A 142117-nucleotide genomic window follows, 5' to 3' on the forward strand; every position below is an offset into this window, starting at 1 on the left:
AGGCCAGCTCAGCGCAGACGGGTGCTCAGCAGCACGCAGCAGAGGACCAGCATTTCAGAGACTAGTGAAGCATTTCCGACTATCTAGGTTAGCGCCAAAGGCCGGAGAGCCCTGACTGACATATCGCTGCGCAGTCTCAGATGGTGGCTTTAGGTGCTTCCCTCCCTCTACAAACCCAAAGTGGAACTCTCTTGGCGCAAAGGACGACTTAAGCTCATTAAGGAGCAGTATTTCTGCTAGTTTAAAAATCACCGAGACGAATGAAATCGACCAATAATTATCTAAGACATCAGGACTAGACTCACGTTTTTTGACGAGGGGCACAATTGTCCTGCAGGAAAAGCTGGACGATACCCGCAGTTCATAAAAGCAGGCGACCAGGAGCCGTGCCAAAGTCTGTGAAAGGGCTGGAGAAGCTCCATACAGAAATCCCGCCCGCACGCTGCATCGCGTCCCAGACGCGCAATAAGACTAGCAATCTCATCAGGAGAGAAGTGTGAGTGAGAAGGCCCCTCTTAAAATGTCTTAAAATGTAGAAAATGGCCCCTCATCATGTGTGAAGGACCAAGACCGGTCTCAGCAGCGGCTCTGAGCATGGCAACATGCTGCTTTACCACAAACTATTCTATCGTAAACGCTCGCAACTGCCTGAAGCTAATGTGAGACGTGGAATCATCGGCTGTGAACGATGACCGCGAGCGCTGCATGCCACATACAACTGCTCCACGCGCGCCCAGAAGGCACGGAGCCGCCCGCCGCGACGCATTATGGCAAGAAGCCGTACCTCTCGGTCCGGCCGGGCTCAGGCAGCCCTCTTATGTGCGCGTCGGTATGCCCTCCGTTTATCTCTAAAACAGTTGTGCAGCGACGATCCGTGAGGCCGGCCATCTAGCGTCCAGAGAAGAAACCAGACCCGCTCTCCGTTACGAGCAGCTGCGCGGGACAGAGTCCACCAAAGTTTCGGCGATCGCTAGGGTCTAGACCAGCCGGCCTCGGAGGCTGCTGCATGGATCACCGATGTCAGCCCAAAAGCCCTCTGATCAGCGCTGAACCAAGAGGGCAAGCCGCAAACCGAGGACAAGAGGGCAAGGCAAGTTGCCAAGCCGCTCGGCCAGGCCACTGCGGAATGCATCATCACGGGCAGCACGTTACTAATTGACCATGACGCGCTGCGGACCGGCTCCAAGGCGTGTACCTTCACTGTTCTCCGTTTGCCCCTCCTCACCTTTCTGACGCCTAGAAAGCAGGGCATTACAAATGCGAGGGCTGTATTGCATCAATGGAAAGAATGTTTCTTCTAACTGATTCAAAAGTAAAAGGAACAAAGAAAATGAAAACTTGAATGTCACGTCCAGTTGAGTGCAGCAGGCTGAGCTATTCATACCTTTAAAGCTCCGCATTCGTGCCGCGTTTACTTAGGCCTTTTCTGTTATTTTCGCATGATGCGAATATCTAATTACACGGTTAATACCTATGCGGTGTCAATTTTGGTCTAGTTTTGCGTTATTGTCCGAGTGTTTTGACATTAATCAGCGACATCCAAGTTCTACAGACTGCAGCACGTTGTGTTATTTCGCCACATCTTATCGGACAAACTGGTCGAATGTTATTGCTCCAATTCTCCCCGTCTTGACTGGAGACAGATGTCTGGAGAGCTGACAGTCCTGCGCTAGCCCATGAGATGCGTGTGTGTCCACGAACCGAGGCACTCCGCACCGTGGTCTTCCCCGGACAGGGCAAAAGGGTGAGGCGGCCTTTACGAGGTGGATGGTGATGTGCGCATCTGTGTGCAGTCTCACCTTGGCGTGCCCTTTATTGGCCAGATTTGATTTCCAGTGAAGGTGTGCGTTGGATGTGGCATTGAGTTAGATGGATTAACGTACATTTAGTGCATATCGCGTGAGCACGAGATTTTCCATTTGTTCGTGCGAAGAGCCGGGCCTGTTCGACGGTGTACACGGATCCTCCCTTTTTTACCGGCCTGCAATTACCGTGTGGCAACCGAAGCAATAGTTGCAATGAGATAATTCTTAGATAGTAGAACGCCTGACCACCGAGTTGCTGATGTTGATTCACGTGCGAGAGAGCTTGATGTTGAGAAAATCACTGCCACAACCCGTTGATGGAGTCCATTGTGCATTGCGTTGACTGGTGGCCCACCCAGAGGAATACAAATCGACACCAATAATTCCTGAAGAATGACCTTTCTATAAGTTGCGATGAATCCAATGCAGGGTTAACCCGCGCCCGGCCGGAGGTCTGAGAAAACTGCGCCCCACCGGAGGGGGGGTAGGTGGGGGGGGGGGGCGGACTTTTCCCTGGGATCTCCAACTTCCAGACGTCGTGTGAGAAAAATAAAGGTACCGTTTTGAATATCTCGTCAAATCACGAAGAATGCACACCAAATTCTTTGTTGATATACGCGGTAAATTTACGTCCGCATCAGCGACAAAGTCGTTTGGCTGACACTTGATCTCAGCCATTTGTGCTTGATCGGGTTGGCTACTTTCGTATTGAAGTACTTTTGTTTTTGACAAAGACGAAATGAGTAGAAAGATTTAGTGAAAACTTGATTTTTCTCTAAACCTGGGATGGTCTCAGGGTGAACGGATTCCAGCATCTTTGCTGCGGTTTGTCCCCTGGAATCATGCTATTATAGTTTTATGCTCAAGCGTCCACCTCGGCTTATCCATGCCGCAGCAGCACGAGTCCATTCAATGGTTTTATACATGACGATGCAAAGAAAATCTGCACATTGAAATGAAGTTGCGTCTTATCTGCCGATCATTTCTGGGCAGTCCGTGGTGAACCGTCGGTCTGGTCTGGATGAACACCACTACGGGAAGCTGCAAAGCTTCGCTCGGGCTGCGGCTTCGCTCGCAACGCCATCGTCCCCTTATCTCTGCGCTGCGAAAATGTGAAAAAATTCGCGTTGCATTTTTAGCCCTGTGTTCGCCAGATCCTCTCGTGTAGTGTTTCTGAATGTGTGAAGCGGACACCCATATCATGCACGTTGTCACTGCTTCTGAACTTTGAGCAGTGGTCAGGTCAAACATGGCAAAATATATAGAATTCGATCTTAAAACTGTGATGTCATAAGCCACGGTAAGGCGATGACAGTGGAGGCGTCAGGATCATTCAGGGTCGCGGCCAGATCAGGCCAAGTCTTCAAAACTGCCCATAGTGTCGTTGAAAGACTTACAAGTGCCAGGCGTCCGAGGTATGTGCCGTCCAGGGCTGCGGCTGTTAACGACCAGGACTGCAACTGCGACCGCAGCAGAGCGCTTCAGCAGCGCAGCAGAAAGCTTTAACAGCGCATCTCGCAGACTACCGCTGCGTGGCGACACACTTCACATGGCAGTGAGGCACATGCTCCTACATCTTTGGAAGTACCAGATGTATTGCCAGCAATGCAGGCGGCATTTGATCGCGACATGTTTTCAATGACTTGCTCCGCGTAATTCAAATAATCTTGATTAACGACGAGGCAAAAGAGGCGACGAGGAGGTGGCAATATGAACAACGGCGATCAGAACACATGTGAAGACGACTGTTTCAAATTAGGATAGGCATAAACACTACGTGTATGTAACCTGCTTTGGAAAATAAGTCAAGCCAGCAGCATGAAAAGCTAGCCCGTCCAAAATCATAGAGCATATATCATGGACTCTAACGACCGTGGCAGCTTGAACGGTCCAAGTTAGAATTCAACATCAATCACTGGCGCTAGCTGTGAACCTCAGCCCTACAAGCTACCATGACGCCCATAAACAGCTCGTCAGCTAAAAGCTATCCAAGAAACAACACTGCTCTGCAGCACGCAGAGTATGGCAGCAGTGTGACAGCCGTTAGCAGCGCGGCAGCCATCAAGCCGACTTCTCACCATTCCTACTGCCCAGGGCCACGACCATTCCGCTTCTTCAGCTCGTGCAGCAGGCGGACCAAAAACGTGCTGCTGGGGTCGGCCGTGGGCGCGGGCGTGGTGGCGGTCAGCTGCTGGCGCTGCCCCCGGCGCTGCTCCTCCAGCTGGCCGGCAATGCCGCGCAGCTGCTCGCCGGCGCTCTCCAGTTGTCCGCCCAGCGCCCGCTCCGCCGCCGTCGTCAGCTCCTGCGTGCGCTCGGCGCTGGTCTGCAGGCCGGCCAGCGGCTGCGTCAGGCTGCTGACACTATCCTGGCAGGCGGCGCGCGTGCGCTCGTGCTCGCCGGTCCGTCCAGCAGCCAGCTGCGCCACGGCCTCCGCCACGCCGGTTACGCTGGCGCGCAGCGAGCTCAGGCCCGAGCCAACCGCGCCCTCCAGCGTCTGCAGGCGCACCTCCAACGAGTCGACACCGACCTTGGCCGTGTTCAGCTGCTTCACATGTGCCTCGAGCGAGGTCAACATGTCGGTCACGGCGAACAGCTTCTCTGTGAGCACGTCGGTGACGGGCCGGCGCGATCCGGCGCTGACGAACGCCGCCGCCGGTGCGACCAGGCAGGCGGCCGCGAGCAGCAGCAGCAGCGGGGCTGACATTCTGGAGACCGACAGCAACAAGCCCGGCGCGGCGAGGGCGACTGGTCCCACTGAGATGGCGGCGCTGGCGCCAGCGCGCCTCTGGCCAGCCGACTGTTTACCGTGCTGCTCCGGGAGTCAGAGCGTGCAGGGGCGCATCGGTGACGTGCGAGAACATCCAGACGCCACGAGGGGACATGGCTGGACGAAAAACCGGGCGGGGAAGTCCGTCAGATTATGGGAAATCTTTGTACTGTCTGGGGTTGGGCTATCTATCGTTGCGTCGGACAACCGGGCTCAGACCCTGCTACAAGAACCGTGGGTCGGCATTCTTGCACATGATATTCCTATTACGCGGGCGGACACAGCATTGGTCTACAGCCAAATTTGTCTTGCCTGCCCATCTGATACGCGGGCACTTTTGAGATGCCGCGTTGTCCCTTGACCAGCGTCATGTGGCTAGATATCTGTGTTATTTCTGGCCTCGTGGCCTGGTGTCATCGACCTCGTCAGTCGAAGCCAGGGTAATATCTGGGTTGCCCCCACCGGTCAGCCATTCACTGCTCACATTCAAACTAGAAACTCTCACTTATCGGGTTTCTTTCTTACCTCTCAGTTAGGCTTGTTTGCCGACCGACGTTATACTCACGACACGACGTTGTACACGCTCGTCTTGTATCTGCTCAAGAAAGGGCAACGGGCTGCAACGAAAATCAACACGTCTGGCAGGGAATGACACCACTCGCAGGGTATTTATCTTATCGAAGTGAGTGTAACCCGTTTTCTGCTTAGTCTATTTTCGAGTTTTTAGTGTCAGTATTTGGTATAAAACCAAGTAAGCATAACTGCCGCCCATCCATCAACCACCGCAACATGATGCAATTTGCCATCGCTCGCTGCCTCAAACGCAGGTCCCCGTTTGCGACAGCCAACAAATGCGACGCCACGCTTTCCCATCGATCGAGCTTAAAGCTTACTATAGTTTAAACGCCAACGAATACTAAAGATGAGCGAACTGACCGATATCGATCTTACTACGAATACAAACTACACAGTTTTAGGCCGCGCATTGTGTGAGCCTGGTGCAAATCATGCGCGTCGTGACCAGAACGCACGGTAAGATTCTCGCCTTTCTTCCGACCAAAGCAGGAAATCTGACTTCACAGGGCAGTTGCTTTCACAGCGCTGTCGAGCGGGGGTCTGAGCGGAACGTCAGCACCCCAGCCGCAGCGCGCCGCCAGGGTCGCCGGCACTGCGACGTCGCCGGGGGGGGGGGGGGGGAGAATGTCCAGCCGCACCAGTGCCGTGACCGGGACCGCCCGCGTTACGTCCGGCCGAGGTCTAGGCACACGTCCACGTCGCCCCACGTCACATCTGGCCGCGGGTTAGGCACACGTCCACGTCGCCCCACGTCACATCCGGCCACGGGTTAGGCACACGTCCACGTCGCCCAGCGTCACGTCCGGCCGAGGTCTAGGTACAAGTCTACGACGCCCAGCGTCACGTCCGGCCGAGTTAATTCGAATCTGAATGTACGGCGGATATTGTCATTGACCCAGCACCACTCGGGTCTTACTATTCCCAGCAGCGACCGCCTGCGGGAGGGGGGGGGGGGGGGGCAAAAGGTTTCCTCCCTTAAAAAAAGCTGCAGTTTTTACGACCAAAGTCGCGGGACAGGCGTACCAGCGCCACCTGATTGGACAATTTGCAGCTTCACCGGTCTGGCCCGTCCCGGCCCGTCGCAATTTTGGCGGGCTTATATCGTTGCAACTGCTGGTCTTATCAACTGGAAGTTTGCAGCACCACATGGGGGAACGTTGCAGACGTTTTCCTGCAATTCTTTAATTAAGACATTGAATGATCAGGTGACATATTTTTGCGACGCCGCAATGTCACAGCATTTTCACCTCTCCATCCGATAACATGACGCCCGTCAAACTGCAGGCCATGACGCGACATCTTGCGGAAGTGGCTGTGTGCAGACCATGCCGCGGCATCTTGCGGAAGTCATGGATTAGCACGCGTCTAGGCTTTTCATGGATGAATGCCAACTCTCAGCAAACAGGGGAGATGGGGAAAGTGAAACAAACTGCATGCCGTAGGTAAACATACCACCTACAACTCACCCAAATGATTATTATACCTAAATAGCTCTTATGCACATAGGTGAGCCGGCAGTCGACCAGGAAGCGGTCAGTAACCATTTGCATGCAGGAAGCCTCAGACTGGGGCCTAATCCGGCACCAAATCTAAAATGAGCTTGAACTAGGATAAGCACAAACAAAGCACATCATTTGTCGTCGAGCCTGGTAATATGTACGACTCTAGCACATTTACCAGTTCCAATTCACTGCGTCATGCGTAATATGCACACCATTGACATGATATGGGGTATTTTTCCAAACCATTTGCTCGTGTGAAAATCCGTTCGGCTCCCTGAGGCCATAACATTCACAATACACAACGTTTGCGAACCATTTCTTCACAAAAATGAGCATTTTGCTCCGTGCTGGAAGGCAGTGTTGCGATCGCACGTTGCACGCGTTTCCCTGCTCAATATTACCGTGTTTATCTACTGACGAATCTAGGGTGGAGTTCTCGAAAGTGCTTACGGTGAATAACAAACATTGATATGGGAACAGCGGCAGACAGACTGTCTGCCTGGTTCAGTTTTAAAACGGCGTGGCGCAGCGTGTCAATGTCTTCAACACCGTGTCTGAGCTCTCTTCTGTAATCTGAAACAAATCTTTCTCGTGGCTTCGAGCGAGCAAATCCTTGGTTTAGACCAGGCTGCAGTTAAGCTACCAGATGCGAGCACAGACCCGTGGCAGGTACGGCTGTGGGAGGGGGGGGGGGGGGGGGGTCTTCAGGAATTTTGTGCTGTGTTGATCTCCGAAGAATGTGGAGTGTATGTGATGTATCCATGTCAACTGCGGGAAGTACGCCTCACGTTTGTCTTAAAAATGAACAAATTTGCTAAATGTCGTGGTGATACTGTACTAACTAGTGATTTAGTACTATAGTATTAGATATTAGTACTAGATAGATACTGTTCTAACTAGATTCGCCAGAAAGATAGCTTTCGGTGAATTAGGCCTCCAGGGAAGATTAAGCTCAACATCACGCGTCCTCTCTATGACACAGTCGAATGGTAAGTCACAACGAGTGTAAAATCTGCATACTGTCCTAAGGCAAACACTCTTACTTTGACAATGGAAGGAAGAAGCTAGATTGCACGTTTTTGTCTGAACGCTAGCTTGAAATTCAAATTGAACGCTAGCTTGAAATGCTGCTGATGCCGGTGGTCCCGGCAATTCCTCGAATTTGGAGCCCTCTCACCAAGTTCCAGTCGCATCACACCGCCACACGCGCGGACCAACTTTCACACGGATGTCGCTGCATGAGTGGCGCATGCACTGCAAACTGACTTAAAATCAATGTGCATACAGGTCTGAACTGGTGCAAAAGCAAGTCAGCCCTCCAGCTTTCGCCGGCCCTAACTGACGCATTTCCAAAAAATTACCGGCAATAACACGCACGCACAGGTAAAGAACGTAAAATTAAGGCGCATTTCGTGGTGCTACATGCTGTTTTTCTGCCAATGTTCAATGCATACATACACACATACATAAATATATATATATATATATATATATATATATATATATATATATATATATATATATGTATATGTATAGGGGGTGCCGGTAGTGTAGTGGTTAAGGCGTCTGCGTTAACCACTGCGCGTCTGGGAAACCAGAGGTACGGGGTTCGATTCCCCGCGGTGCCCGCCCTTCCTGCCAGGGGGAGAGGCAGGCGACGCCATATAGCCTCAGTAGCTGGGTGCGTCGTAAAGTCCCAATGGCATGGCATATATATATATATATATATATATATATATATATATATATATATATATATATATATGTATATGTATATACCTATATAGCGGTATTTCCTGTTTACCCTCCCAGTGCGGCGAACACGTTTTCACTAACTCGCTTTTGATGCACTTCCACGCCCACGCTGCATTCAGGAAGTTCGATGGTCCCTTGCACAACGCACTTGACCCCTCGAACCGCATGCAGCACGATAGCTTTCCTGGATGCCACGCGTTCCGCAGCTGCTCATGAAGCACTTTTACGGCGAAATGTCATTCAACTTTCCGGTTAGCATGGTCGCTCAGCTGCGATATGCCGGCCAAGTAAGTCCCTCTACCTCTCGCAATTAAACACTACACGGAAATCAACATGCAAGCGTTATTCACGGATTTTGATAAGTTGACACGGTGATGCACATGGAATTTGATAAGTTATCATCTTAGCTAGCACCAACGTTGTACAAACATACATGTTATACATCGCATATCCCAACATTTAACCCGGGTAGGAGCCCCTGCCGCACGAACTTGCGTGGGCGTGGCCGCACTGGGAACTCAAATGCCGCCAAGCGCTGTGGTCGGGATAACAAAGCCGGCTGTGCGGCTCGTTCGTGCAGCTGGCTGATCCGGAAGGCATACTGACAGTTGCAGCTGCGCTGCAAACGCCGCCTGACACATTCTCTCCATCCCTCATTAAAGCCGATGGTTCTCGAACAGTGGTCGTCTCATGTTTCGACAAAGGAAAATGTGACAACCGCTAGCTATTGTTCAATGCATCTCCGGACTGCGTCTAGGAGCGGCAGTGAAACAGGTCATTTAGAGATCTGCAGCAACTTGACTGGTGTCGGCTGTGGTCCCTTTTTCCTCAGACCTCTGCCACGCCCAAGATAAATGCGTTTAGGCAATGGCTGACGCATTGCTGGTACTCGGACTGAGTCAGGCCGCGGTGCGATGGCCAAAAACCAGCGTTTCTGATTGCCGCCACGTCGGCGTTTGATCATGTTCATTACGGATTGCTTAAACGGTTCACAAAATCCCACCATTATTTTCGCTGGCATTCAACAGCGCCAAGTTATGACATTGTTGTGTCGCCGTTACCACCTGCCAAAATTGCACAAAAACGGTTATCTCTTCGCCCAGTGTCATGCCGCACGCGCCGGCTGCCGTTGTGACCTTTGCCTCTTCTGGCCTCTGCATGCAACTTACGCGGTGTTTATGCTGAGTTGGCGGTAATGAGCGCAACAAGCCGACATTTTTGCACATAGTACACCACTGATTGCTGAGCGCGACCAGATACAACTTGGTAGCGAAGCTATGTCTTTGAACTGAGTGTGTGACACTGAAATTACTAGTGTAACTTGAAGCAAGTGTGAATCCACACTACACGCAAGTGCAGGTTTTTGTGGATACCTGACTGTACTTGGCCTCATTGTGAGTTGGGCGTTTTTATGCTGACGGTAATCGACCTTCATTATACCAGAAGGCACTGGTTAAACAAGCGCTATCAGGCAAGCAATGATTAACATGACACAACTCCATGTTTCAAGCTGCGCTTATGGTCACGAGTGAACAAGATAAGGCACAAAGTGACATTTAAAACCAGGGCGAAGCAATGCAGAAAATGCGCTAAACTAAACACGCCTGTCATCAGCATAATAAAGCCCAAGCGCTGCGCATGTATTCCGACACGCTCGAGGCGGGCGAACCATACACTGTGTCAGCATTCAATTCACGGCACTGGCGAGTCAGATCACATACACTTTATGGCATAGCGGCGTCTATCTATTATCCAGGACGACCAGTGCCTAAACACATGGCTTTACAACACAAGTTAACCGAAGGCAGAAGAAACTGACATTGGGTTCCCGATCTTTTTTTGTATTTGTAACGAAAAACCGGGTCTTTAAATCTCAGCATTATGCCGCCATATCACACGACAAATTTTGACATCACTCACATACACTTACGTTTGTATTCAAGCACGTTAATCCCGAGCGCAGGATTCTTTTAGTGGATTGCGAGCTCAAAAACGAAAATATATGCGTTGGTTCGATGTAAGCTGTTCACCGAGGCTTCCATTCATGCATATTCCTTGGTACTTTTTATCGGACCTTAAGCTTTATCGGGCAATTGTCCCGGAAACTGATGCAAAGATAAGCAAGCTTTTTGCAAATCTGCAAAATCTGAACAATGTTCTTGATATCTTTAAGCCCTGCAAGTCTACCTACAAATCAAACTGTTGACGTATCAGAGTGCAGCATTTCCGCCCTGAAAACGCCACAACGCTGTCTGCCGACTTAGCAGGAGTTCCCTCCCCATTCCTTCTGATCAGCTGTGGTCAGTGGGTGTCGCGTCATGCCGGTGTGGCTCGGGATGGATTGTCCGTCTGACTTCGGTCCGCCGCTATTCTCTCCTGTAGTGCATATCACGCTGCACACAACTGGAAACAGCAACTCGAAGGCTTATTGTGCTCACGATGAAGATCGACACGGCATCTGCGCTCCCCAAGCGTGTGCAGGAGGCTTAGCTGGCTACGAGCGCAGTCAACCGAAAATAAGGCACGGAACACAATTGTCAGACTGTTCTCGAACACACGTGTTAAACCTTTACTCTCACCGAAACTCAAGCACTTGGGAGCACCTACGATCGCTCGCCCGTCTAACTGTCCCGGATGGGCGGATGGACCGTGGCCGGGCCCCGACTCGGTGGCTCAGCGGCGGGGCCGACCGGCCGGCGCCGGCACCGGGTCCGAGTGGAACTGCGTCACCTCCTGGTGCGAGACGGCTGGACCGGCGGCGCGAGCGCCGGCCGGCACCCAGCGCACCCGTGCCCGGAAGCCGTGCCGGTCGTCGGCCGTGTACGTCACGATGCGCTCCAGGCCGTTCGGCTCCAGCACGCGGTACTCGCCAACCACGCCGCCGCCGTCCCGCCGCTCGTGCATCGACTTGGAGTCGCCGGTGCGCGGGTCGGTCACGTGGAACTGGTAGCGGTAGCGCGGGTGCGGGTCCGTGTAGTCGCCGCGGTCGCCGCCGTACACGGCGTGCTCGCTGTGGGCGCTGTTGGAGCTGTAGCCGGTGTCGACGTTGTAGCCGTTGGTGGCGCGGTGGCCGTTGTTGTTGCTGTAGACCCTGTGGGCGCCGTGGCCAGTGTTGGTGTTGTATCTCCTGTTGAAGCCGGTTCGGTCGCCGTATCTATGGCCGAAGCCGTAGTTGTTGCCGGTGGCACGGCTGCCATCGTCGCTTAGATTTGTGCTGTCGCCCGCAGTGAAGTCTGAGGCCATCAGCAAAAGCAGAGCAGACAGGATGGAAACAGCACCGGGAATCTGTTGGCAGATCGGTCACACACACATCAGGAGGGAGGACAGGATCAAAACGGCGCCTGGCATCTGTTAACAGATCGGTCAAATGCATATCAAGAGAGAAGACAGGACGAAAACGGCGCCAGGCATCTGTTAACAATCGGTCAAATATACATTGGGAGAGAGGACAGGATCTGAACGGCACACGGCATCTGTTAACAGATCGGTCATATAAACATCAGGAGAGCAAGCAGGATCTGGACAGCATCCGGCATCTGTTAACAAATCGGTCAGATACACATCAGGAGAGCAGGCAGGATTGGAACGTCGCTTGGCATCTGTCAACAAATCGGTTAAAAGCATGCCAGTAGAGCAAGCAGGATTTTCACTGCAGCCGGTATTCGTTCAGCATTGGGATTATGTTTAATTCCCTCCTTGATGTGTGCATGGCTATTGTTTTATTTCAATGCTAACAGTGGATGACATCTGTCAAACGTCCGAGTACACATACCTACACACACAAACAAAAATCGTTAGTGTTCCACGTTTCCATGGGGTTTTGACCCGAAATGGTCATCTTGAAGACCTTTCGGTGCAGTTCACAGCGCTACCATTCTTAATACCTGAAACCTTCAAGTTTCTGAGCTATACGCGCGCAAAAATGGGGACACTCTAAGGGGATAGTATTTCAAAGTCATCTTGGCGTTCATGACGCCATACCAACATCATTCATCATCAACATCAAATCCTGTCACTCCATAAGTTATGCAGTGATCGAGGCCGAGAAAAATATAATGGTGTAGCCGTTCAAATCTGGCGTTCGTGAGCATGCCTTCCAGATATAACGACCGCTAATGGGCTCTTAGTCTATGTTATGGCAGGTACGATGACCCAATCACACAACGCCGTATTGAGGGACATATTTACTAAACGGATAGAGGGCACCCTGTAGAGCATTCGTTTCACTTAACAATACGCAAATAGTTGTATGTGAGCTTGTGCCATTATACCTGATGTTTACTTCAAAATTTCCAGGTGTGGAACATTTCCTTTAAGAATTATCGGTCCGCCCCTGCGACAAAGTATAAGTGTACAAAGCACTAAGGACACTCACCCGCAACGAGGACAGGACCACTGCGCACGACATGAGTCACGAACATTGATGTCTCACAGTCGCAGTGTCTGAGGCATTGTGCTTGAAAGCTCTCTGGCCATCGCCCAACAAGCAAGTGAAGTCGCGCATGACATGCCGTTACGGGAATAGTTGGAAGCGAACTTAAAAAGGGGGTCGGGTCGCGTTTCGCATGCTGCACTGCACTGAGATCTGGGAGCTTAGCGTACTTAAGCCTGTTTTGAACTGGTAGTGTTGCGTTGATCTCTAACATTTTTGTGGTCGGATGCCGCGCAAAGTTAACAAAAGTTACCAGGTTCAAGGCTTATAAATGCTCATTTCGTGCCTTGCTGACAATGACTCCGAAGCGTCAGAAACGGTGTAAATGTAAAACAAACCGCAAGATCAGTCGAGCGAACACACACGTTAATTAAGGAATAGGGGTTAAATCTAGACCTGTCGTTGAATCCAGCGTGCTTAAAAAGACGTTGCAACAAGTTAGCAGCATTGCTTAAATACTGTTGTACGGAGGATGATCAACCAGTGGAGCGGAACGAACGTGCGATGAACTCAGAGGAATTGTGGCATCATCATTGGAAACTAGTCTGGGCACGGGTAGCATGTGCCGCGTAATGCATGACACAGTTAACATAGAACATGATTAAACTAGGGAACAATGGCACTCAATGCATGTGTGGAAAATTACACTGCGCGTAAACGAATGCATTTTTTACGTTGCGTGGATAAAACCTCAGCTCTTTATCCGAAATCTCACGCACAAAATTGCGATGAATGGTAGGACGAGTCGGTTCTTTCAGTTGAAAGCCCAGAATGGCATGCCGGCACACCCCCATGATTCGTTCAGCTTCTTTGCTTTGCAGGGTCTAGCCAGTGTGGGTGATGAGTCAAGTCAACATCCGGCATATAGCATCATTGGAAAAAGCACGTTAAATTCCTGATTTAAAGAGAGACATGCTTTTTTGCCCTCCAGTCTTGAAGACATTAGGTAACCATAAGCGAACTTCAGCAATGTCTGTTTGATGGGGAGGGGGGGGGGGAACATCACATTCTTCTTCTAACGCCAAACAGCCCAGTAGAACGTTATACCTAAAAAAAGGATTACCGGAAACGACTTCAGGACTTTCCGACTTAAACGGCATGTCAGACCACGCCTTGTAGTAGCGACGCAAGGGTCTTTTCATTGTCAATGTCATGCCAGGCTACGCCCTGCACCCCGTTGAAAAAAGCATATATAGACCCTGCGCAATGTGCGATATGGACGCAATGCATGCGGACCGCAAGCGCAAGGTCGTTCAAGGTTATGTTTGGGGAGTCACAGAATGACCTCAGATTTCAGTTCCAGTCTAAGTTGCTGATGATCCTACTGCGGTGTCCCCGATATTCTGTCAAAAAAGGAAACATCTACGTTACATGAAAGGTTTTATTTTAGGTACTGACCTTCCTTCAACATTTAAAAGTGTTATAGTAGGCGGCGTATCCCATAGTTTCCGAGGCTTTTTGTTTGAAACCATATCCTGAGCCGCCCGCTGCGATACTTTTCCATGCTTTAAGAGCACAAGAGTTTACAAACATTCAACGTCCAACGTTCGAAACATTGGGCTTCGTAACAAACAGCCGAATGGCCCGCATACAATTAAACAAAGCGTCACTTCTTAACAGACATCGCAAGCAAAGGATCAAGCGCTTACTCGGCCCACGTCCTGCAACACAGGAACGCTTTCTGGCAATCGTTAGCGCATCATAGACGACCAGCGAACAACGCCGCTAAGAACTTAATGTCCGTTTCATTTACGACCAACACCGAGAGTCTGCAACATGACAAGATCGTAATGGTGTTGGTTTTTACCTTACCTTGTCGCGCTCCATGTCGAGGGGTCCCTCTCCGTGCACGCCACTCAAGTGACTGAGCGCCTGCGACGGCGCACCATTGTTCTCACATCACCGGTGCGCGCCGACGGATGGCCTCACATTGGCGAGCTGTACCCGCGTCATAGGGCTGCCGAATGACCGATGTGGTTTGTATTCTCTGCAGGCCATTCGCCGCGGTATGAGTTTATGACAAGGGCCCAGCTTGCCAAGGGAATCAGGTTTTAACGACGATTTGCAAATGAAGGCATTACGAAGTCACATATGATTTGTGCTACCTTGTGCATATTGTTAACCTGGATGCTCAGCAAGATTTCGACCAAACACATCGTGCACGTATTTTTTCCGGAGGGAAGACCGGACCGGACTGGAGGGAAGGCAACGTGCGTAAAGAATCTGTTCGCACCAAATGTAGGGGCCCGTGGTTTCCTTGTTTTAAGCTGACTACTAGGGTGCTCGAGAACAAGTCAAGAACTCATATGCTTGCGAACAAATTATCGGATAGCAAAAGAGCTGGGGAAAGAAAATCACTTACGCAGGCATGTATACACAGGATGGTATGGGATGGCAGTCAGAAGGCACCATTTGGAAACACCTACCGCTGGATGCGGTACAAAAACGGTTGGACAGATGTTTCCAGAACAGTTATTCGTGGCGATGCTGCAGTCGTCTAATTGTCTTGTAACACTGATGGGTTACACATTGGCTAACACGTTCATGAATTTTATGGATTCACCCCATGGGCCATTCTATCCCGGCTTTTAATAGCTGATTGGGAACACAAGGTTTACAACGTGAAACGGTGACATCGCTGATATTATCATCTCCTGCATGCCTGTGAATAACCCATACAGACGATAAAAGTGCACTGGAGATGTCCGTATAGTGGGCCACGTGTTGCTATTGGGATTCATATTCGTACGCGCTGAGACCACGGTCACACATACCTTAGGCATTCATGCATGCAATTCGAATGTGAAGATAGGGACTAGTTCGCCATGTCGTCGGGTACAATGCGTGACTTACACCTTAAGGAACCCGATTTTTAAAGGTCACCGCACACACCTCAAGAAATTAGGGATAAAACACGATCACGTATTACTCCGTCATAACGCATCGAATTCTAACCTGACAGCGGTCCTATGCTCACCACGACCCCAGATGTATCAACTTTGGTAAGCTGTCTTTAAAAATTATCGCATAACCTCCATAGCCTTATCGTTATGCGACGGAAAAAACCATGTAGTTGACGTGTTTATAGCTACAAATATGCACATGTCAATAAAGCGCCCACGGCTTAAAAAGCGGCCACACATTATTACGTCATGAGCTATTCAAATCCAAATATGAAAAGGTCCACCTGCTTGCCATGTCGTCAGATGCATGCATCTTCACCAGCCTAACCTCTAAATGTCACAGTACAGCCCCCAAGAAATCAAAGGTAAAATCACAGGGTCACGTATCACTGCATCAGTGGTGCATCAGATCCAATGCGCAAAGCTACGAACTAGCCATGCCGTGCAGTACACCACGTTGAGGAATCTGGCTTTGAGGGTCACGGGAAAGCCTCCAAGCCATCAAGATTAAAAAAGAACGCAGTTACGCATTGCACCATCGATCATACATCGAAACTAAATCCACATGCTGCACGTGCTCGTTACAAGAGCAGGTACATCCACTTTTGGGAACCCGGGCTCTGAAGATCGCTGCATTGCCTCCCGGCAGTTTGGGGCCCCATACGTAGTCACGCATCATTGCTTCATCATTGGAGCATCACATCCAAATATAACAGCACCCACGTACTCGGCATGGCGTCAGGCATATGTATTTTTGGTGACCAGACCTCGGAAGGACACCGGTATACCCCACACCCATTCAGGTTACCCCTGATTGGCTGTATTATATATATATATATATATATATATATATATATATATATATATATATATAAGTATTATAGCGGTCACGCATTATTCTGTCAATGATGCATCTACATTTGCAAGTGATCACGCACTCGCCACGCCGTGAGGTATGTACAACATTGCTAACATGATATCTGATGGTCACCGTTAGGTCTCTAGGCAAGTTGGGGCAATAAACGCAGTCACGCATTTCCCCGTGACTTACGCATCGAATCTAATATGAAGACGCTCACATCCTCGCCACGACACCGGGTATATGCGCAACCGGCAACCAGACCTCCGAAGACCATTGTCCGTTCCGGTGGCTCAGTTCATTAGAGCGTCTGCGTTCCGATCCGCCCATCCGTGACAGGGTAGGTTTGAGTCGCTTTAGGGTGCTCACTATTTGTCCTTGACAGGTATGGCCTGCGGCCGGTGGCAGCGGTCGCGCTAAAGGTCAACTGACGTCAGAGGGCAGCATTGCGGCCGACCGCGCCGAGCATTGCGGCACGTTAAGCTCTCGCCACTAAATTCTGCCGCTGCCTAGAATTGCGCGATCGGATGGTGGGGGTCAGGGCTCACACAACAAGCACTGCTTAGCATGAGCGCTGATCCAGATATCCATCCATTAAAAGGGTCTAAATCAAATCTATAAAACAATATTTTAAAAAATTGTGTAGCCTCCAAGTAACTGGGAGCAAAACACGCGGTCACGCGCTGCTTCTCTCAATCACGCATCAAAACCACATCTGTAGACGGCCACGTGCTTGCCACGACGTCAAGCATAGGCACCTTTGGCAACATCAGCCTTTAAAGGCCACCATAAAACCTGCAGAAAATTGGGGTGGGGTCAGAAATAATACGGGTAAAAACGCGATAATGCGTCACCCCGTCGGCAACGCACGGAATCCATGTCTGGAAACGGTCGTGTGCCCTCCATCTCGTCCAGTATGCGGACCTTTAGCAGCCTACCCTCTCAATTCCACCGTGTCGCCCCGGACAACTAGGGGTAAAAACGAGTTGCGCCCCCCCCCCCTCCCCGTCAATGTCAGACAGGATCCTAATCTGGAAGCTGCCACGTGCTGACCATGACGTCAGCTATGTGCATACTTGGCAACCTGCCCTGTAAAGGTCCCCTTATAATCTCCAGATAATAAGCGGAAAACACATGGTCACACATTACTCCGACAATGATGCATCGAATCAAAGTCTAAACACCACCACTTGTTCACCACGACGTCGGATTTTTGCAATGAAATTTTTGAAAATCAGCGTATAGACTCCAGGCAATTGAGGGGGGAGGGACGGGTAAATTGTGGTCACAGATTATTCCATTTGCAATGCACCAAATACAACTTGTAGACCAACCACAGGCTGGCCATGGCGTAAGGCATATGCAACTTTGGCAACGCTTCTTTTTAAGGTCACTGAAGAGCTTCCGCGCAATTAGGGGTCAAACATGCAGTCAGGTATTACTCAGTCAATAAGGGCCTCGAATCCTAAAGTTGCATATACCTGACGCCATGGTGAGCACGTAGCCGTTTTCGTATTTGGATTCGGTGCATCGAGTAATGCGTGACCGCGTTTTTTTATCTGAAATTCCTGGAGGCTATACGATTATCCCTACGGGTCAGGCTGCTAAGGATGCATATATCTAACAGCGGGGTGAGCGCGCGGCTATCTACAGATTTGATTGCATGCATTGATGACTGAGTTATGCGTGACCGCGTTTTTTGGTGCATTTGAACATGAATTCGAATATGGAGGCGTCGCTAACTAACCCGAGGAAGTTCGTTACTTTTTTGTCCTGTGGAGGCTCCTCCCGGTGGAGACAACCCCAGCCCACGCACGGACATCGCTGGAATGTCATGAATCATTTGACAGTCGTGTGTATCACCTGGCTTCCTTTTTCTTTTACTTATGGTTGTACCAGGTAGAGGAACACGTAGTTGACAAAGGGCTCCGTGATGACAGCTTCCCCCCTCCCTGAAGACAAAATCGCTGAATTTGGCCTTCTTGATTTCGAGGGTGCATAATGTTCTTCTTTTTTTTCTTTTTTTAATGGAGCCAGAAAATACCTGAAGATGCGGGCGTTAAATGACTACATAAAATAAACCACCGGCGTCTTCATTTAACATGGACTCTTTCTAAACCGATAGAGCTCAGAGTCCTCGCCATTATTTTTTTCTGGGCTCTACGGAGACACCGTGAACACAGACTGTAGATAGAGATGGGGGCCACACCTTTTGCTAACGTGGTCGACCCATGCTCGTGTGGGAATGATCAATCCCCAGTCAGGATCGATGAGTGATGAAAATCATAAGATAATTCTGGACATGTGCACTCGCAAGTACTAGGCAAGCACTAGACGGAGGTCAACAAGCGAACGACAATGATGGCGAAACTGAAATACGTATCTTCGAACGCTGTAGGACATCAACTCGTGCGTTTCAACTCGTACGTTTTAACTCGTACGGCTCGCCACTTTCATCAACTTGTACGGCAGTTCGATGGCATGTTTCACCTGTGCGATTATCGGATCTATAATAGGATCGGAAATCTTCACAGCGCGGCAAACTAGTGCTGAAATCTAGTGGTAGGGCTGGAAAGGTAGTGGTAAAACATGCATTTTTCGTGTTGTGGCTGTCAATCTGTTCAGAGGACAGCCTCAAAACTTGAATGATGAAATACGCGCCCTAGTGCAATCTTTGAACGACATGAATTGACTTTAAATAGTTCCGGAAGCACAATTTAACGACAGTCGTTCTCGCACACCTGGCCCCCAGTACCTGGCGTGATCTGCAGCGGTCAACGCAGTTCAGTTTTATGGAACCTGTAACCCCGACCATCGCCCATTTTTGCTCCGGATATTGCGAGCGTGCAGGCTCAAAAAGCTCCATGCCATTCGTTTCACAAGTCGATGCTGCAAAGTCGTAAATGTTCTCAGGCAGACATGAGTAAACCTTTTCATTTTGACCTCATTTTGATCCACTCATTTGAGCACTGGTGATATCCATTGCCACTTTTCCGGACAAGGGTACTGCGGGTTGAACCCTAGGGGGTACATTATCGTTCGCGGCCAAGGGCGTAAGAGAACTACTTCGTTCTTGAAGATATTGAAGCAAACATGAGATATGATTTACAAGTTAGCTTGTAACTGTTGGTATGCTTTTAAGTGGAAAAGATTGCTCTAGGCAAAACAATTTCTCTATGGAGTAAATACCCCTCGGTATGTCATTGTTTGATTACGTCATCGTACCTTATACAACATTGATTCGGAGCCAACTGATGACCGTTCTATCTGGAAATCGTGTTGATGAAAGCCAGCCATAAAAGATTCGATAATTATATTTTCATTGGCCTTGATCACCACTTAACCTCCGGAATAACAGGATGTCAATGATATTATTGTGAAGCCATGAATGCCAACGTGACCTCGGAATGCTCCCCCCCCAAACTGTCTTCTCGTCTTCATGGGTGTGTAGCTCAGAAACTAGGGGGGTTTAGGTCTTAAGGACAGAGCTGTGAACGGCTCCGACTGATCTTCAGGATGGCTATTTCAGTTCAAAACCCCATAGAAATGTGGAGCACTGCCTTTAGGGGTCACAAGCACTTGCGCGTTTGCCTCGCTTCGCAAAGTGAAAAGTTTAGAAGTTAAAACAAATTATTGTGTGTCTTTTGCAGTCGGAATCACGGTTCTACGCGAAATTGTTGCCGAGATATCGCGCAAAGTTTGAAAAAGTCTCAACGCAGGCCGCGCGTGGTGCTGGCGGTCTCTGGCGGCCGCTGGCAGGAGAGAGGCCATTTGGCATGCGCTCTCTGCAACACAGCCAAACCTATCCATGGGATGAGCAAATGATCGTGGGGTGTGGACGGCGGTTTTTGTCCCTTCTATCAACTGTCAGCCTTTTGTATGATGGCAGCACGCGTTGCCGCCGTATTAAACATTATTGCAGTGTATCGAAGAATGAAAAACGGTCGGTAGCGGCCAAATCAATATTGCTGGCTCGCGCATACGTGGCGCTACAATCTATACCACGTGATTGTTCGATTCCCCATTAATCCATACAGCGCGTGCGACGTGACAATTCATGCAATGCCATTACCTATTCGATTTCCTATAAATGCGTACCACTCTGCAGTACCTGCGTGCCCTGGGTGTCGAGATGTAGCACAAAGCGTGTAAACCCGCGGAAGAGAGCAAACGCCATCTTCCTGGCTCTTGTGTGCCCAACGCGTGTAACGTACCACCCCTCACTTGTGACACATGTGACCAAGGTGATTTCCCGTTCAATGGTCTATCGCAGCATGCCAGTCTCGTGTTACTACGTGCCATAAGAGCGGGAATCCCGCGTAAAGCGTAAAAATAGACGAAATCGGAAAAATATAGTTTTAGGCTAATGTGCACGTGTCACATGACACGTGCAGCGTGACATCGTACACGTTTCAGTGATTGCCCGTTAGACCACTTATCGAAGCATGCCAGTCGCTGTGCACTTTATTCTCTGGTTTCTGAGATATCACGAAAACGTGCAAGCCCCTCAAAAGACCGAAGTTGTGTAAATCCATAGTTTTACACATCGGCGCCATGACACGTGGCACGTGTCACCAAACATTATCAGCTCGCACCTTCTATTCATCATTGAAGCGCGCCAATCCCGGGTGTGTTAGTGCCATAGGTGCCGAAATGTGGCACAAAAGGTGCAAATCGGTGGCAGAGAAAAAAATCCATCCCTGATCCCGTGCCGTGTGATGCGTGTGAACGTACCATTTCGATTAGTAAAATTTGGCACCTTGCAAGTTATGCAATTTCCAGCGCAACGGTGCGTTGCAGAAACTCGCGACGCGACTGAAAATTTACCCGCGTCAATTGTGAATGTTGGGAAACAAAAGCCACGCCTGCGCGCGCACGGCGACCGCAACGCACAGCGCGCCACCGACCGTCATGCCTGAGCCGAGATCACCCCTCCCCCCTCCCCCCCCAACCACCCGCCCACCGGCCGCAAGCCGCCAGAACAGAGAACCCAGGCGCCGGCCCACCGCCGGACAGACTGAAGGCACAATAGAATGCTCGTTCTTTAATATGACACCAAGCGATGTGAACAAAGTCGAAAACCCGCCGCCCGAACGGCCATTTGAACCCCTAACGCCTAGGGCATACGTTGGGGAGCAGTAAGCACCTCGCCGCCGTCGCAGCGAAAAAGCCGTCTTGCAACCCTTAAGTGTAGGCTCATTCGTGAGCGACATTTTTCAAGATGCGGTTCACAAAAGGGCGCATCAGAGACAGCACGAATCGGCTGATGCGCTGATGCAGTTTTCAACGCTAGATCACGCAAAGTTTTGATGGAAGCGTCTTCTATTCGGCGCCAATTTTTAAAACTTGGCATCCTGCAATTTGTTCTGCAATTTGCAGCACAACAGTGGGTTGTAGAAACTCGCGATGCTCGCTGAGAATGTGCCGCATTATTTTTAAATGTTGAAAAACAAAATTCAGGCCTCTACCTTTTTCCGTGCCGAGATATGACGGTAAACGTAAAGACGCGTCAAAAGGGCCGATTTCAACTTGTCAACGCGTTTGCACGTGCCACATGTCACGTGGCGGAAAAAACTCACCAGATTACGATGGCCCATTCCGTGCCCTATCGCACTGCGCAAGTTGCATGTCGCTGCGACCCTTGGTCATCAAGGTAGGGCTCCGGAAAGCGAAGCGTGTCGGGCCGTTGGTCGGAATCGCTAATTGGCGTCGCCCGCGTTAGACATATGGGGGATTTTACGCTCGTGTTCCGCTCAGTACACACTCATTTTTGCGAAATGTAAAATTTTGACGCGGCTATGTCACGTGCCGCAAGCGGGTCTTGGTCGTGTGCAAATTTCATGGAAAAATTCCTGACCGTTTAGCCTGCAGATGATCTAACTCAAGCGGCGGACACACACACCGGCGCAGGAGCCTTTATCGACACAATAAGATCCCTATCGTCGCAGGTGGTCCAGTAAGAGGCACTGAGACTCCAATTCGGTTTAACGAGTCCTTGCCTGCTATGGGATGGAAAGCGTCCCATTTAGTACGAGGGGCCGCGACTGACACAGCCCTTCCATCGGCTCATAGGGGGATGATCATCACTAGTTGTCATATCCCCTTTCATAGTCAGACGGCCCCGACCATAGTCAATGGCCCCTTGGGCTCCGGCATTCGAGATCCCTTTCCTGTCCCTATTCAACAAGTGCTCCCCTCGTTGACTCGGGACCCTTCGTCGACATAAAACCGCCTGTTGCACACTGTGGGGCCCTGCCCGTCACGGGGCCCCATTGCTGCGGGCCCCGATCAATGCGAATTTCGGGCCCCGGCCCCGTCCCTCCTTGGGAAACCGGCCTCCAGGGCTGAAACAGATACAGAACCAACTGTTCGGTGCTAGCAGTCTCTGACTGGAATAGGATCTTGCATTGTCGCAGGGGCCTCTAGTCGGTGTAAGAGGCAACCTGACGGACATTAAAGGTCATGACCACTTGGACGAAGGTCCTTAATGTGCTTTGCAGCGAGACTTTCGGGCGTTTCCAGCCCTTTAGTTTTCCAATTTGGACCTTTATCTTTGGTCCCGAGGAACCCTCCGGGTCCCTTCGAACACGCCCCCTGGCCAAAACGGGGCCTCTTGCCAGCAAAGGACCCCATGTCAGGAACTGTTAACCTGTGACCGACACAGGTGACCCCTCATTAGCACTAGGGACCTGACTACAGGTAATCGCTGGCCCCGGCCTTGTCCATGCTCTAGAAAGGAGCCTTCAGGCCCAAACCGAGACGGATCCGGCTGTTCGGTACTAGTGGTGCTTGGCCGACTTAAACGCGCTCGTGTACTCAAGGGCTCCAAATCGGCACAATGGGCCCTTTGCCGGAGTCGGGCCCTAAATGCGACCTCCAGCCAGCCCTGCTGCCCATAACCATCAGTCCTGAGGGACTTGAATGGCCCCGCGAGGCCTAAGAGAGGGGCATGTTCCCCCTGGGTTAGTTAGGTAGTTATTGAGCTTTAAGGGGGCGTCGACTGCATTGGTTATTTGTGACCCCTGCACCACTAGGTTCTGGTTAGATTACATATATATGTATATATGCACCTATATATGCATCTATCTATATATATATATATATATATATATATATATATATATATATATATATATATATATATGTAAGTATATATATATATATCTATATATATATATATATGTATAAATATATATATATATATATATATACATATATATATGTACTACCATAAGTCATCCACGGTACCATTCTGCAATTGCTTAGAGATCCGCAGAAAATCGTAAGTAGTAGCATCGTCCTCCAGCTCTTGTCCATGAAATGTGCGCAGCTGTGACTTATGCGGCTTACGCCTGTTTTTATTATGAGAGTGAAGAGAGCTCTTGGCTGTGAACACTGCGGTGCGCTAGGCAATGCATTTCTTTAGGAGGGAAGTGTCGAGGGTTTTGCGTTCAGTGGCAAATAACCAGAATCAAACTGGAGGCAAACCACTTCAGTGAACTGTGGATTGTAATCTTGGGGAGTGGAGCAGAAACTCTGTCACAGAACAAGAAGTAAAAGTACTGTGGAAATCGGCAAGCACCAGAAGGCTCATGCTGTCCATTAATTCGTAAACCTGCCCCAACCTGCGTAACTGCCCACTGCAGCAGAATCAGTTGCAGTGCATATTTTTAAAATAAATGACTTTTGGGCTTGCACCTATTCAATTTTAAGAACCAATGGTGTGGATATGATCCAGCACTATGAAGATACCATGATTGTGTGCCACACATGTTGAATACAGCTTGATTCCACCTGAGCTAAAGGTTGCAAGTATTGAGTATCACCAGATGGGATTTTTTATTGTTGATTTACTGAAATCAATCATGTTAGCTATTGCGGAGCTTCTTGGTTTGAGCCGCATTCAAGATGTCGGCACCAATGGCCTTAGAATAACTGTGAAAATGGTTAAACAAGAGGCTGATGGGTCCAGGGCTGCAGTAAATGTGGCCATTGATGTACAGCCTGAGTGGTCAATACAAAAGGTGAAGGATACCATAGCAGGAAGACTGAAATTGGGTGCTGGAGACTTGAAGATCATATTTGCAGGTCATGAACTAAGAAATGATATACTTGTAAAGGTGGGTTTAATTATGCATTTTTTGGCTGAGTTTGTGGCCAGCACAGTGCTCAATGTGTTGCATTTGTAAGTGGTTTCAATTGACATGCATGAGGAATTATCACTCAAATGCAATGGCAATAAAAAACCCGCATCTAGCCTCCTTGGGCCTATGTCAATTTATCTCTCCATACAGCAATTAGACTATGATGACCTTAGCAGCTGCTGTGAAGCACTCACTCTTTTTGTCCTTGCCCATGTCCTGGCTGTTGCCCTAGCCATTGCCCTAGTCATTGCCCTAGCTATTGCCCAGGTCTCTGCCCTGGTCATTGCCTTTGCTGTTGCTCTTGACATTACTGTTGGCATTATCATTGTCATTGTCATGGCCCTTACCCTTGCTCTCTCTCTCTCTCTCTGTCCCTCTCTGTCTCTCTATGTTCCTCTCTGTCCCTCTCTGTTGCTCTCTGTCCTTCTCTGCCCCTCTCTCTCCCTCTCCATTTTTCTCCCTCTCTCTCTCTATCCCTCACTGTCTCTCACTCTCCTTCCTGCTTCCTCTTCCTTTCCCTCTCCCTTTCTCTTTCCCTTTCTTTCCCCCTCTCCCTCTCCCTCTCCCTCTCCCTCTCCCTCTCCCTCTCCCTCTCCCTCTCCCTCTTCCTCTCCTCTCCCTCTCCCTCTCCCTCTCTCTCTCTCCCTCTATCCCTCTCCCTCTCCCTCTCCCTCTCCCTCTCTCTCCCCCTCCCTTTCCCTCTCTCCCAAAATGAATGCTGTGCAGGTTTGTCAATACAATACAAAGCTCCTTATGATACCCATGTCACATACCAACTACTTCATGTCATGGCATTGCTCTGATATGTTGGAGGCAATGACAGCCTAGCAGGATTCTGAGGCCATTTAGCAAGTCTGTCTCACACTGATGGGTGCCAGAGATTACAAAAGAAACAAAAATTATCATTGCAGCAATGGTGCCCACTACTCCAATGGCAGTTACCATCACAATCTGTTACATCGATGACATCGGGAGGGGGAGGGAGGGGGGGGGGGGCAGAAAAAACCTGTACACTACCCAGGTCCCAACCCACGATCTGCCACCCAGTCACGGACCAATGCTCTACGGACAGACTGAGCCACACAGCCCCTCCCTCCACATCTGCTTTGGAATATTGTGTGTGACGATGTCCGCGTGATGTGGTAATAGGTGTGTTGGAAAGTCTTTTCCTCACACATTGCATGTTTGCCAGGAGTGTGACCTGGGTCAGCAGAGTGTGCTGCATGCTGTCCAGCTGGTGCATCGAAAAGCCGCCGAGCGGCGCGCCTCAGAGAGCGAGCCGCTCAACAAGACCATCAACAGGATCCTGGACCAGCAGCAGCTGGAGCCGGCGGGCGGTAAGTGCCGGCCTATCCGACTGTTGGCAGCCTGGCATTCCAATAGTCTTCATGCAGGAGTGTGTGCAGGAGGTCAGAATCGATTCCCACCACCAGAAATGTAGCTCTCCGGCTGCCTCTACGCGCGCAATTCGTTGGTGGCTAACTCGTTGCCCTTTGACCCCGAACGCTGACACCTGACCTGCCTGCCCAACTGGCCAAGCCCGGGGCGCCTGGAGGCTGGGTTGACCGCCCGGTCCGATGCCTAATTGGCCGATCCTGAGCAGGGGGAGGAATAAGAGCAGCAGGTGGTAGCCCCGAGCCGGGGATGCCAGCATATCGACATTCGTGCTGCCCAATTGGCCGAATATCGCAATGATGTGACAGCTGCCACGTCAGCGCTATGCCCCATGGGGTTTAGGGCGGTCAGATAAAAGGAAGAAAAGATCATGGCAAACTAAAAAAAGAGGAATCCACAATGCTCACAAGCGATCTTGCAGTGCGCCGCGCGGGGTGAGGGCTACTTTCCGTGCTGTGTATTTCCCTGTGATGGCTTTGGATATGTGATGTTTTTGCCTCACATATCCATGAAATTGATGTGATCAGAAAGAACAGCTTGTAATTTTAGTTGAACCTTTTCTTAGGTGCTTAGTCGATCTTACCCGGAAAGGTAAGCCCATGTAAACCTCAAGATGTATAAACTAAATACCATTTCGTATTGTGTGATATCATCGTGTGTATTGTGTGATATCAGCGTGTTATTGTGTACAGCATCAGGTGTTTTGTGTGGTTATAGTGAGCTCATCAAGAAGCACAGTGACTTCTCAAACCTTTTTCCAATTGGTTTCGCTGGCGCATATCGGCATACACACGCTCGCACGCAGTCAGGGGAGATACGCGTCCGAAAGCAGGTTGTCGCGATCTCCGGCGACTGTGCGGCAACCCCGTTCACCGCCGCTGCCCGGCCTGTTCGGCAGCTGAAGACGGCTCTGGCGGCGGCGGCGGCGGCGGCGGCGACAGCAGCGATGGCAGCGGCGGCGCGGCTCAGTCCAGCTTCCACGTGTTCTGTGTCAGTCCGTGCGGCGGGCTGCGGCGCGGCAAGCTACGCGTGCGCTGCGCCACGTGCCGCCAGGGGGCGTTCACGGTGCGCCGCGACCCGTGTTCCTGGGAAGACGTGCTGCTGCCGCGCCGCGTGCCCGGTGAGGCCTGCTGGGGTCGCGGCATACATTCTCTGGCTCCGGGCAGGGGACTGTGTGTGTGTGGGGGGGGGGGGGGAGAGGCGAGCAGGCGGGTTTGTGACGTGGAGTGGCGGCCTCTTTGGGCTCATGGTCTGCCAGAGGTTTAAGCGGTAGGAGGCGGGGAGAGTGAGCGAGTGCGATAGAGTGTTTGTATACGTACAGCGCGCGTTATCCCGGCAGAAGATGTGGCGGCCTCTCCCTGATATGGAAAGCGTGATCAGAGGAAGAGGCAGGCCGTTGTATGTCGCTGCTGCGCCGCTCACCGCGTTGGCTTGCGCTGACTGGCGCGCTCCGACCGCTCAGGCACGTGCGACACTGCCGGTTGCGACGGCGACACGGCCCAGTTCTTCTTCAAGTGCGGCGAGCACGCCAGCCTGGGCGAGGAGGACCAGGCGGTGCCGCTGGACCTCGTGCGCAACAACTTGCGCCAGATCCCCTGCCTGGCCTGCGCCGACACCGCGTGAGTGCCCTCAGGCGACGGCGGAGATTGTCGGCTCTGTTGTGCTCCCGCGGTTAGCACTGTGATGTCTCAGTGCCGGCTCCGACCTGCTGTTACGTGGGCTGACATGCCATACCGCGCCCCGCGGCGACCTGGTGATGCCATACCGCGCCCCGCGGTGGCCTGGTGATGCCATACCGCGCCCCGCGGTGACTTGGTGATGCCATACCGCGCCCCGCGGTGACTTGGTGATGCCATACCGCGCCCCGTGGCGACCTGGTGATGTCATACGGCGCCCCGCGATGATCTGGTGATGCCATACCGCGCCCCGCGGTGACCTGGTGATGCCGTGCCGTGCCCCGCGGTGGCCTGGTGATGCCGTGCCGTGCCCCGCGGTGACCGGGCCGTAGCGTACCCGTGCCCCGCGGTGACCTGGTGATGCCATACCGCGCCCCGCGGTGACCTGGTGATGCCGTGCCGTGCCCCGCGGTGACCTGGTGATGCCATACCGTGCCCCGCGGTGACCGGGCCGTAGCGTACCCGTGCCCCGCGATGATATGGTGATGCCATACCGCGCCCCGCGGTGGCCTGGTGATGCCGTGCCGTGCCCCGCGGTGACCTGGTGGTAGCGTACCCATGCCCCGCAGTGACTTGGTGGTGGCCTACCGTACCCTTCAGTGACCTGGTGATGCCGTACCGTGCCCTTCAGAGACCTGGTGGTGGCATACCCGTGCCCGGCCGGCCACGTCACCTGTCTGGAGTGCTTCGTCACGTACTGCCGAAGCCGGCTGGATGAGCGCCAGTTCGTGCAGGATGCGCAGCTGGGCTACACGCTCGGCTGTCCGGCCGGCTGTCAGCGCTCCCTCATCACCGAGGCTCACCACTTCCGGCTGATGGGCGACCAGCAGGTGGGCGGCCGCCGTGACGTCACAGGAGACCGCCGGCCTGGTGTTCTGAAGACGTCTGGGGCAGGATGCGGGGTTGTGTGAGTGAGAAATAGCCTCTCGAATTGGCTTTTAACCGTGCAGTTGGGTTCTTCTGCATAGGTCCCTGGCTTTATACTGTCCTGCAGCAGAACAGGAGGAAAACAAATTACTAAAGTGAAAACAAATAGCTGGAGTGAAAGAGCATGTCTTTGCACCTGTAATAACTAACGACCGTGTGACCTGTGTGTGCCGCAAGTACGAGCGCTACCAGCGATTCGCGACCGAGGAGTGCCTGCTACAGGCGGGCGGCGTGCTCTGTCCGCGGCCCGACTGCGGCATGGGCCTGCTGCCGGACGAGCTGTGCCGCCGCGTCCAGTGCCAGCAGGGCTGTGGGGTGAGTCGCTGGGGCGGCGGGTGCTGCGGCGCCGGGCGGCGCTCCGGCCGTAGGGAGGTCGGCCCCCGCTGTGTGTTAGCGAGCGTCCACATCACACGTCACCAGTGCAATGGCGCTGGTGTTATTTGGAAGCTGTTTGGCGGCGATTTTCTCTTTGTTCGTGATCGGCGTGACCAGGGTATTTGTTATCGATTGCGCGTTTATTGGGCTCTGTCGAGTTATGCGTGACGACTGCGCCCTCTGCTGACGACTGCGCCCTCTGCTGACTACTGTGCTCTCTGCTGACGACTGTGCCCTCTGCTGACGACTGCGCCCTCTGCTGACTACTGTGCCCTCTGCTGACGACTGCGCCCTCTGCTGACGACTGTGCCCTCTGCTGACGACTGCGCCCTCTGCTGACGACTGTGCCCTCTGCTGACGACTGCGCCCTCTGCTGACGACTGTGCCCTCTGCTGACGACTGCGCCCCCTGCTGACGACTGTGCCCTCTGCTGACGACTGCGCCCTCTGCTGACGACTGTGCCCTCTGCTGACGACTGTGCCCTCTGCTGACGACTGTGCCCTCTGCTGACGACTGCGCCCTCTGCTGACGACTGCGCCCTCTGCTGACTACTGTGCTCTCTGCTGACGACTGTGCCCTCTGCTGACGACTGCGCCCTCTGCTGACGACTGTGCCCTCTGCTGACGACTGCGCCCTCTGCTGACGACTGCGCCCTCTGCTGACGACTGCGCCCTCTGCTGACGGATGCGGCTGAATTTCGTTACAGTTTGTCTTCTGCCGAGATTGTCTGCAGGGCTACCACATGGGAGAATGCGACCCCGCAGGCGGCGCTGCGGGCTCGGCGACCGGTGAGCGAACCAGCGAGCCATACACTCGCCACACTCTCACCGCACACTTGTTTCACGCTCGCCACACGCTCACGGCACGCTCACCACAAATTCCACCCAGAATGCAGTTACTATTTCCAAATACGCGAGCTCGTCCTGGCCCTGGTCCAAATCATCCGTGGGACGACCAACTCTGCTTCGGTTTAGCATTTAGCTAGCTGTCGCCCGGCGGTGGCGGTGAGCAGTTGAGGTTGTGCGTGTGGCCGGCAGATGGCGCGCGAGCGTTCGGCGTGGACGAGGTGGCGCAGGCGCGCTGGGAGGAGGCGACGCGGACGGCCATCCAGGTGCTGACCAAGCCGTGCCCCAAGTGCCGGACGCCGACGGAGCGTGACGGTAGGTGTGCTCGGCCCTCCCGGCCGCCGCTGCACGGGGCGCATCGGGCGGCGTGGGGCTGGTGGTCCGTGGTCTCCGAGGCTCCGGTCCGTGGCCTGGACCTCACGCACCGCTTACCCAGTCATCGCCCCTGGGCCTCTCAAGGTGACGCGATCCCTCGGACGGGATTTTCACGCTTTGCCCTTTGACTCGACGCGGGCTCGATGCTCCAGCGCTACGTAGCAACCGTTGATAATTTTGTGTCGTGACTGACATACCACCACCGTCGGGTGGAAATGGAGTTCACTTCTAATGTAGGGCCACAGGCCAGTGCCTATCGACTTCACTTGGCCCTGTGCGTCTCTTGACACCACATTTCGTTTGTGGTCCCTTCTGACATCCATCCCCGCTATGCCTTGCCATCGCCAACATCGTTGAACTGTTTTCTGTCCCGTCAGCGACACACAGTCGTGCATCGCGTCTGCTCTCGCCCACGGGTCTCCCACGCGGCGCCCATTCAGGCGGCCCCCATAGCCCAATCAAAAGGTATTGACCAGAGACGATCAGAGGCGCTGAACGGACCTCACTATCTCGATACAGAAACTATTTAGGGGGGGGGGGAGGGGAGAGCGGACAGCTGGCAGGCCGTGACTCTGGAGCCGGAGTCAAGACCGCCGGCCAGGGAGTCCCCCAGGTGGCATTCCAGCCGCCACCGGACCGAGCCATATGTGTGCTGTTTCGTCATGTAGCTATCTAAGCATAACTATATGTTTTTTTCATCCCGTTACCGAGACGGCGGCCCGTTGACGGCTGGCTCCCGTACGGCGGGAGCCGGTACTGTGTGCCGGCCGGCGGTCCGGTGACGGCTGGCTCCCGTACGACGGGAGCCGGTACTGTGTGCCGGCCGGCGGTCCGGCGACGGCTGGCTCCCGTACGACGGGAGCCGGTACTGTGTGCCGGCCGGCGGTCCGGTGACGGCTGGCTCCCGTACGACGGGAGCCGGTACTGTGTGCCGGCCGGCGGTCCGGTGACGGCTGGCTCCCGTACGACGGGAGCTGGTGCTGTGTGCCGGCCGGCGGTCCGGTGACGGCTGGCTCCCGTACGACGGGAGCTGGTGCTGTGTGCTGGCCGGCGGTCCGGTGACGGCTGGCTCCCGTACGACGGGAGCCGGTACTGTGTGCCGGTCGGCGGTCCGGTGACGGCTGGCTCCCTTGCGACGGGAGCCGGCGCTGTGTGCCGGCCGGCGGCCCGGTGACGGTGGGCGGCGCTGTGTTCCAGGCGGCTGCATGCACATGATCTGCCCGCGCTCACAGTGCGGGTACCACTGGTGCTGGGTGTGCCAGACCGAGTGGACTCGCGAGTGCATGGGCAACCACTGGTTCGGGTAGGCAGGTACGTGGCCGCTCAGCCGAGCGGCTGGGCAGCGACGGAGAGTAACGTGGATGTAGCCATTCCATTTCTTGAGCAGGAGATGCCTGCGCGTATTTGTGTGGGCCAGTATTTGCTTAACGGCGTTGACAATGCACAGGGAGGATTAGTGTTGTTCCGGGTTCGGGGTTTCGTTTCACCTGGCCACGGGAGACTGGTACATTCCGCTGTTGTTGGTCAGATTGCATAACTCTCGCTGTCACGACCGCACGGTCCGTTCGTTATATGTGCTCACTATAACGCGTAGCCATGCGCCAGAGGCCGAAACAGCCCTCGCGGCAGTCGATGGTGGGGTTGGCCGCCAATCCCCCCCCCCCCCCCCGCTCCCGCCTGCTGACGGTGCTCTCCCTGGCCTCTCCAGACGGCGGGATGTCGGCGGCCGTCCGCAGCATGCGCCAGGGTGTGAATGTGCTCGTCTCGTCCCTCCTCATCACCTCCCTCCTCGTCCAGACTAGAGCGGCGGCAGCGGCGCCGGCCTCGGTGACGATCGGTAAGACCGCCCCCCCCCCCCCCGGCCCCAGCGGCGCCGGCCTCGGTGACGATCGGTAAGACCGCCCCCCTCCCCCGGCCCCAGCGGCGCCGGCCTCGGTGACGATCGGTAAGACCGCCCCCCCCCCCCCGGCCCCAGCGGCGCCGGCCTCGGTGACGATCGGTAAGGCCGCCCCCCCCCCCCCAGCCCCAGCGGCGCCGGCCTCGGTGACGATCGGTAAGACCGCCTCCCCCCCCCGGCCCCAGCGGCGCCGGCCTCGGTGACGATCGGTAAGACCGCCCCCCCCCCCCGTCCCCAGCGGCGCCGGCCTCGGTGACGATCGGTAAGGCCGCCCCCCCCCCCCCCGGCCCCAGCGGCGCCGGCCTCGGTGACGATCGGTAAGGCCGCCCCCCCCCCGTCCCCAGCGGCGCCGGCCTCGGTGACGATCGGTGGGGCCGCCCCCCCCCCCGCCTCAGCGGCGCCGGCCTCGGTGACGATCGGTAAGACGGCCCCCCCCCCCCCGGCCCCAGCGGTGTGGCGAGGGCATGGCGGCGTAAGCTGTCGCCGTGCGGTATGACGGGGTCGGTCTGCGGCGGTCCTGTCCAGTCCCATACTCTCGCAAGATTTTGGATATGGCTTACTCTTTAATTTAGAGCCAGGGGCGCCTTGTTGGGCGTGCAATGGGCGAGGACTTCTATGGGAGTGATTGTCTCACGCGTCTCTATGCTTGAATTGGATGCAAGCTCCGCGCTGAATTTATTTAGTTTGCTTATTTCATATGCTTTTTCTGTTGTCACACCCGCAGGAATGATTCCTGTGGTGTCATAGGCTGGGACCACATTCTCGCTAAAGACTGCTACACGAATTGAATGCCACTGATGTTAGGTAATATTCGTCACCTGGACCTTATTTGGCGCGTGACATTTAAATCGTGTTTGTTCACACAGCTTAATGTTATGGTTATATTACATCTGACAATCGCGCTGCTCGAGGTGAACGGTCATCGATGTTGAAAGGACGCAGGCGTAATGTTCTGATAAGTATTGTGCAATCCATCCAACTCTTGAATTAGATAAAACAGTAGTAAAAGCCGTATTCTTCGTAGAAAAACCAGGAGAATAGAGAGGCGGATGCGTTGATGTTTTGGCAACGTGCCTTAATCGAAACGAATATCATTCGACGGAAATATTTGATTGATATTCGATTTGATCTGATTGAAATGTAATATTCTTTTGAAAGATAACAACAAATATATAATATAGCGCTTGATAAATCGCCAACGCCTAACACGGCAATAAATATGGAATATCAGGAAATCTAAAAATCTGATGTTCGTTTCGATAGAGACGTGTCGCCGTATTATCAACGCATGTATCGCTATTCTCCTGGTGTTCTACGAGAAATAAGGCTATCATTTCTGTCCTATCTATATGCATAACGCTCCCCGCAAGTGCATTTAATAACCTACGGAACTCTTGAATAACTGACCATAAGTCCTTGGGCCTATATCGTTGCACCATTCCTTTTATGACCCATTATGATGAACGAGCGTAGCGAAGCCAGCACTATTGTCCCTCGCTCACGAATATTTAATCATTGATTCGTCATGCAGATGAAAATGCGTGTTATATTCACTCTGCTGAATTGTTTGCATTGTTCGCGGCCTCGTGCCAAGTAATTTGGGCGATCGATGAACTCTTCAATGGGGCTGGAAATATCAGACCAACGCCTTTCAGCATAGGAGGCTACGCGTTTTTGACGTGGCAATCCCTGTCAACTTCATGTAAAAAGCGAAAAAAGTAGAACATATATGAACTAGAATGAGCGATGTGACGTACCCAGTTTCACTGTAAAGCAAACGCGATACATATCCTTCTAAAAGGGCAGTTTCGGCCGCGCGGGTGATCGCCCAATGTTCGAGACGGGGACTTGTCCAACAATATGCTGTAAAAGGAGTCCGAGTGGTTGGAAAGGCTCGGGATCTTGGGCGGTATAATGGATGAGTGGTTAGCACGCTCTATACAAGGGGACATGATGGCGTGCGTTGTGTGTCCTTTCAACTTTCTATTTAGCCGAGCGGCGCGGAGTAGTAGCTATATATCATAAACACTCCGGGGATATGGAACGCGAGCTTACGGTCATGGGCTATTGGCAAGAAAGGAAACTTGGAAGCATTGGTTGACTTAACGACGAATGTAATCATGTCATCGATAGTGCATGCTTCGGATCGACTGCCCTTTCTGTATTTGGCAAGGACACTCAAAGGACGAGTAACGCGAAGGACGAGTAACAAGCGAAGGACGAGTAACGCGCGAAGAACGAGTGACACGCGGAGGACGAGTACACGGGAAGGACGAGTATCACGCGAAGGACGAGTACACGGGAAGGACGAGTGACACGCGAAGGACGAGTAACAAGCGGAGGACGAGTAACGCGCGAAGGACGAGTACACGGGAAGGACGAGTACACGGGAAGGACGAGTGACACGCGAAGGACGAGTAACAAGCGGAGGACGAGTAACGCGCGAAGGGCGAGTACACGGGAAGGACGAGTGACACGCGAAGGACGAGTAACGCGAAGGACGAGTAACAAGCGAAGGACGAGTAACGTGCGAAGGACGAGTACACGGGAAGGACGAGTCACACGCGAAGGACGAGTACACGGGAAGGACGAGTCACACGCGAAAGACGGGTAACACGCGAAGGACGAGTACACGCTGTGGTCAGTGCTGTCATCGTCGGTCGAACACGGTATGCTTTAGTTGGAAGTTACCTTCCCATCCTTACCACGTAACGAGAGGGCGTGTGTAGCTGACTGGCTCCAGTGCAGACGCTGTCCATGGCGACGACTTCCTGTTGGGTTTCCGGTCTGCAAGGCACGCGGTCGGAAGAGCACACGTTTGCTGTTGGAACTTCTCAAACGAAGTCCTTTCCCTCATGCAAAGAGTCTCGCTTGTAAAAAGTGAACTTCTTCCGTTCATGTGTTGTCAATGCGTTCGTTCCAAGTCCGTCCAGGCCAAGCTGTTCAGAAAACATGAGTCGTATTAAAGGAAGCCCCCAGCTGACCGGCGGCCTGGCCGGTGTCGAGGAACACGGCCATCCGGACGGCTGGGCCTGTTATTCAGTCATCGGCTGCTCTCTGTATATGCTAATGCGGGACGGGATTGTCCCCTCTCACACCGGCTCGGATTCGGTCCGTTGCTGGATACTTCAGCGGTCCACATGTGCGTAAATGCGTGCATTGTGCCTACACAGTGATGTCAGCAGCGCGGTAGCTTTCTCTGCCTAGTGACGTAACCAGAGCGTTAGTTACAACGCCGATCAACCTCTCTGTCACGTCCCTCTGTCGCCCCTCTGTCGGTATATGGTTGGTGATATGACACCACCTGTTATCGTTTTGTGGTATATTCGCCCGTATTGTGACATTCGTGATATGCTCGCGCAACGCCGTTGCCAATGTGTAGTTTAAGTTAGCCTGCGCCACTCGGTAATACAATCGACCTGCGCTGCCGACCGCTGCAACTTGTACGTCTATTGAAGGCAGGCGCTGTTTGCGTACTCTTCCGGCTTTGTCGGCCTTACGCCCCATAATAACAATGCGCCGGCATAGAGCGTTGTCCGTCGTCGGCCGTGCCCGGCGCTGTGGGTCTGCGTTTATTATTCCGGCTTGGTAAAACGTCCTTTGACGTGTCGGTGGGCGGCGCGCCGCCGCTGCCGCCGGTCCCACGCCAGGGGGGCGGCGCGGCCCCCAGACCAGGCGCTCGTTCCCGCGGCCGCCTCAATGGCGACGGGTGAGCGGCGCCCGCGTCCGAATGGCCACTGGCAGCGCCCCTTGCGGTCCGCACGCGCCGCCGGTAACGGGTGAGCGGCGCCTGGCTGGCCGCTGGGAGCGCCCTCTGCGGTCCGCACGCGCCGCCGGTAGCGGGTGAGCGTCGCCTGGGTGGCCACTGGCAGCGCCCCTTGCGGTCCGCGCGCGCCGACGGTGGCGGGTGAGCGGCGCCTGGCTGGCCGCTGGCAGCGCCCTCTGCGGTCCGCACGCGCCGCCGGTAGCGGGTGAGCGTCGCCTGGGTGGCCACTGGCAGCGCCCCTTGCGGGTCCGCGCGCGCCGACGGTGGCGGGTGAGCGGCGCCTGGCTGGCCGCTGGCAGCGCCCCTTGCGGTCCGCGCGCGCCACCGGTGATGGGGAGCGGCGCCTGGCTGGCCGCTGGCAGCGCCCCTTGCGGTCCGCGCGCGCCACCGGTGACGGGGAGCGGCGCCTGGGTGGCCACTGGCAGCGCCCCTTGCGGTCCGCGCGCGCCGCCGGTAGCGGGTGAGCGGCGCCTGGCTGGCCGCTGGCAGCGCCCTCTGCGGTCCGCGCGCGCCACGGGTGACGGGGAGCGGCGCCTGGCTGGCCGCTGGCAGCGCCCTCTGCGGTCCGCGCGCGCCACGGGTGACGGGGAGCGGCGCCTGGCTGGCCGCTGGCAGCGCCCCTTGCGGTCCGCACGCGCCGCCGGTAGCGGGTGAGCGGCGCCTGGCTGGCCGCTGGCAGCGCCCTCTGCGGTCCGCGCGCGCCACGGGTGACGGGGAGCGGCGGTAGGTGCCGTGCCGCCTGCTGGGGCAGTCCCGGCGTTGCGCCGAGGCCCACACCAGGTCCGCAGACATGTGTCAACTCCCATCCACATGATGAGATAGGGCTTAGGATATGTTTTGCTCCCAAATGATGCGGTTTTTCTTGTGATCTTCGAGTTCCTTGTGCGTGGTCGAGGCCTGAACTTTAAGCAGTCGATGGCCGCGGAAAGCTATGTTTGTTGGCGCTCCGGTAGCTAATTTTTGTTCCTCTTTATTTCTATTTTCATCCGGTTAGAGTAGTTGCCTGCTCCAGTCACTCGGGATGTTAACTCCGACCCTTACTCGCCTACATTTTTGACTGGCTGCGGAGTCGACCCGGACTATCCACGGATTCGAGCGTAATTGCGATGGTACGGTGAATAGTACATAGTTTGCTTAAACAAGACACGGTGTATAACTTAATGTCACCTGCGAATCAAGTTTGGTTCGCTCAGTGCAGCCGACCTGATGCTTGAGGATCACCTAAAGAGAATAAAAACTAGCCTGGCATTGGACATTGTGCATAACAGACGACAGATACACATCGCCGCAGTCGCCGCCTTCGGAAATGTAGCATTTTTTCGTTTTGGGTCGTGAGAGAGAAGTCATACCTCAGCGACCACAGAAAATTAGTGAAAAGTTTAAGAAGTGGGAGGAGAATGGCGTTCCAAGGCCGGCGGGTGGTGACGTGATTTGTTGGGCTCACTTTCGGCAGTTGTTCACATCTTCAGCCATTCGAGGCCAAGAGTGTTGGAGAAAATTATCGTACGAAGAAAATTATTTTGCCTCCAAATGTCTTGGCGAGCCTGGCCCTAACATACCCCATAAGGAGTTCAGGTGGCGTTGGACGAAACACCACTCGTTCCCTACTGCGTTCGATATCTGACCGTGACCGGGTATATAGTCACAACTGTGACGCTGTACTTGAGAAGCCCTCACATTATTTTTTTGTGAGCGCCACAGGAGTTCATCACCTGCGTGGTTAGGTGAAAACGATACGACATACCTGACAGTACCATCGCAGATGCTTGGAACTGATAACCCATCGAAAAATGCAAGTGCCGGCAATTGTTGCCGACGACAACCTGTGCCCAACACCGGCCTCCGGGCACGGGCGGGGACCGCTCGCGGGGTCGCCACGATGCTGACGGCCGGTCCCGCCGCCAGGCGTGCTGCTGCCGGACCGGCTGGGCGGCGGCGCCGAGGCCGCCCTCCAGCAGACCGCCACCTGGCTTAACGAGAACGGCCGGCTGCTGCCGCGCACGCGGATCGTGCTCGACTACCTGACGCCTAGCCGACCGGGCCTGCGCTGGCGAGGTCAGCCGGGCGGCGGCCCTGGGTCGCCGGGGCGGGAGGTCAGGGGGAGGGAGGGAGAGGTTCGCCGGCCTGCGCTGGCGAGGTCAGCCGGGCGGCGGCCCCGGGGGTGCCGGGGCGGGAGGTCAGGGGAAGGGAGGGGGGGGAGAGGCTCGCCGGCCTGCGCTGGCGAGGTCAGCCGGGTGGCGGCCCCGGGGGTGCCGGGGCGGGAGGTCAGGGGGAGGGGTGGGGGAGAGGCTCACTGGCCGGCTCCTTGAACCGCTCGGCTTGCCGCTGGTGAGCGCTGTCTTGCGCCGCGGTTGAATAGAGCGACCGATGGGGCAGGGCTGTGGCCTATGCCATGCTTCTGGTATGTGTCAGCCGGCCTGTGACGTTCTGTCGTCGCCGCTCACTGACAGCGGACATCTGTCGCGCCCCTCAGCGTGTCAGTTTCTGCGCGGTTCCGTGGTGGCGCTGGTGGTGCTGGACAACTCGTGCGGCATCATCAGAGAAATGCAGCAGCTGGCCCATGATTTCTCCGTTCCGTTTTTCGTCGTCAATAGGTAACAGCTCCCAGACGCGGCATCTGACGGCCGCGGACCAAAGCTGGGAGACTGACAGCTTGGATGGTGCGCGACGAGTTGGTGACAGCAGTGGGAACGTTGGCCACCTAAGACGTGGTCATGAATGCTGTAGGTGTGGGACACGTCCGCTCACTTGGAAAAATACCCACCTCTATGTTGTCAAGGTCGCCCCATTATGCGAGTTATGTTGTGATGTTTATGCCTCGCAGATTCTACTGTCTGAGCTCCGCCGAGAATCGAGATGGCGTGTTTCTCTCGAAGGCGGAGCAGTTGGACGTGCTGTCTCTGGTCGCCCACTGGATGTCCGCCTCCGGGAAGCTGGGGGTCACGGTGGTGTCCACCGACCAGCAGCGTAAGTCGCCCACCCCTGCCCCGCCCCGTCACGTGGCCCTCCGTGAGGGAGAGGCGAGATGCAGAGTGGGCTTTGCCGCAGCAAGATGGCGGCAGCGAGAGGAGGCCCGAGTCGGATCGTGTATTCACAACGTAAGCGTAGGGAATATGCTCTTAGCGCTTTACCATTGTGTTGAGTGACACTTCATAGCATGCTCCCGCTTGGTTGCGTGGCTATGACTGGTTAATTCACGGATGGGTGCAACACGAGCCTTCTGGTGATGAATCAGACGGTGAGATATCGGGTAGGTGCTCTCCCATCGGGACAGCCGCGTCACTGTCGCCACTCCCTGCTCTGTGCTGAACCGTGACCGGCGGCGGCTGTGGGTGGCCCGACCCCAGCCGGACCGTGACCCAGCCGTGCTGAGCCCGTCATCTCCCCAGGTGGCACACGCTGGCGGTGAGAGGCATGTGAGCGCGTCCAGACCTTGATGCCGGCGGCTTAGTTCAATATGCGACGTGTCTGGGGGAGGAGGAGGGGCGCGCTTGGCCCAGCCGCTTCCTGACTGGACTGCGTCGGTTTGCTATGCACAGTGTCCCGTCATCCGCTCCACTCTGTGTGTGCGGAGCCCCCGCCCAGTGTCCCGTCACCCGCTCCACTCTGTGTGTGCGGAGCCCCCGCCCAGTGTCCCGTCACCCGCTCCACTCTGTATGTGCGGAGCCCCCGCCCAGCGTCCCGTCACCCGCTGCAGCCTGCCGTGCGCGGCGCCTTCCGCCCGCGCCTCGCCGCCGCTGACCGGTGTCCGCGCCGCAGCGGCCGACCTCACCTGGCTGCTGACTGACCGGCTGAGCCACCTGGTGCACGAGCTGGTGCCGGCCGGCCGGGCGGCGGGTGACGTGCGGCGCCGCCTCACCGCGCTGCTGGAGGCGCCGCGGCCCGACGCCGATTTCCTGCCGGCTATCTGGGCGTTCGTGCTGCTCGCCGAGCCCGGCCGGCTGGCCGACATCCTGGCCGAGGTGAGGGCGGCTCCGGGCGGAGGCGGGCAGGGGTGCCGGCCGAGAGGACACGGGGTGGAGGTGGGCAGGGGGGCCGGCCGAGAGGACACGGGGTGGAGGCGGGCAGGGGTGCTGCCGAGGGGGGCACGGGGCGGAGGTGGGCAGGGGTGCCGGCCGAGAGAACACGGGGCGGAGGTGGGCAGGGGTGCCGGCCGAGAAGACACGGGATGGAGGTGGGCAAGGGTGCCGGCCGAGAGAACAGGGGGTAGAGGTGGGCAGGGGTGTCAGCCGAGAGAACACGGCGTGGAGGTGGGCAGGGTTGCCGGCCGAGAGAACACGGGGTGGAGGTAGGCAGGGGTGCTGCTGAGGGGGCACGGGGCGGAGGCGGAAGGGGTGCTGACCGAGAGGACACCGGTTCAGGTCAGAGGTGTGAGAGGGCCCCCCTGGAATGGGCGCGGACCCGAGATCAGGCAGCCGTGACGTCACGTCCGCGGTGGGAGCGGATCCTGGATCAGGCGGCAGAGGACCCGCATCTGGCGCTGCTCCGCGCCGCCTCTGCCCGTTGAGCGTACTCGGAGCGCTGACCGGTGTGCATGCGGCTGTCAGGTGTGTGCGCGGGCAGGTGGTCTGTCGACCGATACTGTGATGCCGTGATGCCGTGCCCCTGTCGGTCAGGTGGACGCGGACTCACGGCGTGTCCGTGTCGGTCAGGTGGCTCGCGGACTCACGGCGTGTCCGTGTCGGTCAGGTGGCCCGCGGACTCACGGCGTGTCCGTGTCGGTCAGGTGGACGCGGGTAGGTGGTCTGTCGACCGATGCTGTGATGCCGTGATGCCGTGCCCCTGTCGGTCAGGTGGCTCGCGGACTCACGGCGTGTCCGTGTCGGTCAGGTGGCCCGCGGACTCACGGCGTGTCCGTGTCGGTCAGGTGGACGCGGGTAGGTGGTCTGTCGACCGATGCCGTGATGCCGTGATGCCATGCCCCTGTCGGTCAGGTGGCTGGCGGACTCACGGCGTGTCCGTGTCGGTCAGGTGGACGCGGACTCACGGCGTGTCCGTGTCTGTCAAGTGGCTCGCGGACTCACGGCGTGTCCGTGTAGGTCAGGTGACCCGCGGACTCACGGCGTGTCCGTGTCGGTCAGGTGGACGCGGCCGGGCTGCTGACGGCCGCCTCGCCCTGGCTGCTGACGGTGGACGGCTGGACGGACGGCGAGGTTCAGCTGGCCCTGCCCATCGACGCCAACGTCACGGTGGCCCGCCGCCAGCTGAGCCGCCAGCTGACCGAGCTGCTGCTGCCGCTGGCCCGCCGCATGGGACGCCGCGCGGTGAGGAGCCGGCACAGCTCGTGTTGGGGTCAACACCGTTCGCTGTAGCTTTGTGTAAGCCTGAATGACACTGGACGTATCAACAGACTGACTCGACACTTTGGCCGGGAACGTTTTTTGGTGAGTTGTTCTGTTTTTCGAATTTGGAGTAACTGTAATTGTTCGATTTGGGGAGTGGGCTCCCAACTCTGCTCGGAGCGAGCAGACGTCTGCAGCATCAGCGCCTCTGAACGTGCCGGGCGCTGCCGACAGCTGGACTCTGAGCAGACGTTTGTGATGTCGGCGCTGCTGGCGCTGGCCGAGTCGCTGCACGCCGGCTGGGAGGCGGGCTGGCTGCCGGAGACGGTCTCGGTGGCTTCCGACAGCTGTCGGCGGCAGACTGGCTGGCCGGAGACCCAGCGCGAACTCGCCGCCGACATACAGGCAAGACCTCCTCGCCTGGGAGCGCGCGACGCTGTGTCGCGCGCGCCACCTGGCTCTTCGTTGGGTGTGCCCTCGCCGTCTGTTCTTGTAACGGTTTTAGAAGGTTTGTGGCGAGCCTTGTAACACCGGTCATAAAAACCGACCGGGCGTAGGCGCTGATTGCTGACGGGTGTACCGACTGGGCGTGCGTGCTGACCGCTGACGGATGTACCGACCGGGCGTAGGCGCTGACCGCTGACGGATGTACCTACTGTGTGGGTGCTGACCCCTGACGGGTGTGCCGACTGGGTGTGGTTGCTGACCGCTGACGGGTATACCGACTGGGTGTGGGCGTTGACTGACAGGTGAACCGACTGGGTGCGGGTGCTGACCGCTGACAGGTGTACCGACTGGGTGTGGGTGCTGACCGCTGACGGATGTACCGACTGGGTGTGGTTGCTGACCGCTGACGGGTGTACCGACCGTGTGGGTGCTGACCGTTGACGGGTGTACCGACTGTGTGAGTGCTGACCGCTGACGGATGTACCGACTGGGTGCGGGTGCTGACCGTTGACGGGTGTACCGACTGGGTGTGGTCGCTGACCGCTGACGGGTGTACCGACTGGGTGTGGGCGTTGACTGACAGATGAACCGACTGGGTGCGGGTGCTGACCGTTGACGGGTGTACCGACTGGGTGTAGGCGTTGACTGACAGATGAACCGACTGGGTGCGGGTGCTGACCGCTGACGGATGTACCGACTGGGTGTGGGTGCTGACCGCTGATGGGTGTGCCGACTGGGTGCGGGTGCTGACCGCTGACGGGTGTACTGAATGACAAAACCAGTTCAGGCAGGCTGGAAGACCAGTAGGTGGGTGGGCACACTTGGTGGCCTTCGCGTGGTCATCTGAACCGACCTCTCGCTACCATCTGACCTGGCCACTGTGTGTGTCCGTCTAACCTGATCCCCTGGCCGTCCGACGGGACCCGGTGTCCGTGTCAGCTCGTCATCCGTCTCACCAGCCTCGCTCCCGCAGACCCGCCTGGCCGGCTGGGGCACGTGTCTGACGTGCCTGGCCTTTGAGCTGCGCGCCAGCAAGTACGGCCGTCTCTCAGGCCCGGGCGGCGGCGGCGGCGGCGGCAGCGAGACACGTCTGCGGCCGGCCGGCCACTGGAACGCCACCTGGCGGCTGGACCTCACCTTCCCCGACCTGTTCCGTGGCGCGCACCTCATCGGTGAGAGCACGGCCGAGGGTCGACTCGGTCCGCCGTCGCCGCCGGTCAAGGGTCACTTCGCCGGGCGATGAGTGGTGGGGTTTGGCCTGCCGGACACTGTGGCACTGCCTGGCCTGTCCGGCTGCAGCTGTGTTGCTGCGTGTTTAAGATGTTGCGTACAGCAAGCCGACCCGCAGTCGTGCTCAGCTGTGCGAGATGTGAATTGGCGCGCAGGCCTGGGTCAGTTGCGCGCCGCCTTTCTCGCGGTGCTCCCCAGTTGACTATGGTGGTGGGGGTCAGACGACGGCCCCTCGCTGCTGACTGGTGGCGGGGTGGTCCGACTGTGGTGTGTCTGTCGCCGCCGGTCGGCTGACGTCACTGGGCGCCGGCAGTGTGCACGCTACCCTGGCACGGCGTGGTGACATACCAGCTGGACGGCGCCGGCGCCGTGGTCAGTCGCAGCGGACTCAGTTTCGTCATCCTGGACACGCTGGCTCAGGAGCTGGGCTTCACGTGAGTGGGCGGCCTGCCCCGACTCGGGCAGGGTCGGGCCGGCCCGACCCGACCCGACCCGACTCTGCCCGACCCGGCCCACGGTTCCATCCAAGCCAGGCGTGAAAGACCTGATCTGACTGGAGGTGAATTGACAGGACCTGGGCAAGTCGGACTCGAACTCTGCCGTCCCAATGAAGAAAACCGTTTGCCACCTCTTGACCAGTCGAATGAGCGTACTGAACGCATAAAAACACATTTCATGATACATAATGGAACACTCAGGTCAGCCTTGCCAAAGGTCAGACTCAGGTCCTGAGGTGACCTGACCTTACCTATTCGATCCCGACTTGACCTGACCTCCCAACCTGAACTAACGCGGCCTGACCTGGTGTGGTCTGGGCATTTCTTGCCTCCAATCATACACAACTAGCTGCCGCCTCGCTCGTACAGCGGCCACCCCAGCATCCCCGACCTCTGACCGGGTGTCAGACGCCACGCGTGTCGCCGTCCCCACCGCTGGCGAGGCCTGAGCGTCGCCGCGGCGCGTCGGCCAGGTACTCGGTGGTGGAGCCGCCGGACGGCCAGTGGGGCCTGCTGCTGGAGAACGGCTCGTGGACGGGCCTGGTGCGCATGCTGGCGTTCGGCGAGGCGGACGTCTGCGGCCCCTTCTCCTCGACGCCCGCCCGCCAGGCGGCCGTCGGCAGCACAGTCGCCTTCTTCACCGACTACTACGACCTCATGACGCCCAAGGCCCGGGTCGATCACGGCGTCTTCATCTACAAGGATCCCTTCACGCTTGAGGTGCGCGCGGTGCGGGCCTGTTTAGGTGGAGACAGTCTCAGGGCTTTGTCGAGTTAGTCTGTCAGTGGGGTGGGTTCATTGCATTTGTGTACGTACTTCACGCGAAAAGAGGAATTTTGTTGCGGTCCCTATTCTTCCTCCCCTATTCCTCCCCCTCCTCGCGCGCGCGATGATCGCCTATGGGAGGGAATTGAGTAGAAGAGACAAAGTGACCCGGTTTATGCAGCTGGGGATGACGTGGAAAGAGTGTGTGGGGGGCATTTAATTATCGGTCTATGCGGCTAGGGATGATATGGAAGGAGTTTGTGCGGGGCATTCGACTGTCGGTCCATGCGGCTAGGATTCTGCGGTTGCGCACTGCTCAGCCGATGCTGCTGTTAGTTAGGGTTATGTTCTGTGCTGCCAATGGCTGATGCTCATCCTGCACTGTGCATGTGGTCCGGACCACGAGCGGTGCTGTGGAGTCAGGCGGACCGCGAGCGGTGCTATAGAGTCGGGCGAACCGCGAGCGGTGCTATGGAGTCGGGCGGACCGCGAGCGGTGCTGTGGGGTCGGGCGGACCGCGAGCGGTGCTGTGGGATCGCGTGGACCGGGCAGGCCACAGCTGTACTTCCCCGACGGCCAGCTCGGTACGCCGGTGACCTGCCCCGCCGTCGTTCGCAGGTGTGGCTCGGTATACTGCTCACCATGCTGACCGTGTCCGCCCTGCTGTACGCCATCAACGGCGCCTCGCCGCGCGGCGAGGACGCGCCCGCCGCGAGCCGCACCGGAGGCCTCTTCCGGGCCGGCAACTGCCTCTGGTACATATACGGTGCCACCATCAACCAGGGTCAGTAGCGGCTTCCGAGGTAACGGTGCTGAACCCCGGCAGCTGGCGGCCACTCCGATACTTTAAGCGGCTGGGATCGTGAAGTTGGCTCGTTGCCATGGCGTTCTTCCGCTGGGGCGAAATATTGTTGGCTGACTGCGGAGAAAGGCACGATATGTTGAGGCAAATCGCGATGCCTGAGGAGTCTCGTGCAGCTGTCTTCAGCTGGATCAGGGCCCTGGGATTTACGTGGAGATCAGCAGGATTCCCTGAACCGCAGCGTTTGCAATGGACGGTTGCGCGTCAGCTTAAATGTTCGCAGGCACGCTGTGTGGGACCAGCCAAGGGCTCTCGTGGCTACACGTACCGCTTTGTTATGTGGGGACGCTGCATCCATCGTTATGCCATCTGAAGACGCTGCTGTGTTATCTGGGGACGCTGCACCCTCCGCTGTGCTATCTGAAGACGCTGCACCCACGGCTGTGTTATCTGAGGACGCTGCACCTGGACCGCTATGTTATCTGAGGACGCTGCACCCACCGCTGGTTATCTGAGGACGTTGCACCCACCGCTGTGTTATCTGAGAACGCTGCACCCACCGCTGTGTTATCTGGGACGCTGCACCCTCCGCTGTGTTATCTGAGACGCTGCACCCTCCGCTGTGTTATCCGAAGACGCTGCACCCGCCCGCTGTTGTTATCTGCGGACGCTTGCATCCACCGCTGTGCTAATCTGAAGACGCTGCACCCACAGCTGTGTTATCTGGGACCGCCGCACCCACCGCTGTGTTATCTGAGGCGCCGGAGCTGTCACATCCCCTGAGGACCGCCCCCGCGTGCGGCCGGGTGTGACACCCCGGCCCTCTCTACGCAGGCGGGGTGCATCTGCCGACGGCCGTATCCGGTCGGCTGGTGGTCGGCTTCTACTGGCTATTCTCCCTCATCTGCGTAGCCACATAACTCTGGTAACCTGATCGCCACGCTGACGGTGCCTCGCGTGGTGCCGCTGGTGTGGCGACGTGCGCCAGCTCACGACCAGCCCGGACGTCGGCTGGCTCTCGGCCGCCGGCACCGACCTCGAGCAAGTTCGTCACGGTGGGTCGGGCGAGCGGCGCGGCGGGCCGGGGCGAGGCTGCGGTCTGGTCCTCGCTGTCCGGTGACCGTGCTGGCGCTGGTGTCGAGGGCTCGCCGCCCCGCTGTAGCTCAGAGGTCGTGTGGGATGGTTTTATCTCGCTCTGAGCTGACGGTCGTCGGAAATGGTGTAGGCGTCTATGCTGATATCCGCCTAACTCCCCGACGTCAGGACCCGCTGCCGGTCTGAGTCGGCAGCTGTGGAGGATGCCGTCTGTTATGATGTCAGTACTGACGTCTGCTTGACCCCCCCGACGTCAGGAACCCGTTGGCGGGCTGATGTCCGTGCAGCTGTGGAGGATGCCGTCGTTATGATGCCAGTACTGACATCTGCTTGACTCCCCGACGTCAGGACCCGCTGCCGGTCCGTGTCGGCACCTGTGGGGGATGCCGTCTGTTATGATGTCAGTACTGACGTCTGCTTGACTCCCCGACGTCAGGACCCGTTGGCGGGCCTGAGTCGGCAGCTGTGGAGCATGCAGCAGCGCGGCCGCGGCCGGTTCTTCCCTCCGTCCGAGGACGCGCTGCCGCTGGTGAAGGACGGCGGCTGGGTCATCATCGCCTCCGCCCTCGACATCCGCTTCATGGTCGGTAGGTGCCCGAGCTGCGTCACCTGGAGGGCTGAGCGCGCGCCGACGGGAGGAGATCTCATGTCCGGTGGTCAGGGAGCGCCGGTGGGGGCCCGTGAGTGCGCGGATGGAGAAACTGGATCATTTAATGGGCATCGAATCCAGTTGTGAATCGCCATTGTGATGGAGGCGGAGAAGCAGTGAGCACATTTGTGTGACTGGAAGCCGGCTTCTGCGGAGCCCGTTTTCCGTCCACCTAGCAATGTGATACTATCCTTTGCGCACCGAGCATTCTGCGCAGCGGTATTGGTCGGTCGTGACCTGTCGGTCGGTTGGCGGATCGCTCCGTCGCTGACGGTGCACGGCCGGCTCCGCAGACGCCGAGATGCGGAAGGTGCTCGGCCGGGACCCGGGCGCGCGCGAGCCATGCGAGCTGGAAGCCATCGCCGCTCACGTCAAGGAGATCAGCGTCGTGTTTGGCCTGCAGAAGCGCAGCCCCTACAAGCCGGCGTTCGACCGATAGTGAGTGGCGAAGGGTGCCGTGGACCGGTAAAGATGCCGGCAGACTCCGGGTGGCTTGGAGCTCAGGTGCCGTGGACCGAACAACCCAAAACAAATACTGCTATCGCTCAAGGCCGAACGACCCAAACACGAAGAGCGCGGTATGTGATGACCTTTGTGCTGTGATCTTTTGACTTAGCAAAGCCGTCTCTTCGACGGATTCAGACTTGAAATACTTCCTTCTGGATGATTCTAACTTGTTTCGCTGGCGAACCGCGAAGGCTTGTCCACCACAGCGGATCCCAGATGCGCACTGGGCCTGATCCGTGACGCGGCATTGGCAACCCCAGCCGCTTCCCGGCTTTGGGCGGTTCAACGCAACAGTCTTCCGAGCCGAGGAGAAGCACGTCACCGGGGGTCCCTGAGCTACCAAGCCACGGTCGCGAGGGTGGTGTTAGTCATGCAGGTGTGGAACAAACAATGCAATCGAAACGGAGGGTATTGCTTGTTATGCTGGTTCTGGTCGAAGCAATGCTTTACGGGGGTCGAATCTGTGGACTGTCGAGTACTGAAGGAAGGCGCAAAATGCGTAATGCTGGTTTCCAGCGTTCGTTCAAACATCTCGGACATGTTTACGCCAGACTGATAGAACGCGATTTTATGCATTGCGCTCGATGCATTCGCGTTGTTCCATGTAAATCTCAAGGCAGATGCTCCAAATCATCTAGCGGTGGAAAACGGTTTTGTCGGTATAAGGTAATTAATTTCATGGATCGTTCTGTGGTAGCCATTCACCGACAGTGATTGACCGCCTGCCCGTGAGTGTGTCAGTTAACCCAGCATCAGTGACCGTGTGCCAGTGTGGGTGCTCTGTGACCGCCCTTTCAAAGCGCCCGAAGACTTGGATAGTAGCGCCACTGTGCCAGTGTGTCGGTGACAAGGGTACGCCTGCGACTGTATGGCTGTGCGTCAGCCATGCGCCGCTGGCCTGTATATGCTGTCCTCCGTTTTGGTCGGGGCGTGGTGGCATTGTTTCAGTTACGTGGTATCCGTAGCAGTATGTTAGTAACAGAGCGCCAGCGGCTGGGTGTCAGTATGTCAGTGATGGGGTGTCGGTGTGTAGTGACTGGGTGTCAGTATGACAGTGACGAGGCATCAGTATGACAGTAACGTCGGTATGGCAGTAATGAGGCGTCAGTTTTTAGGTGTTACGGTGTCAGGGACGAAGTGTCAGTATGATAGTGACGAGGTGTCAGCGTGACAGTGACGAGGTGTCAGTATGGCAGTCACGAGGTTTCAGTATAGCGGTTACGAGGCTTCAGTATGGCAGTGACGATGTGTCAGTATGACAGTGACAATGTGTCAGTGTGGCAGTGACATTGTATCAGTATTGCAGTAACTGTGTGTCAGAATGTCGGTGACGGCATGGGGGCCCAGACGTGTTGAACCGTGTCTGTGGCATTGTCACCGAGTGTATCAGCGCGTGTGTAACGGCGTCGGGGCCGCGTGCCGCCAGCTTGCGGCTGATGCAGGAGTCGGGCCTGATCGAGGCGTGGCTGCGCAGCTCACTGCCCAACGCCAGCGTCTGCCTGCCGGAGGACGGCGGCCGGCCGCAGCTGGGCGCCGGGCGCGCGGGCCTCTCACTGGCCGAGATGCAGGGCGCCTTCTGGCTGCTGTTCGGCGGTCTGCTGGCCGCCGCCGCAGCCCTCCTGCTCGAGCGGCTGGCTCGGCTGGCGCTCTCCCGCCGCCGCCCGACAGCCGGCGCCGACTTACAGACGGCGCTGGCTACGGTGCGAGAGCTGACGGGCGGCGTGGTTCGCCTGACGCCCCGACCGGCGGCGCCAGCTGTCGCAGCCGGCCTACCGCCTGGCACACGGGGTCCGCTCGGGGACGGGCGCGGGTGGCTGAGATCGTGCCGGTGGAGAGCCACGGCTGACAAGATTGAGGTTTGGGGGCCGAGGCGGCCGGCCGGCGACGCCCCGAGTCTCCTCCGGCGTTCGTCGTCTGAAATACACTTGTCCTGCGCCCCCCCCCCCCCCCTCTGCGAGCGAGTCCTGTGATCACCAGTCCGGCCTTCCCTTATCTTTTCAAATGGAAAGACTGGTTGCTTGTATGCACTCCTGGTATGTCCACATCTCTAGATAACTGATATCTGCTGTCGGATGTGATCTTGGACTGCCCCGTCACCCCGAGTTGACTGATGAGTTGCCCAGTAATGACAAACCATCCCATTTCATCGTTGATGTGTGTGTGTATGTGTGCCTGCGCACTGGGGGTGTTTGTGGACGGTCGGTCGCCAATCCCACGTACGTAGTCACTAGTGTTTCGAAATGTGGCAATGTGGTAGTTATGGGTTGAACAGGCTGTATCTATTACCCCTGCAGTGTTCCGAGTCCGCTGCGACATTTTGATTGCAGCCTTCTATGAATGACAGCTGGTGCAATGCTTCAACGTTGGTAAATGTGGGCGTCCCTGGGTAGTTAAGTTGTCTTATTGCATACCGTGGCTTGTCTGCCATGGTTGGCTGAAACAGATTTCGGGTCAGGTTGTGTTCAACGCCTGTTACTTGGCGATCGAGAGCTTGTGATTTTTGTGCTGATGTTTGCGTTAGAGTAAAGTCCGTGTCCTCGCGAGGTTTTGTTTGCCTTCCTTGTGGCCCGGTGCCTTAGATTGCTGTTCCGGTGCGAAGGAAATAGTGAAAAGTGCCTGGTCCTTCAGGGAAATGTATGTGATACATGTTAATCGCGAGTGGCCCGTAAATGCGCTTTTTCCTGGAACAGCCACCAATCGATAACAATATAGCGGTATATTTGGTTGGTTTGGATTTTATTCAGAATGCCAGTGGACGCCACCGACAATGGTGGAGATTTCCAAGTTATTTTTGCAAGCATTCTTCTGCCAAGATCTCGTTGACCGTTTTGCGCTACGCGGACGTTTTTGCTCATCTGTTCCGGGCATTGCCGTGCTCGCTGGTCATCTAGAGCATTTAGTCAACCCCCAGTCAACCCCATTCAATGCTTTTAAACAATCGTGGAATTGACGGCCGTTTCACGGCTGGCGGTCCTCACGGCTGGTGGTGCTCACGGCTGGCGATCCTTACGGCTGGTGGTCCTCGCGGCTGGTAGTCCTCATGGCTAGCGGTCCTCATGGCTGGTGGTTCTCACGGCTGGCGGTCCTCATGGTCCGCTACTGGGTGGGTAATGAAGGGCTCGGGGGTGCGGCGGTGCGCCATGTCAGGTTATCGTCCCATCTGAATGGACCGCCCGCATTTCTACGGCGGACGAATTTGTAGTGCTCAGTACTTCCGTACTAAGCTATGGAGCTACCATCCAGGCGGCCGTGCGGGACCTTTCCCTTATTGGTATGAGCGACAAAGTTCGCGAGTCCCTCTGTGAAAGAAGAGTGGTTAAACTAGGGGCTTAAGCGAGAGAAAAGTGAATGGCCCGCCGTGCTGGCGTAAATTATAGCTTTGTCATGCCTAGCATTACCTGGGAACGGCATGTCCATGATGCACATCCCACCAAGCTAACATTTGTACATTCCAACGCTCATGCGGTTGCCGGAACCTAACGGATCGCGGAGAAGATCATGACCATTAAACGCTGGTTGAGTATCCTGCATGCCTTACCAACATCCTGTTTATGCCTTGCTGAGATCCCGTAGATGCTGTATCCTTTATCCCTTGCTCGTGGTGCTCAAGAACTGCCCTCTCCCCGGCGCCGCCGCGCCCGGCCGTCCGGCGCCGGCTCCAGCTCACGCTTCTCGTTGCTGGCGCTGCGCAGCGTCATGGTGGCGCGCCGGTCGTGTCCCCCTTGCAGGACGCAGATGCCGGCGCAGCGGCTCACCTTCTCCGGCGCAGGCCGGTCCGACATGGTGACGACCAGCACGATGTCGGGGGGGGGGGAGGGGAGAGCACGCCCCGTCAGGCGCCGCGCCGCCTCGCGGGAGCACGATGACGAACGGGAGGACTGGGCCGCGGGCGAGTCCGGACTACCGCTCGTGCCAACGCACCGGCGCGGCCGGATCCTGCCGCTGTCAGGACGGCGGACCCCCGAGGCCAGCACCAGGCCTGACGTCCGGTGTTTATCGCGAGGGCCGTCCCGTTGCGTTGTATGCGGGCAGGCGCAGATCAGCGAAGCTATGTGCATCGTCCTGAGGAGCTTGTCATCAGGGCGACGCAGGCTTACAAACGGTGACCTAATACAGAATGTTGGGAGGAAGGAGTTAAAACATCGCGCCACTGTCAAACATACCGTGCCGCAGCGTGAAGGGCTCCACCTTTGACGTCTTGGGGACCATTGCCAGCGCCGGCTGACAGAGCATTGCCGAGGCTGTGCTCGGCCGCCGGCCGTCTCACCGACGCAGAGCCCGGGAATCTCGACACGCCAGCGCCGGCTGACAGAGCATTGCCGAGGCTGTGCTCGGCCGCCGGCCGTCTCACCGACGCAGAACCCGGGGACTCCCGACACGCCAGCGGCGGCTGACAGAGCACTGCCGAGGCTGTGCTCGGCCGCCGGCCGTCTCACCGACGCAGAGCCCGGGGACTCCCGACACGCCTGCGCCGGCTGACAGAGCACTGCCGAGGCTGTGCTCGGCCGCCGGCCGTCTCACCGACGCGGAACCCGGGAACTCCCGACACGCCAGCGGCGGCTGACAGAGCACTGCCGAGGCCGTGCTCGGCCGCCGGCCGTCCCACCGACGCGGAACCCGGGGACTCCCGACACGCCAGCGCCGGCTGACAGAGCACTGCCGAGGCCGTGCTCGGCCGCCGGCCGTCTCACCGACGCGGAACCCGGGGACTCTCGACACGCCAGCGGCGGTCTGACAGAGCACTGCCGAGGCTGTGCTCGGCCGCCGGCCGTCTCACCGATGCAGAGCCCGGGAATCTCGACACGCCAGCAACGGCGCGGCATGCCGACGGGCTCCAGGCGTTCAGCTAGCCGGTGACGTAAGGTCAGCGGGGGCAGAACTTTGTATCCCTTTGAGAGTGTCCATCTCCCCCCCCCCCCATGTTGAGCTGCCTCCTTCCATGTCCGTTGGGCCCCCAATACCGAGCCTGGGGCCCGCGATATTTGGCTGGGTGGACGTTTCCACAACGTGGAGACTGACTACCAACACCCTATCGTTCATATATCAACTTCTTAACTTATTTTTACCTCAAAATGTTTATTCATTAACACTGCTCCGTAACTATAATCTGCCTAAGCAAAAGCCACCCTTAATGACGTCATCGAGTTTTTCCGTCGATGCCCAAAGTCGTATCACCTACTGCTGGGGAGTCGGCCACCGCGGCCATCTTTGAAGTTATGGATGACACTTTCAATTACTTTTATGCGTGCGTGGCGCGTGTGACCATACTCAAATGCCACGGTAGAAGCGCTAGCAGGCACGAAGATAAATTGCCGGTCGGAAGACATGACGCTTTCTTCGCTGCATTGCCGGCTGAAGCCAGCCAGCGGGAGCGCGATGGCCAGCATACGGTGACTCGAGATATAAACTTATATGCGCAAACAAAGACAAAAGACAGCCACTGTGTATATCGTTTACCAATGCTCTACAGCCAGCAGCTGCATGTGCAAGAGCCGTTTTTAATGGCGTCGATTTTTTCCGGTCGATGAAACGGAGGCGCATCACTGCTGGCGAGCCGGCCATTTCCAGTTACGGATGGCCTTACGAAGTACTTGTATTCGTGCGTGGCGGGTGCGATTATGCCCGAACAGCGTCACAGTGGGAGCACTATGAGACGCCAATATAAATCGCCGATCGGACGACATGGTCTTTTCTTCCTTATGACGGTGTATTGTCGACAGCGGTCAGAGCCGGCACAGTGGGATGGCAAGCATGTGGTGACCCGGCAAGATTACTTATAGGCGCGCGTCAAAACACTCATTGTGCATACCCGCTAACACTGTTCCACAGACGTCAGCTGCCTGTGGAACAACTGTCTTTGATGACGTCGTCGATTACTTCTGGTCGATGCCCCAACGATACATCACCCAGCGTTGACGAGCCGGCCATTTCTGGAGTTACGGATGCCAATTAAACATATATTTATACGTCAGCGGCGGGTGCGATAATGCTCAAACAACGCAGTTGTGGGAAAACAACCAGCCGCCAAAGATAAATCGCCGATCAGACTACATGACCTTTCCTTCGTTAGGGCGCTGCATTGCCGTAGCATTATGGTCCAGATCCTGCCGGTTGCGTTATGGTCAGTATACGGTGACCTGGCGCAATTACTCTTAATCACACGCAAAAACAGTCACTGCATATATTCGTAAGCACCGTTCTACAGTCCTGCCAGCTGCCCGTACACCAGGTTTCTTTGATGACGTCATCGATTGTTTCCGATCGATGCCCCAACGGCGTGTTACTCAGTGCTGGCGAGCCAGCCATCTCCAGAGTTAGGGAAAGCAATATGAAATAATGCGGTGCATGCGGGGCGGGTGCAACCAGGGTCAAACAATGTGCTTGTTGGAGCACCATCAGACACCAATTTAAATTGCCGATCGGGAGGCAAAACCTTTTCTTCGTTATGATTGCGCATTGCCGACCAGCCAGACGGCAGCATGACCAGCATACGGTGGTCGGAGATGAGAACTTGTAAGCGCACGAAAAGACAGCCACTGTATACATTCGTTAGCACTTTTTCACAACTATCAACTGAATGTGCAAGAACTTTCTCCATGGCGTCATGAATTTATTTCGGTCGACGCCCCTAAGGCGAATCACTCAGTGCTGCCGAACCGGCAGCCGCGGCTATCTTTAGAGTTGGCAGTATAAATCACTTCTATGTGTGCGTGGAGGGTGTGACCAAGCTCAAACAATGTCATCGTGTGATCGCTATCAGACGCGAATATCAATCGCCGATCGAACGATATGACCTTTTCCGCCCTGCACCGGTGCACTGCTGACTGAGGCCAGCAAGCCGACAGGGTGATGACCAGCAAACGGTGGCCCAAGGTCAAACTTATATGCGCACGCAAACAGACATTGTGCATATTCGTTACCGCTATTCTGCAGCTATCAGCTGCCTGCGCAAGAGCTCCTTTTGATGACGTCATCATTTTTTGCGGTCGATGTCCCAACGGCATGTAGCTTAGTGTTGGGAGGTTGCCCACTGCTGCCATTTCGAGAGTTACGGTCGACAAGTTGTTGTTGACAAGTATATTAAGACTTTATGCGTGCGTGGCGCGTGCGTTTAACTACTTTATGCTAAAAATGTCATTGTAGGAGCACTATCAGACGCCAATGTAAACTCAGATCGGACGACATGACCTTTTCCGCATTATGCTATGACGGTACATTGCTGACTGAGGCCAGCCAGCCGGTAGCTTGACTACCATACGGTGGCCGGAGATAAAGCTCATAAGCGCACGCAGAGACAGCCACTGTATCAGTTCGTCATTACTTGTCTACAGCCATCACTTCCCTGCGCAAAAGCTGCTATTTATGACGTTATATGTTTTCCTGTTGATGCCCCAACGGTGTATTACTCCCCTGGCGAGCCGGCCGCCGCGGCCATTTCTGGAGTTAAGAATGAGAAGTTAAAGCATTTCTATGCGTGCGTGGCGTGACTGACAATACTCAACTAATGCCATTGTGGGATCACTATCAGACGGCAATATAAATTGCCGACCAGACGACATCACCTTTTGCTCGTTATGACAGCGCATGGTCGACTGTGGATAGCCAGCGGGGGTGTGATGGTTAGAACACAGTGGCCGGAGATAAAACTTATATGCGCACGCAAACATAGCCACCGTGTATATTCTTTACCGCTGCTGTACAGCTAGCAGCTGCCTGTGCAAGAACTTATTATAACGTTATCGATTTCTTCGGTTGATGCCCCAACAGCGTACCACTTAGTGCCAGGAAGCCGCCCGCCGCGGCCATTTTGAGTGTTAAGGATTATAATCTGAATTAGTTTGATGCGCGCGTGACGGGGGTCATCCTGTTCAAACAATGCCATTGTGGGAACACTCTCAGACTCGATTGCAAATCGCTGATCGAACGACATGACCTTTTCTTCGCTATGACGGTACATTACCGACTGTGGCCAGCCGGCTAGTAACGTAATGGCCAGCATGCGATGGCCGGGAAGAATGCTTCGAAACGGTTCGAAGAATGCTTCGAAATGCTTAGACAGCCGACGTGCGCATTCATTCACACCGCTCTACCGCCGTAAGCTGTCTCAGAAAAAGCTGCTTTTAACGGCGTCCATCAACTTTCTCCGGCTAATGACTTAACGGAGCATCATTTAGTACTGGCGAGCCGGGAGCCACAGCCATTTCTAGAGTTACGGTTGGCAATTTAAAATCCTTGCATATATGGGCGGCAGATGCCACCACGCTCAAACAACGTCACAGCGGGAACACTACCAGACTCCGATGTAAATCGCCGGTCGGACGTGACCTCTTCTTCACTATTACGCTGCGTTGCTGACTGATATCAGCCTGCCGGTGGCGTGATAGCCAGCATAAGGTGACCTGAAATAAAGACTTTCAAGCGCACGCAATGGCAGCCACTGTGTACCTTCGGTAACATTGCTTAACAGCCATCAGCTGCCTGTGCAAGGCTTTTTATGACGTCATCGAATAATTTAGGCGATGCCAAAGCGGCCTATCACTTAGTACTGGCGAGCCGACCACCGCGGCGACTTCTAGAGTTACGGATGGCAAGTTGAATTACTTTTATACGTGCTTGGCTGGTGCGATCTTGCTCAATGTCATTGTGGGAGCACCATGAGACGTGAATATAAATCGCCGATCGGACGACATGACCTCTTCGTTAAGACGGGGCATCGCCGACTGTGGCCAGCCGACCGGCAATAGGCCACATACGGTGGCCCCGTAAAAGTTTAATTGACGCGGACGCAAAGATTACTATGTGAGCATTCGTCAAAACTCCTCTGCAGCTATTGTTACGCCCGATTTCTGATAAACATCGTTGGTAAAGTCTGATTTTTCCCGCTTCACTATTAGGCGGCATCTGCCCATACTGGCCACCATTATGTTACTCGTAGTTTTCCCGATATAGCGTCGTCGTTTCCTTTCACTTGAATCTTGCCGTCCGCGTAACTCGAAGCAAAGACGTTTTTTACTTTGTATCTTACAGGGGTACGGCTGCTGAAGACGCGTCGCATTTTTTCGCCACATTATCATGCTCTCCCGACGAATTTCTCACTGACACCAAACGGCAATTACGAAATCCCACTAGTCCAGCTTACCTAAAGACAACAAGCGCCGTATCTGGCTCAATGATTTAGATGAAGCTTTTGGAAGGGTTTTAAAGTTACTCATACATGACGTTGCGTAACGCACGTTATGAATGCCTTTCTAGAGATAGTAGCCGCACTTACTAATAATCAACCTCACGGAAAAAGCTCCTTGGGAGTAATAGGTTCACCGGTAATGGTCATGTTTCCTTAAATTAAATATGCATGTCGTTGTTACTGACAGCTGTTGGCTAGATGACCCTCCGTATTTATCTACATGTAATTACAATGGAGGCAATGCCCTGTAATAAACAACTGGGCGATTGCGAATGGTGGCGAAAACACTGGCGCACCAACATTACATGGGCTTTTACGAAACAGATGTTTTCATCCTAACATGGGTAGCAAACGCCACTTTGCTGGGATTCTGCAAATAGCATTCATACATTCACACCACCATCTCATGCATGCTTGTCACCGGTCATATTAAAGGGAGGTCTAAAGCGTGGTCATTACACACTGCCTGCAGCTTATGTGCAGCGACAAGACCCCGTTATTTGTGGGTGCAATAGCAAAGCCATACACCACGCATGTGTCAGAATTTATCCCCAGTAAATAGCAGCCACCTGGTGCAAGGCTCACCGCGGCATCACCACGTGGCGCCCACCTCCTCTCGTCACAGAATAATGCCGGAATTGTTCGTCGGCACGCCTGAATCCATCATCGGCTCACTATCATCAGTCGCCGCAATCCTCATCTGCACGCCGGAGTCCCCCGTCGGTTCTCAATACTTTTACGCTTTACTGACTGAGGCCTGACTCCCCTGGCACAAAACTCAGGCCGCACATTATTCATTCATCTGCTATTTTCCTACCGACTACTCATTGAAACACAGAAAAACACTAGGCCGGAGTCGGCAAGTTACATAACAATACACATCACCGACATATTCACGTGGCAGATATGCTAATTACTGAGAAACAATGTAAGTACAAAAAGAGAGCACAACATACAACAATCAAAATTTGTGCGCGAGCACGTTACCTCAAAAGGACTTACAGAACGCGCATTCTTATTGATCTAATAAGAAAAGGGGCCGGGATCTCAGAATCGCCGAATGGTCGCTGCCCGACTTTCATTTTTCCGAGATGAAGGCGCCGAGCGCCTGGCCGTCAGCGCGCCAGGTCGATATGGTCCCCCATCACCGCATCTGTGTTAACGTCTCTCTGCACTGGCTGAACGTGCCCTCTGTACATGTTAAACGTGCCCCCTGTTCGTGTTGAACGTGCCCTCTGTTTGTGTTGAACGCGTACTGGCTGAGCGTCCCTTACTCCGACTAGGTCGGCGTTTTTAACAGGCCGTCCTCTTTTGATCGTCCTGGCGCGCACGTCCGTGGCGAGCACTCGAGCCAAACGTAGCAAACAAAATTCGCATTCGCACATTGAGGAAAAACAGGACGTAGCCCCCGACGGATTGATACGCCGCGCGCCACATCTGAAGTTACCTTATTCAATCCCGTCCCCGGGATTACAAAAATCCGCATGTCGTAAGAATAGCTTAATTGCACTAAAAAGAAAAAAAGGATGCGGCAAGCGGCGGACGGATACGCCGCGCGCCTAACAATGAAAAGGTAGATACATCCATAGCTGTAGGAAACGTTTCAAAAAGTGTGGGGGGGGGGGGGCGAGCTCAGGGTGTGCTTCGGGAACTTTTTCTGGAAAGCGAGCCTGATGACCGGCAGGGAGGGGGGGGGGGGGATGGAGGTTGTTACCGCTCTTTATTCCAATGTCACGGCCGCTATGCTAGATATGCATCTGGAGCCATTTATCACCGGTGCACAATCTTGCCTATTCGACTCATCAGTCGTTCGGCAAATGAGGCTATCCAGCTTCCCTAGATTATTCGTCCATTTTAACATTGTATTTCCTGAGGTGGCGAAATTCCACGAGCGGGTAGGCATTTTGGGTCTTTAAAGAAGCATCTGCCTCCAGTGTGTTAGCGAGCAAACGGGCTGTCGCTGCCGGCGCGGCGGCGGCGGCTCCGCGAGGGTGCGAGCGGCCCCTCTGCCGATTGGTTCTCACCATCTGGGGCCCATAAAACCCACGTGGGTTTATGGGGACACGCGGGCGGGGACCCACGCTCCCTACCGAGCAGTCCACGTTCAGGCTCCGACGGCGCGGCTCGACGCGAGCCGCGTCAGCGTTCAGGCTCCAACGGCGCGGCTCGACGCGAGCTTAGTCCACGTTCAGACTCCGCCGGCGCGGCTCGACGCGAGCCGCGACAGCGTTTACGACGAACGACGACGACTTCGGAATGTGCGACGCCGCCCTTCCAAGTCCACGTTCAGACTCCGCCGACACGGCTTGACGCGAGCCGCGACGCGTTTACGACGACACGCCGCCCTTCCAACCCCTCTCTCACCTTAGCCTTGCAACTCTTTGGCTAATAGACTCTTTCCTTTCAACGTCTCAAGTCGATGGTCCTCCGGAATACTAACGAACTCTTTCGCACGAACAGTGTAGATGCCAAAATACGGTCTGGATACAGGCTGGTGAGAATTTTAAAAATGGATCGATAGCTCACAGTGCGACAGATTTTTCATGCGCCTTCATTTCGCTGGCTGCTTTTCAAGAGATAAGACTTGTCTCAGCATTTTAGGCTGGAAACAAATTCGGGAGATTTAAACCGCTAGAAACAACGTGACAAAACCCATAAAACTGGAGATTCTCTAATAAGAATCAAGTCCACATAATAACGCCCATCTGTCATATGCTTCTTACCTAGGCCCTGCTCCTGTCCGCCGTCCGTGGCCACTGCTCTGGCCCGGATGTCTCCCGCATGACTGACTGCGAACTGATCGTATTGCTGCTTTGTTGCACACTTTTGGGCCAGCGTTACTACCACATCGTGCATGGAACACGTGTTGGACACCTGCAACAGAAGACAGCAAACTATCTTCCCTCACAACACACAATCGCAGAAAAATGGCCTCCGGGAAGTTGTCTGCCTTAGGAATGAATTGACCGAACGGACACTTCATTGCCCATCATGCAACGTATGCGACTTGATCTGCATTTGTGTGTAGGCAGAGGCGAAGCCAAAGCCTTGCCAAGGGGGAAACACAAGGTTGACAAAAGCCAATCTTATGGTGATCCGCCCAAAATCTCCGGATATATCTTACTGCACAAGTGACACAGTTTTATTCGCTTTATTGCTATTTTTACCTCGTTACCAGAACAGAGACCAGGAGCTACCGTGGGCTCAATTCTGTTTGTATCTTGAGGTCAATAACGTGCAGAAATCAGGCGTTGAACGACCGTATGGAGTAAATCACCAGCGCTCTTAATTAACAATAGTTAGTTGACTCTTTCTAAACCGATAGAATTCAAGAGCTTCGTCAAAATTTTTTATTCGGGTTCTAAATACATTGAGGACATCCCGAAGGGAGATTGTAGATGGATATATTTGATCCAAATTTGGAGATGAAAAGTTGATTGCAGATCGGGTGGTCAACAATATGTATTAACATGGCCAAGCCGTTCCCGGTCAAGGGCCGAAGGGTCATTCTGTCCAATCGCGAAGTGTCTCCCGGCTATCATTCTGGCGGCACGGGGCGGGATCTCCTGGTCGATCCGGAGGCCATTAGCAGGGTATATCGTATCATATTGCTCCCATCCCTGACACGGGAGGCCCTCTGACTCGCGCAGTTAGCCCTGGATCAGCACAGGAACCCTCATTGACGCAACAACATCCCTGATCACTGCAGGTAGTCCGATAGTTGTCAAATAGATTCAAGTTCCGTGTTTTTCTGTGTTCTTCAGAGATAGAGTTCTCCCTGACTGTAGATTGTAGATGAAATGGGGCTCCTTGTGTGAGCATGGCTAACCCACGCTCGTCTTGAAATCCTCAAGATCCTGTCAGAGCTGATAACTGCTAAGAAAACTACGTAATATGGTGTTGATAATGCGTGCTCGAAAATCATAGCAATACCAGCCTCGACGCCCGGCGTTGCAGTCTCCAGGCTGTGCGGCGTTGGCCTTGCGGCTGTAACATATAGCAATGGTCAATAAACAAACAAAAAAGATGATGCATCTTAAGACAGATGGCTGGTGAAATATGTAAATTGGCATGCATGTTTAATGCAGTGCAAAAGCAAGCCAAATGCGACCTTAATCCAAAAAGCAGGGGGCCAGTTAACATTGCTGGCCTCCCACCTTGAAAAGTGTGTGTGTGGGGGGGGGGGGGCATGCCCCCTGTTCCTACGCCCATGGATACACCCTACCAGCTGCCTGAAAAAGCTGTGTAAAAAATACATGTACCACTCCAGATATTTCAGACACATTGCCTTAAAAATATTGTAAGATTCTATATCCTATGATTTTTGCTGGGGATAAGTGTGCTGAACTCAGTCCTCTGGTTTTCAAAACTGAGGCCTGGCCAGTGGCCAAGTCCAGCTAAATATTCAATTATTTTTTTGTCATAAAAATACTATGAAATTCTGGCAAGGAAATCATCTGCAAGTTCTAAACTGGCCTCCACTGCACAATGACCATGAGCTTAAAACAGTTTTAAATGTGTGTGAAACAGTAATCATTCTAAGTGTGGTTGTGCAAAATGTTGTCCCCATGCCTCTGATACATTTTATACACATCTTCAGTTAACATGCTTTTTTAAAAAAGTTGCCTACATCTAGGATTCAAACCTTGCCTCAAGTCAGTTCAAGTTGTAATGGAAGATAAAACAGGAGCATTAGCCCTATTCTCCAGTAAAAGAACAAGAGAATGGAGATATAGTTCGGTTGATATTTTGGGAAAATGCCTATCTTGAAACAATAGCGAAGCTATAATAGCAGTTCCGCTATCAACACTACCATATTTCCATTCTCTGCAATCCTCTCCAATCAACCTAACTATATCTCAGTCAGATGCCTGATGCGACCACCACAACTAGGCACCTATCAACTATCATGCAACATTTCATACACCTAAATGTGTCTCCCGACCACTACAGCCCAAGACTGGCATCCCATCCTCTGCACTTCGGTGACAATATCTGCCCAAAGGCCCTCCACTCCAAGATATCTCAATATCACTTGTGCCCGGTAGATGATACTCTTCTGTTATCAAAGTAACAAAGTTTCTTCGGGCATGTGTCCAAACCGCTTACCCCCCCTCTCCCCATTAACCATCACACCAACCGACCGGCCCTGCCGCCCTGCAGGAGCAACTCGCAAGGTATTGACGAAGATTTTCTTCCCACATGGCGAAGGTTTTCTATTCCAGTCGAGCTCTAACAAAGTCCCAAGTTCCTTCCAGCTTTGACGAACCGCATCTCCCCCGCTGGATCCTTGGGTTACCATGCTTTGTTGTTGCATGAAACTCCGCCCAGTTTAGCACTCATTGTTACTAAAAGCCTTACCCTCTTAGTTATGATTGGTACTAAATTTCCCCAAGGACGTTTTGCATGTGGCCTAGGCAGCACATCCTAGTACCTTCCAAAAGCATCGAGTTCGATAATCATACTAGTGTATTTCCCTTTGAGCTTCAAACTGATGCAATTTTTTTAGAGTGGTGAATTGTAGCAGGGATGTTTTTTTCCTAGATAACAAAGGCATCTGAAAACATTGCATTCTCGCACAAATTGTAGCCTAGGGCAGTATTAAGATTGTGTATTGCTTTTACATTCTGTTCCTGAACAAGTGTGCTAGCTGCTCACTTTCCACATTGTGACTTCCAATCTTTGATTTGATTGGTAGATATATCTCCTTCCATAGTTTGATTGGCGAAGGGAAGGAAATTTTTTGTGTATTTGTTCTGTCCGAACAGCGTGGAGGGCAAATCCCGGAAATCCCATGGCAGCCATCTTTTAAGCTCGGTGGTCGGACTGCCTGTCGTCCATTTTCGTGCTGGCGGGTGGGAGGTGTGCTGTGTTAGAGCATATTGCAACGCTATATCTGTGGTTGAAGCTTTGGGCAGATCTCCGTCCTCATAGAAAATAGTTGTTCCTGGCGTGAACATCCACACCTGGATCGGAACATCACTGCCCGCTTGTGAGCGTGGACATTGGCTGGGATTTCCAGAGTTCTCGGTCGGACTCCTCGCAATGGCGTGTGTGACTCTCAAAAGAAGTTTGGATTTTGATCCATTTGGCAGTCCCGGAAGGTCGCCGAAGAGGAGGCGGTGTGTCCCCTTGACAGTGACACCCAGTGCCAGCTCAGAACAGAAGGCGAAGCCTACACCCTTTCAAACTGTGACACCCAAGGTCTCTGCAGGTGAGTCTTCAGTTATTTTTTCATGCGTTGTTTTCAAGCAAACATTTTAATCAATGACAACTTGGGAGTGTAAGCTGTCAGTTGCCTCGACTAAGGTCATTCACTAAATATCATAATTCCATCTTTTCCTTGCAATGACAGATTGTGAATTCCTGATTACCATAAGGCAGTGACAAATTCTGTTTCTCTAGACACCGGGGTTGAAGAAAACAAAAATGCACATTTAATCTTCCACATCCCTTCACATGATATATCAAAGGTGCTTTCTTTGTTAGACTGCTTAAAATGACTGCTAAAGCCTTAAGTTTGCCATCAGCCTAGATGACCTGACTGACCAGCCAGAGATGAAGACTTAACTTCACAGCAGTTACTGATATTAAGTAATTTCTGGATGTTTTTGACTCAATATATTTTATTTCACCATTGTGGTCGACATGCCACAAAACACCAATACACATTTTATTTCTATTGAATATATGATAGAAAGATAAGAAATAATTGCTTTTCAGAGATGAGCTTCACATGACCATTCTGGTCAGCACACTTTAAAGTGCTAATCATCGTTGTTTCGAGTGAGCATCAGGAATGGAAACAATGGAAATGACCCCATATAAAGTCATCAGTAGCATTGTGTGACACACTGCCCAGGAGTAAGAGAGGGATGCTGCAGGCAGGCTTCAACAGAAACTTGTTGTGAATCCAAACTTGTAACCATTGCTCTTTATGGATGCTGATAAATATGGTGTGTCTGGTGTTGTCTTAACCAGGCATTGCTTTTGCAGTGCCACCTGATAATGAAATCTTTGCAGTGAGTTGGGGGAGAGGGTATTTGTTTTCAAACAGGTATTGTTCCAGATTTCACCCACTTTTCTCCCAAAGTTTAGAAGGTGGATATGGGTTAGAGGGCTGGGGTCCTCTCCCTCAGCTGAATATGAAAATCCATCTGTGCATACTTTCAAAGTTATATTTTCAAATGTGGTTACCTGTTGATAGAAGTCAGGGGTCACAGAGACATGCCAGAAGATGATGGAGAATATGCTGCACTGCCTGCATGCATAAATTGAAGTTGTCAACAGCTGTGGTAACATCACTGACATGTGAAATGCACATGCAATGTTAAAGGGGATAAGGAGGTGGTGTCACAATCACATGGAAGATATTTTCACACTGAAGGAAAGGTCAGGATCAAACTGATGAAAATAGAATAGAGGGGCCTTGAAAGGACTTGAAAATATTAAAATGGATCAATCTGGTGTATGTCCTGTTAATATAAGAACGGAACAAATTTGGATGTGATCTAATGCAAGCGATAATTCACCACTGATGAGCATGGCACATCATCCAGTGTTGCCATACATATCACTACATTTTATTTCTTAGTTTGTCAACTGGGGTGTATCTGGATTTTGAAAAAGCAGAATGGTATGTAGTCCATGGGGAGAATTCTTGTAAAACACAGCACAGAATATTGATGACAAAAATTTAGAAATTGTACATAAACTGACCTAACTGACAACATAGCATATGACATGTTGGGTGTATGCAAAGCCTCAACCTTGTGGTTGGGGGGTGGGCTCCACCTTCCCTGCATCCTTTATGTGAGGTTATTGTGACACCTAGATCTGCTAGGGGCTCTGCTGGATGTTGGGAATTATTTGTGCCCTAGTGACCAAAGCAAGCTGTTATGTGAGTGACTCCAAGTTCTGTACATTGTGATGGTGGGGTGCCACCATTATGATGGCATTCTCTTTTGTAACTGATGGTATGGTTTGAAGTGCAGCGACATGTAACTTTCCTGGTGACCACAAAACTCAGGTTTTTCTAGTCATTTGAGGGGAGTAAAACTGGGGAACTTCAGGGTATTTTGGTCAACTTTTTTTTTTGCTTGAACCCACCAAATCAGGTTGCAAGTAGTCAGTCATCAGAGTACCTGGCACTGCACTGTGGGTGCCATTAGATCAGCTCAAACTGTTTGATAAATATGTGTATGCTTTTAAGGTGTGGTTTGCATGTTTTTTGTACTGATAGTTATGCTGTATTATGTGTTTCATTCATGGCCTGAAGTGTAATATTTTTGCCCAGACATGATTGCTGCAAGCGTCCGAGACGAGATCCGCCGGCTGCATCGTCGCCGGCAGCTGCAGTACCATGGCATCGACTCTGACAGCAACAGTGACTCAGATACGCCATCAGCCTCATCCAGTACTGCCACCGCCACTGCTGCCACTGCCACAAGTGGTTCCTCCAACAAGGCAGACAAACCACTGTTCACGTTTAAACAGGTCAGTGATTTGCGGCCTGGGATGACTCTGAAGTTCGTGGTTTTGGCCTGTGGTGAAGGTTGAAGTTTTGCAGCAGGGCTAAAACTGCTGGCATTGCTCCATTATGGTAGATGCTGCCTGCTTGTCAAAAAAAACACATTTTATTTCTTCTCACTAAAGGGATTCTTTCTCAGTTGCAACTTTGTGAGTGCAACATATTTAACATCCACAATATTGTCATTGAGGTCCTGTGTTTATAATGTGCGATATCTACATACAGTACAGTATTGGTAAAACAGACCCTCCATGGCAGGAATGGTGCCATTATGACATGGTATGCCATCAGGGTCACAAGAGTGGAAATTTATGTACCATGATTATTTTGCTCCTTGTTTGGTCCAAAAAACTATATTTCTGATCTGTTGTTACAGTTCAGCTGCTGCTCAAATTGAAGTAGGAGTAATCATTTGTTCAATGTGTCAGAACAGTTCTGTGAGGTTTGCAAAGGATACACATCACACTGAGAACTGTGTGCTTGCAGACAGAAAAATATGCTCTACAAGCACAACTTAATAATACAACATACAGCTGAAAGGATAGGGGCAAGTGAAAGTAACACTAACATACTGTAACCAAAGCTGGATGTGACTACTGCATAGTCTGGACCAAGATACAGGATTAGCTGGACACATGCTGACATACACAGTATGGGAAGTGTCAGACATCCTATCAGTAATGGTACTTGTCTTTTAGTATCAATAACTGTGATCCCATCAAGGTGTGCTGGCTGTGGGACATGCATATGTTCAGCTGGTTTGAGAATAGAAACAACCTCAATATCAAGTTTGATATAAGGAACTGATTTCCCTGATCTCAAACCATAGGGAAGTATCCATAAATTTCTGACTGATAGCTCATATTGCTTTCGCCATCTCTTTGTACACCCTCTGCATATTAAGTGAATAACCAGGTATTTACCATACCAGACACATGGTAACTTCCTGGAGGGAACAATTAGTGTGTATATAATAATGGTATCAGTATGTATGAGCATATGATCAAATCAGTTTATAAGAATGACCTATGCCACCCTGTGATAAGGTTGTCAGCTTGTGACTGGTTGGCATATGATATGCCCTTATTAGTAGGCAGTATTTCATACAGCTGATGCTGATCATCAGCATGTCTTAATGGGTGGAAACTAACTTGGAGCTAATCTGCTGGTCCTGCATTGAGACCCATTAGGAAGCATCCATCCAACCAAGCAACCATCACCCTAAAACCCCAAATCATCATCACCATTAGGAAGCAGCTTTATTCTATGGCTAAATGACTGTCTTCATAACATGGCAGGTACCTAGACACTGTTATCATTTGCCATGCATTAGATGAAGTGGAGACTAGCAAGCTTGCTTAGGGCTACCAGGTCAAACCCTTGCGAGTGGCAGTCCTCTCATCGCATCATTAAAAGTGAAGAAACGGGCCTCTGCCACATCTTCCTAGGTCACACATACTGGACACATGGTTTTCTCCCCTCAGCAGGGCAAGCACCGGCATGTCCTTATTGTGTTTACGCGCTATCCGTTGCTCATGTTCTGGTGTAGTGCCCATAATTTGCCCCGAGCCCTATTGGCACCTCGGTTGCCACATACAATGTAGGTTGCCTCTGCATTCACTGATATGCGGAGCCCCACTATCGACGTGAGAGCGGTGTGGCGCAAAATGACCCCAGAAGTCGGCGCGCCGTAAAATCCCAGTCATCCTCATCAACCCCCCAAAAACTAAGTTATTGCGATGTGCATGTTATCACTTCACCTTACTTTTAAACCCGTACATTAAAGTGTGCATTAAATGCTATGCAAGTGTTATCCAACACATAGCATTGTTGGGCCATCAACCGTGATTTTCCACAATTCACAAAGCCTGCAGTACTGCAAGGCTCATCTTCTGATACTGCGAGGCTCACTTTCTATCTTCTTCAGACTTAGATAAACTCTATGCCGCCACTTTCTCAGTTTCGACGACTGTTGCGCATTTGGTACGTCATTGACCGCTGGCTGTATTGACAAGGGAGTGAAGCTAGGGCACTGAATGTTTCACACTTTCCCATGCTTTCCATTGATGATGGATATTGATTTTGATTTGTGAGACATGAGTGTTATGTAAACCAAGAAAGGTTGACCGCGCCACACCATCACAAACCAGCCGAGTGCCAGCCAATACCAGCTTGGATCATGTTGCACCACAGGCTGCAGTGGACTCATCTTACTGCAGTTCAGGTCATATTTCCTGGACCATATTGCTGACGTTGACTGGGTCATGTTTCCATCGTTGCTCGAACTTTGCAACATGCTTTGGACGACTGGGCATTTGCACAGCTTGGTCCTATTTGTACGAAAAATTTATTTTTGTTAGGTGCGAAATGCCCGGCCTTCTGCGCGCCATGACCGACACCGATATTGAAGGGTGCGCAGTCACGGCGGAGATCGTCAAAAGTTTAAACTCATCGTATGCGCAAATGTAAGGCGATCCGTACAGCCATCTTTGCAGCGCATCTGGCTAACGAACTGCGGACAAGCCGGCCGACTTCCAGGCTTCAGGCGGGTCAACGACAAACACAAACTGACATACAGACAGACAAGGATTGACAAAGAATAGGACATCGGTCAATTCGATGTGTTCCTTATCCCAGAAAATCGAGTCAAAATCTTCGCAGGCACAGTCATGTAACTAAACGCATGATTTTTATCCCGGCCAGGCGTTTCATCAATCCTCCGTGAATTGGTTTTCGTTTTTCAGTGCAAGCTGTTACGTAGTTGCTAAGAAAACAGTTGAGCTAGCAGTTCAAGTGTCAAATTCATGGCTTTAATTTCAGTGTGTGACTCCAGTGTGATCATTTACCCATGCGGTGTAAAAGTATGACGTGGTTCATTGTCCGCGAGTTAAGCTGGACTGGTGGGAAAGTGGTGTGCTGTGTCTGAAAATATCTGAGCGAGTTGTCATTGTTTACATGGACGAATGCATGTATCATTAATTGCGACAGTTGCTTCCATACGGAAGTAGGCTCGCACTATCGGAACAATGTTGCGAGTTGTGTTCTGACACCACAACAGGCCCCCATGTTACCAGGGCAGTCGGCCCTCCCATAAGCCCAGATCATCATCATCATCAGCATCTGACCCCGCAGCTTTGCTGTTGTCTTCAAGCGACCTGTCAAGCGTTATTTGCTCCTTAGCGTCACTTAAGTTACCTGTTTCGTTTTCCGCAGGTTGGGATGATCTGCGAGCGAATGCTACGTGAACGTGAGAACCACATACGGGAGGAATACGACAACGTATTGTCAACCAAACTGCAGGAGCAGTACGACATGTTCGTCAAATTCACGCAGGATCAGATTGTTCGGAACTTCGAGAACAGTTCGGCGCCCAGCTGTGAGTATTTCGGTCTTGCTCATGATGAGGTGGTTCCGGAAATTTTGTCCTTTCGTATTGATCTTGTTTGATATATGAGAAGATGGCCTCTTTGTATAATGTGGGACTTAAATATCGGTGACGGACCAACTTTCCCTATACTGTTCCGTCAAAACGTCACAACGCTATCGCCGCAAAGTCTAGCGTAGAATGCGCTGATAAGACGCGTGGGCCACCCAAGGCAAGTGAACAAGAACTTCACTCGGATTGAATCGCAAATGTAAACTGTCTGGGCCAACCTATATTAGCACTATCCAGCGGATGGATGCCGACTAATAGCGGCCGTCGGGTGCCGGTAGTGTAGTGGTAACCGCGTCTGCGATAGCCACTGCACGTCTGGGAAACCAGAGGCACGGGGTTCGATTCCCCGCGGTGCACGCCCTTCCCGCCAGGGTGAGAGGCAGGCGACGCCATATAGCCTCAGCAGCTGAGTGCGTCGTAACGCCCCAATGACATGACAGATAGCGGCCGTCCGGCCGCCATCAGTGTACTAAGCTGTGGGGGTCATGTGTGCTGGAAAGTGTATGACCCATCATAATTTTCCCTCCTCTTTGCAGATCTATCGTAATGAGGCATTCGCGGAAGATCAGAATCAGGATTAAATAGATCTGCGTCGTCAGAACTACCGTGTTGCTGCAAAATTTCGGTGACTTGAATAGTGCCTGTGTAAGTTGACTCTGATGTGGCAAGTGTGCGGGTGCCCAGGGCCGGCAAGTGGGCGCGCGACTCAGTGACTTGTGGATACCTCGAGCCGGTGTGAGCTCGTGGAAATTGCCGGTGGGCAAAGTGATCACGCATTTTGTTTCGTTAGTTTTGTATCCAGCCAATTGCTCCGTGATTTCATGTGTAAATCGCATAGCTCTTGTTAGTAAAATCTTTACATAGGTCGTTTAATCTTCAAAGTATACTTGTACATAGAGTGTAGCTTCCTTGAAATGTCAGGCGACCGAGTCGTCCAAAATTTGTGTGCTGTAGTTATTGAAGGTGGCGAAGTATGACAAATTAACGTTTTATTGCGGAATAAATCGCTTGGCATTACGTTCACGCTCTTGTGGTGACCGGGGATGCGCGCGCGGCGCATCCGACGTATCCGCTGCGCAAGGTTTGACGAAACTTGTTTTCTCGTATTTTAAATGCGCGGTCTCAACGAAATCCGGAGGTCGCTGGTAGACGGAAGCAGGCTGCGTTATTTGGGGCTGCGCTGGCCGGGAGTGAGCGGATGGGCTGGCGGCCGCGCCATTTTCAGTGACATGTCCGGGTGTGCCGGGCTCGGCCAGCTCGGATACGGCTTCCACGCGCTGCTCTCCTTCGCCTTCGTGGCTCCCCAAAAGTCGAGCGTTCGCCTGAAAACGTGGACGGTTTCTGTGCTATGCGGTGCATGTGGTGCCCATACATGGGAAGAAGAATAACTATCATCATCCAAAGGACACCCCAAGTGACTGAACCGGTGCTGATATAAAGGCAAAACTATCAGATATCCTAATTGCTCGGCCTGAATCACATGGAAAGGAAAAGTGAGAAGAGCTGTATTGGAGCGTTGGGACCAGTAAAAGTTGTCGAAACGGTATGCTTTATTGTGCAAACCACAACGTCCGCCTCACCGAAATCGGCGGATGAACCGAGTTAAATCAAGTAAAACAAGGGGACGCGAGCGGCTAAGTGGGACAAGTTTCTATGTTTGGCAACGTGATGTTCTGCTTGTACAAACATTTTCGAGCCAAGTTCAAACGACCTGCATCCGCTAACGCGCGGAGCGCCACCCAGATTAACCACATCATTAAACCATCGGCCATAACGCCGAAATCAGCGCGATCTTGTTGCTGGTTCGGGATAAATGCAAACGGTTCGTCCAAGTGTTCAATATTGTTTATGCTGCGAACTCTACCTTGATCAGTTCGTTATTACACAGTTAATTCAGGCCAATGAATATGCATCATTGTAGTAGATCAGGTCTACAACTGTGACTGCCGAATCATCTTCCAACACTTGCAAAACTCGACGCTGATAGAACCGTCGCCCATCATTGAACCGTCGCTCATAGTGATCTGGGGACAATTGTCAAGACGACCCACGCTCAGCACACGCACGCAGCCCCTCAAAATCCCTCGAACCATTTATGGAACATCTTAACGAGTTGTCTCATTTGTCTCAACGATTGGTCTCAATGCGTGGAGAATACAATAGTACCGATGCCATCGTTCCTGTCACGGGGGCGATGTGCTATAGCGCGTTTTCATCCAAAGGAGCCATGTCTATATGCTTGAAACAACCGTCCTTGTCCAATAGTGGGCCATACATCATGTTTCGAGTAAAGGTCGCCCACAAGGTCACAAGGTCGCCCACAACAAAGGTCGTCCTTGATCACTTATATAATCCCACAGAGGTTTACATAACAGTGAACGGGCTGATTTCGCAGGCCCCCACGACTGGTCTTATTTCTAGCTCAACGATAGTTGGACGTAGAACACATTAGTTGTCACGTAAGTTAGACTGGGTAATTCATGCTCTCGCTCCAAAGGTGAGTAAAATATCTCGCACAAAATAGGCATCAACGGAAACGGTCGCGTCGCACACCAAACTACTTCCATGACGAGCTGATTAACAACCAGTGCCTCATTTGACATTAGCTATTCCCGATTCAGAGGCACACGGATGTAAAATGGGAGTTTACCTATGCGGTATGTCTCGACTTTGTGATGTGCGGCTCAGCGTTGGTTGAACGTGAACATATCAGTCGCCACGCAAATAAAGCTTTGTAATTCATAGCCACAATCCAATAAGGTGGGGTAATATGGAAGCCAAGGTGAATACAACCGCGCTGGGATGATTTCAGATCTTTAGTGGTATCTCATATTTACCTTTTGCATGAAGCGTAAACGACCGAGCCTTATTTACGGTGAGACTAATGTGATTCACGTCCGACTTTCATTGCACTGAAGCGAAATTGTGGGAGCGACGGAACCGGCCCAGACTGTCGCGTTCATGTTATGTAGAAAATAAAGCGAGGAGTGAAACCTTGTATTCCTATGGACTTCAAAGGATTGTAGGTATTGAAAAATATAACACTTAGTTTTCCAATCTTGGAAAGTCGCTTAGATACAACAGAACCGTATTCCGTGACATCTTACGACGGGTGGTAATTCTCATCCTCACTTTTTGGGCGAGAACATGGTTCCCCATAGCATGGGTTATGTGATATGGTTATCCCTGGCGCAGATTAATTCGCGAAGTGTGCACATCTTGTGATCTTTTCAGTGACTTCATAAAACCGAGGAGTCAAAATCAGAGCTGTTTTGGTGCATGGCTGGCGCCCCCACGATTGCAATTGATGCCCCCTGGAGAGGGTACCCTCCCCCCCCCCCAACCGAAATTCCTGTATCCGCTCCTGTCCAACACAAAATAGTCTGCACATCTTCGCGGCCTTTGAACGGGGCTTTCCACATTTATATGGGGTTTTTGAACTGAAATACCATCTTGAAGATCATTGGGTGCAGTTCAGAGCCCTGTCCTTGAGACCTAACTAAACCCGTCTGGTTTCTGAGTTGCACACCCGCGAAGATGATACTTCCGGGGATAGCAATGCAAGGTCACATTGGGATTCATGACGTCTTAATAACGTCTTTCAAACCTTGCCATTCCGTAGGTCATGCGGCGATGAAGACTACGGAAAATATAATGATCGGATCGTTGATATCTGGCGTTCGTGAGCGCGATTTCCAGATATAGCGACCGTCAATTGACTCACAATCAATATTGTACAAGGTACGATGCTATAGGTGAGCTTTTCACCACATCTGGTGCTTACTTCAATACCTTCGACAGTTCAACATTTCCGTGAAGCTCAGGAACCAGCGGGATTAAGGCCTTGGAAAAGGGCGTGGCCGTGAACCGCACTGCGTGATCTTTCATGTGGTTGTTTCAATTCAAACCTAATTCGAATATGAAACACTTCCTTTAAGTGTATACTCATTGTTTTCGCTGCGTGCACTACTAAAAACAAAACGAAACAAAACACGAACCTAAGGTGGAGGCTGCCATGGATGTGCCACTGTCGGGTCCAGCCAAGTGAATCATGCCGCCACTGGGCGAGGCAGTATTCGCAGAGCGCGTACCCATGGGGTGCACAGAGTGCCGTGTGAATGCCTCGAGGCGCCGCCTCGTAGTGTTCTGGTACACCAGTGGACGATTACAACACCAGTGCATAACCTTGCCGACATGATAACCCCGAGATTAGTTTTACCCCGTCAATTCCACACTCTGCACCGCGTATATTATAGGAATTATAGGAATAAATAGAAAAAAACGCAGCTCAATCCCTGATTCGCAACTTCCGCGGGTCATTTCCATATACTGCGTATTGTTGACAAGTTAAGTGGGTGATATATGAATTAAGTCATATCGCGGTTAGAACAAATTTTGGCCGTATGTATCTGAATTATTATGTTTCATATCAATGCGTGCCACAATCTGCTGGCAAGGAGCAATCTTGGGTCATCTCAATGAAGTCAACTGATCTTCAACTTGGCTGACTTTGCGTTTACAATCTTTACCTATCAGAATCATAGTGTCGCATTGCGAAGGCTGTTACTGTTAATTAAAACAATTTTCAGTGATTTGACTTCACCCTGAAATGACGATTTCAAAGATTTTTTGACATTGACGGTGTTCGTCAGACATGATCCACATATTTCTTTAGGCTTCTTTTCTTTCCTTCACATTCGTCATTCACACCTTACGCACACATTTTGCAAAGCCGAGCGCTCAGTGTTCCTCGTCGGCGAGGCTTCGTCAGTCTACGCTGAATGTCCCGGTGAGTATCAGATCACGTGTCCAGGGTCACGCGCATTCGTACGGTCCCTTACAAACCGTACCAATGAACTCACTGAGATGCGTTACGTACCTACAGGCTGAAAGTCTACATGCAAGCGAAAGTGAACACAGATATAATAGTAATTTGAAAACACAACTGTTTTAACCGTTTTAGCACCACGTGTGTCGCGGAGTACTTACTTGACATTCTCCAGCATCTCCTTGGTGTTTGGAAGAACCTGGGTTATAATGACGTACGCCGGCATGCATAGGTATTTGACAAAGTTGACTTGGTCTGCGGGCAGGTTCAAGGCCTTGGAGCGGTCCATCATAGGGTCAGGAGTGAGTCCTTTCTGCTTCTCCTTGTCACCCTGCCGACGAAATAGACGTGTTGGTGGAGGGCGAGAGGGGGGGGACAGAAATCCGTGCTGGTTGCTAAGCAACATCGAACGTTGTGAGGAATGACTACATTGTCAGTTGGCTTGCGGTAGCGGCGGTTACGTTAGCGTTTCGGCCCGGGGGAGATTGGAAATCTGTGCACTTCATTTCATAATGTCTCTGGCCTTTTCGACTGACAAACTGCACTGTGTTGATTCTAACGGATTTTGGTAACTCCACGTGCCGTGAAAAGCTGCCATCCGGTCGCCCCGGGCCAGGTTGACACCCTTTGGCCAGTTGCCAGCTAACCTTTCCACGGAAGTCAGATCAAGCGTGCGTACTCAATGCATGATCGCAATTGTATTCGCAATGTGGTGAAATTAGGATACTTACCTTAAACAAGGGGACCAGGCACCAGGTACCGTCATCCAACGTACCTTTGGCACACAAGTTCCCGGAAAATGGGTATGGTCTCGGAAAAAACCAACGTCTTGACCCGTACTTTTGCGATATTTTGCATGCTTTCGACACTTCACTATGCGCACGAAATTGGGGTTTTAAGGTAAGCAATGAATTAAGGACGATTTATTTTGCCGCGCCTTTTACTACCAGAACTTCCCTATAATTGTTAGCTGTCGTTACTGAACAACGCTTTGCCTGCTGGCATGGAAAGGGAGCTCACAAGATACAGATTTTGGGTTTGTTTTCAGCGATCATACACATTTTGATATATATATATATATATATATATATATATATATATATATATATATATATATGCATACATATGTATGCATGTTTATTTTAGGAAAGGTTCTTCTTGCCATAGTTTTGTAAAGCGCATGCTTGCGGCATCATAACATAAGATTGGCCTGCTGCACGCGCTTATTAGAGACATAGTTCTGCATGGCTCGACGCTTCATTTTTCGCCATGTCAAGAGCGTTGTTTTCCATTTTTACGCGATGCATACTGGTCTGCGGTCTGGCGTAGCGATGAGGGGGGGGGGGGGGGAGCGTCTTGTCAGTCGCGTGTCGTATAGTGGTAGCTGCTTGAGTTGTTTGTTTTGTTTGTGGATGGCGGGCGCCATGCCCCTGATACATAATGTTTGAAGTGCCATGAGTTGTCTGTAACTTGTGCTTTGCGCAACCATGGTAACGTTCATTACTAACGTGTTTCTGGTGAGCGCGGTGTTCGCCATTTTTAGGCCCTGTGTGGAAAGTTTGACCCTCTTGCGAGGAAAACCGAGATTGCGATACTTTGGAGACTTTTGTGGGTACAAATACATATATTACACACATCTGTTGCAAGCTGGAGCAGGCAGGGGAAGGCTCTCCAGGTGCCATAGTATCTCGACCCCAGAGCAGCAGCGAACGGCCTGGCAACTACGTACAAATGTAAATAAATCCATAAGGCGGGCGGAGAAAAGTTCAACATTCATGATTCTGAGAAAATGTTAGTTTAATCCTGGGAAGTTGGGTAACATCTTAGCGTATGATCGGAACTTTAAACATATTTTAATCGGACTCACCTTCTTTCCTGAAAACTCACCTTAACAAGTGGAATGATGTAGCAAATACAGAGGTTGATGGTGCTCATTTCCAGAAAGCTATCGGGGCGCGGTCCGGGATTTTTGGATGGGAACATCAAAACCCATAAGGAAGGGAACCTCATCGGACCAAATACCCCAAATTCTTACTGCCATCATGTCAAGTAACTTAGAGGTTAAATGTTATCATTCCTCGATTTTTGTCATCGGAGTATACAATTCGGAGCACTGAAGAGCCAGTAAATATTTTACGGCAGCTCTCTGCCCGCCCCCCCCCCTCCCCACCCCCACCCCCACCCGAAGAGGCCCTCCGGTTCCTTAGCATCACTGGATGTTGAAGGCTGATTTACGAATGTTCCCATGAAACAATCCTTTATATCGCTTTGCCATATATCACTGATCACGAGACCTTTGTCTCACCTAACTTATCTAGAACGGTCGTGGAGAGTGCTGCACACATGCACATGACAGGCTTCGTTCAGATATGGCATCCCTATTCGCACAAACATGCGTGTGCCATGTAGAAAAGCTGGCGATCAATTGTCAGAGCCCTGAGCCTGAAATGTGCTTTCGCGGCATCGATAACATTTTGTAGATGTTAGCAGCACTGATGAGCTCCAATCTGCGTGACGCCGGTCAAACTAGAATGCCTCTGTCTAACTTCTCTGACTGACTGAATTGCAACGAGTCTCAGCCGGCGTTTAGCCATGGACTTACGGAAGGGGCACCGATATACATACAACTTTGGTGTGTATGCACTTAAACGGACACGCCGCATTCACAAATACGTCAGCCACGAACAATAACCATACTGGTGCGTGCAAGACCGTAGACGCTTGATCATACTTAAAGCGCGCCCGGGTGGCCGGTCGGGTACTCTTCGCTCGGGTGTGGGTGACTGACCCCGCTGAGGTCTCAGGAAATAAGAGCGCCAAAAACACCAAATTTACGGGGTGATTTGACCTGCACGTTTACTCACTTAGGTCAACGTTTGAGGTTCCTAGCTCGCGATCTTCAGGTCAAATAAGGTCAAACCCCAGGTTGGTTTCCAAAGTACCCCCAAAGCTTAGATACCAGCTATGAGCAAAAGGACACGTGCTCATTCAGGGCCAGTGTCCTTGTTTGACCTTTTGAAGGTCATGGTGAACAAAATCATACGAGACTGCTTTGAGTTTTGCGCTTGAATAACCGACAAAGATTACGCCAGGCAGTATGTTCCTAAAAACAAAATGCGGACCCGGGTCATTTTAGGTCAGTGACCTATTCTGATCTTTAAGACGCCCATGTAAGATGTATAACGCGGTTTCCGTTCTCAACAAACTCGAAATGAACATCAGAAACTACCCATACCTGCCTCTAGGTCAATGGAATTTGTTTATTCGATCTTTGTATTGCCCAAGAAAGTATCCCAGAGATGTATGGCTTCGTCTAACATTGCTGTTGCGTCAGATTGCAGGATTCCCTAGAAATTTACTTCCTTGAATCCATGGCCTGACTTTGACCTACCGTAGGTCAGCGACCTTACGAGGTACATCTAACTTTTTACGTCAAGGGATTGGTTATTCAAGCATCTACAGCTATGCACAATTTGGCGCGGCTACGCCACGCCGTTCGAACACCATTCCAGAAAAGCCTTCGGGGGGGGAGCAATTTCACCCCCACCCGAGTGCATGTTAAACATTGTGCATCAGAGGCGGCACCTGTCGTCATCTTTTTTTTTGCCCGCGGCGCTCTTGCTTATAACCTTGCTAATGGTTTGTTCGTCCTTTTTGCTGCTTTACAGGCTAAGTTTTCCGGTAATTTTCGTTCTTTTCGTACTTTCCCTAACCTTCGTTGGAGGACGAAATGGTGGGCATGGGTATGGGTCTGTCGCTCGGTCCAAATTTCGCTAGGATGTTCATGTTTCAATAAGAAAATATCTAGCTTAGCTAATCTCCGAACAACCCTTCTTCCTTTTGCCGTAGGTATGCTGGCGGCCGTTTTCTCCTTTTTCAAGGATCGGTCTCACGCCGGTTTATTTGCAGCGCGAAACTGGGTAACTTAAGGCAGGAGTGCGGCCAGGATTATCTTAAACAATTCGGGCCTAAGGCACCTCCTTGGCTGCGCACATGACTCGAGGACAGGACAAGAGACGGGGAAGGTGAACCAAGGGTGAGGGAAGATGCGCTCTTGCAAGTGTTGTCTCTTGCGCCATTAGTTCAAGCTTCTCAAAATAAGGCAGGCTTGGCATGAGCCGTTTTCAAACAAGCACCATCAGAGACGCTTTGCACGAGCAGGCGGCCGTGCCGGCGGCCACAAGACTTGCCTGTTCGTGAAATTCGACGTACAGCTCGAGTGTGTGCTGCAGCACAACCTCTGGCGGCTTGCAGACGGCGGAGAGGTCGCAGCCGGTCATCATCACACTCCGGAACAGCCGTCTGCCGGCCGGAGCACAGCAGCATAGACACCTACCAGCTTTAGCAAGCTTAAAGCAGCTGCGCACAAGACAACCGACAAGCCAACACACCGGGACATCAGTTTGCCGTGGTGGTGCAATTATTATAACAGCGCTGATAAGCGTAATTGATTATCTCCCATTCGTGTTTCCATCGTCGTTGCCTGATGAGGGACGTCAACAGAGCCTCACGCCCGAGCGAATATGACTGGTGGTCTGGACAAACTCTTGGTTGTTTGGGTGGGGTCATGATTTTTTAAGGTGGTAAGACCATCCAAACAAGGGGGACCTCGATTTGTTGCGCTCGGTTTTGTGAAGAGCCTTTACCTCCATGCGCGAGACTGTAAGTTGGGTATGGCCAGGGTAACAAAATATGGGGCACAACGGAACAAAATTAAAAACCAGAAGTATGCCACAGAGGTCAGTTGTCCACAGTATCATGATAACCCGTAAAGATATTGCTCCAGTCTAATGGACACTTTATACTGGCCGTGAACAGAATGTCAAATCAAGCCTACAGATGCCGGCAACAAATACCAATGCATTGGTTACTGATCCAAATTATTGCGATGATAAATCATAGAGCACACTTTTGTGGTAGTTATGTACTGTCAGTAGCAGCTTGTACTTAGTACTTGTTTCAGCCGTGTTGCGAGAAACATGGTAATCAAGTTGATGATCCCTTGACCACATTTTTTTCGTAAGTCGTAATCACGTCAAAGAACACAAATCTACGTTAAGCGTAATGTTCTAATGCGAGCATTGGTCTTCCTCAAGAATGTGTTATGGCAGACGGGTAAGGATATGGTTTCCAACCGGGACCGCCAAAGTATTTGACAGCCCCGTTCTGACGTTATCGCGGGCTTTTTGGCAAGCTCCAGCCTTGCAAGCCCATATATTACACATTTAGGTAGATATAAATCTAGATAATACTTTTGGGAGGCAGTTTTGGGGTACACTGCGATAGCACCGACGGCTCAAATGCTTCCAGTATCAGGCAAAGCGTGTGCTTCTTCTTGCGGCAGGTGTACCTTCGGCGGCCATCGTCCTCATTCCAAGCTTCAAATCACTTTGCAGGGGTATTATACCGTTAATGTACGTGACGCTGGTCGTATCAGCGGTTTATAGCTGGCGCTAGTGTGATGTCCATAGTTCGTGCTGCTAATCCAGTTACTTAGATATTTACCTTCGGCCTCCCGAAACGTTCTGCCTATGTGAATGTGAGCTGTGCTTTCTGGGTTTTAAATCTCACAATGTCTTACGAAAATATATATTCTATGTTATTCCCAGGGCATATTCTTGATCCATACGTTTCCAATTCAAGTCTAACTGTGGTAGTAATTGCTGTCCCTGTACTGTTTACTTATAGGTGTACACGCGTAAAACTTGGCGTCTAACTTAAAGTTTGGCGACTATTTTTATCTCAATTGGCGCTTTTCATCGTCCTTTATATTGGACGTAATTCACTACAGGTTCTTCAGAACGTCTTTTCATTCAAAAATTCCTTAAATGTTTTTGTTTTGTCCACTTAAGGTAACGGTATTAAAACTCATTGCTCGTGTCGAATCATTTCATGGTTCTCGACGACATCGAATAACAGCACATTTCGAAATTGTGCTGTTATTTCCTCTTGTTTGGTTAACATGGCGGGCTAGCTGTTAGAGCAATGTGAGGCACGGTACAAATCAAATAAACATCGCCAAAACATTCAAAAGGCAATGCCACTGTGAAATCTAAGGCACCGCTGTGTGCAACGCCAAAAAATGCATCGCAGCGTTACACAGACGACTTCAAACAGCATGCCACACGGACGCTGTCACTATTTTCGCTTGATCGTAGCCGGTGAAGCTCATGACGCACCGGCATTAGGGGAGCAGGGCGGTGGAAGAATAACTAGCCCCAAAGACAAAACGTACTGTTTTTGTACGAGATGTGGGTCATATGCAGAAAGAGTACAGTACAGAGAAAACTAAAGTTCGTTGCTCGTGATACAATATACCACATGTTATACACCTGTACGGTATCACAAACACAATACACATACGATGCCGGACAACGATATATTTAGGAAATCCCATACACAATGGAAGCAGTAATAACACCATAGGTGTTAGTGGCAGTGGGCTTCACGCGTCATGCGACCCGCGTCATGCAATCAGAATTATGCAATCCGCATCGAGGCCTACATAGCTGACCATATGTCCATTGACCTGGACATAGCCTCTGCGTCCAGGTCAATTTGAAGTGTCATGGTGTCGTCGGAAAGGCATCACCTGCCGTCTATGCACCCCCGTACCAGGAGCTCGAGGAACGCGCTTAGAAGTCCCTGGAAGCATGCCGGGACCTGAAACCTGGTCCGGTCCTGTCTAACCAGCGGTAAGGTAAAGCGCTAGTGCAGTCGGTCTGAAACCGTTGCCACCGGCCAAAACGTGCCTCTACGAACTACTTCCTTTTGCACTTTTCACGTTAGGCTTGCGCCGCAGTTTGAAGCTGGCCCATTCTCAGGATAAATAAGTTCAAAGTTCAAATGGCTTTTATAATTATTTTGCAGTAAAATGGTTTGAATAAGCCCTGACATTGAAATGTTAAACAGAGAATTAATGCCCGCAGGCACGAAACCACGCGTTTTAACGCGTCTTGGTTAATGGAGATCTATGAAAACGTAAAATTGAGGATGTGGTCCCGTGTGTTCGTTTCAGTGTATATCCGCACACGGCGCATAAAATTTATAGCAATGTGACTTAGATAAAAGACGCACTTTTATGCGTCTTAAATTCTGTGTACGAACTTGCTCTGAACCATGGGTTGGCGGAGCCTCGTAACAATATGACATATATATATATATATATATATATATATATATATATATATATATATATATATATATGTAACGATGATAAAATATGTGGAAGGGGGAGCTGAAGAAATTAACACTCCCTATATCCCGCTATTTTCCGTTTTCAACGACAAAATAGGTCCCTATCTATTGACAAATTATGCATACGCCCTCGCGTTCGGTCGACTCCACCTTGCCCATAAATTGGTATGGCTTAGCCTGGAATCATATGATACACCCCAATCATGGAAGATGATTGTTTTGGCCACATCCTGTTGAACACGCTTTCTATTTGGGGGAGGGGCAACCCGGCCATGCCTGTTCAGTCCGCACAGACACGGCCCCGTCGTAGTAAACCAAGTCGGTGCAATGGCGTCGTCTCACAAAACATGTGGGGGGGGGGGGGGGGAGCCATGAGATGACGTAACCTAGCCTCACAGAACAGCAACAAACGGGCTTCTGCGCCCATTTGCCCACCTTCTTCTCAAAGGGGCGGGGAGATTGGAAGGCGCATTCGGGATGTGGAAATACCATGGTCGAATGTCCTTCTACACTGCAGTAATTAGCAAAGCCGCTGTAGTCGGCGTTGGTCGAAAAGTGATCTTCACGGCAGTTACCCGATTGCAACCTGTAAGATACTAAGACCAGCGCTTCGAGTCAGGTCACGCCACGGCCCGGGATGACGAAATTTAGCAGCGGCCCGCCGCCAGGCCTCCCCACCTGTGCTCCTGCTGGTTGATGTTAAATTCGCCGGCGCCTAGCACGGCTTCCAGTTTAGGCCTAATCTGGAAGTAGACAGCCAGGTCCGTGGCGATGATGGCCTCAAACATGATATCCAGCACCTGTCGCAAGGGCACGGTCAGGAAGGAGAGTCAGAGACGCGCCAGCTGTCAGCAGCAGATGCGCGTCACCGAGCATAGAAGGGATAGCAGCCGAGCTCCCAGCTGTCAGCAACAGACACGCGTCACCGAGCATACAAGGGACAGGCAGCCGAGCCTGGTGCCGAGCTTCCAGCTGTTAGCAGCAGACCCGCGTCATCGAGCATAGAAGGGACAGCAGCCGAGCCTGGTGCCGAGCGCCAAGCTGTTAGCAACAGACACGCGTCACCGAGCATACAAGGGACAGCAGCCGGGCCTGGCGCTGAGCTCCAAGCTGTTAGCAGCCGACCCGCGTCGCCGAGCATGGAAATGATAGCAGCCGAGCTCTCAGCTGTTAGCAACATATCCGCGTCACCGAGCATAGAAGGGACAGCAGCCGAGCCTGGCGTCGAGCTCCCAGCTGTCAGCAGCATACCCGCTTCACCGAGCATAAAAGGGACAGCAGCCGAGCCTGGCGTCGAGCCCCCAACTGTTAGCAGCATACCCGCGTCACCGAGCATAGAAGGGACAGCAGCCGAGCCTGGTGCCTAGCTCCCAGCTAGCGACACTCGGCCCCAGTGTGCCTGCGCTTCACCGAGACCCGTGCGAACAGGCTGGGAGCGCAGCATCCGAGGTCGCGGCGGCGGCCGCCAGACCGTCTGACCTCCTTCCGTTCCGAGCCGCTCAGCTGGGACAGGATGTCATGGTTCGGCCGCTGCAGGATGCTGGCCGTGGTCGCGAAGTGGTGATTCTCCATGACGGACGACTTGTAGAGCCCGCCTAGGCCAGTGTACGCCTTGGCAAATGTGTTGCTGTAGCCGCGGTGGTCGGCGTCGTGGCACACGCACGCCACCAGAAGTGCCAGGATCTGGAGACGGCGGGCCGGGTCAGACCGGCCGGGTCACGCCAGGCCAGGCCAATGCAGCACCTCGGTCGGGCCACCGGTGGGGGCGCCTTGCATCGAAATGGAGCGGCTCGCAGAGCACGCCAGGCAGTGTCACGCCAGCGCTGGGCCGGAGCCCGAGTCGCGACTGCCCTCATGGGCGGCACACCCGGCAGTGTAGCAGCACTGTGACGAGTCGCGCTCCCTTCGCAAACCGCGACGATCGCCCGACAGCCACCGGACCTCGAGACGACTGAAGACGCTGGCGTTGCGCTTGAGGATGTTGTACATCGTGTGCGCCACCATGAAGGCGTGGGTGGCGTTGTGATAGGGGACGCGCCGGTAGGACTTGATGACGGTGGTGGTGAAGGTCACGATGCGCTCGGGCGGCAGGCGCGTGTCGCCCACCAGGTCGAAGAACATGTGCAGGTATAGGCGGTTCAGGTTGTGCTCGCGGCCCGGTGCCCACCCGAACCTGCCGCCGCGGGAGGGAGAGGGCGCCGGGTCAGCGCCGGGTCAGCACCGGGTCAGAGCGGGCGAGGTCCGAACGGGCCTGTCCTGGCGAGCCACGTGCGACCATCTGGGCTGACGACACGGCGCATGCCGAGAAGCAATAACAAGGTAGACCGCTGCTGTCGACGTGCCACGAAGCCGAACTAACGACAACAATGACAGGGTAAAGCCCAACCACGACAAATTCGGCGGCGAAGGCGTGCGTACGTGTAAAACATCAACGTACGCTGAAGCATCGCGTTCTCAAATGACCTTGAGCTTGTGGTCATGTCACACGAAATGATGACTGACAGCACCCAGTTCAACATATGCAATACTTCCCTCAGTTTTGCCCAGTTTTGGCACCAGGCACGAAGCCATTATTACCCTCCGGAAAAGGGAAAATGTTAGTTTTTCTCCAAACTCTGCAGAATGAGACCAAATTCTTGCAGATTTGGACGAAATTGCGCACATCTACACACAATTCCTCCGATTTATCTGATATCTAGTGTAGGACTCCTGGCTGAGTGAGGGGAAGGAAGGATGGCCCTCGGCCCTGCCATTGGCTATGTCTCTACGGCACCGCACCTTTACTTGTTTGTGTAGATTCTAGATTGTTTAGATTTTAGTCTACATAGTGATCCTGAATAATCAGAAATGCCGGCAGAACTACCAGTAACAACAGTGACAGTCAACGATACGCCGCTCAAAGCTTCAGAGCTGGATTTCGCGAGATATTTGCAGCGTAAAGTAATAGCACGCTCATTCTTGTGTTTGCCTACGACAGCGCGTTTCATCTCAGGCACTCGCGCCACAACTGACTTATCACCGTATACTTAACGCAATAAGCCATTCATCGTGTGACGCTATGTGTGGGAGACCAAGGGCTATTGTGCATCACTTTTTACTTGCGAATTTGTGCGCGCCTGTAAGCACTAGTAACAAATTTTGATCAACATATTGATAAAGAAAAATATTACTGATTGCCGACAAAGGATGCCACGTGTAGACCACAAATGCCAATGCGTGCGTGGCGGCACCTTCCATCGCGCTTTTCGAGCATGTGTGTGCTAAACGCCCAAGCACAACGTTAATCTCATCTTGTTTTGACAGCTACAAACAATTCCCTCTAAACACGCTCTAAGATCGTGACATCGGTCGAAACGGCAGCAAAGCCTTTGACTTGCTCGTCGTGAATTCTCCTCAACCCAGACGTTGGGTTAAGGGGAGTCAACGGATCGGGTCGACGGAGATGTATTACACCTAACATTTTGGGTGGGGGTATAAGCTTTTGCTTCACTTAATTCTGTCGAATGACGAAATGGGTTAGATCGCTTGGCTTTTGAGGTTACGCCATTGTTCAGGCTGTTTGCCAGATAAACTAGAATAGTCATTGTCAACGTACTGCAATCAGATTTCGATCATTGTCAAATACTAATTGAGGCGGGTGGCGCGATAATAACTATCATGGCTTTGGCAAAAATCCATTTCACGGATTATCCTCGGGCCACGTTTCTGGGCCTTGGCCCAACTTCTTTTTTTTTGCACTCCCGGAACAGATCTTTCCTTGGCCATATTTTCGAAAAGTTTGTTAAGTACACTTATGGTGCCACGTTCAGCGACTAGCCTTCATTAAACTTCCAAAATAAGGCCATTTACCAGCATTGTGATGTGACCTGTGGGGGGAAGGGGGCTTTCGGGGTCGCAGCTCTTCAACTTCAGAACGTGGACGGCGCCAGATGGGAAGTGTGCTAGCTAATAGGCATGTTGTGAGTCGGCCATCTTGTTTATTTATTCCGTAGTTACGGCTAACCGTGGTGGAAAAGATGAATGTGGTGTGATTATTCAATTGCGAGTACCTATATATTCAGTATGCCCAGTGCTGGTAGGGAAGGGGGACCGTATGAGAAAGAAACCCAGCTAATTACTCGTCCCGCACTGGAGGCTGACTGAAGGACTACATTAGACGTGCTCTGCCAGTTTCACATAACTGTTGAATAGCATTTAGCGCTTAGCACATAGCACACGTAGCACTAAGCACATTCAGGGCGCGCTTTCGCACATTCCCCGGCAAACGGGTGGAATTCCCCTTCCCCCATTTCTGCTTCCGCCTAGGTGAACTAGAAAGAGAAACTTATGCCTGGGAAATTGTCTGTCCTTTCCGATTCTACTGTTGCTGCTTCAGTGTGGTAGGCAGAGACTGCTGACTGGAAGAGATGCCAGCGGTCGGGAGAGTGGGGTGGGGGGAGCTGAAAGCGTACCTGGTGCTTACGGCGGGATAGTACCCCAATTTCAAGAATTAGTCATGCAAGTTTCAGAAATATTAGATAATGCACCTCAAGCGCAAGCAATGCAAAGGTGTGCAGCTCTTTTTTCCACACATCTTTGCGCTGAAAAAAATATGACTCTGGCCAGTATAGAATATCACACCCTTATGTTAAGTATATCCTCAAAAACCCTTCTATTTTCGGAGTTCCTACTCATTTCGCTGCGCAGAAGTGAGTACATACAAAGAAGCAGTTCCATGAAGTGGGCCAAGTCTGTAGGGGAGGAGCTGGGTTCTAAAATCGCACTCCCTCCTTCCAGCAAGTTTGACCCGTCCACACTGCCCACCGTTCAGAGCGTAGACCTCATGCTCCAGCCCTGGGTGGGCAGAGGTCGGGGTCACCGACCAAGAATCGCTCTGGGGTCGGAGTCCCGGTCCAGAAGTTCCTCCAAGGCCGTCGAGGTTGAGGAGCTGAGGCGCTCGTGGGGTCGGAGTCCCGGTCCAGAAGTCCCTCCGAGGCCGTCGAGGCTGAGGCGCTGAAGCGCTCGTGGGGTCGGAGTCCCGGTCCAGAAGTCCCTCCGAGGCCGTCGAGGCTGAGGCGCTGAAGCGCTCGTGGGGTCGGAATCCCGGTCCAGAAGTCCCTCCGAGGCCGTCGAGGTTGAGGCGCTGAGGCGTTCGTGGGGATGGAATCTCCAACACTTTTTTATGAAAGCCTTTGGGATTTACGCGAATATCACAAAGAGAAGTGTAATGTTTAGCAACTACTCTGTGAAGAAATTGCGCCGAATCCCGCACCTCCGCCTGGAATACACTAACACCTAACCTGGGTAACTTAGATAGAGGGAGCTTGTCTGAAATATTTAATAGAATGGAGCCTGTCCGAGTAATTTAAAGTCCAAGTCTGAGGTGTGATCTTGCCGCAGCCTCCAGCCGAGGCGTGACTCGGGTACTCTGCACTTTCCAAACCTAGTGGTGCTGGACCATCAAAACAACGCTCTGGACAGCGGGCGGATTGGAGGAGTTTGAATGTGCTGGAAGGATGAAAAGCGATTTTAAGAACCAGCGTCTCTCCCGCGCACCTAGTTCGTTTCATGGCAGTGCTTCCAGCTGATGTACTTATCCCTGCCCGGCAAAATATGTGCTGTCTGGAATGGAAAGGAAGTGCGAAAATGTCGGATGCATGAGGATGTCATATTCTTTACTGGCAAGTCACACAGGGGTACAGCGCCAGAATTGCTGTGTAGAAAAGTACCCAGCTAGGACCTTTGCTCCTAGCTGGGCCGCTTCTTTCTCATATGGAAAATCGGAACAAAAGCTGCATATGTCTAGAACCCGTTTAAAATAGTCACCAAACGAATCGGTTTAACTGTACTTCCGCTTCCTGTTTCTCTCTCGCTTCTGCCTTCCACGCTGAACCGGAAGCAGGGAAAGCGTTATCGGTTAACGATTTTGGTAGACGGGGGGCTCCCATTTGTGGTCCACTCCAGCTGCGCATACAAAAGAGAGCACCGCTCCGCTTTGACAGAATATTATTCTAACCACGTTTGGCTACAAAGGGCACTCTGCAGGGGTAAGACACATTTAACACTTTAGAAGGGGGCAAAACACATTTTATTTTGCCTTTGCTGAGCTAAGCATTGCTCCGCTAGCAATGCCCACGCCAAACATGGACCAAAAAGGCGAAACACGCCAAACATGGACCAAAAGGCGAAACACGCCAAACATGGACCAAAAAGGCGAAAAGTCGCTCCGACCACATGGCTTCAAACCACCAGTGGAAGTGAAAATGGTAAAAAGACAGGCCAACCTCGCGCACAAGCATTATCAGAAAGTATTATTTTACCCCAGCGTCGAGAATGAAGCATGACATTTTAAATTACATCATAATAAGCTATTGCGTCTTACTACTCTGGATTCCACGATCCCGGAAACTCTGTAGGCTTGCACCACAGGAAGAGTTTGCATGCTTTTCGAAGCTGCTTACACATGTGACGAACCGTGTTCGTTTGAGGCTAAGATATATTTCACACCGCTGAAAATCTGTGATGTAAGTGTTCATGGAACATACTGATAGCATAATATCTTTACGAGCATTACAAACCAAACCAAACTGCAGTTATTCTAACTGTGGTGAGCTCATCCACGTAGGCAAACCTGACCTCGGAAGGAAAACTACGAACGTCACGTGAGCAGCTGGGCGCTTGTGTGCACGCATACAGCCGCCCGCAACACGAAGGGGCTATTCTAAATGGTCATGGCCCGCTTGTCCAGTTTTTCGTCGCGTAGATGTGTTATACTGTATCGCATATCGGGGCGCATATGCCGACATCCCCCCGTTCGCGAGGTACCCATACGCCGGCGCAGCCTTTTTCTCGCATCCCGTCCCGTCCCGTCCCGTCCCCTCCCCCCTCGCCCTGGCCCGCTCCGGCTCGGCCCGGCCCGGGCCGGCCTAGCCCGACCCGCTCCATCCCGCCCCGCCCCGCTGTGGAACCGCTTACGTGCCGAAGGCGGGCGGCACGGCGGCCGGCAGCGGCTGCTCGAAGTAGAGCCGCAGCTCGTCGGGACTGGCCGTCGAGTGGTACTCCAGCATGTCCATGCACTCGCTCAGCTGGTGCTCCTGGGTGAGGTCGGCCGTCAGGACCGCCAGACACCACAGCCGCCTCTCGGGGGAGCGGGCCCGGGCGCGCACGCTGTGCGGTTCTAGCGCTCAATGGTCATCGATAAAGCACGCCATTCTGATACCGCCTGCCAACGAACGACTGTGATTATGGGATCAGTGCTGCTTAGTGTTTGTCTCCCTATGTAGTTTTTGGCTTACGTTCCAAAGACACGTTCGATTGTGATACAGCGGAATGTAGTGACCGCTTGTGTTCATTGGGTCACGATGGCAGCCCTATCATACCAACCAAGGCCCACATAAGACCATACACCGCGTATCTCGTTCGCGGTCACGCTTTCTAAGAACGCAACACTACTCATCAAGGAATAGTGCGTGGGAAGCGGCCGTGCCTTCTTCTGGCTTCTGTCGTGCATGATGCCGTAGTAGAGCGCCAGCGAACAGTACACGCCGAACATTCGGATGGCCGCCTCGTCCGAGGCCGTGAACAGCTCGCCTCCTGCAAACGCAGCGGGCCAGGGGAGCTGCCGGGGGTCACAGTGGGCGCACACCGGACGCACGGTCGCAAGGTTACAGGCCCCAGCAACGAAAATACCGTACGGGTAGAAAAGAATGTTCGAGGTCATTACACGCGTAGCTAACGTCCCTGATGTTATATCTGCCCTTGATTAGTCCCTTGATATAATGCCGCCATGCCAAACAAATGCGCAAAACAAATTCAAGAATGTGTTTTGAATAGGATTTTTAAAAAAATATACATACGTGAACATTCTCCAAACAAGAAGCTTTCGATCAAATTTTCTTGTCTATAAGCGACTCACGACAGGGAATTGTGGCCGTTCACCTCGGAGCAATATGGCTAGCGTCAGCATTTTACTTTGCTGTAGTAATATCCTCTGATTGGCGCTTTCCGGCTTAATGCGCACCCGGGTTGCTGGTTGAATATGACGCGCTCAGGTGGCGAGTATGATGGGGTTGGGGTGTCAAATGACCGCCTGAGGTGTTGAAAACTAAGAGCTGGAGTCACGAACTCCACAGTGACGGTAGAACTCTATGTGAACTCAGTTGTGGCAAACATTTAGATCCTTAGGTTGTGGGCTTCGGGTTAAACAACTTGAAACTCGAGATCGGTGTCATAAGCGCCCCAACATGCTCTCACGCCACCAGCTTTAACCAAGATACTTTTCTAAGCAGCAAGTGGCTCGAGTTTATATCAGGCCACTGCCCTTGCCTGAGGTTTAAAATACCAGAACTACACAATATCGTCGAAATTATTTTGATCTATTAAGTTTAAAATTAGCGCGAAAGTTACCTTGGGCGACATGTTCCTCATATCAAAAGGTTAGATGTCATTTGAGGTCAGCCAGTAAGTCAGCGAGTCAACACAATAAGTCTGCTGTCCTCGCTGTAGCCAGGGAATTCAAAATGGGTGTCAAAAACCATCCCCAAAGAGCAACTTTTCCCGCAAAAACAGTTTGGCTTTGACCTTGATCCGACCTTTGTAACTGACCGAATGTCAACGAAATTAGTTGTAATACAGATCTCCATCACTCAATTGTCTAAAACACTACCCCAAAGTTGCATGAAATCGTACAGCACTCCGTTGTCGCATCAGCCTGAGATTTTCTGAGAAGCGCCCTCGCAGACAAGCATAGCATGACTGACCTGCGACAGGCCAGCGACCTTAAGAGGTAGGCATAATTTTGTTCTAGGGAAATATTGACTATTCAATTTTCCATAGCAATATAAAGTTTGGCAATGCTTCACCGCAATGTTCGGGAATTATCCAGGAAAACCTTAGGCTGGGGCAGGGGTCAAATTGACCACAACCCGAGCACGTACGATAGGACGTATGGTAATAACGTTGCGGAACAGAAAAGGGCTCAAGTCCATGTGCCAGACGACTAGATATTTAATTACGTGCTTGGCAGATAAAGTGGGAAATATCGAGAAGCCACATCAGTACTGAGATTTGCATGTCACCCCAGCATTAATATCGCAAAGTACAAACACCAGCAACCATGATTCTACACACCAAGAACCTGAACCAAGAACCCTTAGAAGCAGTACCAAATAAGTACCTACCACTACAAATATCTAAAGTACTTACGAAGATAGATAATGGATAACGCCAATATGGAAATAAGATGACCTGCAAGCATACTTTCATAAATTTCGGATAATTGTATCGTATCGTCTTCTTTGAACTGAGTTAAACAGTATGCCCAGTGACTTTCTTTTTCAAAAGGACAAACATATGCATACATTGCTGGAATGGATAGTGATATACAGATCATCCGAGTGACACTAACTAAAAGCAACACGGACACGCGAAGGGTAAAACCCCCAAAACAGGGGTTCTCGCGAAGAAATGTAATATGAAGTGCCGTCCCGACACGCTATTTCTCAACATTCTCAATGCAAGGTAGCCAGACACCAATTAAGCGATACGCGCCGGAACTACCTAGATATCAGACAAGACAAGACAACTGACACCCCGGGCGTTCTCTGCCACCTCCCTTTCGGTCGAGACTGGCCCGGCGCTCGAGTCACCGCCGTGACGGCACGCGCACCTATCTTATTGACGACCTGCAGCACGCCCAGCAGCCGACCCTTGGCCTTGACCGGGTAGGCGAGCAGACCGCGCGACTTGTAGCCCGTCCTGCGGTCCACGTCCGGGTTGAAGCGCGGGTCGGCGTACGCGTCCGCCACGTTTACCAGCTCGCCGAGGCGCGCACAGCAGCCGGCGATGCCGCGGCCCAGGGGAAAGCTGATCTCGCTCCGCTTGGAGAGCACGGGCGAGCCGTTAATCACCTGCGGCAGAGCGAGAGAACGGAAGATGGCATTCAGCCATCCGGCTGAGCACACTGCGCTACTGTAGCAGTCGTGATAAAAATGACTAAGCGCGCGTCGTCGGCACTTTTTCTGGGCTGATTTGATCTGAATATGTGCAGCGCTGAAATCGGAAGTCATCACCATATAAAATGGCATGGCACGAGACGGGTGAGAGGCGCCTACAATACCTGTGTTTCAGTGTTTTTTTCTGCGGTTATTTTGGAAAATATTCGCCGCTGGAGAGACACTCCCTTGTTTTGCAATCCTTCTTTGGGCCTCGAGACCGTTGGATGGGTTGGTTGCACAGGATTATGAAAATAATTTTGTGTTCACCTAGCTTTCGCAGCAGTATCATTGTTAATGCCGTAATAGAATTGTTCTCTCTGGCGTATATGACAACCACGTCACTCCCATATTATCACTTAGTTCCACCAACCTTGTATATTGACGTCTACAGGTAGGGTTGCGTCACCATGGCTTCATGCGTAAGCCTGGGAGAGCTGGGCTGTGGTGGCCCACTTTATCTCAACAGGGAATTTCATGCTCGAAGCTAATATGACGTCGCAATGTTAAAGGCCCACTTCTCTCTCATGATGTACATTGTATGTAGTTCTCTCTACCCTTGATATTTTTTATTTTACTCCAAATGTAAACATTCTTATTTCCAGCGATGATTATAGAGACAATTACACTATACTTGGGTAGCATGAAAGGACTTCTTTAGGTAACTGGTTGCAGAACTTCACGGTAATCAGGCTTGCTTACCGTATTGAGCTCGCTACCAGACTGCAGTGACCCTTCGAAGTCGGCCTTGTTCCCCTATCCAACTATTAAGTGCATGTAAATTGCGACGGCATATAAACACCACTTAAAAGCAATGAGTGAAGTACTGTTTCTTTTACGACGCTTTAGCCATAAGTAGCATGTTAAAAAGCATCTAAACGAGTTGTCGCTGTACCCTGTGAGCAACACTCTGCGGTGATGGCCCTGTAAAAGGGTACTGGTCCTACCAAACAAGTTCTGCAACTTTATGATCTATTAAATTGCTGCAAATTAGTGGTACCGAAAACAGCGACTCCAGCAAACGCAGAGTGACCTTTTGAGCTTTTCGCCTCGGGCGATATACTCACGCCCTAAAAATTATCATAACTCTGGCAGACAGTAATGGTGTCGGACTACCACAGGGTCCTTATTACACTGCTAGCACCGCAGAAATGCTGAAGAGCGAACGGCTGGTAAAAGGGGAGATAACACATCACCCCAAGGTTACATTGATATCTCCTTTCAGCGCAAGTAAAAATATTTCGCTGGCAAACTCCCGTCACTGAAGTGGCAATTACACCATATCCAGGTCGAGTGACTTCTGCGGAAAATCAGATCCCAATGCTGGGACACTTTTGTAATTCAGGAGGAATGCAAGACCAGCGGCGGTAGTTGTACATTCGTTATGGCAGGGCTATAGTTACACTAAACACTGCCGTAAACATAGGCACGGCCGAAAACAGCGCAAATGTTGCAAGATATAAGCTGGCCGCGATTTGTTGTGGTTGAAAGACTTAATTCTCCATTCTCCTGGTTTTTCTCCGAGGAATAAGGCCAATGCTACTGTCTGATCTACGTGAACAATGTTCCTCGCTAAGGTACTGAACAACTTACGTAATTGTTCTGGTAGAAATGAGTTAACCATTTGGGGCAGGTCTTACTTCAACCTAACCGTCACCGTCCATGGAGCACCTTGCCTGAACATCGTCGAACAGAGACGCCGCCAGTTCGGACCAGCGTACCTGACCATCGTCGAACAGAGACGCCACCAGTTCGGACCAGCGTACCTGAACATCGTCAAACAGAGGTGCCACCACTTCGGGCCAGCGTACCTGACCATCGTCGAACAGAGACGCCACCAGTTCGTTCTTTTCCTCCTCCAGCGAGAAAAAGGTGACCCGCTCGGCAGCGACCAGCGACTTGGCGTACACCATGATCTTGGAGATGAGCGTCTCCTGCGCGAACACGTCCTCAAACAGGGACTGCGCCACCTCCAGCAGGAAGCCGTTCAGCTCCTCCTGGTGCTGCAGTACCTCGCTGAGCTGCCGGGCGGTGGCGGCATCAGCCCCAGCTCCAGCTCCAGCTCCAGTCACAGCCACACCCGGCTAGCTAGCCCAGGTCGTGACAGGCAGCCTTGCAACACGCATTTACCACAATTCACCGAGCTCGGAAGCTAAACTGCTTCAGCTGTTGCTGACTCACTTCCCGAGCAGCAGCAAAGCCGGGGGCAGCGGCTTACACTGGTCGGGGCCCCTGTATCTGTCAGAGACCCACAGTGCCTAACAGAGTGTTCTGTGTTGGCACGGGGTTCCCGAATCCACTAAGGGCGGTGTTCAATTAAGCCCGGAGGGGGGCACGGGCGCCCACCGTGACCGACGATCAAGAGCCTGATTGGGGGGGGGGGGGGGGACATAAGGGTCTGAAGGGCTGCCTTTAGATCACAGAAAGGATCCGGGCTCGTAGGGCCGTGACCTGAAGTACCAGTCATGGGGCATCTTACACCGGCTGAGGACCCTGAGACAATGCGGGCGTCTATGTCGGCCAAAGATCACTGACACGGAACGTTGGTGCCGTGTCGGTCTGAACCCTAGGGTCCCTTTTCCGAAGGCTGAGCGGGGCCGGCACTGCAGACGCACGGTGTGTATAGGTCTAAGTCCCTGAAACAGTTATCGGGGCGCCTCCATAGGTCAGGGACCGCGGCGCTTAACAGGGTCATGCATCGGCAAGTGGCCCCGAGTCCGTTTCGGACTTTGTCTGAGGAGACACGAAGAGACATTGAGGGGTCCCTTGGGACCGGAGACCGATGGCCCGATTGGGAGGCTAAAGGGCCGAGGGGTCACGATAAGGACGGCCCCCGGGCGTAGGGCTGTGACTTCGAACGTCTGTCAGGGGGCCTCCGGCATCGATCGGGGCCTCGTGGGCCGGTGTGGGCCTCTATTTCGGCCAGAGACCACCAACACCCAACAGTCGGCCCTGTGTCTCATTTGTGTGCGGACTCATTTCCCAAGCACGAGCAAGACCGGGCCCATGATTTGCATCGGCAGGGATCCCTGAAACAATGAGGGTTCCGGTGAGGGGCAGACAGTGCCTAACAAAGTGTCGTATGTCAACAGGGGGCCTCGAGTCGATCAGGAACATATTAAATGAACAGGGACAGGGACGGGACCCAGAATGCCGGAGGGCCTCTTGCGTTGGCCGGGGCCCTCTGACAATGAAAGGAACTCGGAGAACTTATGATGAGTGTTCACATTGAGGCAATGAAAGTGCTAGTGTTAGTGGAAGTGCTAATAGAATTGGGCCCAGTGTTAGTCAGACCCCCAGTATCGAACGGCGGGCCCTCCTACCGAATTTTAACCGTGGACGCGCTAATACTGGCCCGGACGGCCGGTGGAGTATCCTTTGTTCGGGTGGTGGTGGGTTCAACCTGACCCTCCACTCCCTGAAATCTCCAGAACCAAGTGAGCTAGAGACACCAAACTCTCAAGGCAGGTTGGTCTTAGGCGAACTCACTTGTGTCAAATTTTAAAGTTCATGGGTCTTCGGATAAAATATTTTCATAGGATTCATAGATCCTCGGCTCAAAAAAGGCCAAACAAGTTCAAATTCTCGATTGCTATCCGAAGTGCTCCCAGACCTCCTTATATAACCGACCCAAACCCAGATTTCTGTTCTACGCAGAAGGTCGCTAGTATAAATTTTGTTCAGTGACATTGTTTGGCCTTTAAAAGGTCATGGTAACCAAAAACCTACGGGACTGTTTTGATTTTTGAATTTTAATGCGCGTGAAGGATTATGCTAGGCGGCACGGTCCTAAAAAAAGGGTTGATCTGGTTCATTTTAGGACAGATACCTACCCTGGCTTTTAAAAATTCAATAGAAGATGTCTACTGCCGTCCATGTTATCAACAAATCTGAAATGAACATCAGAAACTATCTCACAAAGCAAGCTCCCCAGTCAAAAAGCAGGTTGGCTTTGAACTACGACGGCTTACTACGCAGTGCTTCAAAACACATTTGCCGCCGTAAAAAGTGCTGCCTTCGAAATCCAAACAGTGTTAATATCACGACAGCTTTTGACTTCTGTTCCAGCTATAGAAAGCAAAAATGATAATAAAACAGAGAAAAGTGGGCTCCTCATAAACAAGTGGGCCACATCCAGGGATTTTTTGGGAAGGAGCCTTATACCATCAGTGGGTTCTTTCTCAACCCCGCGCCCCCCTCCCCCACCCTTGAAAAGACTCTAGCTGTGCCATTGATGATATCTACAGATATGATCGGCAACATCCTGTAGTGGGGTGGACCAAGTCTGGTTTGCTACCTTTCATTCTCGATCAAGTTGAAAAATAGTCGTTAGTCGATAGTCCCATCGAGCGTTCTTTTACTATGTTTAGCAACATGTCGTTTGTGATATTTGACGGGAAGCAAATAAAAATGTTTAGACGTATATCTCCCTCCTGTTGGCTTGCAGGCGGAACTACACCTGCGCAGCGCACCACCTTTCGGTCGTGCTCAGTTAAAAAGGCAGTGTCAGCTTCTCTCTCACGGATCTATGCTGCTCCTGCTGTCATGTCATCATACCCGACCATCAAAAGCGCTTTGAGCCTAAACCACCACACTACACGAGGTAGTTGCGGATACTTGCAGCCAGCCCACACGGCCCAACCGAATCAAACACCAATGCTGCTCAACGTTCCCAGAAATTGTGAAGGAGCTGGGCGAAGCAAAAATGTTATCTAATGCAAAGGAATCACGCACGCTGGACATATAACTACTTCTGTGCTATGTTTCTGCCATGACGATATAGGCCAAAGGCCTGCCTAATATAAAAACCACCGGGTGGCACTCACCTTCTACTACATCAGTGTTACGGTCAAAGCTTTTGAAAAAGCATTACAGCACAACAGAGGGAAACCATTACATATAGATATATAATAAACGAGCCGGGCGAGGGAAGCAAAACATATCCACTTCATTTTCTTCCTTTTTTGAAAGACTCCAGACCCTGCGGGACGCTGGTCATGAATATTCGTCTGGTTCAAACCGCAATGCCTGCTTAGAACATGTTGACACTGCCGCGTCGCTGGAGAACACGGACCTGTATTTTGGAGATGGCGATGTTAAACCAAGCGAGAATGGCGTTGGCCGTCTCCAGGTGGTGCACCTCGAACGGCTCGTGCTGAAGACCGCGCCGGAGCTCCAGCACCGCTAGTCCGGGCAAAGGCACCACGAGAGCCGACCGGTCCTGTCCCAGACCGGGCCGTGTCATGCGGATCAAATACATCCCAAGCCCGGACTCACGAGAGCCGACCGGTCCTCCCCCAGATGGGCCGTGTCACGCAGTTATAATACAGCCCGAGCCCGACGTCACGAGAGCCGACCGTCCTGCCCCAGACCGGGCCGTGTCATGCGGTCACAATACATCCCAGCCCGACGTCACGATAGCCGACCGTTCCTGTCCCAGACCGGGCCGTGTCACGCAGTCACAATACAGCCAACCCGAGGCCGGACGTCACAGAGCCGACCGGTCCTGTCCCAGACCGGGGCCGTGTCATGCGGTCACAATACATCCCAAGCCCGGACTACTCCACGAGAGCCGACCGTCCCTGCCCCAGACCGGGCCGTGTCATGCGTCACAATACATCCCCAGCCCGACGTTACGAGAGACGACGGTCCTGCCCCAGACCGGGCCGTGTCACGCAGTCATAATACAGCCCCAGCCCGGACGTCACGAGAGACGACCGGTTTCTGCCCCAGACCGGGCCGTGTCACGCAGTCACAATACGGCCCCAGCCCGGACGTCACGAGAGCCGATCGGTCCTGCCCCAGACCGGCCGTGTCATGCGGTCACAATACATCCCCAGCCCGGACGTCACGAGAGCCGACCGGCCCCTGCCCCCTACCGGGCGTGTCACGCAGTCATAACACAGCCCCAGCCCGGACATCACGAGAGCCGACCGGCCCTGCCCCAGACCGGGCCGTGTCACGCAGTCATAACACAGCCCCAGCCCGGACACTCACGAGATGCCGACCGGCCCTGCCCCAGACCGGGCCGTGTCACGCAGTCATAACACAGCCCCAGCCCGGACATCACGAGAGACGACCGGCCCTGGCCCCAGACCGGGCCGTGTCACGCAGTCACAAAACAGCCCCAGACTGGACGTCACAATAGCCGACCACTCTTGGGCAGCTGTGCCACGTCTTATCGTACATCACACACGCCAGCAGAGTAAGGAGTGCAATCGAGGGTCACGTCTCGAGATGCGCCGACGGGCACAACTCTGGCGACGGCCAGGAGGCGTGATCAGCCTTCCTGCTCGTAGGCGGTCGACCGGTGGGCGGCCGACAACGAGGGCCGTGCGCTGACACCCTGCGCTGCAGACTATCGCTATCTGGACAGGCTCGGCGCGGACCGACCTTCTCTGACACGCCCAGGCCGAATCCCAGCGGAAACCGGGCGTCGACGGCAATCGAGTCGATGATCAGCGCCTCCCCGCTGGCAGCCGCCAGCGCTGTCGGCGTCTGGTGGTCCACTGAGAGGGAGGAGGAGGTCATAGCCCTTGAGTATACACGTCACTGAGAAGGAGTACTGTCTTGTCACAAGCAGCAAACTTGAAAGTGGGTGCTGGATTTATCCGCGCTCTTAAGTAAACCCATCGCGTTGTTATAGCAATGGGGATTTATCACATTCAAAACGCATCAAGGTCCCCCTCCCCACCTCCTGGGTGATGGCACACCACTACTTCTCTGCTAGCTAGGTGATGCATCTCCGTTTCTTATCCAGGAAATGATGGCCTGACAGGATAACGCAACGCAAGAGGGTTCCCTGCTTGGGAAAGGAGCCCAGGGTCCAGACCGACCAGGTCTGTAGTTCGGAGTTGGTGCCCCCGATCAGCTGACTGACAGAAAGCCCACTGTTCCAGGGGATCGGTGCAAGAGCAGTGGACAGAACCTTCGGCTGAATTTGAAAGGTCTGGCCTTCTAACTGGGTTCCCTTTATTTGCATACGGCATGCTCCTGGGTCCTCCCGATCGGACCGATGATTGTCGGCCCCTCGGGACACTTCGGGCCTTCAAGGCCTAACGCTGTTCACCTGCCTATGGTGGCGGTGGCATAAAGATCTCTGGACGATTTGCTGTGTCCCTGGAAATTTATGCCACTTAAAATCAAATTTTTGGAGCTCCTTGTTGTAACTCCCTAGAATTTGGTGCCTCTTAAAAACACAGGCAATGCTTCCCCAATTGAAGGTTTTGGCCATTTCTTCGCATAATGGGCTGATCCAGGATTTCGCCAATGAAGCGCCACGGATTTTGAAACTCTCCCTGGAATTTGTTGTCTCTTACGAATAAAGATGTCGGAAACCTTTAGATGTCCCTGTAATTAAGTGTTCCTGGAAAACGAAGGTCATGACTGCCCAGAAATGAATGTTTAGGTGCCACTTAGTCAAATGGTGAATACTGAGCCAATCAGGAGTAGTGTCAGAATGAAAAGCACGTCAACTTGTGTTGAAAAATAAAGGTCATGGCTCCCCGGCATTTAACTTTGGGTGCCCCTTGCCCATGGAACCGATCCAGGATTGTGTTCGGGGTGGGAAGTGAAACATTGTTGTGTTTGTGGAATTTGGCGCCTCTTGCCTCTTGAGAATAAATATCTTGGGCCATTTGTGGTCGCCTCTGGCCTTGGGTGCTCTTGAAAATAAAGGGTTTTAACTCCTAACGATAGATTTTAGTGCTCCTTTTCGGAATAACCCAAGCCAGGATTTCGTCAAATGGACACGGCGCGGGTGTCGTGGTGCTCCTGGGGTGCAATGGCTCTCGAAAGTGAGCATTTGGGATACTTTGCGAAGGCCCAGAAGTTTGGTGCCTCTTTAGGATCAAGGCCATGCGGTTCCGACATGAAGGTTTTTGGCATCCGTTCACCATGACATTTTGGCGCTACGAAGGGGCACCAAAAGTTCATGAGCGGTACAACGGGTGGGTGGCATGGTTGCATGCCCCCCCCCCCCCGCTGGATCCACTCCTGTCTGCACATATTGTTCGATTACAAGCAGAATGAGACAATCAATTTCCCGGTCCTGGAGTTTTGTCATCACACTATTCAATCAAGTGTTTTATGTTGCCTCATTGGCTGGTCTCTCCGGGAAGAGCTTAACATCTACTCGAAGTTGCTGTCTTTCCGCAGCGTCCTGGACCGGCCTGAAAGCAACACCATTTGTGGCACGTGCGGCCCTGCTATGACAGTGGGATGCTATGGCCATATGGCGGCAGTTTCTTCTCCTACAAATAATCCGTCTTTGAACCAAAACAAGGTGACAAACTGGCATTTTTAGAAGTTCTGAGACGTCTCTAAAGTAGCATCTTTTAGCGTACTGAACATCGTTCACTCATCAGAATAAACTTTTAACTCATCATAACCAAAAAGCAACAGGAGCTGAAGGCTTTTCTGTCTCATGTCAACTTCAAATTGACAACAAACTGGACGAAATCTGTGAAAAATGCGTCGAGGAAATCGCATGGGTAAGGTCTATGAGTTCATCCCCCCCCCTTCATGAAAAACGCAAAGCTCCGCCGCCGGCTGCGCATGTAGCGCGGGAAAAGAGAGATGGCAAACCCGACCGAATCCGCATCGCCGCGGCAGTACCGCCCGCCCATCATTTGCTGGAGACGAACCGGAGATCTGCGCGCTGCCAATATCTCTCACAAGCAGAGGAACGCGAATGCGGCTAGCGAATATATTTGCATTTAGTGGTAGGTGTCACGACACAGTACTAGAGCAAAAAAAAAAACTACCGACAGGAGCGCTACGACAAGTTATACCCGACATTAATTCTACTGCTCTCGTGCACGACAAAATGTATGCCTCAAAAACTTGTACACGTCAGATGTCTACTCCACCGTCCAAAGGCAAAAAGGCCTGAGAGCCATTAGTTAATATAGCACTTAAGCCTTTCGCCTTTGGACGGCAGCAACTGCAAAAAAGCTTATACAGTAGCTGTTTTCACGAAAGAAGACAGTGCAAATTAATGGCTCAAAAACCCTTTCTGCGTTTATTTTCTAACCACACAATTTTTGTGAGCGATTTTCGACTAAAAATATTTCGGAGGTATTTAAAAACACGTTTGTAAGGGTGCATAGCTTGATAGAATTGTGGTCCGCTGACTATAAGGAACATCGTGCTTTTATGGACAGGTATGATGCTAGATCTCTGCCCACCAAAATTTTTCAAAATTCATTACAAACAATTGGTGACATCTATGACACAAGAGCGACAAAGCAAACCCGTATACCATTGCTGCTGTTCAAAGGCATGCAGTACTTCCCGAGCTTACTTACAGTACTTATAGCGTCTGCCTACAGCCCATACAAAGCTTACAGGGCCTACATACCTTGCCATAGTCCAACATGAATGATTTTTGAATGAAATGATACTCAAAGCCGGCCTTGCTCCACACAGCACCAATGTGAACAATCACGGGGCAGTCGGCGTCCAACGCACCCCGCCGACCCACATTGCTGATTGCCAGGCCTAGGTTTGCAGCAGAAGGAATGACAGGTACAAATTTTTGCAGCGTAAAATTTGTCACGTAGTACTAAAGCCGTGTATGAGTATTTGCAGTGGAAGCAATGTCATAGCACTCCTGTCGGTAGAACGTCTTGTTGCAGCACTTATTTCGCGAAACCTTAGTGGCAGGCATGATCACTTTCAGTGGTTCGTATAGACATAACTTACTTATTTTCACGCATGCCTTGCTCTTGACAAAGTCGTCTCTTCCTGGAGTGTACTCGTTGAGTTCCTGGTTTTGTAGATCAATCAGAAAAAGCGTGAAGGCTGGAACACAGTTTAATACAGTTATTGCAGCCCCACATAGCAGAAGGCCAGTATTAATGCATTTGCATACTACCGGCATACACTAGGGACGTTCCATATTTTGTGGGGTTTTGAATTGAAACAGCCATCTTTAAGCTCATGCGGTGCGGTTTACGGCCCTGCCCTTCTTAGGGCCTGAAACTCTCTAGTCTCTGACATACATGCTTGCGAAGACATGCAGACCATCTCGTTAGGCTGTTTCAATGTCATTCAGCCATGCATGACGCCATAAAAACACCATTCAAATCCTGTCACCCCATTGGCCAGGCAGCGTTCAAAACCAGCAAGACTGTAATCGTCGAGTCGTTCATAGCTGGCAGTCATACGTACTATTTCAAGATAGTACGTTACGGACGTCATTCCGCTCTAAATCAATGTTGTCCAGGCTGTGCAAGTTTCCGAAGTTGCATTCTACGTAATACTACAAGTTGGAATGGGTCCGAGTTATATTGCGGAAATGAAACCAGCAACATGATAATCTAGGAATAACGTTATAAGCGAGTATGTGAATACAAGTAAACAGCTTAGACTCCACATGCAAGAGCACCGCGAGGGGCCAACACGCGAGCACGTAATAGTTGATTCGGCAAACACTTCCCGCACCGCAGCGGCCACCTCTTGGTAGAATGGAGTACTACAAGTGAGTGCGAGGGTAGCAATGTCGCACGGCCAGTTTGGCAGCGTCTTAACGTCGTCCGGACGTTCCATGACACAATGACACAATGACAAATTGGACGGTATCTTCACTTAATAAATTTTGTTGTCTCGAATACCCTACTCCACTTGAAAGTATATGGATGGTCACAAGTAATCTTTTTTCACCTCATCTGATGCTTGCTTCAATAATTTCAAAGGTGGAACATTCCCTCTAATTGGACGCTTGTCAACTATACATACATAGAATTCCGTGTTCCGCAGTGGAATAAAACAAAAATGTGGACTGCCCATTGATTACATTACACGATTTTGGTCATTATTCCCGCCTCCTGCTCTCTCCCCATCGGATACCCACAGGTTCTGCTTCACGAAACCGCCATGCCAATGTTTACATCATGTGTTTACATAGGTTTACATAGGTGGTATAATGTCCCGTGGCACCAAATTTATTGTAGACGAAAAGCTGGATGGGATACGCTTTAAGTCAAATTTCAAGCAGCCGAAGCAAAAGGTAAATAGCGATGATCGAGCCTGGCTTATCAATATTATATTTTGATGGTTGTAAGTATAATTTTTTCGTGATGATTAGCAATCAGGTGGATAAAACGGCTCCGCCCACACGTAGAAAGCAGCGGGAAGAAAACGTTATGATAGCCGAGCCAGGCGAGGAACATTTGACTCATCTTGCGCCAGCATCAGGGAGGACGCACGCGATATTCACTAGAGGTTTCAGTCTGCCGATGCCGAGTTTGTAACTGTAGTCGTCTTTGGAGCGGATTCAGCTGCAGTTAGGCGGGAAGAAACAATGACATCTGTCATCTGTTTGAGGTCTTCGACTGCAAGCCCGTGCACTGTTTTATCCACCAGCTTCACGCATGCTGCGTGAGCTGTTAATCAATTTTGATGGCGTCACTAGCGGTCCCAAATCATTTCTGGCCTCGTCGGTAAAAAGCTAGCAGAGGATCTGGAGAAGAAGCCAGTGGTATCGTCCGAGGCCATGTCTGGCGCCTAACATTGACAAGCAGCTTATTGCATATTCGAGTGCAGACTAATAGATGTTGTATCAACTGTCGTCAGCTGCAGTAAGAAGTCGCATCCCATGAGATTTGGTGTTGAGAAAGATAGGTCCTCTCAGCCTGGCCACATGGCTGACGCTGGCAGTACGGCTTTTACACTTGTGTGTCAACGATTGCGCCAAACGACACGGCTCAGACACTTACCGAGCGTATTGTGAGGCCCTACGTGCCTGCCTGGGTCGAGATTCCGTGTCTGTTACCCGCATTGTAGCAACGGCTTCAAAAGTTTGCTCCGCACCGTTCATCCACTCAGAAATCTGGATCCCTTGATCCAGAGCATGGTCCCACCACTCACCCAGCGGAATGGCCGCTGGACTCAGCCAGAAGCCATCCTTCTGGCTCTGCTCGCTGATCCCGTCGAGGAGACCCACCAAGAATCCGTGGCTAGGATCGTCCGATGCGAGATCAGGTATGCGACGAGGTGCGGCCGCACCAGTTGAAAGAAATCAAATCTGACGCTCCCCAACCGCACCGACTTTATCGATCGGTCGAAAGGGTTTACAACCAAGCCACCACTCAGTACGTCGAGGAGCGTCACATAGCATCTCCGAGCTGCCGACTGCGGGCCACGTGACTCTCCATACCCTACCACGACGACCCCCGCCCTCATCCCCCTACCACGATCCACGGACCGTCGAGCAAGGAGTGCAGCTTGCCACGCGGGCGGCGTCTGCCGTGGTGGGTCGGGATGCTCACCATCGACGCTGCAGTGATGGGACGGGACGCTCGCTATGGGACGGGATGCATACGCCTCAGCAGCTGGAAAACTGCTTCGGATGCTTTGGTTAATGTCCCACTCAATATGTAAATGGCGCTTCGAGCGGTGTATAAAAATCCGGAAAAGCGGGAAGTGGTGGTACGCAGCTACATTATGCATAAGACCACACACATTTCTCCTGTCGTCAAACAGCATACGGACAACCTGAGAATGATATTTAAAAAACTGACAATTCTTCATCCAAAACATTAAGCTTTTGACAAAAATATCCTCGAGCACCCTGTAAATAAACAGCCGCGTGCCTCCTTCAAACCTCATTTCACAAAAAGGAAAACATTTAGGTGAGTTTGTACGCGCCCAGTAAAATCACGAAAATTTTGAAGTACGTTTTCGCCGCCCGGTGTATTACCATGTTTGTCTTTCCGCGATGATGCTCACTGCCATAAGAGGAACAAACTGTATGCAAAAACCCTGACGATTGAAGCGGCAGAATCACACGCGTCACAAGCCTAGTTAGGAGCGAATGGGATGGGTTGTATGAATGCATGGAGTTGGAGGGCGATTTTCTCCAAATCTATGCGATAGGTGCCGGTACTGAGTCACTCGGCTGACGCACCACAGCGACGTCTACCTTTCAGTGTACTGCCGGCATGTATTGCATACGCGCACTCGTCTTGGGGTGTCCGTGACATTTTTTTTTTGCATATCGCTGAAAACTCTAGGATCGGTGGAAATGTGTGTGTAAGGTCTTGCGGTACAGCCAGGCTAATCTGTACACCATACAACGTAGTGGAAAGTACGCATGCCGCATATCCCGTAAAATATTTGGCGTCTGCTTGCGATTGAATTTCGTGGTGGCGCGAGCTTTGTTTTATGATGTCGAGTAGTGCATGTTGTACCAGCTGTGTACGGGACGTGTTGTATCAGTGATACAGCGCGCCAACAATGGTGTCATTGACTGATGTACTGTCAATCACTGTCTGACGTAACTGTCATGAGTTATTGAACTCCAGATGATAAGTAAGCGTTTAAAATGCCTGTCCATATTCACAATGCTTACCTGAGCACAAGAAACCAAGGTGGCAATGGTTGTAAAATAAACAATGACTGATTAAAAATAGCAAAGATTCGTTACGTTGTAACAACGGTTAATCACGAAAAGGCAGAGACCAGCGTCTTCTGTCGGCCTATCGTAACACATCCAAATGGCTGGCGATGCGCAGAGCATCATGCACAAGACCAGTACAACTTCCCCCACCATGTGATACACTCTACCCCAGGATGGGTCGGATTGTATCCTTTGAAAGGGGCTCATTCAGAGGTCATTTACAAAAAAACAAACGAGGGCGTACACTCCGAACTTTTCCACTACTTATGTATCTAGAAGTTACAGCCGTCTGCAAATATACACATCTTGGTCGTATCCTCTGTACTTGTGGTGCGAGAGAGCTCAGAGTATAAACTGATATAGCTCTTCCTGCTCTCCCTTACATTGTTGCTGAGATCTGCCCTGACCACCAGTTGCACGTGTTTATTTGACCATGCACAATTTAGTGGCTTCAATTTCTAAGATCAAATTCATTTATTGCTGACCAAGAACCGTACTCTTCGAATGCATGCAAGAAATCTCCCAACGTCCATTCAATAAAATGAAGGTAAAAATTGTGTCAAGACCTTGGCCACCACACTTCTTGTGCATCCAAATATAAATGAAGGTGGCTTGTCTTTTCGCCAGTTTCTTACTACATTTCGCTGCATTCTTGCCACACATCGCTACCGCACTACATATCGTTGCGAGTGCGTCGTTAAGTCCCAATAACTGCGGTGAATACAAGCACTACAACTGACGTAGTAACGCGGCTACTCTTGGAACCATTATAACTCTAGACAGAGCGCAATCCGTGGGCTCCCTCGCACTGATGGGTGGGCGGTTCCCACTACTCAGGCAGCTACCGTCCACCCATACAGGCAAAGCCATATTGCTCATATTTGGGTAAATTTCGTATCAAGCACCACACGATCCCCGTACAGACGTGCCCTACAGCCGTAGCCGTGTCTGAACCCAGACCCAGATCAGCTACTGGTGGGGGCACAGGCCTGCCGCGGCCGGTCTACAGACTCAGCGTCCCAGACACAGACCCGACCCAGATCAACTGGGCAATACAGAACTGCCGCGGCCGGTCTACAGACTCAGACCCAGATCAACTACTGACGGTAATACAGACTGCCGCGGCCGGTCTACAGACCAGACCCAGATCAACCACTGACGGCAGTACAGAACTGCCGCGCCGGTCTACAGACCAGACCCAGATAAACTACTGGCGGGAATACAGAACTGCCGCGGCCGGTCTACAGACTCAGGCCCAGATCACTACTGACGGCAGTACAGAACTGCCGCGGCCGGTCTACAGACTCCAGACCCAGATCAACCACTGACGGCAGTACAGAACTGCCGCGGCCGGTCTACAGACTCAGACCCAGATCAACTACTGACGGTAGTACAGAACTGCCGCGGCCGGTCTACAGACTCAGACCCAGATAACTACTGGCGGGAATACAGAACTGCCGCGGCCGGTCTACAGACTCAGGCCCAGATCAACTACTGACGGCAGTACAGAACTGCCGCGGCCGGTCTACAGACTCAGACCCAGATCAACCACTGACGGCAGTACAGAACTGCCGCGGCCGGTCTACAGACTCAGACCCAGATCAACTACTGACGGCAGTGCAGAACTGCCGCGGCCGGTCTACAGACTCAGACCCAGATCAACTACTGACGGTAGTACAGAACTGCCGCGGCCGGTCTACAGACTCAGACCCAGATCAACTACTGACGGTAGTACAGAACTGCCGCGGCCGGTCTACAGACTCAGACCCAGATCAACTACTGACGGCAGTACAGAACTGCCGCGGCCGGTCTACAGACTCAGACCCAGATCAACTACTGACGGTAGTACAGACCTGCCGCGGCCGGTCTACAGACCCAGATCCAGATCAACTACTGGCGGGAATACAGAACTGCCGCGGCCGGTCTACCGACTCAGACCCAGATCAACTACTGGCGGGAATACAGAACTGCCGCGGCCGGTCTACCGACTCAGACCCAGATAAACTACTGGCGGGAATACAGGACTGCCGCGGCCAGCGTCTAAAGACCGGTCACGATAGCTCCTTCCGGTAGCTGGCCAAATTAGCCTACTGACCGTCTGCGCCGACGGAGACGGCCGCCACGCGCGCCAGCTCATGCAGCAGCCGGGGCGTGTGCTCGGTCTCGGCGGCCGCCTCCACCAGGCGGTGCCGCAGCTCCTCTGCATGCCGTTCACTGTAGGGGCTCGCCTCGCCGCCCACCGGCGCCTGGTGCGCACGCAGCGTGCCCGACGTCTTGGACGCCAGCCACGCCTGGCCACGACGGAGACACAGGCAGGCGAGAGCGCTGAACAGCTGCCGCCAGGGCCGGCGCCAGCGGCAAACGACTGGGTGGTGGATGTGACGCCCGTGGATGGTAGCGCTCGCCACCTCGGTGTGTGTGGCGTTAAAATCAGAGTGAATTTCCCAGTTCAAGAATAATGTTCATTCAATTCCTTTATGGCCAGAAATACGGCTATTGCAAATTTATTCATGCAAATTGACTATTTCTTCCTGGTCTGGCGGCACTGCAAATTCCTTTGGGAAGCTGCGGTGAGTTCTTTTGCTGCATGGAATCCTGCCATGTTCACATGGTAACCACGATGCCCAGCAATGCCAGATGTTTACCTTCAAAGTAGGGACGTCCACATATTCATCAACGTAATGGTTTATGACGGCCGGGTTTGCATTGAGAAACTTGACAACATCTTCCTGGTTTATAGAGTTAAAACGGACTGTGAACAGAACAGTTCGCAAATAAGGGTTTACACATAGTGTCCGAGATCAACTAGCAAGCGATTACACGACTAGCCGACGAGTCACAGTCACAACTCTACACTCGAACAGTATGCACTGTATGGGCGCCACCCCACGAACATACCACTTAATCGTCAAAGGCCGTGGACCCCTGCCTTTGATAGTTCTCCAGCCTGCAAGGGGCAACGTGGACTGCTTGTAGCAATGCAGCGCTGCTTGAGGCTGGCTGGGGACGGGTGGCCATGCATCACAACGCCACGTGTAACGCACCTGCTGAAGCCAGCGGCCCCATGCTTGGGTCGGGCAGCAAACCGCTGGGCGCCGGTGCCGCGGTCTTGCGGCGTACATTGCGCGAGAGCCGGCGCACGGCGCCCAGCGCGGCGTCCGTTATCGAGCCGTGCTGCCCGAGCGAGACGCCGCTGCCCGCTGCCGGCTGGCGGGACAGCTCGAGCAGCTGGCTGTGCTTCAGCGTCGCCTGGTTGGACTGGTTCCAGCTGGCCTGCAGTTGGCTGCGCGACTCCAGTTCGCGACGCCACTCGGAGTCGCGCCGCGCCCGCAGCGCCTGCTCAGAGTCCTGCAGGAAGTTGCTGCCGCGCTGAGACCGCGAGTACATGTCTTCCAGACAGACCACCGGCCGCTCGATAGTCCTACGGTGTCACAAACACCAGTGGACGGGGTCAGCCAACGGTGTTGAATACAAATTAGACTTATTCCACTTGGACTCCCTGCTTCCGAATACACGGAGAGTTCCAGCGCGCTTCTATGCCCCCCCCCCCCCCCTCCCCCCTCCCCTCCCGGGAAACGTCGTTCAATTGGACTGCGACTTCGGAAGCCGTGGGGGGAGCCCACTGCTGGTACCATGGGCCTGCAATATTTGAATTCTAGGGTAGACCTCGTACCACGGGCGCAGCCCAGGGGCGGGGGGGGGAGGGGGAGGCGTCTCCCACCCATGCCCGTGAGTGCCTCCTCCCCTAGACAGGTCACATCAGAAATAAAAAAACAACAACAAAAACAGAGCATGTTGCGTTTTCACTGAGCTCCGTATTTCACCCTTCAGAAAATCCTGTCTGCACGTTTGCCTCGCACTTTTAAACATACTGAATTAAATTAATCTAGTGCACGAACCATACGATCTTGCCATTACTGCACCAGTATGTGTGCTAGACATTTATAAACCCTTTTCAAGCATTTAGTTCCCTCCATGCCATATCATAGTCATAGATCTATCTCTCGCATCTGACACTCAGTTAACCGACATCAGGCGCCGACCGTACCGGCGCGGCTACCTGGCTGACTATATAATGATACTGAAGGTCTCCAGTTATTGGATTTTGGATACTGGATATAAGAATGTTGGAAATCCTCAAGCTGATAGTAGAATGACGTCACCAAACAACTAAAACACTACCAGCTGGGTGATATTCACCTCAATGAGCTGACTTTGTCTTTAGATCAAGGGGATGATCGCTTGAAGCACGCGCTGTAGTTTCGCAAAACGAGTTGGCGGGTGAGGTGGGGGTGGGGGGGGGGGGGGTGGGGGGGCTCTGGAGCCTCATTTCCCCGTCATCTAATGAACAGGAAACTTCATCCCTGGCAAGTCCCGAAAGGCCCAAAGGGCTGGTCGTATTAGTAACCCCGGCTCATAGGGACGGAACACCAAATGTCGGAGGGACTCTTGTACCATGAGGATGGGGCCTATTTAGGGAATTTCGAGTCAGTGACATCCCAACGGTGCGATCGATCCCAAATACGGATTCGCTTAACATATCCCAAAGTACTGATTTCGCCTCAACTTGGGACCACTGTTCCTACATACAGAAAAAACCACAAAAGGTGTGCCGAATCGGTTGCAATGTGTGACACACCAAAACCGGGCCAGGCTGAGTGACAGATCCTAGATTTCGTAAAAGGGCCGGGCACGCGACATTGTGGCAAGCAGCGACAGAATGCAATACATTTTTTAGTTCTCGCCATTAGGGGCAGATACCATATTTCCTCAAAGAGCATACTTTATTGTGGTCCCCCCGGTACATGAAAGATAAGTGTTCTTTTACTACTTTTGTTGAACTTCTTTAACAGCAAGATATGCAAGAAGCTATCAAAGGATACAATTCATTATTTATTTAGAAGCAAACAAGGCAACTGATTGTTAATTAAATGACTGCATTAGGTAAAACGCGGGGTTATTCGTCTTATAGTGGTTTATTTGTATCTTTGCATTAAATCATGCAAAGCAGTCAGCGATGTTGCCGGATCATCTAGAAGTTTTTTCAGAGATGTTGAGGGGCCCGTGGAATGAATGGCAGCGAAGGTCAAAACAGGGCTCAAAATTTGCATTGAAATGCTCATCCCCTGCCCGCCTGAGGAAGCTCATCCTTTCTTCAGAACCCATCATCAAAACACAAAAAAAAATGGATAAAGTAATATGAAACATGTGCATTCGCCATCTAGGAGAAAGTACACTAGTGCCCGGCGTTGCGGTCTCCATGAGGCGCGCGTCGTCGGCCATCATCAATAGCCGGCCGCAGTCCACGGGCGGCGAAAATGACCACGCATCTTGGTATCGTGGTACCTTGGTATTGGGAAAGTGGTTGATCAATTGGTGTACTGTAGAAAGCATAACGGACCGTAGGTTTTACCCGTGAGATTTTCAGATCGCCACTTTTAACGAATTATCCTGGGAGTTATTCATGAAGTTATGACGCAATAGCATAGTGTTCGTCGTTTGTATTACTGCAGTTCCTATTTCCGTTCAGAGAGCCAAGTTCGAAAATTGCAAAAATAAAATGCTAATGCAATGCAAAGGCAAAATCCAGGAGCTTGAGGATATTCATCCCATTCCAGGGTCTCTAGCGGCTGCCATTCCAGTGATTGGCGGACAGCGGCCCCGTGGTCGGTACGGAGACCCCCTAGGACATACATCATACACCTGTCCCCTCCCTGACGCGACAGGCCCTCTGACCGTGACATCCGGCACCTGATCGACGCAGAGGCCCTCACTGATGCAAATGATCCACTGCCAAAGGGCTTAAAGCACCCCAGGAGACCCTCGGACCCTTAGGGCTTAAGGGGAGTGAGAGGGTTGCGTGTCTCCCCCCCCCCCCCCCCACCCTCAACGTGCGCCTCTTATGACTGCGACCTTGAGATTTGGTTCCTCGTGAAAAAGGAAGGTTTTGAGGTCATTTCTGGTGCACCATGAAATTTACCGCCACTTTAAAATGGAGGTTCGGAATCCTTTTGGTTCCACCTCACTGTACTTGAGTGCCATTTAGAAATGAGGGTCATGATGCCAAAGAGGAAGATTTTGGTACCACTTCTACAAAGGACAGATCCAGAATTAAATGTCACCGTGAAAGTCTAGACAATTAATGACATAACCGACAATTGTTCCATCCGTAAGGTCTCACATCTTTTGCATCGGACCTCGTCTCAATCTGTTCACAAAAGACATGTTTTCTGATCCCATGATTTTCACAGACGGGAAAATAACTAACCTTTGCAAAACAACACCGCACACTTGAGTCGGCCCCGACTTCAGGCTGGTGATTTTAAGCTGATGAGTTGGATCAGGGGCGTCGATTGGTGTGCGTTCCTGGGGGGGGGGGGGGGGGGGGAAGGGGGCAAGTGGCCGATGGCATGGTTTCCGTACAAAGATGTGTTTTTCATCGGAATTGGCTCACTGTATTTTTGGCACACGGCAAATTCTCTGTTTGTGACCCATTTATGGAAAAGCTATTTCAGCAAAAAGGTAGTCTTGAACATCAAATAACGACTAAACGAAGGTGCTCTTTGAGCGAAATTCGGCTCTTCATTTTTTATCCATATTCCAGACACAGTACTGGGGTCAAACCAGTATTGGCTGGGCCGAAGACAAGAATGGGGGGAGGGGGGGGGGGTCAAAAGTCAATATTGGGAGCCTCTATCAGCATGGCGGGAGCGCCCTCACAAAAGAACAGAGTGACACTTCCAGACTCGGCCTTGGTCTCACGTTTCCTACGTTCTTAGCTGTTGATTGGCTCCCGCTTCGCGCGTACCACATTTGGAATAAGGCTTCACGTGTTAAAGAACGAAGTCAGCTGCAAAAGTGTTCTTGAATCAGCTAGTAGCAAGCGTCCGTTTCGACATGGGAAATGCCTTCCTTGCACTTATGCAATTTGAATGGTCCTACAACTGACGATTTTACTTTTCTTCATGTCAGTATTTGGCCTGTTCGTCGTTTTGGCGAGCCATTTCTATATGCTCCCATCTGGCATGCGTCACGCAGCATCCGTAAAGCAAGGAATTTTGCGCCTCTCCCCTTCCTCCCTCTGCGCCCCAGCGTACTTTGCGCCGGAAAGATCGCTAAAAACAGCGTTGGTCAAGCTGGAAAAAACAACTTCCAGCCCGGAAAATGGATCGTGTTTACACAGAGCGTCCGCCGTTATATCCCTTCGCCGCATTAACCGTAGGAAGTCATCATCGGGAAGTTAGCACACAGGCTTTCAGCTCAAAAATGATCCAGTACCTGGTATATACCGGTTGGCTCAGGAGGGAATGACTGGCGTGCCCCTCCCCCGCCGGCTTCGTTCCTGGCTCCATGCACATTGGCTCAGTACCTGCAGCTGAAAATCCCGAGCTTCGAACTCATTTGTCAACACACCTACTTTTTCAGCCCAAAAAGAAGAAAACCCTTCTTTTTGGCCGATCCCCTATGAACTATGAAGAGCTTTTTTTATTACCCAACATGCGAAAAACAAACATTAGATGACGAGGCACTGATTAACCGACTAAACCCACCTACCCTAGCATCTAAATCGCAAATGAATGCTGCTTTCCAAGTTCGACCCGCGGCGCCAGCTTTCAGAACCACTTACGATGTGCACCTCAATCTCCAAGACTCGCAACAGAAGTTCATGCAGCACCGCAAAACAACCTAACAACATGCAGCACAAACAAAAGATAGTTCTCCAAAATGCAATGCAACAAAACTGAAAAACAGCACTCGTGCAACGAGAAATTATCGCGGCGTGAATCAGTCAAAATCCCCTAACCCAAGGCTGTATAAGGTTTGGTAATTCGAGCGTTCGGAAAGTTGTCTCTCCATTTTTGTTTAACGTTAGCGTGACGTCAGTGGTGTCGAGAGTTTAACACGCGACGAGCTGTTAGATGCCGACGCAGTGTTGATGTTCAACTGGGATATCGAAATATTCGTACAGGTAATGAAAAAGCCGTCAGCAGAAGGTGCATATAACCACCAAGCCGATCGTATAACAATGTAAAGCGAATATCGTTATGCGCTTTGGCATGCGCATGCAGCAAGCCTTTAAATGTATTGACACAAAAAGTAAGGATGTACACACCAGACTCATTCGCAAAATGTTCGTTCGTTAGGGCGACAGGAATGGAGGGCTACCTTCGCATCCAAAGCGACAAACTTGGTGGCAGACTGTGACCAGCGAAACGATAACGTAGAGTTTAATGGGAATGTTTCACATTTGAAGACATCGAGGCAAGCATCACATATGGCAACAAAAGCTTGCTTATAACCATTCGTATACTTTGAAGTGGAAAAGACTGCTCTAGACAGCACAGTTTATTCATTTAGTAAATATTTTCCGCAATATGTCTTGTCTGATTGCGCCATGGAAGGTTTGTGTGACGTCGATGTGCTGCCAAACTGACTGTGCGAAATTGCCATCCTGGCACTCTCTTGTATAATCCAAATCTTCAGAAGCGGGCGGGCGGCGCAGGAAGTGTCCCTAGCCCGGTTATCATGTGTTTGTCTCACGTGTCATGTGTCTCATGTGTCTCATGTTTGTATCATGTGTTTGTCATTCTCATGGTGTTCTTGCATATTTATGCGCATGTTTAAGGTGTCTACTTTTATTCACATGCTCGGTTATGGCGCTATTGTTGAAGGAATCGTTCGGCATTTGTTTACAGGTCTGAACTGAATTAGCTGTTTTTAAGATCACTGAATGCAGTTCGCAGCCGTGTCGTTCTTGGCACCTAAAACCCTCTAGTTCCTGACCTACACGCCCGCGAAGATGTGCAGACTGTTTCGTCCAGACGGTAAGGGTGTACTTTCCTACCTAACGTTAGAAAAAATCATTGTACACCATTCGTCGTGTTTAAGGCATGACATATCGTAAATAATCTCAAAACAGGTAGAATCATGCTCCTACCTTCGAATTTCAATAACTTCGATGGCGGGCCCCCGAGCGCCGCGCGCACCGCACCGCCTGGACCCCCCAGCGCCGTTTCCGCGTTGCCGTTGCGTAAATACAATATTTCTGCGTACCAAGAACTGTATAAAATGTACGGGACCAAAGAAAACCATTCGTCATGTTTAAGGCAGGACATATCATAAATAATCACAAAACAGGTAGATTAATGATCTTAGCTCCAATTTTTTTATAATTACGATGGCGAGCTCCCGAGCGCCGCACACACACAGCACCCGCGACACCGGCGTCATTACTGCTCGAGTCACAACATTACTGCGAACCATAAAAATGTACCGGGACAAGGTAGCAAGAATCCATGAAATTTGATCCTCGCCGCCAACGGGACCATGGGTTGCGGGGGGATTGGGTGGGGAATGTAAGACAAAATGAGAACATGGCAGCTAAATAAAAGCTCACTATATGGCACCTATATATGGCATGGAACATGGATGCCAATGAGATGCTGGGTTGAAGGGGATATAGGGTGGTTAGGTTAGGTTAGGTTAGGTTAGGTTAGGTTAGGTTAGGTTAGGTTAGGTTAGGTTAGGTTAGGTTAGGTTAGGTTAGGTTAGGTTAGGTTAGGTTAGGCTAGGTTAGGTTAGGTTAGGTTAGGTTAGGTTAGGTCAGGTCAGGTCAGGTCAGGCTAGCTTAGCTTAGCTTAGCTTAGGTTCTGGTCTATTCTCAGTTAGGTTAGGTTGGGTTAGGTTAGGTTAGGTTAGGTTAGGTTAGGCTAGGCTAGGCTAGGTTAGGTCAGGTTAGGTTAGGTTAGGTTAGGTTAGGTTAGGTTAGGTTAGGTTAGGTTAGGTTAGGTTAGGTTAGGTTAGGTTAGGTTAGGTCAGGTTAGGTTAGGTTAGGTTAGGTTAGGTTATGTTAGGTTAGGTTAGGTTAGGTTTGGCTAGTTTGGGATATGCTCTGGACTATTCTGGCCTGCGTGTTTCATAAATGTACCTAAACTCGATAAGAAACGATTTTGGTTGCTTTATTATTGTTACCTTGGTCCCGTACATGTTTTATGGTTCTTGATAAGCAGAAATATTGTGCTTTCGCAACAACGCAGAAACGGCGCTTGGAAGTCGAGGCAGTGCGGTGCGGGGCGTGCGGCGCTCGGGAGCCCGCCATCGAAGTTATTGAAATTCGAAGGTAGAAGCATGATTCTACCTGTTTTGAGATTATTTACGATATGTGCCGCCTTGAACACGACGAATGGTGTGCAATGATTTTTTCTAACGTTAGGTAGGAAAGTACACCTACACTGTCCAGACTATTTCAAAGTCATTGAAGCATGCATGACGTCTTAACAACGTCATTCAAATCCTGTCACGTCACTGGCTACGTGGCGCTCCAGGAAGAATACTTCTGTCGAGGGGTTTAGGCCTGGCATCAGTGAGCACGATCGCACCGGCTGTCTCAAAATATTAAGCAAAATATGTACGTTCTAACCACGATTTGGTTACTTGGTTATTTGGATTAGAGCCCTTTCGACCAGTAATGATCATTTCATGAGGGAGAATGGATAGCGGCGGGTAAGACTAGAGCTAGAGAGGGGCAACCGGCGAGCCTCAGCCCGCGCATGGACCCCTTACTGGGTGTGCGCCGGGCACCTGGTTGCGGTCCCTCTCCAGGTGGCCTCTTGGCTCACTCGTGGTTGTCGCGTGCGGCCTGCTCGGACAAGCATAGCATTCACTAGTCGACGGGTAAGTCAAAAAGCGTCCTCTCGTCTACGAGCGTAGGGGGCTCATATCAATGCCCATCCTTCATGAACGGTATTCATTGGCAAAATTGGGTATTCCCTTTCTCGTGCCTCGCTAAGGAATGTAAGAAACTAGGTTGTTCTCACAACTCACACTACTCACCAACCGAATGCTAGTTTACTTTGTTTACTGGAGGAGGGAAATAAATAACCTGATAAATTGATGTAACTTTAAGCGCATGTATGACAAAAACGGCATGGTTCAGCGGTGGTGCCGTAAAATACAATATGTAATTAACTTTTACATGCATAACTTCGTTCTTGTCACAGGCGCAATTTGCCTTAAAATATGTCATTAAAGCACTGAGCACTGTCAATCGTTTGGGTTCGTGTCCCGGTGTTTGTTTTGCCTGGGGGATTGTGTGGAGATAGTAAGTGTTGGCATATTTGAATGTAACATTCAGTGGGCGAGAAGTGTGAGATGAGAGTAGAAGCCTACACCTACATACCCTGGTGAAGCACGTAGATATGGCATACCTAATTCTGCATAGGTGCATGTCCGACAATATGTGCGATGTGTCTGGACGTGAATGGGGCATAGGACCGAATATCTAGGTTTTGAACATTTTGTTTTCTCATTATGTGAAGATATTCAGTGTGCTGTAATTCACGCCTGACCATTGAATTCCAACATCAGGTCTCAGTATGGAGACAGCAACATTGTGAAATTCATTTATATGATGCTTGAAAAATACGCTGGAAATTGGCTAAGTTTGGAAAAATTTTGTTGGGACAGCACCTTAGCAAACCTAAAATGTGGAATGGATGTCGGTACTTTTGGGATAAATTCAGCATATCAGTGCAAAGTGTCTGAAGACAATGATATTTCCATTCTAGGAGTACACTTGCCTGACAGGCAGTACCACAAATGAAGCAAGAGAGAGTGTCTGCTTTGGGGGCAGGATTCAGGCTGGTTGTTTAATCTCATTGACATCTTCGCCAAACTTTGCCAATCAGGAAAACTGATACCAAAAACCTAAAACTGTTTCAAGTCACAATTCCCTTTCATAGGTGTTTGATATATTCAAGTGTGCATATTCGAACATGCTCTTTTCATATTCAGACACACTCAGGATCTCTTCAGGCTCGACATATTGCTGTTATATTTGTCATAACGTTGAAGGCTTATTGATTACTTGAAAACAAAATCCGTTATGTAGATTGAGCTGGTTTTCCATGACAAACAAACCATATGTTGTGGTTACAAGGGGGTTGATTCATGCAAGTAATTAATTTTTGACAAGATTTCCTGCCGCACAACATGGATACCTAAACATATAATATCATTGTACTATGCGAGTATTGTGTATGTGAGGCAAGGGAGGTGTGCCACACTCACTTCCTCATTGGCGTAAATGAAAGGAAATCCTTGAAACTATTTCTGTTTTTGATATGACCTTAGGCTTATTGGCTGACAGGAAGGGGATGCAGTTTAATTCGTCCAAAAGGCTTTAGTAAGTAGGCTGTACTACAAAAATCCACAAGCTGCACATCTTACATCTGGTTTCCTTTTTGTGCGGCAAATCATGACAACCCCTGGCATGGTAGGAGGGGGGGGGGGAGGGGGGAACGTAGCGCCTGTAAGAGTTTTTGACGATACCTCTCCGGGATGCCGTGCAATCGCGCCTAAATCTTCGGTAGCCCATGGGTCGTCCATTCTTGTGTTCCACGCCAAAAAATATGTCCGTAGCTTTTCTGGAGAACACTGCACCGCGATTTGCGGCCGACGCGTGGGGCAGACGGCGATTGATGATGCCGTGGAACGCGCGTGGTGGGCCGACGTCGTTACATTAAAGGGAATGCTTCACATTAGAAAATACTGAAGCGAGCCCCAGATATGATAAAACAAGCTCCATTTTAATTATTAGTGTACGTTCAATGAGAAAAGGCTGGTCTGGACAACACGATTTCTCCGCTTAGTAAATATGCTTTTCGATGCGCCATTGTTTGATTACGTCATCGTACCTTGCACAACATTGTATGAGAGCTTATGGACGGTCTTCAATACAGTTCGTCCCTTATTACTTGGAAACGCCAGTGGGTCGCATCCCCCCCCCCCCCCCACACATACCATCAGTCTGCGTTATGAAAAACAACGAATCAGGGCTAGGGATAAGGGCCATTCTTTTGATTTGATGAAAGTGCAGTCTCGGCCCGCCCTTCATGCACGTATCGGAGAACCGTAACAGGCTCGTGAACAACGTCAACACGCGCTGTGTCCCCCTGTGGCGTCGGCAACGATCCTCTTGTGCTAGATCTATATGCGGGGGAGTATTTTAAGCATGCTTTTACCACAACCATTACCCAGGTGCCGTATTGCTAGTAGACCGCATACCACTTACGCCAATTCAAGACCCTAAACAAATGGGCTATCCGAAGAAGCGACAGTCGAGAAATAGCTCCCATTTAATGAATATATGGAAGCCACCGCAGTACCAGCAGCCATCTATCGCAAAAGGACAGAATGATATTCGCTAATAGTGTAACCAGCGAGATACGCTTCCACGTTAACCAGCACTGCATGCCTCAGGCACAGCAGAACGACAAATGGTCTTCTGTCAGAGAACCACCCTAGTCGTTTCTAATTCTTCGTGGTGGCCTGTGCCAAGACTTGAGGCTCAGCTCTTGCCGAGTTTAGTCCGGCGACATTTCGAAGCATCTGACTCTCCTCGCCAGATCGAATGGTGTGGGAGATAATCTTCTCGTTTAAGGTAGCCCTCCCCAGCCATTCGTTGCGCCAGGCGGGGAGCTGCACGGGTCGCCGCGCCAGGAACAGTTACTGTTGTGTAGGTCCACGCGCGTAAGCCAAACGCTAAGGAAAGCATGGTTCTGCCATACGCATGAACCAGAAATCATTTCGCTGAGTGATCTGAGTGTGACGAATAGTGTCTTGTCTTCAAAAGGTGAGTGAAAAGCTTTGAAACACGTTATCAATTGTCAGTGCATTGGATTAACATGTGAAATCGCATGTTTGCTGTTTTTGGGTCATGTCTTGTTTGTTATTCGCCCAGTGCCGATGGGATAACAGAATTAATACTATATTTGTGACCAGCACTGAAATTTGATCGTGCTCTGAAGTAGACACCGATTTACAACAACTTTAGCGCAAACGCGGGTGATCATCCACGAAAGTGTGCTGGGTTCTGCTACATGAAATATTCAATCTTAGGTAAATGAAACGTGCGAGGGAATATATGCATGTTTTGGGTTCATAATGCATTGGAGCATGGAACGTTTGAGAAGGCAAATATATGATTTCGCATTCGTACCATTACATCTACGCACATTCTCATTACATCTCAGCTTGCAATGCTTAATTTTGCTCGGTATGATCTTTGATTCCAAATGAATTGGAAATAAGAATACCGAAGATTGGAATCAAAATAGCCATGTTGTTTCATAGAGAGCGCATCCAGCAAAGGCAACAGGTTTCAGCTTTTCTACCTGTTAAAAAGCGCTAGTAGGCGATTCAGACTCACCGGTGGGTCCGGTTAGCCTTGCGAGCTCCGCAATCGGGCCTTTGATCGTCGATCCCGAAGGATCGACGATCAACAATCGTATCGACGATGGTGGCAGATAAGTGCCACTGAAAGCACCTACGACATTGCTTATGTTCGAAACAAGCCAACTATATTACACTGCGGGGTAGCGGCTACACGAGACCAGATTACAGCGCATGTCTGCCGCTTGCAGTTGACTACGCCCGGCAGCCCGTTACCAGCACGCCGGCTCGTCATGGCCGGGTGGAGCTCACGCGATTTATGCAACGATTCATTCCAGTCCATGCTCTTCGCCGATGGCTGCACGAACACGGATAACACCTGCCCCCTATAATGACACTCACGCGATGTGTACATCGATTAGTCAATTGCTTAGAAAATGATAATGACACTCGGGTTTTACAGAATCTGTGCACAGTTTCCAAACCGTGCACGCTCAGCAAAATTATACATTTGCGTGGCTCCAAAGCCGATTTTTCTAACTGAAGAGGCAAGAATCAGACACTGAAGTGCAGATGCTCGTGTATATGATATATTCCTGCCGCATTTTTCCCTAAATCCACAGTGAACAAGCTTTCAAAGCTTTTATGTTTTAGAAACAGTTTACCTGATTGGATGAAGTGTCCAAGACCATTAGAAATACCTTAACAGTAGCATTTTCAAACAGGTCTCCTGTTGAAAGTGGGATGTGGGTCTGGAGCGAAAACCTATCAGTACAGTTGTTGGACAAGTTGAGCTGTAAAAGCCCAGGTCAGGGGCCCAAATTGATATAAAAAGTCAAATCGTGCGTCAGTTTTAAGTGTTTACAAGATTTGCATTAAGAATTGCATTTTATCTGCATCACCGACACTCTGTGAGGCAGATAAGCTTAACCCTGCTGACGATGGGTCAGGCTGAGATCATCATGCTCAGCACGACAGGAACGGCAAATGGTCGAACATTTTTGAAACGGACAGGAAAAGTGTCGGATCGCGATGGTTAAACAGACATCGTCATAACCTTTTCACTGGAACGGTGGTGATTGCTTAGATTTTGCCTTTCGAAGTCATTTGCATGCTGTTGTGCCGCAGCTATGATGATAGTAACATCACCCACAAAAGAGACGGTAATCGCGGGGCTTGGCAGGCCACGCTGCGGCCCAGTTCCTCCGAGCTGCGGGCCGAGCTCCGCCCACCGAGATGACGTCATAGGAACGCGCCAATGGGGAGCATCTGTCGTTCCAAAATGGGCACAAGTGGAATCAGTTGATCGAACTCCGCGACGGCGAAGAGAGCGCAGGAATGGCGCACTTGAATCTTATTTGAATGACAGGAACTTTGAGTACCAATAGTGCAGTGGTTAAAGTGCTTGCGTTAACCACATCGTTAACCAACCTTCCTGCCGGGGTGAAAGGCAGGTGACGCCATATAGTCTCAGCAGCTCAGTGCGTCGTAAATCCCAAATCCCCCCCCCCACACTCGAATAACAGTTAATGCCAAGTGCTCTGTAGCTTAACACGTCATTATCCATCGCACTTTCCGCAAGAGATCGAGACCTCCCTATGCGCCGGGCATACAAGGCCGTCGCCAGCGCATCGACCGGTGCTATGCGGTACCAGGTCAGCGCTGACGACTTACTTGTAAACAAACACACTTGTTTCGCCTCTTGGTCAAGTAAGAAATGGGTTTGGGTCATGACATCATAGGTAAGAAATGGGCTTGTCGGCCAATAGGTAAGGAATCGACTTCCATTTGCTTAGATCTCGGGCTGCGTTCTATCGGCTGTCACGCGGCTGTAGTTACACTGAATCAAGTTCATGGACAGATGTGCATGCGGACGAGGCCGTGTTTGTTGCATGTTCAAATGTATGGCGTGATTGTCGGCGGCCTTTATATGTGCATGCATGGACTAAAATATACCGAGGGCCACCACGTGATGTGTACAACGGCACTGCAGCGACAGTTCTACAGCGTGAAAAATGCAAGTGCGGCCCATTCGCCGGCGTGGGCTACGGCTGACAGGTTGATAATGTGCCGGCGTCAGAGTACAACACGTGACAATATCAACGTAAAACGCCACCCTTGTTACACTGGGCTGAGTACACTGCAACCAGTAACGTACACACCGGAGTTCCGGCTGCAAAACGCCAGGCTTTATTACGTCCAGCGAGCGCGGAACACGGCCACCCGGTACGCAGCGGCCATGTTGGCTACGACTCGACTAACGCCACCGAGCGGGGCTTGTGGACGAGCGCCCAGCGTGAACGCGATCGCTGATGGACGGCTCGTCGGCCGTTGCAAAGTGTGTCAGGTCATCATCCAGAGGAAATGCCGGCTGAAATTGCGACACGTCGCCCTTGGTGCGCCGCGACGACTGCGTTGCGGTGGAGTAAGCTGCGCTAAGTGCGCCTGAGACGCTATGTTAGGCTTTGAGTGTCATGCACGGTCGCTATCTTGGAGCGTCGATTTCATGCTAAGAGCTCTGTCAGCTGCCAGGAGAACACAGATCACGGCATTCCAGGATGCGCTGTACAACGACAGCACCCGAAACCGTCAAAATTACTAAAACAGAGATTTAACTAATTTTGACTTGTCCACGGAAAGTCTGGCCAGGTACGAGATGACACCAGGTGACAACTGTCTGACCTTGATCTGGTCTAGTGAATCAAAGCGAACTCGAAGTAATCCGCTTACCCGTATTCGGCGGCAAAGACTTCCGGGAAACGTCACATCAACAAACATTTTGACGTTATTATATGCCCGTAAGAACTGGATATATGCCATTTGCTCCGATCCGACAACTGGTTCTGAAGATGTCAGGCGGGGGTGGATAAGACCTCCCTGACGGTAATGGGTTAAGAACGCCGACCGCAACTAAGAAACGTTAGGCCAGCCTTACTAGGCAACTCAGGCCCATCGATGAGTGATTTGGAACCATGGGTCTAAATCGGATTTTTAGTTTTCCGATCTCAGATCACTGCTCTGATGTGTTGGCAACCTTAAAATAATGCGCGGTGTAGTCAGTGCATATATACATTGGTTGGCGAGAAGCGCACGTCTATACCTCACCGTTTGGTCTAAAAATTGCAAAACTGAACCACTCAAATACGTTGCATGAAAAAATAATGCGCCACAAAGGAAGCTGTTAGAAAATATTCCTTGTAGAATATCACATGATGCACCGTTTGGAACAGAAAGCATGTCCAATTTTTCAAAAGTGAAACTGCAGAATTGAGAACTTGATTGTTTTAATAATATTCGTATTAAAAAATATAATTGCAGATTCAGAACCGGAGTTGAAAGGTGCACCAGACATCTTATTCAAAACTTTTGCGCAACCTATTTAAAGAAATTATCTTTTGGTCAACCTTTTCGACTTTTTTGGTCAATAACTCGTCAAGTCTGCATCCATTGAATTTTTAACTTAGTACACCATATGTGCCTTGTAATTTGCATCTAACCACCATAGAACGTTCAAATCAGACCAATTCCGAAAATTTACCACTTTTGGTCAGTCCAACCGGTCAGAGCGACATCTTCTTCGCCAATTGTCCTAAAGTTCTGAATTTGGTTTCAAACGACGCAGACTTGAAAGCAGTGCCTGGATAAACAATGTTGTATCGCTTGTACCAGAACCATTTGCAACTTTACGACCTAAAAATACCAAAAAGGTCAAAATTTTGACCGCATATTTTTGGTTGCATATGATGTCCTGTGGTCTCTTAGGTGTTTTCTTAAAGGTAATAGGTTTTTCTGCCAACAGTTGCAATCTGTATTAACTTCGAAGGCCCTAAAGGGTGAAGATAGACTTAATGAATTGATTTTATTGAGAACCTTGCATCTTGGTTTGAAAGGGCACAACCGGATTTTCAATTATTTTTATTTAACGCAATGCATGTCACCAGTTTTAACTCTTATCATCACTTTTTCCCGTTTAGTTCCCGGATTACACAACATCAGTTTTTTTGTTATGCTTTCATCTAAAATTGACCGCTCTGAAAACATTGAAAGCTTTCCGGCTACTCTCGAATACCACATCAGCTATCTTTTTACCGCGGGAAGATCTGTTGACTAGTATTCTTTCAGTGTCAACTTCAATTTATGTTCCAAATTAAGTTTCACCAATAACCGGCATACGCATGAACGGGAAAAAGACCTCCCGTGGGCTTACTGATTTTTCCCCCACAAAATTTGTTGTGGGAGCTTACCTAGAATTTCGGACATTTTAGGTATTTCCAAAGAGGGTTATTGAACGCCCTAAGACGTCGATCGAGTAAGTTAGCGGACAGGTTACTTTTATCTTAAAAACATTTTCTCCGAAATGGTTTTTTGTCAAGGTAGCATTCGAACATCTTTAAATTTAACTCAAAACCGTTTTTTAACATGATGTTAACGATTGATGAAACTTGAACCTCGATAAATTTCATGACTATGGCTCAGCCGAAGGTGATCTTAAGTTACCTTTGAAAAGGAGAATAAATCTACTACATCGAGTTTCCGAGCGAGAGCGCGTTTACCGCCGAAGGGGATAAAATCACCGCATTTCTTTTAGGCTACATATCAGACACGGGAATTTCCACACAGCTCAAAATTTGCGTACAATGGTTATCTATTATATTATATATCGTTTATTATACAAACCAATCCATTTTGCGATTGAGATCGCTGATACATGTCCGGTGTGGAACGATGTGCGGCTTCTTGCGCTATTTATCTATAAAAATAGTTTGGAAATCGGCCCATTGGTCAAGCAGCAATCGCTTTCTTAATGCTGTTTAAACGTCGAACGAAACGATCAGATTTTCAGCCTTGGCTGTGGTGGCGGAGATCAGCCTTGGCTGTGCTGCGAACGCGCCGGTGTCAATATAGTGTTGAGCGGGGACAAGGGTCCTTGCGCAGGAAGTGATGCGGAGATCTTTGTGTTGTGTTCGTTAACAGTAGGACCCGCTCAACACAGGAAGGGGGTGAAAAAGCTTCTGATTTACCGGATATGATCGGTGAAATAACCGACCCCCGTGCGAAACAATGAGTGACAAAATTGCCGAAATAAAACAAATTGCAAAAGACTAGACCACTTTGCAAGAGGCCATCCCAGTCAGATGAAACTAAAAGCTTAGTAGTGCTCTGTACTCGCTAACGCTTACAGCCGAGCTCGTGTAGAGCACATGTTGGAACGTTACCGCTTCGCTTTATGAAAAGATTCAGTCACGAGATGCTGCCAAACATAGTAGCTTTAATCAGAATAGTTTTTAGCAGGTGACAGAAATATCCTACAAGCTATACTATGTCATTGCGGACACTACAGATCGATGGTGGCACAGCGCTCTTCCAAAGCCTCTTTCCCTGGAACCAGTGGCGCCATCTCACTGTGCGGCCGCTAGTATTGTTATGCCCGCTGTACCCGCTTTTACCCGCTTGCTTTGGGTTCCAGATAAAGTAGCGAGTGGCGCGGGATTTGACGTGTGCCGCTTGAAGCATGTTTCATCAACGGCAACACTAGAAACAACTCTGGTAAGGCAGTTGTATTTCCTTCTTACCGGTTGTTTTCTTTCGTCAGAATGTAATATTCATGGCATAAAATAGCTCCGGTTTACATGCTGAGCCAATCCAGGTCAGGCCAAACCACGTCGGGCAAATCAAGGACATGGTTAAAGAATAGATGCATGCGCTGTTAGCATAGTTCGTCTGATTGGAAATTCTTTCTGGTAAGTAAGTGTTCAGTGTGTGAAGTGATACACGTCTGTGAATTTACTTGTCACATCTTGATGTATTGCATTGTGGCTTTCTATCCCAGCATGATCGCTTTGCTTGGTGACAGATATTTGTTTGTTTTAGGACAAATAACTAAAAATACAAATGTTTCAATTAAGCCCTTTTTTATCCATCGACGATACCAGCCCGGATGACAACTTTATCCTAAAGCTCTGTAATATCATACTCGCCCGACACCCTCGAAGATAAAAAGGATTTAACTGTTGTTTTTTTAAAGCAGGTAGCCAGTTTTTACAGGTCACCAGCGTTCAGGGTGTCAAACAGGCAGCAATTGTCGGTCATTATTAGGACACAGTGCATATCCAACTGATAATTGAAATACACGAAAAATACGTGTACATGTCAACAAATGCAATTAGGCAGGCATCAGGCACAACGCATCATTCATACATACAAGCGATTTTAGGTAAAGGACTCAAGTCAAGATAAAGGACGTCATCACTACCAGGCATACCATGAAACACAGGTCTTTCGGATATGTATGGACGTAACCATTACATGTGTTGCTGGGGTCCGGTCCCCAGTACTTTTGTGAAAATCGTATTGCCTTTGTGTTTTGATCCCACAACTTGTCACTGAAACAGAAGTGGACGCCAGTATCACCTGGTTGCCGTTTGTTACAGTTAATCGCATTTTGACATAAAATGAAACAAACATATCCCGTGCGTATTTCACGTCGCATGGCGCTTCGATAAGCTCCCTCTCCTCCCTTGGATGTCGTTTCGTGATTCGTTTATCTTTTTGCGAAATTACTGGCAATGTTACGCGGCCACCTATAAGGCGTGTGCAAGTTTAGAAACAAACCTAACAGAGCACGAGCTTTTTTATTTGAACATATCAGCACAGACACGGTGCTTGGACGAGCTCGGGCGGTGCTAACAACAGGAGGCTTCCGAGCCAGACCAATCTCAAAGGCGCATGGGCCTTATTTGTTCGCACATACAGACGTGCTCAGACAAGGTCAGGCGACGCTCACGCCTACGGGTAGTTGCGAATGACCGCATCCAGCAGGCGCAGGAACGCATCCTTAAAGCGCCTTGGCCCGTTGACTGAAAGTCCCCAGAACGCTGCCAGGTGGCCGGAGAGGAGCGCCTTCGAGGTGCCTCCCTGCAGCCGCATCAACTGTAGCTTGCACGAACTCCATGGACGCTCGATGCGCTGGGTGTTGGCGCCCGTCACCGGGCCGACAAAGCGGAGGGAGTGGTTGACAGGCCAGAGGCGGCAGGCCATCGGACCGCCACCGTTCGATGGCACATCAAGAAGGCCGCCGATGTCCACGTACGCCGCCCACTCATCAGAATGAATTTCCGTTCCTGGCGCCACGTTCTCCACGACCAGCGGTAGCAGTGTTAGCGCCTCGCCCTTCCACATACAAGAAGTGAAGTTCCCCGGTGGCGCGGTCGGCGAGGCCGAGCACCCGTGGGCCGTCAACACGCTGTCCAAAGTTGTCCACTCGTCGTTCCGAATGGCCGTCGCCCTGCAGCACTTGGCCTCGGTTGTGCCTGCGCTTGCCTTTGAACGAGGACGCTTGGATTTGGACCACCGAGCCCGGGCCGCCCATTTGAGGAACCTGCGCGAGCTCTTGGACCAGCAGCTCTCTTGTGTAGCTTCTCCAATCCAACGATTGAGTTTTCGGACAGCGAGATGGTGGGCTCCGCCATGCGAGATGTGACCTTGACACCCAAAGCCTTAGTCCAGGCGTAAACATTCCAAAGGACTTCGGACTTGACCAGCTTGATATTTGGCTCTCCGGATTTGTCCAAGCTGGCGGACCACGTCCCACGGTGGTTACCCCGAGCGCCGCCACCCCGTACTGCTGAGACGGCTGCTTCAGGCAGCTTGTGCGGCGAATTGTAGCTTTGGTGCGTTTATAAATTCTCTCATGATAGCGGTTGCGCGACCTGGGCAGTTTGGACGGCTGCATTATTCCCTAGGTCACGACAGACCCCAGCAACTGTGACGTGCTGAATGTCCGGGGCCACAGTCAGACTGAGCAGCCCCACCTGCAGCGGTCCAGGGCGGCCTCCTCAGTCGCACATATATTTTGGAGTTGGAACATTGAGAAATCCACAGCAATTCAACCAGATTCCGCTCAAATGTAAGCGCATCCCAGGCCGACAGCCTTTTTGCCCATTGTGAACATCTCGTTGCCTAGGAACCGTTGTATCAGAAGAGCATGCACAGAGTAGCCCGGGGCGCGTGCGACTGCCTTGTTCGATTCTTTGCGCGCACTAGTGTGTGCGTGATCTAATGTTTGCATTACAAAATCCTTGTTAGACACGTAAGATAAGCAGACTAACAGCACGCGATGCTGTTTTCTGCCCCAAGAAAAACTGTGCGCGTGTGCGGTGCATTCAACTCGGTATTCAGCAGCAACTTTCACTTGGGCCCCTCTAATCGCGAAATCCAACGTACGCTCCTGGTTCCTATGGGTGTAATGGCGCGAAGGTGCATGACACTTGAGTGACTGTAAGCAGTAGCCATACACCATTTGTGCTGTGGTATGAGCGAAATAATGGGGGAGATAATCATGTCGTCATGAAGATAATACACAAATCACAAGAAACGAACCAACATGCCTTTGGAGCCGCAAGTGGAAACGTTGGCACCAGGACGGCCTTCCCTCATCCGGTGATTCCAACTAACAGCTGGTACTACTGATCGGCAAACATAGATCTACGGCCGCAGTTGATAAAATGATTTATTCACAGCATTTCTCCCCCAATCTGGGCCGAAGTGGTGGGCGGGTGTCAAATACTCATTTATGTATATATATATATATATATATATATATATATATATATATATATATACATATATATCATAATGTATGTCAGTTTGGGTACCCCTCCTTCACTACCCTTCGTTTAGTACTTTTTCTCAGCCCAGACGGGGAGAGTGGCTCACGGGGATGGGCTGCTGATGGCCGCTGGAGGGGCCGCCGTACCTCGCACCAATCGGGTCAAGGTCGAGACTGAGCATGTTATAGTCCGGTGTGGTCTGGTCTGCTCGGGTCTCGTCTGATCTGGCCTAGTCTGAACCAAACCGGCGTGGTGCCGTGATGCGGTGCGGTGTGGTGCAAATTAGTACAGTCCAGACCTTTTTAGTCTTTTCCAATTTTTTCGCCCCTTGCCTGCCTTATCTACTCCAGTCTTCTTCAGTTTTATTTGGTCTGGGCCGCGTAATTCCGCTTTGGTTCAGAGCTCCTGTGACTTTCGAACCACTTTTGGTCCTTGCAGACCGCTACTAGAGAATTGTTATTTGTAAATAAAAAGCAAAGTAGAATATCATGTTTCCTGGTCTAACGACAATGAATCATAGCCAATGCAGTCTAGTCTATCCAATCGCAGCATAGCGCAGTCTATTCCAGCCCAATTCAGGTTCGACAGAACGGTCATGTCTGGTGGGGTCCACTCCAGGCTTTTTATGTCCCCTTCCGTCATGATCTATTTCCAATTCTAGAGCGAACATTCAAGCTGTTTGCGTTTTGTCCAGAACTGCACTTATCCTGATAACCATTGACGCACATGTGCTCACATCGTGCTGGTTTTGGAAGATAGTTGTGAAGGGTGAGACTTCGCACTGTGTTCCTTGTAAGAAGAAGGTGCCAACTTTCTAGCTCACAGTTTGTGCTGGACTTAGACTCGCGCTTGGGTGGCCGGTTGAATACCATTCGCCTGGATGGGGTGGGGTGTGATCCGCCCGATATCTCAAATCTAAGAGATCTACAGACACCAAAGGCACGGCGTAGATTAGCCTCTATGTTAACTCACATGAGGCAAACTTTGAGGTTCATAAGTCATGGTCCAGGTTAGTGTCCGAGTGTCCCCAGACTTCCTCATACAACCACCGTTTACTTAAATAAGTATCCTTAGCAAAATGCCACTGGTTTTAATCAAGGTCAGCGACCTATTGTGACCTTAAGTAGGCCAAGGTGCTCTAGAACCTTCGATGCTGCATGTGTTCTGTTGCTTGAATATACGTTAGGGATGGCGCTAGGACGTGTGTTCCTAACTATAAATCATTGACAACTATGAAATATTGACCTGAGGCATTTTAGTTGGGTGACATAATGCGACCTTTAAGGAGCTCATGGGGCGTGTCTGTTGCAGTACCTGTTAGCAATAAATTAGAAATGAATATGGGGGAATACCCCCAAAGCGAGCTTTAGATTGAAGAACGGAATACTTTCTACCTCGGACTGTCCTTCACACCTGACCCTAGGTCGATGGAATCTGTTGAAATTCTAACCTAAATGGTCCATCGACTAGGAAACTCTCAGAGATACATGGCTTCGTTCAACACTCCATTGTCGCTTCAGGTTGAACGGTTCTCTGGAAATGGCCGTCACTGACAGCCATAGTCCGACATTGACCTGCGTAGCGTGGCAAGGCGCGTGAGCGGAATTTAGGTACGACGAGGCGTTTAACATTAGGCACGTTTCAAGTGTAAAGCACGACCTGTCCCAAATGTTTCAGTTGAAGTGTCATTCCTGTAACTTCACCCATGCCAGTTCCGTTCTGCATATTCCAAGCCTCCACACACTGAATGACACAATGCTTGCGTGCTTAGTTACACAATATTCAGCCTTTAACTGCTAAATCCAAAAGACGTCTTGTGATTAAGTCTGTCCATAGTTAAAACGGCACTTTCGCCACGTGCGACGTCTTTTATGTTTGCGTATGCTGGTGGCTGTGCTGTGATTTTCGACCATGTTGCATTATAAACAAAAACAAAACAATACGCTGGAAGCTCTGAGCTAATGTTTTCCGCACCGGGCATATGTGCAAACCTGCCTTGGCTGTGCGAAATTCGAAATCGTTTATACAGCTCACTATTTACATCCTGTGACCCCAACGCGGCGTTACCACTGCTGCCAAGCAAAGAACCGCAGCTGACGCGCAAGATACTTTTCCGGTTCTCTTTTATTTTCTTCTGTCCAGTTCAGTCAAATGCGGTCCAACCCGTTCCAAATGTCAACGTTCTCTATCCGTTCATTTTCTTCCTCAGATTCTGTTTCATTCAGCTCAGTTCAGTTCAATCCATTTCATTCCATTTAAATCCATTTCATCCCCGTTCCCTGTGGCCTCCTGGCCTTTCGTTTCGTTTACATGGCCTATCTTCCCTATGGCCTGGTATTATATGATCTATTTATCGGCTATCATGCTTTTCCTGGTTCAGCCCGCTGCGAGACACAACGGTCAGGAGTTAAATGAGCGTAACTGGTTCTTTTCTATCCAGTCAGGCCTGTTTGAGTCCAGTCATCGCAGCCTGTTCCATTCCATTCCGACCCAGTGTTTGCCGCACTTTTACGATCTATCCCTAAGTGGTTCGGACGAAACAGGACTGAACGGAAAAGAGAATCTAGGGGTGCCCGTGTAACTCTCTCCTGTCATCTCGATATAGTTCTAGACGCACCTTTACTGTCTATAACTGATTGGTTCGGATTATGCAAGACTGAACAGAACGGGGAACCTGGGCATGCCCGTGTAGCTCTCTCCTGTCATCTTGGTATCGTTCTAGTTTTTTCTGGCTCGTTTTAATCCTGTGCGGGATCTTGGGATCCTTTTTATTCACCTAACGTCCGTTAAGTTGCACTGCAGCCCATTTCAATCCAATGTAGTCTATCCCAGTCGGGTACATTTGTCCCACTCCCCCTGCCCATTTGTCTCGTTCCGGTCCGGTCTAGTCTGTCGCCAGATATGTTACAGTTTAAATCTGATCCCCGTGCAGTCCCTTTAGGTCCAGTTGGCCGGAATCAGTCCCGAAAACGCAGCAGTTGTTTGGTATATCAGTGACGTCATCAACGTCAAAAACACATTCGCTTTGGAACTGACGTCATCATCAGCTGGCACGTGCATACAGAAACCACACTTCCTTGAAAAGATGCGCAACACCTGGCGCAGCACCAACGCGGGCCTCGCGCGGCTCCATCAGTACGACGTTGCAGATACCCGGCGTTGGCGCGTGCCCCACTTATTCTGATATTGACAATGTACGAGTGGATTTGGAGTGTAAACGGCATGATTTTTCAAAACAATGTCAATCGAATAATTTTCGTCTAGTTTTCAAGATAATCGTGTGATAGAAACCTACCGTTTTTGGTACCTGAAAATTAAGCGACACCTACTTGGAGGGTGAATCAGAACATAATGGGCTGCTGGGATAAACAGTATGAATTTCTGAAACAATATTCGTGGAAGAGCGCATCATCCAATTTTAAAGGAAACTATATGATTGAATTTTAAAAAATGAGAACTAAATGACATCTACTTGAGGGGTGCCCTCAAGGGGTGCACCTATGAAGTCTGTGGGATTGATGGAATCCACTAAAATTGTTCCAAGCTTCGAGTGCTCTTAGCATACTGACCCATATCCTAAAAAGCAATTATTGCAGGTGAGCACATTCTAAGAAGTTTAATTTGGAGCATGTCTGATCTTCAAAAAATGGTTGTGCACTCAGTTACTCACCTCACCTCTGATAAATGCTTGTCAGTCCAGGGCACAAAAACCTGGTTCCAGTTGGTGGAGGGGGGGGGAAGTCAGGCCTTAAATGCCTGAATGAGCCCCCTAGAATTAGAAAGTGGACATTCTGCAAGCCAGAATGGTCATGGTCAATATGGTCAGTAATGGGCCCTCTGCAGGTCAGAGCAGGCCCCACAGGACATAAGCCTTGAAATCTTCAGCCAGACCATCCAGCTTTCTAAGGTTATTCACCAATTTCAGCCTTGTTTTTTCTCTGCAAAGGCAAAGCTTCATGAGCAGGGAGACATTTAAGGTCAGTAGGGAGGCATCTGTCTCCACAGGGTAGATGCCAAAATGCAAGCTGGGGACAGGCTAGTCAGAATTTTGAGTGTGAATCAATGGCTCATAGTGCACCAGGGTTTGTATTCATCTGTGTTTTGCTGCTGCTTTTCAAAAGGTAATATTTTAGGGTCAGGTTTAAGATTTTTGGTTGAGCTTAAGGTATAACAGAAACAAACTAAAGTTTTCTGCCAAAACAATGTGCCAAAAACAATGTGGCAACAACCATTAAAAGCATACCATAAAGCCTTAGCATCCCCTGTAAACAAAACCAAGTCACAGAATAGAGACTGTTCTTTTGGGCAGTTGTTATCAGAGCCCATCCACTATCTGCTGTGGATGGGAGGAAGGGGAGGCCTACTCGTGGTGGCGGCCCACCCATGACCGTCATGGTCACACCCACTTCTATTAAGTTTGTGATCATTTTGAAGAGATCTTGCCCATTTTCCGCAGTTATTTTTCCTTTATTGGGTGCATTGTTGAGTGCAGCAACCTGCCTTCATTTTAGCTGAGATTGGGTTAGCAGTAAATGTTTTAACAAGATTGGACTCCTTGTTAAACTTGTGCCCCATGCTTAGGCCTCCATAAGTTAAGGTAGTAAGTCATGGTAGTAGATAACTGCAAAAGGCAATTAACAAACCCTGTTGATGCCAGCTGCTAAGAAAGAAGTAACTTGCTTTCCAGAACCGTTTTGGGCGCACAGTTTCCCAGGTAGACAAGGCAAACAAGTGTTTGTCCTTTAAATGAGAAAGATTAAATCTCCCATTCCATGCCATGTTCACAATCAGTATAGTAGACCAGTATGCTGGAGTGACACAGGTTTTATGGCGAAGTTTATGTGCCCACTGCTTTCACGTAACGCCGTAGCGTGATGGCACTATGAAGCAATGACAGAAACTGTCCAGGTTACAATAGAAACAACAATATTTTCACTGTTCCATATGTTTGGAAAGTGTAGGGCATTGGTGCAGTTGCAAGTTTTGCCTCTTTTTTGAAAAGATGTAGAGGCATTGTGTACTGGATAAATGCAGTCACTTTAAGCACCTTTGCTGCGTTTTCTGCGTTTGTGTATGTGTGTGGGGGGGGGGGGGAGGAGAATACATTTTGGAAAGAAGACTAACCAGAGTCCCATTCCCTTTTCAGACAGTGCGTCACAGAATCGTCAGCAAATGACGAAAATTGGTAATCGTGTAAAATGTAGACATTCTATATATTTCACTTTCATTTAATGATGACATCGACATTGACCTTGCAAACCAGTGCAGGTTGGCTGCATGAGTGGCGTCTCGTCTCTGATGGGGACGTTGCATCTGCCACATCACTCATGACATCGTAACTGCAGTATCACGCCGAACATAATCGCAATGTCCGACCTTCACTTTCTGAAGAGGAGGCGTTTACAGCCTCAGAATCTGGCAACCAAACTGTATTTGCGCGAGATCGGCGGCCGTCGTCCACGGCAACCATACCGCTGCCACCGCACGTTCTATGTCAACGTCTTCCCGAACTACACGGTGCAGGCCGTGGAGAAGCCTCCGTGCACGCTGCGCAAGTTCACGCCGGACGGGCGGCACGTCATCGCAATCTCGGGAGACCAGCAGAGTGTGGAGGTGTACCGGTACAATGGACCCGCGGCGGCGGCGGCGCTGCTGCAGGGTTGCGCCGGCGACCTCCTGGCCGACGCCGGGCCGGCCGCCGACGCCGCCAAGCGTCGCCTCTTCTCCAGCTTTTTCACAGCGCTGCGCAGCGTGCGCGTAGCACCGCAGGGCGAGAACCTGAACCGGGAGTGCTCGCTCTTCACCGACGACGGCGTGCACGTGATCGTCGGCTCGGTGGCCATGGTGACGGACGCGCACGAGCAGCAGACGGCCGGCGCCGCGTCTCGAACCAACGAGTGGGTGGCGCCCGGCGCGCGCACGCCGCTCGAGAACTACTCCCTGCACGTGGTGGACATCGGGCGCGGCCGGCTGTGCGACACGATCCACTTCAAGCGCGACAAGATCTTCACGTCGCACAACCAGGGCCTCTACTTGTATGGCGACACGCTGGCCGTGCTGTCCGTGCAGCACCAGACGATTCACATCTACAGCGTGACGGAGCGCGGCTCCATCATCCCCGTGCGCACGATTGGCCGGTTCTGCTCGGACGACGACGAGCTGTTCTACCAGGTGACGGTTCCGCCTGGCCACATCCAGCCGCCGGGCGGGTGAGTAGCGCACGTTCCCTGTTGGCGCATGCTCTTTACTTCGAGAAGTTTTTCTTTCTTTTTGTTGATCTACTCCATCGAGTGGTGTTTCCACTGCAACCCCTCGCACCAGACACGCGCATGTCCTGCATCCATGTGAATGCAGGGAATGCGTGCGCCGAATGCGTCGAATCAAATCGCAGTGGGTTTTTCAGAGCGGGTGCCCGCTCGATCTGCAGCGGCATGTGCGTGTACGCACCACATTCGCGTGCTAGTTTTTAGGGCGGAGAGGTGTAGGTGCGGCGTGCACACGGCGGCTCGAATCGCGTGTTTCCCGCACCTGTGTGCGGGTCCAACTATTGATCGTCCCAAATCTGACCTTACGCCCCAGTTCGATGAGCGATGATGTCCAATGAGCTGTGGGGAATTTCAGTATTCCGCAATTATCCAGCCGTGTTGTTCCCGAAGGACATATGGGGTCTTTGAGGCACCTCTGTTTATGGATAGCCAGTCTATCGTTTTAAGCGCTTTGCGACCGGGCATCAGATTAAATGCAGGTTACGTAGAATGACAGAGCGCATCCGAGCCGTCACATCCGTTGTCTCGAAGGGAGGAGTTCGTCTGCGGCCTGAAACACCGGCTGCTGGCATTCCTGTACCAGCGAGCCGTGCGCATCAGCGAGGAGGAGGGCAGTCCTTACGAGCTGCGCCGCTTCTACCAGTACTTCAACAAGTTCCGCTCGCTGCGCATGTGGAAGATGCAGCTGCTGGACTCGCATCACCTGCTCATTCGCTACGCCAGCGAGGAGGTGAGCCGTGACGGGGGTGCCGGCTGCACACCCTCCACTCAGATTAGAATGCATCAGACGCGATGTATTATGGTAGGTACACTGGGGAGCATACTATCCGAGCTAAGCAGACCACATCCTGTCCTAGCTCAGCGGACCTTACCCTTTCCGAGCTCAGCAGACCACATCCTGTTCGGGCTCAGCTCCAGACTGGTCAGATTGATCACGCCGTTGATCGAACTGATAGAATGTTGATTAGTCGTGCATTGATCATGTCTATGTGCTTAGTTTCAGCGCTAAGTTTTACCAGCTATGACGCTGGTATGACGCTTGTTATCCATCATCCAAGCTGCTGTCGACCGCCGAGTGATATGTGTGGAAGTGACGAACTATTCTGATACTTCTTGTCAGGGGTGCGCAAAGATCTCTGACTCGTCTGAGTGCTGGCCACTCCCTCCCGGGTCCTACGCACGGTGTTAACCCTTCCGCTTCTCCACCCAGGTGGTGACATTCCGTGCAGAGCACAACCAGCAGCCGTCGGTGTTCGTGGTGTACAACATGGTCTCGAGCCGGGTGCTGGCTGTCTTTGAGAATACGTCGCCCCAGCTGCTCTACATCTACGAAAACTTCTGCGACAACTTTCGCAATGCCCGTCTCTCGGTCGACTCACGCTACACGTGCTCACCGTCCAACAACATCTATGCCAGGTCAGTCAGACAACTCTTGTGCCTCAGGGAGCCGTTTTCCGTGTTCCAAGAAACGCTGCTTGAAGAAGATGGAGATCGAGATAGAGACATTAAGTATTTACGTATATATATATATATATATATATATATATATATACACATATACACACACACACACACACACACACACACACACATATATATATATATATATATATATATATATATATATATATATATATACCACCTTGAACTACAATTCTGACTAGTTTGATAAGTATACTTGATCTGGTTGTCGATAATTTGGAAAACAACGTAGGGCAAATTCTCGTTATCATCCATATTAAAGCGTTTCATTCAACGTTTCGGCCGTAAAGCGTCATGATTCAGCAACCCGCGGATTGTCGCTACCAGGCATAGTAGGCCTGATGATCGTAAACATCAGCCTCTCAATGTACGCATCCAATGCAAGCCGACACTCCTCGGTGTCAACCAGCCACTGCAGGCTGCTAGCCCGGCACCACTTCGGTAGCACTGGTAAGAAGTATTTATTTACTGTGCCGGTTTACTTTTTTACGATTTATTGGGTACGGATTTACTGTGCCGAGGCGTCAGGATCTTGAATCTATACAATATATATATATATATATATATATATATATATATATATATAATATTTCATGATAATCCCCAATTTGTCCGCAAAACATTTGTCGTGGAAGCGCCTGTCATGCCCCCTACCAGCGCGATGTGTAGCAGCCGCGTGTGGCAACCGTGTCACAGCCGTGCGTCACAGCCGTGTGTAGCAGCCGTGTGTGGCAGCCGTGCGTGGCAGCCATGCACCACAGCCGTGTATGGCAGCCGTGTGTCACAGCCGTGTGTAGCAGCCGTATGTGGCAGCCGTGTGTCACGGCCGTGTGTGGCAGCTGTGTGTCACATTCGTGTGTGGCAGCCGTGTGTGGCAGCCGTGTGTAGCAGCCGTGTGTGGCAGTCGTGTGTCACGGCCGTGTGTGGCAGCTGTGTGTCACATTCGTGTGTGGCAGCCGTGTGTGGCAGCCGTGTGTGGCGGCCGTGTGTCACATTCGTGTGGCAGCCGTGTGTGCCAGCCGTGTGTAGCAGCCGTGTGTGGCAGTCGTGTGTGTCAGCCGTGTGTGGCAGTCGTGTGTAGCAGCCGTGTGTGGCAGCCGTGTGTCACAGCCGCGTGTGGCAGCCGTGTGTCACGGCCGTGTGTGGCAGCCGTGTGTCACATTCGTGTGTGGCAGCCGTGTGTGGCAGCCGTGTGTAGCAGCCGTGTGTAGCAGCCGTGTGTGGCAGTCGTGTGTGTCAGCCGTGTGTGGCAGTCGTGTGTAGCAGCCGTGTGTGGCAGCCGTGTGTCACAGCCGTGTGTGGCAGTCGTGTGTCGCAGCCGTGTGTGGCAGTCGTGTGTAGCAACCGTGTGTGGCAGCCGTGTGTCACAGCCGTGTGTGGCAGCCGTGTGTAGCAGCCGTGTGTGGCAGTCGTGTGTGTCAGCCGTGTGTGGCAGCTGTGTGTGGCAGCCGTGTGTGGCAGCCGTGTGTCACAGCCGTGTGTGGCAGCCGTGTGTCACAGCCGTGTGTGGCAGTCGTGTGTAGCAGCCGTGCGTGTCAGCCGTGTGTGACAGTCGTGTGTAGCAGCCGTGTGGGACAGCCGTGTGTCACAGCCGTGTGTGGCAGTCGTGTGTAGCAGCTGTGCGTGTCAGCCGCGTGTGACAGTCGTGTGTCGCAGCCGTGTGTGACAGCCGTGTGTCACAGCCGTGTGTGGCAGTCGTGTGTAGCAGCCGTGTGTGGCAGCCGTGTGTCACAGCCGTGTGTGGCAGTCGTGTGTAGCAGCCGTGTGTGGCAGTCGTGTGTAGCAGCCGTGTGTGTCAGCCGCGTGTGGCAGTCGTGTGTGTTAGCCGTGTGTGGCAGTCGTGTGTAGCAGTCGTGTGTGGCAGCCGTGTGTCACAGCCGTGTGTGGCAGTCGTGTGTAGCAGCCGTGTGTGGCAGTCGTGTGTAGCAGCCGTGTGTGTCAGCCGGGTGTGGCAGTCGTGTGTAGCAGCCGTGTGTGGCAGCCGTGTGTGGCAGTCGTGTGTAGCAGCCGTGTGTGGCAGCCGTGTGTCACAGCCGTGTGTGGCAGTCGTGTGTAGCAGCCGTGTGTGGCAGTCGTGTGTAGCAGCCGTGCGTGTCAGCCGCGTGTGGCAGTCGTGTGTAGCAGCCGTGTGTGGCAGCCGTGTGTCTCGCGGAGAACAGTGTAATGCTGGCGCCAGTGCCGTCTCCAGCGGCCGTGCACCGGCCGCACGTGACGGCCCGCTCATCCCGCCGGCCAGGCACGTGCAGGCGCGCTTCAAGCACACAATCGAGTCGGCCCGGAACGGTAGCCCAATGGAGGCGACGCGCCGCCTGCTGGTGCAGCTGCCCATCTCCGGCCAGTCGTACGCCTCCAGCCCCTACCTGGACATGCAGCTGTTCAGCTACGACGAGAAGTGGGTGTCGGCCATGGAGCGACCCAAGCCCTGTGGCGAACAGCCCATCAGGTGAGCGCTGCCAGATGGCAGCACGCGGCACAGTCACGTGCGGGGAAGCGGATGCTGGTCGGGAGAGCGGCGCAGCGAGACAATGCCCTATCTGATGAGGCTCGCGGGAAACGTTGGGGTGTAGCAGACGATCAAGTGTACTGAGCTAGGAAATATCAGTTGACCAGGCATATCTGTATGGGGAAACAGAAGTGCATGAAGATAGTCCCGCTGGCTGGAAAAAACCGGACTACGAGAGGGAGGAGGGGGGGGGGGGGGGGCTCGCTGAAATGCACCAATTAAATAGGCAGAATAGGCTTCGGCAGTGACAACATATCATCAACTGAACCCCACAGAAGGAAGCGTTGCATCTGGGGATGCCCCACCTCCGCATGTTGCCCCATTCACATGTTAAGCAAGATGACGTTTTCCAAGGGCCGGACGATCTTTGGACCGATCCGTCCGATGTTTGGGACCACCGCCTCCGTGTTCTGTGCGTATACCCAGGGATCAGGTATGGGGCCGCCACCACCGTGTGTTGTGCATATTGCGGCGTGTTTTGTGCGTATGTCTAGGGATCAGTTATGTGTCCGCCTTTGGTTCTGTCAAGCCTATAGCGCGCGGTCTCCGTGCGAGTTGCCCGTCCGCCCGGGGTGTCTGCCGCAATTACTTTATGGTCCATGGAGGAGGGGGGGGGGGGGGGGGGGGGGTGGCAGAGCAGTTACGGTCCCATGCAGGATGTACCAGTCGTTTATGGGCCCAGCCGGTGTAAGCCACATTAAGGACCGCGAGAGTCATCGTATGTGGTCAGGACATGTCAAGCTGACTTTCCAGGTTGCGTACCGCACCACGCCGACCGTCGCTCGCATGCGGGCAGGTTTTATTCGCGCGACTCTGGCCTGCTGAGGTTCCGGATCCACGCGGGTGTCAGCGGCCGCTCGCCGCCGCCCCCGGCCGGCGCCTCGCCGCGTCGACTGGTCGCCTTCATCTTCCACCCGACCGACCCGTTCGCCATCAGCGTGCAGCGCACCAACGCCGAGTATGTGGTGAACTTCCACGTGCGCCACGCCTGCAGCTGAGAGGCGGTTCTCGCTCCTGGGCGGCTGGACAGCCGAGCACGCGCGCGGCGCGGCCAACCACGGCCGACCGCGGTGTTATGTGCGGATGTCATATACACGATACACTTCGTGATAGCTTGTTACGAAGCGGTGATAGCACGTGTTGCGCAGCGGTGATATACATTTGTTTTTTACAGGATTTATACGAAATATATTTGCGCATCAGTGAAACGGATGTGAGTCATCGCAAGCCGTCAGCACAGATGGCGATACACAGAACAGTGCCTGGAGCGGCACTGGTAGTACAAATATTCCAAGCCGACTCAAGCCAATTGATGTCGCCGACCCACTAGGATTGGACGAAATGTCTATTTGGTTTTCTCTAGTTCTAAACAATAATCTGAGAAAATTAGTATGTTTAGGAGCACCGTTTTTGAGTCGTAGCGTATTCTGATTTTTCGTCCTGATTCTCGTCTCTGGTTTGCATGGTGAGAAAAATAAATTTTTAAGCAGCTGCATCTAGAACATTAATTATCAGAGACCCAACATTCAACGAGGCGATAGGTCGTAAGCTCGGCTACATTTTCGTGCCAATACGCCTAACATGTAGGACATAGTTACGTGAATTATTCGTTAGATTTTCAAATTCAGCTAGATTTTTGGTTCCCGGAAAATGTGCCGGGCGCATCCATACTGATTTACCTAAATCTGCCGCAGGCAGCCAACATCAGCCCGATTGATGGAACGTCTAACTCGTTGCCGCCTGAGTGTGAGCCTTCTACATACTCTGACGGCCCGTCACCTCCCAGATCTGCATGACAGCCCGGTGAAGCCAGGTTCAGAGTGTTGCTTTCCGGAGCTGCAGGCCGAGCTGAACAACTTCACTGAGAAACTGAGGCCCACCCAGGAGAGGGAAGGGAAGGGCAAGCCAAGCGGGCGCGTACTGAACAGTGGAACCGGGCGCAGCTCCGCTCAGTCACCTGCCCAGGCCCGCCCGCCTCCCCGTCACGCTGTTCGGGATCATCAGCTCGATAAAAAATGTCGGTGTGGTACGACCCGCGGCACGGGACTCCAGAACACTGGCGATGCGTGTTTCGTGAACACGGTGCTGCAATATCTGAGCAACACCCGCGGCCTGCATGACCACATCCTATGAGACGATTTCTCGAGAGGCATCAAGGCGACCACCTGCGCCATGAAGGGTGCCCTCATCAGGGCATTTGCCACGCTTATGCGCGACCTGTGGAAGAGCCCAGATGGGGTGATCGGACGCTGACCACCTCTCCATTTAAGGTACAATGCCAGCGGTTTGCGGCCCGATTCACGGGCTATCAGCAGCAGGACGCGCAAGAGTTCCTCAGATACCTGCTGGAGGGCTCGCACGAGGACGCCACCCGTGTCGACAACCAGCCCAAGCCCAAATCCACCCGCATCCACAACAGCCTCAGTGCCACTCAGAAACCGCTGGAGGCTTGGAAGCGTCTCTTGTCCCTGCAGAACTCGGGAAGTTCTTTGACCTGTTCGCCGGAGAACTCAAGTCCACGCCTCGGTACACGGTGCGCGGCCGCGCGCCAGTGACGTTTGACCCTTTTTGGAACCTGAGTCTGCCCATCCATGACCGGCCGGGTGTGCTTGAATGACTGCCTTGACCTTTTTACCAAGGAAGGGGTTCTTTAAGGAGAGGAAAAGCCCCCGTGCTCCACGTGCCGGAACTGTCAAAAGTGCTCCTAAATTGATAAATTTACGGCTTTACAGCAAACAGCTACAGCAACCCGAAGGAAGTGGAGATTCTATCTTGATTCTCCCAGTTCCACAACCAGGTTCTAGCAGCACTTCACGTCGTGGTAAAGGCTAATTCGTTCTTATTATCAACCTAAAAAATTCGCAGGGGAAATATATCACCCATGGTAGCTTTTGGCTTCAGCTTCAGGAAAAGGGTGCAACTTAAATCGAAAGAACTAAAAAGAAACGAAACAAGGCTTCAACGAAACCCACACGGAACGATCAGCCCCTTGGAAATCAAATGGTTCCAAATGCGATCATTGCTTGAGGGCATTATCGCCGCGAGAGGGCCTTCCGTTAGCCCCAGCACCCGTCTCTCTCCCTTACCAAGGCTTCGGCTGCACGGCCCCTGGTCGGTGGCAGATCCTTTCTTCCAACGTACTTTCAAGTCGCCTCTCTTGACAACACTACGAGCGCGCGCGCGCGCACACACACACACACACACACACAAAACACCAAAAGTGCACAAGACTTTTATTCGGGTCCATGAACGTCAAATACTGAAGTCTTGGCTCACAGCAGGCGAGCCGCGAAAGAGGCGGTGCTAACCACGCGGCAGCGTTGCCACCTTCGCCGTACTTCCGATGCCTCCGCGGCGTCGCCGCTCGTCGACGCCGCCTTGCCTTCCCGAGCGTTGTGACCCGAGGACTTTTGCTTGGTGTCTGTTATCACTGGACTATCGACCACAGTTCAAAACCGGCCGCAACAGCCAACACGTACATTGTACTGTACTTAACGACGCGCGCATGGTCCTGTAGCCCTGAGATAAGACCGCTTGTGGTATTGCGGCGTTCAGGTGACAGGCCCAGTGCGTACAGACACATATTCACACGATCCACCATCCCGACGTCTGTGTCAGACCAGACCCTCTCCCCCCCCCCCGCGTCGCCAGCCACCGATCCTGGAGGCACAATGAAGGTCCTGCTCATCGCTGATACAGACACATCGACCCCTCGGCCGCATCCCCGGCGTGACGTCAGAGCGCAGCGCGACCGGCGCCGCCCCGGCGGGCCGACGCGCTGATATGCTCTGCTGGCGATCCAACTCGGACTGCGCGGCCTGCCTTTCTGCCTTTCACAGCCTTATCGGAAACGCTTCAATCACACAAAAACAAGACGCGAGGTCTGTACAAAATATACATCTTCCATCCTAAAGCCCAACTACTATCGAAACCGCCCCGCGTGGGGCCACGCCCCGCTGTAGAGCATACGGCGTGGGTTGTGTCAGAGAAGAAAATGGCTGCTATCGACGACCGACCAGACCGTGCGTTCTTACCCCATCTCACACCCAAACGAACTGGTCTTGAGCAGCTATTTTCATACAATGATGGCATGCCGAGCAAAAAATGTACAAAACAAGAAATCCATGGAAGCCCACGGGGAGTCCCTCTCACGATTGGACAGTCGTTGGGCCGAATGTCACCAATAGTTTGGTTTGGTTTGGGTCGAGTTCGAAACCACGCCAAAACCTTACACTACTCACGCTTCACGGCCACGTCGGCGAGCAATCATCACTGTTCAACAATCGGTAACGGGGGAGTCACTTCACCTCTCCGCTCAGGTACCTGGTGCAGACGCTCGTCGTCACACCACCGGCGCAGCTGAATACGCACCGCAGCGAACCACACGGCCGGCGTCAGACCAGTCACGACCACGTGCTTCTGCAACGTGCTGACAGCCAGCGCGCCGAGCCGACGGGACAAACACCGCAGCATCCCGCACGCCTGCACCAGCTCACGCAACTCTCCAGAAACAGCCGTCTCAATGTCAAGACGCCAGGTCCGTCCATTTGCCGCGCCGCCTGGTCTCCACGAGATGAGGGTGGTCGGAAATTTCTCGTGCCGCGGCGCCAGTGGTGCCGACTAATTAATGTCGCTTCGGGCCGAGCCGCCGCTGAATACTCGGGTATCCCGCGCAACAACGCGTTGGCCAAGACCTGTCAGCGCATGCCATTATTTGTTTAGTTGCGGTTTTTCCCTGACTTTGCCGGTGTTTTTTGTTTGTTATGCGCAACTAACGCCGTCAACCAAAGCCGTTCATCAGCCAAGGGACATCTAGTCTGCTCTAGTGTTTTCAAAATTTATGAAAACGTTCTTTGTTCGTTTTTTGGCATTGTTGTACACATCCCCTTCCCGTTTTTGAGACAACATGCATATTGTAGTTGGTTCAAGGCTTCAGCATCCCCTTTTGAGCGCCGCTTTAAGTGTCAACGATGCCCAACAACCAAGGAGAACAGGCAGCTAGGTAGAGGGCCTCCGTACGCGTGCGCAAAATGGAGACCTTGCGCGAAGCACTGCAGCGGGAAGACAGCTCTGAAAACCCGATTGACTGACTGAACAACCTGGTACAGCACCTCCAACTGACAACTAGCGCTGTAGGTGTCTCCACCTGTGAGGAACTACAATTCGGGGAGTGGCAGGACAGCACCGCCAGGTCCTACTGGTACCAGGGAGACATTGGTTACCGCCAACAGCCCCTGGTGGGTCTCCTGGCCGTGCCGCAGAGG

At 51.8% G+C, this 142117-nt stretch overlaps 6 protein-coding genes across 10 annotated transcripts; 4 read left to right on the plus strand and 2 right to left on the minus strand.

Annotated features, from left to right (window-relative positions):
• Window positions 1-3327: 3327 nt before the first annotated feature.
• On the minus strand, window positions 3328-14729 carry LOC119100291 (adult-specific cuticular protein ACP-22). The gene is made up of 4 exons (XM_037223397.1): window positions 14650-14729; window positions 11096-11690; window positions 4252-4403; window positions 3328-3333 (listed from the first exon to the last, which is right to left on the minus strand). Exons 1-4 carry the CDS (start codon window positions 14662-14664, stop codon window positions 3328-3330), a joined length of 768 nt encoding a protein of 255 aa, XP_037079292.1. The 5' UTR covers window positions 14665-14729.
• Window positions 14730-26131: 11402 nt separating this feature from the next.
• LOC119100292 (E3 ubiquitin-protein ligase parkin) lies at window positions 26132-32121 on the plus strand. The gene is made up of 9 exons (XM_037223398.1): window positions 26132-26152; window positions 27192-27258; window positions 27601-27757; window positions 28446-28644; window positions 28919-29056; window positions 29823-29904; window positions 30154-30276; window positions 31534-31647; window positions 32045-32121. The coding sequence occupies exons 1-8, from the start codon at window positions 26132-26134 to the stop codon at window positions 31641-31643; spliced, it is 897 nt and encodes a 298-aa protein (XP_037079293.1). The 3' UTR covers window positions 31644-31647; window positions 32045-32121.
• A 10295-nt stretch (window positions 32122-42416) lies between these two features.
• On the plus strand, window positions 42417-49119 carry LOC119100293 (glutamate receptor ionotropic, delta-2). The gene is made up of 10 exons (XM_037223399.1): window positions 42417-42431; window positions 42702-42900; window positions 43272-43392; window positions 43929-44175; window positions 44839-45004; window positions 45857-45930; window positions 46554-46704; window positions 47060-47204; window positions 48700-48912; window positions 49029-49119. The coding sequence occupies exons 1-10, from the start codon at window positions 42417-42419 to the stop codon at window positions 49117-49119; spliced, it is 1422 nt and encodes a 473-aa protein (XP_037079294.1).
• Window positions 49120-62229: 13110 nt separating this feature from the next.
• On the plus strand, window positions 62230-69440 carry LOC119100858 (akirin-2). Its single transcript, XM_037224028.1, has 4 exons — window positions 62230-62671; window positions 64754-64953; window positions 68201-68363; window positions 68960-69440. Exons 1-4 carry the CDS (start codon window positions 62503-62505, stop codon window positions 68968-68970), a joined length of 543 nt encoding a protein of 180 aa, XP_037079923.1. The 5' UTR covers window positions 62230-62502; the 3' UTR covers window positions 68971-69440.
• Window positions 69441-69573: 133 nt separating this feature from the next.
• On the minus strand, window positions 69574-107096 carry LOC119100294 (cAMP and cAMP-inhibited cGMP 3',5'-cyclic phosphodiesterase 10A). Its single transcript, XM_037223400.1, has 16 exons — window positions 106866-107096; window positions 106467-106573; window positions 105917-106112; window positions 100125-100223; window positions 96813-96928; window positions 95494-95640; window positions 92231-92440; window positions 90095-90335; window positions 87914-88020; window positions 87403-87521; window positions 82390-82621; window positions 81928-82131; window positions 81127-81248; window positions 77442-77553; window positions 73413-73582; window positions 69574-69745 (listed from the first exon to the last, which is right to left on the minus strand). The coding sequence occupies exons 1-16, from the start codon at window positions 106885-106887 to the stop codon at window positions 69589-69591; spliced, it is 2361 nt and encodes a 786-aa protein (XP_037079295.1). The 5' UTR covers window positions 106888-107096; the 3' UTR covers window positions 69574-69588.
• Window positions 107097-129706: 22610 nt separating this feature from the next.
• Window positions 129707-138092, plus strand: LOC119101416 (DET1 homolog). 5 transcript variants are annotated; one of them, XM_037224748.1, is made up of 7 exons: window positions 129747-130198; window positions 130528-130579; window positions 131749-132811; window positions 133400-133598; window positions 134079-134284; window positions 136587-136793; window positions 137650-138092. In XM_037224748.1, exons 3-7 carry the CDS (start codon window positions 131970-131972, stop codon window positions 137849-137851), a joined length of 1656 nt encoding a protein of 551 aa, XP_037080643.1. In that variant the 5' UTR covers window positions 129747-130198; window positions 130528-130579; window positions 131749-131969; the 3' UTR covers window positions 137852-138092. The 5 variants fall into 5 exon arrangements, with proteins under 5 accessions (XP_037080644.1, XP_037080641.1, XP_037080645.1 ...); XM_037224749.1 differs by lacking the exons at window positions 129747-130198; window positions 130528-130579 and adding an exon at window positions 129707-129737; XM_037224746.1 differs by lacking the exon at window positions 130528-130579 and having other exon boundaries at window positions 129738-129796.
• Window positions 138093-142117: the final 4025 nt, after the last annotated feature.

Source organism: Pollicipes pollicipes, unplaced genomic scaffold (assembly GCF_011947565.3).
Source record: "Pollicipes pollicipes isolate AB1234 unplaced genomic scaffold, Ppol_2.1 Scaffold_4881;HRSCAF=5763_pilon_pilon_pilon, whole genome shotgun sequence".
NCBI classification, from domain to species: Eukaryota; Metazoa; Arthropoda; class Thecostraca; order Pollicipedomorpha; family Pollicipedidae; genus Pollicipes; species Pollicipes pollicipes.

Coding starts and splice junctions, on each gene's coding strand:
- LOC119100858 (XM_037224028.1), top strand. CDS start 62,503: ATGGCGTGTGTGACTCTCAAAAGAAGTTTGGATTTTGATCCATTTGGC. Junction 62,672..64,753: donor GACACCCAAGGTCTCTGCAG/GTGAGTCTTCAG, acceptor ATTTTTGCCCAG/ACATGATTGCTGCAAGCGTC. Junction 64,954..68,200: donor CACTGTTCACGTTTAAACAG/GTCAGTGATTTG, acceptor CGTTTTCCGCAG/GTTGGGATGATCTGCGAGCG.
- LOC119100293 (XM_037223399.1), top strand. Junction 42,901..43,271: donor CCGTGGCGCGCACCTCATCG/GTGAGAGCACGG, acceptor GGGCGCCGGCAG/TGTGCACGCTACCCTGGCAC. Junction 45,005..45,856: donor CGGTGCCACCATCAACCAGG/GTCAGTAGCGGC, acceptor CTCTCTACGCAG/GCGGGGTGCATCTGCCGACG.
- LOC119100291 (XM_037223397.1), bottom strand. Junction 4,404..11,095: donor CCCGGTGCCGGCGCCGGCCG/GTCGGCCCCGCC, acceptor ACGTGCTCACAG/AGAAGCTGTTCGCCGTGACC.
- LOC119101416 (XM_037224749.1), top strand. CDS start 131,970: ATGTCCGACCTTCACTTTCTGAAGAGGAGGCGTTTACAGCCTCAGAAT. Junction 132,812..133,399: donor CACATCCAGCCGCCGGGCGG/GTGAGTAGCGCA, acceptor GTTGTCTCGAAG/GGAGGAGTTCGTCTGCGGCC. Junction 133,599..134,078: donor TTCGCTACGCCAGCGAGGAG/GTGAGCCGTGAC, acceptor TTCTCCACCCAG/GTGGTGACATTCCGTGCAGA.
- LOC119100294 (XM_037223400.1), bottom strand. CDS start 106,887: ATGGGGCCGCTGGCTTCAGCAG. Junction 96,929..100,124: donor CAAGGCATGCGTGAAAATAA/GTAAGTTATGTC, acceptor CCTCCCTCTCAG/TGGACCACCAGACGCCGACA. Junction 92,441..95,493: donor TCGCCATCTCCAAAATACAG/GTCCGTGTTCTC, acceptor ACCGCCCGGCAG/CTCAGCGAGGTACTGCAGCA.
- LOC119100292 (XM_037223398.1), top strand. CDS start 26,132: ATGCAGGAGTGTGTGCAGGAG. Junction 26,153..27,191: donor TGCAGGAGTGTGTGCAGGAG/GTCAGAATCGAT, acceptor ACGTGCCGCCAG/GGGGCGTTCACGGTGCGCCG. Junction 30,277..31,533: donor GACGCCGACGGAGCGTGACG/GTAGGTGTGCTC, acceptor GCTGTGTTCCAG/GCGGCTGCATGCACATGATC.